At 40.7% G+C, this 144179-nt stretch overlaps 2 protein-coding genes across 3 annotated transcripts; both read right to left on the reverse strand.

The window, feature by feature from the left end:
- Nucleotides 1-30052: 30052 nt before the first annotated feature.
- slitrk4 (SLIT and NTRK-like family, member 4) lies at nucleotides 30053-99122 on the reverse strand. Of its 2 annotated transcripts, XM_034121064.1 has the most exons (4): nucleotides 98998-99122; nucleotides 95641-98182; nucleotides 30327-30438; nucleotides 30053-30215 (listed from the first exon to the last, which is right to left on the reverse strand). In XM_034121064.1, the coding sequence occupies exons 2-3, from the start codon at nucleotides 98138-98140 to the stop codon at nucleotides 30386-30388; spliced, it is 2553 nt and encodes an 850-aa protein (XP_033976955.1). In that variant the 5' UTR covers nucleotides 98141-98182; nucleotides 98998-99122; the 3' UTR covers nucleotides 30053-30215; nucleotides 30327-30385. The 2 variants fall into 2 exon arrangements, with proteins under 2 accessions (XP_033976955.1, XP_033976954.1); XM_034121063.1 differs by lacking the exons at nucleotides 30053-30215; nucleotides 30327-30438 and having other exon boundaries at nucleotides 94423-98182.
- Nucleotides 99123-132199: 33077 nt separating this feature from the next.
- On the reverse strand, nucleotides 132200-133657 carry LOC117474977 (putative nuclease HARBI1). Its single transcript, XM_034121023.1, has 3 exons — nucleotides 133535-133657; nucleotides 132511-133344; nucleotides 132200-132403 (listed from the first exon to the last, which is right to left on the reverse strand). The coding sequence occupies exons 1-3, from the start codon at nucleotides 133655-133657 to the stop codon at nucleotides 132200-132202; spliced, it is 1161 nt and encodes a 386-aa protein (XP_033976914.1).
- Nucleotides 133658-144179: the final 10522 nt, after the last annotated feature.

Below are 144179 nucleotides of genomic sequence, written 5' to 3' on the forward strand. Positions count from 1 at the left end.
TCAAGTGGCGTTAGCAAAGCCCAGGGAATGATAGAAGCCGAGGAATCGGCGCCTGATGCAACGCTGATGTATGTGGTTTTGTGTATCGGGGACAAGAAAGCAAACAGCCAAAGATCGAAAAGCTCAGAAAAAGCCTTCTGATGACTGTATGATATGCACTCAAAAACATTCACATGGGGACAAATACAGTATAAAACAAAACCCTTTCTGATGCAATCAGAAACAAGTCGTACTCATTTTATACATATGTATACAATAGCCAACACACACAAATACACAGTTGTGTTGTTATGCTTATAAGCATTGTTGTGAATACGTTTCTCATAAATTCCAACCTTCAAGAAATACTGTCTCAACACAAAACAAATGCAGATTACAAGTTAAAATGCTAGTGGCTACTGACCTTGTGTAGTTTTAATAATAAATCCGTTTAATAACGGTGCGTCCTATTTGTTACTTTATTGTTACGCTAGCATGGCTAAAGATATTATTGTGACCATCTAAATACATCCAGACTACAGATTAAGTAAATTACTCATGAGAACCAGTGTTGTAAATTAGCTTTTTTTGTCTTTTTCTCAACAGAATTAAAAAACTGTTCCACATAGGCCTTTAAATAAAGCTAACTTCTAAAGCTACTATGTGAGTGGCCATCTTTTAGATATGAATTTTTTAACAGACCTGCAAAAGTGTAGTTTAAAAGTGTGTTCCCTAGAGGCTGTCTCGTGGCCCTTCTTTGAGGGGATTGTTTGCAGTGAACTAAGTAAAAAGAGAAACTGAGCTACATTATTTAAATGTCGGTTACACTGGTATGCTATCTGAAGAATAGCTTTTAATTTTCTGTACCTGGTTCAATAATGTATGGAGTTTTGTCAAACAACTTTATCTTGCATAATTTAATCATGGTTCCACAGTTAATGTGGAGAGACACACACACACACACACACACACACACACACACACACACACACACACACACACACACACACACACGTACTCAAAAATTGCTGTGGTGTAAATAACATGGTGGGAATAACTTGCATTATGAAGTGCTAATATTAGCTAACATCTAAATTGCTCAGTCTCACTTCAAAACCAACCTGAAGCAAACCCCCATGAAATGTATCTAGTTCTTAGTCAATAACCACAACACTAACTGACAACTTCTTCTGATTGTTTTGCATTCTTCTGGAAATACTGTACATCTTTTGTGTACTTCCACATATGTGGAAGTCTCTAGAAACTGTTCAAATAAGACGGCTTCAAAAGGCAAAATCCCTATATTTGAAGTGCTTACAACTCACAGATTTATTTATTTATTTGGACCTTTATGCCGCAGTGGATGAAGAGATGAGACTTTGTTCTAGATAAAGTATTATTGTTGTTCTTGAAATTTGTGGTCCCCAGAAGATGAATCCTATTGTTCCTCTGAAGAACATTTGAGCATGGTATGATCCTTCCCTTAGTTATCCTCGAATCCCAGAGTATTTACTTTGTACATAGGATACATTATTACCACATTCCACAATATTGGACATTCATGTCCCCAGAGGTTGAAATGTATCTGTTTTCCATGTTTCCATGGCTTTCTTCAAGCCCCACCTTTGCACCAAGATGTCTTCTGCAATGTAGTCATATGTTGAATTATAATAAACACTACCACTGATAGGAGCCACTTTAAAGGCTGTAGGACTTTTGCTTTTGTTTGAAACAGACGACCGAGACACGTAAACGCACAATTTGTAGTTCTTTAGGGCACGGTAGTCCTCAGCCAGCACCACCAACTCGCTAACTGACCGCCCACGGCTGCTGGTCTGAGTGTGTGTGTTCATTTCCATGTGTGCATTTCTGTCTGTGTTTGTGAGTGGGTGTGAGATGGCTGGGTTTGACATTACATGACTCTGCAGTGCACATTTTAATGAGGGAAAAGGCAAAAAGCTGCTGGCGTTTTGTGATGCATCACCATTCCAATGTAGCCTCATAAAGTGCAGTTGTTGTTGTTTACCCTACAACCACACTGAATACATTGACATTATCTTTCTATATTTAATCCTAAATATATACTCCATTCTCTGTATTTTTGTGATGCCCTGAAAGCCGGATTTACATATATTAATATGTTATTATATTAATCCTATTTCCCCTGAATAAACACCACTGCACCCTACAGAAGAGCTCCCTGTTTATGCTATATGGTCACTTTTTCATTTAAGCAATTTTTCCTCTAAATCTCTCTGTTGTTGGATTTACCAGGTTTAGCAGTTTCAGTCCCAACCTGTCTATGTTTTTTATATTTTTTCAAAACCACAGCATTATATTGCCTCCTACAGTTTTCCAATTTTCTTTATCCTGTTCTTCTCTCATTATTGCCTCTAAATAATAGCCAAAGCACATTATTTCATAGGATTAGGCTCCCCCGTTGTGAATTTAAGTTGATAATTATTATGAAAAAACACCTTAAGCTGTACACAGTATTGAGTTTAATAGTTAGAGACATTTCGAAAAAAATAGATAAGCGTGTGAAGAACAGTTTTAGGGGATGTCTAACTCCAATTTAAACGTCCCCTGAAAACTTACAAATATATTTTTTAATGTTTGCTTTACTTATACTTCAAATTTAGTAACGTTCTTGAAGTATTTTCATGTGAAATTAGTCAAATTAATATGTTTGCCTGCTAACTATTTAGCGTTTCTCGCAGTTTCTTATAAAAAAAAATGCACACTAGAAACAAAAGCATTTAATAATGGGTTATATGCTCCGCCTTTTTTAAGATATTGAGTTTTATTATCATAGTAGGGAAAGGCTCAGTATATTGATTTTGTGATATTCTCATCAAATGTCAAGGCTGCTTCTCAATCTGTATGCTTTTATGAAGAGCTGCTAGATAAACTGGCTATAGGATCAAACATCATAACAATTTCTAAAAGATTTTTTTCTATTTCAGATTTTTTTCCGTGGTGTAATTAAATTAACATTTTCTGTATTACAGTGTTAAAATGTTCCATACAAGCAGTGACATTTATTTAAGTAATAAGACAAAAAAGTGGGTGTTGTATAAAAAAACATAATTATTAAACATAATCTTAAACAACCTGGGATTGAAGAAGAATCATGCAACGTTCTGTCTGGCATCATGGTTACTACTTTCGGTGTGGGTACACTGCAGGTGTTGACTTTGCTTGGCTGCAGCAGTGGCTTATCAGCAGGTTGTGGGATGTTAACACAGTGATCAATACGTGATCAATGCCTCTGCTAATTTCAGTCAGCCTATGGTAGATAAATACCAGTTCATGTACAAACATTAACTTGGTACATGAAGAAGTAATTGCAAAATTGATCGACTCTATGTGTTGCATGCCCACTCTTTCCCCACTCAAACACTGATAAAAATCGTATAGTTGAGTTCACCACCGGACTAATCAAAAACTGATGTTTCAATGAACATAAAAGACACAAACATGTTAACAGTGACGTTGCTAACATGCTTATGTTTAACATTGTTTACCTTGTTCACCATTGTCGTTTAACATGTCAACATGTTAACAATTGCTAATAAGCGCCTAACAGTGTACAGCTGAGGCTAATGGGAATATTGATATTTTGCCATTTACTCAAGAATTGGGAAAAAATACATTTGGACGAGAGGATGGTCCTGGAAAGAAAGTTAGGTTGCAGTTTGTTGTCAGTAGAATGTGTCCTCTGAAGACAACTAATGTCCAAACCAAATGTACTTGCATCGATCCAGTAGTTTTTGAGATTTTCTTTTCTTTTGTGGACTAAAATGGCAGACCAACTGTCTGACTGACTATGCTAGCCCTACATCTGACTGAATAATCAAAAACAGAGGGGCAAACTCAAGGTTTATGTCCTTTTCAATACATCATGATGTTCATTTTGTGAATTACGGTCTCATTTAAAATAAAATAGACGGTAAAGCATGTTATGCTTTAACAGGGACTTCCTTGTCAGTGATGCTTCGCTACAAGGGCAACGTTTTTACCAACATACCAAAAACATGTTCACAGTGACAATGCTTACATCCTGATATTAACATTTGTCTATCACGTTCACCATCTTTAGCATGGCTGGATGCTAAGATAGGCTAGTAAGCAATGAAAAGTAAAGCTGAGGTTGATGGCCATGTCAATATTTGCTCATAAATTAAAGTATTGGATCAAATATAATTTTGACCCAAGGATGGTCTTGCAGGAAAAGTCAGGTTGGTTCAGTAGGATGCATCCTCTGGCGACCATTAATGTATGAACCATGCATTAGTCAATCATGAGGTAAACCAGGAGGGTGTGTCCAACTTTAACTGTCATTTATCCTAACAAAATGTAATTATATTAGTTATTAAGACAGTTACAACTAGTGAAAACAGGAAGTTTAAAATAGATGGACATGATTGAATTTCCTAAAATTACTCCCAATGGCATAGGTTGCCCCTATCAATTATTATGGGGAAAAAACGACGGCACAGTGTTAATACCTGGGGACTTAATAAATGCTGAAATAAATATACATGTGTGAATGACTCATAGCCAGGAAGTGTCACGATCTTAGTTTTATGTCAGGATTTTAGTTTTGTCAGTCTTGTCATGGGTTTTATTTTGCAATTCTGTTCTCCCTGAAGGCTTCTCAATTCTCAAATCTTCCCTCCTCGACTCCTATCCTCGTGTCTTAGTCCCGCCCACAGGAGATGCGAGCGGAGGAGTCGAGGAGGGGAAGGAGAGAGGAGGGGATGCAGCAGGCATTTAGAGAAATGAGAAATCCTCTCCTCTCAGACGTCCATTAATGATGACAGGAGGCACAGCAGCCCTCTGTCTGATGGACAGATGTGTTCATGACGACTTATATATTTACTTTTAATTCATTCACAGTGCGGTATAATGAGACAATAACAGGCTACAGATGCGGACATATACACACACATATATTTATATATACAATTTCAGAATCAAACAAGTATGAGAGCACTCTCATAATAACTCTATACTGAGTGATATATGTTATACACACTGCTCTGCTTTCTGCACGGACCTCACAGCTGTTCTCACTGTAAACATCGCGTCTGATTCAAGCAGTTAATAAAATAATATCCAGGGGATGCATGCAGAGCTGTCATTGGCCGAGATAAGTCCGGCCGTGCGTCACGACTCTTTGAAACATCTCTGTTGCCGGAAATACATCCGCGGAGGAGCCGTGGAGGACCCATCAGTGTATCCTCGATTATAGCTCCTCCAGAGAGCCTCCTCGATGCTCGATGCTCGATGTGCATTTAGAGAAATGAGAAGTCCTTCAACATGGCGCGCTGAAATCCATTTCCAGGTCACTACCGGAGGACCGAGGAGTCGAGGAGGGGAAATTAGAGAATTGAGAAGCCTTCCCTGTGTCTTGTCTTCCTTCCTGTATTTTCCCTCCTGTGTCTGATTGTCTGATTGTGTTCACCTGTTGCCCTTGTGTTTCTGCCTCCCCTGCCCAGCTGTGTCTTGTCCTGTGATTACCCTTCTTTGTATTTAGTCTTGTCTTCCCCTGTGCTCCATGTCGGTTCATTGTCTTTGCTGTCACCCTCCATGTTTGTCACGGTCAGTTTTGTCTGGATGCTACCTCGTGCTACCTGTTTATTTTATGTCATGTTTTTTCTGTTATCAGCAATAAAGCTCGCCTTTAGTTCCTTGACCTTTTTGTCTTTTTTATACTGCATTTGGGTCCTACCTTTTCCCGAATCCTGACAGGAAGTCCATAGAATGGATCCAATGTGTTGTGTGGTCATTGTTGAAAAGGATTCGTCCTACCTATTCAAATGATTTTTGAAGCCATTCGGATTACAATGCAATCTCTCCATCACACTGTCAGAGAAATGTGGTGTATTGTACATCCGATCTGAAAAAAATCTGAAAGCAGTCCGTCATTTTGACAGATTAGAACAAACTCAGAACAGCGGCAAAGTTTCCCCGCAGCGAGGCCCGCCAAAAAGGAAATTATATCGTTTCCAAACCTAACTTTGCTGTACAAATCATTGAACAGTCCCGCAAGGTGCAGTGGGCATGCATAATAACACGGCATAACACCGGCGTTAACAGTTCACGAGTGTGCCCCCCCCCCCCCGTCAGACCGACGGGTAATAATGGATTTTGACGGAAATGTTACGATCCGCGAAAAAAGTCTAGCGCCACTGTTATATCAATCTTGGACCTAGTCATAGTAACTAGGTATGTTATTAAATTACAGTTTTCAGAGCCAAGAGGCTAATCGTCTCTTTGCTAATCACTTAAAGGTGGGGTAGGTAATTTTGGAGAAACCAGCTCGAGTGCGCTAGAATTTGAAAATACACAACCGGGAAAAATCTGCCACTTCCTTACAGAGCCCCTCCTCCAACACACACAAACGCGCACATGACCAATGAGGGCACGAGATAAGTTTGTGCACAGATGGAAGGCTGACAGGCAGGTAGGCCATCCAGTTTTTTTTTGGCCGGCTAAAATAACTGGTCGTGCTTTTTACAGTACTACGGCTTCCACAGTAAGAACATTTTTTTATGGATTTTTTGTCAAAGCACTTAAAGGTGGGGTAGGTAAGTTTGAGAAACCGGCTCGAGATACACTTTTTGTTATATTCCATGGAATGCTCTTAACATCCCGATAGCAATGAATATCTTAAGTGCTTTGACAAAAAATCCATAAAAAATGTCATCTGTGGAAGCCGTAATACTGTAAAAAGCACGACCAATCATTTTAGCCGGCCCGGCTAAAATAACTGGATGGCCTACCTGCCTGTCAGCCTTCCATCTGTGCACAAACTTATCTCGTGCCCTCATTGGTCATGTGCGCGTTTGTGTGTGTTGGAGGAGGGGCTCTGTAAGGAAGTGGCAGATTTTCTCCGGTTGTGTATTTTCAAATTCTAGCGCACTCGAGCTGGTTTCTCCAAGATTACCTACCCTACCTTTAAGATAGGGGTCGACCGATTATCGAGGCCGATATTCCGCATTTTACAGATTATCGGTATTGGCTTTTTTAAAATCAAATTGCCGATACGACTTTGGCTCTGATGCGGCCTATCTGATAGGTTATTACTGAAGTGTCAATCAACACTCAAGATTTTCCGGGCTGCAGCCAGGCAGGTGCGAAGAACACAGACAGAGGCAAGCAGCAGTGAGCGGTGTTTCGAAGGTAAATCAGTTGAAAGCCGAAATTCAATAAACATCCCAATCCCCTATGCCGAAGTTGCAAAAACACCACGATCTTATGATCCAATTCTATCAGTTTCCCAGTTACAAAGGGACAGGGGGGGGGTGCGGGTAGCGTCTCGCAGCGGAGAAACTGGGACGCGCTGGGACGACTGCTATGGAGCCTCGCAGCAACTCTGCTTTCTGCACCACAATCTGGTGCTGCTGAATTGGGACTACTAAATGAGTGAGACTCAAATATCAGAAGTTCAGAACAAGTTTTAGTTTTTATTTTTATTTTTACTTCATTTACTTTACTCAGGGTCACAGAGAGGAAACCAGTTTTAAAATGTTGAAAAGTTCATTAAACATAAAAAGGCATTTCATAGAAGTTCTCTTATTCTACATTTTGACACCAAGATTTTACATCTGATTTTACTGCAAATGTATATCGGTTCCAAATATCGGTTATCGGTCTCCTTGATTACTAATAATCGGTATCGGCCTTGAAAAAGCCATATCGGTCGATCCCTACTTTAAAATATTCATTGCTATCGGGATGTTAAGAGCATTCCATGGAATATAACAAAAAGTGTATCTCGAGCCGGTTTCTCAAACTTACCTACCCCACCTTTAAAGTGAGCTGACAAAGAGGATGTTTAGATTATAATAGAGTTAGGAGGGAAAACATTGAGGTTTGTGTGTTAGTTAATGTAAAGAAATGTATGTGCGTTCATGTGCAGATGTATTTATAGTTTGTTAATTGGATTATTCATATCCTGCAAGACTCCTAAAGACGTCATGAGATGATGACCTTTCTACATCTGGAACATGTCCAAGTTTAGGAGACCTGACAATGTGTGTGTGTTAAACATGGTTAGGGAACATGTTCGTGTGTCATTTAGAAAACGAATATTTGCCCCTGTGTTTCTTGTATTCGTAGGGCATTTCCACGATTGACTGCTGTGGCAGGTGATGTACTCCAAGATTATTATTGTTGTTGCGCAACTGAATAATAATTAATCTCAACCATGTCTGTGTTTGTGTTTTATTGATCTCTCTCTGTGTTAACATTTAAGGTTGGTGAGCCATAAATTGCACTAACACCACCTCTGATCCAGATAGCCACTTTTCCTTGGGGTTTCGTGAATTCATTGCAGCAGAGAACAGATCATCTGTGTTTTGAACAGGAAAGAGTTCTCCCCGTCGCTTTAAATGACAGTTGACATTTTCAGTCCATGTATAGGAAATTGTCCTGAAAGGTAGAATGTAACAAGGTATTTGAGAAGTTTATGAGTCACAGCATATTTGAAAGGTAAGGTCATATGCACTCCATTAGACCACATGTTTTGATACATTATGGCCTCCAGTCGCAAGGGTTTTCCGAAAATAAGTTCTGGACAGTTGTATATGAAAATATATAAGCTGTTTTGCTGCAATCCAGAGAATATCAATCAAACTGCTAGCCTTTGGTGTGGGCACTGCAAGTATTGCTGCTGCTTATCCAAGGATTTTATATTATCTTGTGTTTTTTTGTTTTTTTTACATTTCTTTCTTTTTTTTGGATCACATTTCAGCTTCAGTGTACATATACATATGTAGTTAAATCGTTTTACAGAGTGGTCCGTGTTTTTTCTTTTTCTTGACAAAACAACAATAAGCACACAAGAACATGGGGTGTTTTCTTTTCAATATAAAACATTGACAGTATGGATCCTTAAATAAAAGATTCAAGCAGTTACACAAAAGAAGGGCGTATCGGGCTAATATACACTTTCCATTTCTCCCAAATTTCCTCAAATTTAATTTCCTGGAGCCTCATAGAGAAAGTTATTCTTTCCATTACAAAGATTTCATAAACTATATCGTACCAATCATCTATTGTTTGGTTTGAGCTATTTCTTTGTGATTGCTTTCCTGGCAGCTACACTCAACATCCCAAATAAGTATTTTGTTTTCATATTTGTGGATGTTGAGTGCAGGAAACCGAAGAGGAGTTTTTCCCAATTAAAATTAATGTTTGTTCCAAATATGTTGACAATTTCTTTATAAACCTTATGCCAAAAAGTGTTTACTATTGGGCAATCCCAGAGCATGTGGTAATGGTTTGCTTCCTGGGAGCCACAATTCCTCCAGCAGCTGGAAGAACCAGCATGGTGAGACTGCTGGGCAGGCGTGATAAAAAAATCTAGTGAGACTCTTCCAGGCGAACGCTCTCCATGAGGAGGAGCTTGATATTCTCCATTGGAATTCACAATAGTTGGTCCAGATTACCTCTGGAATACAACTGTTAGTTTCCCTTTCCCATTTTTATTTTATGTATATGGTACTTGCTTTTTTCCATCTCCATGAGTCCCTTATATATTCTTGAAATCACTTTGAGCCCTGAATCTGTACCATATGCACCCATAAAAACTTTCAGTAGGTTGTTTTCGAACGCCTTCTGATTCTCTAACATAGAACTGTTTATGTGGTAGCGTACCTGAAGGAATCTGAAAAAGTGTTGTCTTTTCAACGTTTGAAAATTGTTCAGTGTCCCCCGATTAAAGAAAGTACAGTAGGAAGAGAGGCCCCGATCAGCCCATCCCTTGTAGCTTGCGTCTAGCTTACTCGGGGGGAAAGTCGAGATCATGGGAGCACCATTTCAGGATCTTTATCTCTTCAAGCAAGCCACTCTTTGTTATAAACTTTAACTATGTTTTCAGAGTCAGATTGATCCACTTATTACCTGTTTCCATTAGGTTTTTAATGAGTCTTTTATCCCCTAGTCGTGCCTGTATTGGAACTGCCCCGGACACCCTCTCTTCAATTTCTTTCCATCTTGCTTGGTAATCTGATTTACACCAACAAAACAAAATCCTCAGTTGGGCCGATATATAATAGTCCCTTAAGCAGGGCAGTGCAAGACCTCCCTTGTTCTTAGCCAATTGAAGAGTTTGAAATCTTATTCTCGTTTTTTTTCCCTGCCAAATGTATCGCAAAATAAATGTGTCCCATTCGTTGAATTGTTTATCTGTTATTTATATTGGAAGAGTTTGAAACAAATATAATATCCTAGGCAAGACTAACCCCCTGGCTTAAAGCCTATTAATAATGGACTTATTGGACAGCCTCTTTCCAGGCCGAATGATGTTGATATGTCCCCATTTATTTTACATTTTTGCCCTTGGGTCATTATAAAGTGCTTGAATGGTTCTAATAAACGATGGGTGAAATCCAAATTTCTGTAATGTTCTGTACAAGAATTCCCAATTGACTCGATCGAAAGCCTTTTCCGCATACTGCCTCAATTTAATTTTTTGTTATATGTTCAATCACATGTAAGGTTCGCCGGATGTTATCTTCAGTCTGCCTTTGCTGAATAAAACCTGTCTGGTCTAGACTTATTATCCGGGGGAGGATCTTTTCAAGTCTCTTTGCTAAAACATGGGTACAAATCTTGTAGTCTTGATTCAATACACTTATCGGACGATAATTCCCACATTCAAGTTTATCTTTACCCTCTTTTGGAATCAAGGAAATCACCGCTTCTTTCCAAGAAGGGGGGGTTACACCTGTTTTAAGCACATGGTTAAATGAGGCCTTCATCATAGGGACCTGTAGGTCTTTCATCTCCTTGTACCACTCAGAGGGAAAGCCATCAGGTCCTGCTGCCTTATTAGGTTTTAAGTGTGATATTGCCCTCTTAATCTCTTCTTCCGTAATTTCGCTAATTAGAATCTTATTCTGTTCTTCCCCGACTTTAGGCAGGTGTATCCTTTCAAAAAAGGCTTCCATCTTTGTTTGATCTATTTCAGGTTGAGTATATCATTTTTTTATAAAAGGTCTCAAATGATTGTTGTATATCCTTTATTTTGCAATACGTAGAGTTGGTAGTAGGGTCCTTTATTTTATAAATTGTGTTTTCTGCTTGTTGTTTTTTCAATTTGTAAGCAAGTAATTTAGCAGATCTTCCCCCAGCTTCATAATATCTTTGTTTTAGAAAAATCATCTTTTTTTTAATGTCGTTTGAATAGATTTCAACTCATTCTTTTTCCTTGCTATCTCCATTTTTGTTCCTTGATTCAGTGTCTTTTTGTGTTCGTTCTCTAATTTCTCCAATTTTGTTGGTAACCTATCCAATTTTTATTTTCCATGCTTTTTTAAACGAGAACAGTAGCCTATAATTTCCGAACAGCTTTGCTTGCGTCCCATAGAATCTGTGGTGACACTTCGCCGTTATCATTTTCATCTAGATAATTTTTAATGTCCGTCCATATTTGCTGCCTCATTTGATTTAACATCCCTGTGTTTAGCCTCCAGATTTGTGTTTTTCTTGTCAGAACCTAATAATAAATCTATATATACTGGAGTGTGGTCAGATAGATCCATGGTCCCAATACTGCACATTTTCACTCTATGTAGGTCTCTTTGAAACATAAAGAATATTGTTGTGGTTTTTTTCTCTCCCGAGTGGTACGATGTTGATGTGTCCAGGGTTGGGTGAAGTCTAACATTAAGGTCACCCCCACAAATGAGGATGCCCCGGGCCTCAGCGATTAATAACTCAAACATTTCTTTATATAATTTCCATTGAGAACCAGGAGGGGCATACACATTCAAAAAAGTAACTAGAACTCCCTCCAGATTCCCCCTAACCAGAACATATCTCCCCTCTTTATGTACACTCAAAGTTTAGTTTACCAGTGATCAAAATTGCAACCCCTCTCTTAGAACCCTGGCTGCAGGAAGAAGAGTACTGATTGTATCTCCATTTCTTAAGTTTTTCATGCTCTATTTGTGTTAGGTGAGTCTCTTGGAGGAGAGCCAGCTCTATTCCCTCCCTCTTCAATTTCGACATAGCTTTGCTCCTCTTGATTGGGTTTCCCAGGCCATTTACATTATACGTAGCTACCTTAACTGACTTGGTATTTTGCATGGTTTGTCTTTAGGTATATCTCAAGGCCCTTCACGCTTCTATATAGCACATATATCGCACCCCTGGTGCTACAAGGAACAGTAGCATGAACAAAATCGTTAACAAATAACAAGTTAACAAAAAAAAGAAAATCACAATCAAAGATAACAACATTGACTTCCAAAATAACGGCCTTGTGACTCTGATGTAATATGAGTATAGGGGGAAAATCTCTTCCTCCTAGCAGTGAAAAAGGGCCCCCTTCAGCCTTTAAGCTGATACGTAGGTCCATAGTGTCCAATAGCAGGCGTCACGACCTCAAATCTATAATTTAATTGCCATTTACATTACCTTTCTGAGAAGGTTTAATTTTGGAAAGTAGGTTCGATAATTAGCATAGACTCTCTGTGGTTTCTAGAAGTAACATTATAATTTAACTGAATGTTTATATTAGAGCAGTAGTACTTATCAGGTGTCCTGACGACGGTATGCATGGAGCCGTTCCTTAAAGCCTTGGCTGGCTGTAGTGTCCCGGTTTCCTCGCTTTTCACTGGATCGCCAAGTCATCCGGCTGATCTGGTCCAAAAGGGAGGTTGTCTTTTTCACCACAGTCACCGGAATTCCCCTCTTTGCCATGTCCATCGTTGCTTCCTCCACCGAGCCGTAGACCACCGTACCTTCCTCGTAGAACACTCTTAATCGGGCGGGGAATGGCGTCTGGAATCTTATATTTTTTCCCTTGAGCGCAGCTTTTGCTTCTGTATATTCCTTCCGCTTCCTCAGTACCTCCGGTGCATAGTCATGGTCCAGTTGGATCCTTTTCCCTTGGAAGTCAAATCCTTTTTTCTGCCCAGCTCTTTTCAGCACATCTTCCTTCATCTTGTAGCTTGAGAACTTAACCACGATTGATCTCGGAGGGGCTTCATTTGGGGGTTTCGGTGCCAGCGGCCGGTGCGCCCTCTCGATATTTAGCACGGTGGAGGAGGGAAGCTCCAAGCTTTTTGTCAGCAAATCTTTCACGAAAGCGATTCCTGATGCTGTGCCTTCTTCGGCTCCTTCTTTTACCCCGTGTATTCTGACATTTTCGCGTCGCCAACGCCCCTCCAAATTAGTCAGCTTTGCCTCCGTTTGCATCTGAAGCTTTACCAGCTCCGACAGAACGTCCTCCGATGACTGGATTCTGGCCTCTGCACCGTTAATACGCTCCTCTGCTTCTTCCACTCTTTTGCCGATTTTACTAATACCCTCTTTTATGCTGCTCAGTTGTTGACCGAAGTCTTTTCTAAGTTCTCGTAGCTCCTTCAAGATTAAAAGCCATGTTAGATTCACCGTTCGGCTCCGAGTCAGAGTCCGGCTGCGTGTCGTCCATGTTGCTAATGCTGCTAGCTCGTGACAGTTGACCTTCTTCCTTTTCATCGTTTTCCTTTGTTGGTGCAATACTTTTCCTACCCCTTTTAGGCATATTACTTCGCCCGCCGTGTATATGCTTGCTGTAAATCCTTTCCTGGGTATTCAAGTTAAAACGGGCAACTTTGAGTTCTCACTATCGGGAGCCTGTCACTCTATGCTGCGAACCCCAGGCCTGCTAGACTTGGGAGTCGGGAGGCCTGATTATTCCGGCAAATTACTCAGACCTACTAATTGACCTAACCAAAGTTATTGAGCCCATGTAAGTTTACTGCTTTGCTCAGATCCACCAACGATCAGCAAGGTCTCACCTCTATTAACTCCTGAAGAACCAGGTTCAATTAACTGCTGTTTCAATTCAGACGACCCGCTAAGTCTGTTAAAGCGATCCCGAAGGATTTTGGTATCAGTAATGAGGTGTGGCCCTACCTAAGTGTGTGTGGCAGTTGTGCAATCTTACCTTAAATCAGGAGAGGATAGCGCAGATGTTTCTTAAATTGTCCCAATCCAAAAGGTGGGATCAGTTTATTTGAAGAAAAATTGGTCCACACTTGTACAGGGTTTTTACCTTCTCTCGTTACAACATGACAATAATATAAAACATATCATGCTGTGGTCATTTTCTAATCTGAAACCTTAATTCATAGTTTAGACATTAAAGTCTTCCGACATAATCCAAAGGAATCTCCTCACGGATCGCCGGGACTAACATTCACACCTATAGCCTGACAACATTCAGAGGCAGTTCCTTGTAAATGGTCAGTGGGATCTAACAGTTTCAAACTTTCATCCAACAATTCACTCAGCATTCAATAAACAGAAATGTAAGCAATATTTACCAAGTTTGAGAGAACCTTACCGAGGGAAAACCCAGCTCTCCAGGGAGAGAGCTTACCGGGAGAGAGCTACCAGGGGTAAAACCCCCCTCTCTTGAGTTTGCTCCCTCTCTGCTAGTGTTTTTATGCTCGAAACAGGACAGAAAAACCTAAAGACACCTCATCCATACCCATATTTGTGGAAACTGGGCATGGCCTCTAGTGTGCAGGATTTGCAAAATATTATTCTCGGCTATGGCACAAACACCTTTTTGGGACCTCAGTCTTTCTCCAAAAAGTCAGGAGCCCCCCTCCCTGTGTACTGCTGTGAGGGAAGAAGGAAGAAACTGTCTCCCCTCTCTTATCAGTGACACCCATAAACCATAATAGGCCTTACACTCAACTTAACAAACCACTTGTGTTTTGTATATACTGTAAATATAGAAAATCATAAAATATGAAGCATTTTCATTGTGGGTTATACAAGAATATAATTGATTATAACTAACTTTCGTTTTAATTATTCAACCTAATATGGAGATCTCAACACCGGAAGCCTATTTTGTGTTTTTCATATGTTTTTGTGATAATAAATCCCATAGATTTGATTGATCTAAAGGTGTCTTCCGTGACGGATTTGAGGCAGTGCTGAGCTTTGTATCACAAAATAGGGGCCAAACAAACACTAAAATAACCAGTATTACACCTTTAGTTTTGTGTCAAATTAAGTACATAATCATTAACAAAACTTGGTTACATTTGAATTTAGGATGTTTTGGGAACAAAGTGAGGAGGTGGTTGTGAGAAATGCACCTTCGAACAATTTCACTTGTCCTCATGCGTCATTTCCATGGCATGGTTCAGCTGGAATTGACTCTTTGGTTACCAGTCCTACTCTATTTATTTTTCTACTGTGGATAGACCCTGAAGTCATAAGCTGCATTCACATGATACACTTTCAAACGGCACTTTGCTGAGTATGCTGACGAGAGAGCGGTGGGATTATTACAACTTTTACCTCATTTACCACTGACCTTTTGATGTGCAACCAATTAGATGACAGATGTGCTAAGCGGCGCAAGCTGACTGGTGATGTAACCTTAGAAACTACAAAACTGACAGTTTTCGCCGCAAGGCTCTGCGCCCAACCTCACGGTGAGCAAAGAGGAAATCATGTTTCAAGAATCTGCCGTGTCATCATCTTAACCTGCACTTGGTGTAGTAGAGTTTTGAGGGTTGCCATTTGTAAAAGTGAATACAAAAAATACTGGTCGTTATTAAATCGGCGGTGTTGGCCAGGATGTTGCTTGTTGTGCTGTGATTCATTCTGGCCAATCAATGGTCTGCAGAGTTTTAACTCTACCTTCTAGCATTGGCTCAGATCATTTGGAACTTCAACCAAGGTGATACCCTTAAATTACCATGTACCATGTAATATCTATAACTTTTGTCAACAAATGAATAAAGGACAATGAATACAAAATGACTCAGTCACTGAGCCTTGAAAGGAACATGGATGTATGGCAAATGTTTCATTTGACAACTTTGATCCACTACATTTATTGGACAAATAGATATTTTGCAGGTTCATATATTTAATAAGACATATAAATCGACTTATAGATCCATTACTCTGTAAAGCACTTTGGGCTGCATCAAGCATGAAAGGTGCTATATAAATAAAGTATATTATTATTACTGGATACAACCCAATGACTGTGGAAGAGATTGGAGAGGACAACAGTAAGGTTTCTTTGGAAGCTTGTGCAGAGGAGATTATGTGGTTTTGTGTTTTAAGCGAAATAATGGAACTTCTACCATAGTATCTTTATTTATCTGAACTGCCAAGAGAGGGGAATTTAAGTGGGATTGTACATCACAGTTCGTATGAAGTAGCCAAGCAGAAAAGGTCAAGTAGTTTTGGTCATAATGCCTGGGTTCTTCTATTAAGCAAACTGAGCCTTGAGCTATAATGACCGGAGAGTTTCTCTCGCCTTAAGTAAAGAGTAATGGAATTTTTCAAAAGAACTTGATGCATTGCAGAGGAGGAAATTGCCACGCCATTTCAGTTCCAAATAATTCAACTCACACTGGAGTACCCTAAAGGGAAATTGTTCATGTTGTGTATGATACTCAGATGGCTCTTTGGCTGCTGAAGTACTCAGGGGAGAAATTGGACTGTGTTTGCTGCTACATTACGAGGGGTACAAACACCCTCGCAAAATACAACTTTCGCATGCATGTTGTACTGCTTACTTCAATGGCTTCTTTGAAGCATATCAAAATATAGATTTCCTTATTCATATTAACCCTGCTGTTGATTCTCCAAACATTTGGAGGTATATTGACAGCAAAAGATTTAAAAGAGAGCACAAAACAATCAAATCAAACATGCCTTAGCCTACAATTTCAAAAAGTGTGGGTGTGGATTTGCAGCTGCTAAAGATTGGAGTCCTTGCAAATGCTGTCGATCCAAATGATCCTCTTACAATCGTCTGGTTTATCCAAACCGGTACGGATCGGATTTGTGCCACGCCTATTCTGAAAATCATTCTAAATTAAGCCACAGCCCAAAATAATCTTATTATTTTTATCTACTAGTCTGGAGGAGATTATGTGTCTGTCCACATCTAATCCTGCATACTACTGGACGCATCAGCCAAATATGATTTTTTGCTCATTTATTACCTTATGTTAAAGGACCTGTCATGGTTGTGGTATCTCACTCTAAAAATCGTATCTTAAATACACGGTTCTGGGTTAGGGTTATGGTGTAGTTGCGCCTGTGAGACAAAGCTGGGATATGACCTTGCACTGTGTCATTGGGAGACCGTAAAATAAAAAATAAAATGATCTTCAAGTCTATACAGAGGGTTACGCAATTGTCCTTTGTATTCATTCAATCAACTATAACAGCCATGGTTGTTGCAGTCACAACTGGTGGAATTCTACCATCTGTGAGTTCACTTTGTTTGAGCCATTATTGTTTTTAATTCCACATGGAGTTGGATTCATCTGCCCCAATTATTAGTGTGAATGCTGTGCTATAGTTCTTCTGTTTCTCTTTAATCTTCTTCTTATTATTTCAACCAATATTTTGCCATCGAATAACTTCAGCCTACTTTCAGCTACAGAAACCATTCAAATATCAAAAATATTCAGCCTTTTCAGTACATGATGGCAAACTTTGAACTTTTTCAAAATATGTTATACTTTTTAAAATATTCAGCTTTTTAAACTCTTTTTTTAACATGTAACTCAATGGGAGGAACCTTCAAATCCTCTTTTACCTACACCTTGCGCCAAATGCTACTCCTTCCACACACTTTCAGCTAGAGACTTCATTCCAACTTTAAAATGATCACAAGAGCTTGTTTTTCATATATTTTACACTTTTTGAGATATTTAACTTAGTTTGGAGCTTGGTATAGAGGCCTTCTTCAGATTTTAACATTAGTGTGTATTGCGCCGCTCGTTAAAGGTAGGGTAGGTAATTCACTTCAGAAACACTTTTTGTTATATTTCATGGAATGCTCTTAACATCCCGGTAGCAATGAATACATTAAATGCTTTAATAATAAATACATAAAAAAGTGTAATCTGTGGAAGCCGTGGCGATGTAAAAAGCATGACCAATCATTTTAGCCGGCCCGGCTAAAATAACTGGATGGCCTACCTGCCTGTCAGCCTTCCATCTCGTGCAAGAACTTATCTCGTGCCTTCATTGGTCATGTGCACGTTCGTGTGTGTTGGAGGAGGGGCTCTGTAAGGAAGTCTGAAGGAAGGGGCAGATTTTTTTCGGCTGCGTACTTTCAAATTCTAGCGCACTCGAGCTGGTTTCTCCATTCTTACCTACCCTACCTTTAAAAGGGGACCTATCATGCAAAATGCACTTTTTGATGTCTTTTATACATAAATATGTGTCCCCGGTGTGCCGGGGAACTCACGCAGCATCAGAAAATAAAACCCTTTCTCTTTTCCTCCGTACCCAAATCTTTTAAAAACGGGTGTACAACGAGCAGATACAGATTTACTGCCGATATGACGTCAAATCGGCGGCGGACCCACAGAAAGTTGCTATCAGAAACAATGCCTGACGTGTTTTGGACGTAATCTCGTCTTTGTTTACATTAGCAAGCCTCGCTAACACTCAGAGCTAACCTGTACTGAAGAGCACATGTGTTTAAAAAGCAGGAAATAAAAAAAGGAACTCACCTTGTGATAAACCTGCAAGAGAAAAGCATTTGAGCTCCATACTGTTTCAGAAATAATCCTTGACGTGGTTTAAACAGGATGGCGTTTTATCACAACCGAATGTAACTTTATCTCCGGTAGAATTCTGATCAGGCATTAGCTCCGCCTTCTCTTCTTTCTTTTTTTTCAAGCTAAGGACCCAAAATCCGCGTTTTCTCCAACAGGGCTGCAAAAGAGGGGTATGAGCAGTATGAGGGATGGCTACAATGGGTGATCTGTTTGCTACTTTAAGCAAAAAACTTCACAGACATGTTTTTTATAGGTATGGTCCTACAATGTGTTTTTCCAATATAGCATAATAGGTCCACTTTAAGTCTTGAGTGCTTTGATCTCAAAACAGAGTGGAGGAGTGCTTGAAATTCGCCCGTTTTAAACCTGCCATAACTCCCAAACCCTACACTCCTTGGACATCATTTTTCATGAGGGCATGAAGTGACAAACACTTTCAACATGTCTCAATTAAGGCCCATTGTAAATTCAGCCTGATCTATCCTCACAGCAGCAGCTGCACACCTTTAGTCAATCTGCCAAAAATGCCACATTATTGACGCGAAAGTACACAAAAAGCAGACTCCGACGCTCCTCACGGTCCTGACATGCTTCACGCGTTGACATTTTACCGAAAGCTGCTACGGGTCTTCAACAAAACGTTCAAATGTAAGAGGTTTATGCATTTTCTAGTTTTCTTTCTTATTATATAATATTAATCTATTAAAATGATTTAGCAAAAAGAAGAAATATCCCACTAGACATGTTAAGTCAATGGGGGTTTGCAAAATCAAGATTTGAATGTGTTAAATCAATATTTAACATCATTTGTGTGAAATTATTTCCATTATCTAATACCTGTTCATATATCTGTTTTATTGAATTAGATTTTGCAGTTTCTTAACACTGTGCTGCAATGTTTTAGCCCTGAGCATCACTCATTTATTTAAATAACTATTTTTTTTTAGAGAGGAGCTGAAGTGGTTTTGTTCTATAACTAAATGCTTTTAAGGTTCAATGGAACAAGTCTTCACATTTGTACAAAAGAACTGTGAATAGGGTAACTTAAAAGGAAGTAAAGGGTCAATTGAACATGTCCTTGTCAAATGAAGAGGTTACTTTGCTTGAGGATTTTTGTTGTTTTAGCAGAAGAAATATCACACAATAAAACATTTAATACATGGACAAGCGACATTATTCTCCCCTGATGTGTTTAGTCCAATCCACCTATGTTTTCCAAGTATTTCTCCTGAACCAGGACAATGCTCAATCGCAACAGACTCCATCCAGTTTCTTAGGAAATGCTGCCTTTGCTGTTTAAATTCACTGTTTCTTTTCCATTGAACCCCCAACAACAAACTGTTAGTATTCCGACACATATATCTACACCTTTTTCTGCCTGGGGGGAAATCAAAGAGAGGGAACTTCAATTATGTTCCTCTGCTTGCTACAGATAGAGGAAATAAACTGGGATGAGGATGTGAGATAAAAAAATAAATAACAGGAGGAACAGCGAGAGAGGTTGCGGGAACGGAGGTGTCAAGGTAGAGATGGGGTGAAGGGTGGGGAATAAGTGAGGTGACCTACGAGGAAACATATAAAGTGGATGGGAAGGGCACGGATGGATGTAGGGATGATAGCGTGAGAAGAGAAAAATGCGGAGGAATGAGGGAGAAGCTTAGTGAGACGCCTCACAAGTCATAGAGGGATAACCTAGCAATTGCAAAACGCTCAGGAGATGCAGGTTTATTTTCCATTATCTGCTCTGTTGCTGCTACGAAGGGAATGGCTCCCATAGATTTTCAATTGGACATGTCAGCAATCCTTATATATAGTATACTGTATATTAGGGCTGTCAAGTTAACGCGTTAATAACGCAAAAAAAAATGAACGCCACTAATTATTTTAACGCGATTAACGCATGTGTATTTCTTGTCCTCGGCCGCCCCGTAGTTTCAGAGCGCATCAAGTTTAAAATACCATCTACAAGCTGATGCTGACAGCCCCGCTCCTGCCGCCCACTTGTGGCAGACCACACTTCCACGCTCACCGGCAGGCCCGGACTGGCCATCGGGAGGACCGGGAGGGTGTGTGTATGTGTGGCGCGAGCGAGGCACACTTTACGTGTTGTTGTTGTTAGCATCTGGTGCTAGCTAGCTGCGCTAACGGATATAAGGAGCTGTTTCAATGAAAACAGAGGAGCGACATTTCACCGACAACTGTGCCGAGCACTTGACTTTATGCAGGTAGCCAGACAGTGGGACATTGTACGAAAAGTCAGCACACTCAGCACGGATAGTGCGCGCAACATGATTGCAGCGTCCAGGCCGCTCCCGTTCGAGCATATATGCCTTGAGCTGCATATAGCTCCATCGATCCATCACAGTGTCTCCACATTCACACACACACACACACACACACACACACACACACACACACACACACACACACACACACACACACACACACACACACACACACACACACACACACACACACACACACACACACACACACACACACACACACACACACACACACACACACACACACACACACACACACACTTTGTATTGTATTATTGTATGAGAGAAGTTCCAGGTTGAGGCGAATATTTGTAATGTTCAGAGGTTGTTGTGTTTAATATTCATGAGAATATTTGTCATTGTTCAAATGATAATAAACAAACATATAAAGCATATTTGTCCACTCATATGTTGATAAGAGTGTTAAAAACTTGAAAAATATCCCTCTAAGGTGCATTTAGCACAGATAAAAAATGTGCGATTAATCGATATTAACTATGGACAATCATGCGATTAAATATGTTAATCGACTGACAGCCCTACTGTATATACAATATTGTGCTTTACTGCTGCCAGCTCATTCAATCTCAAAGAGGACTTCAGAAACTGTTGACAAGTATCAAGAGCTGTTCTCATTCAATATTTTTTGTGGCAGCTCAGGAACAAAATATGTTTTTGTTTTGCTTTTTATCCTATTGATTGGTATTATCGTGGGCAGCAAACATTATAAAGTAGTGCAGGAATGAGTCCTTAAATGCGGAAATTGGATGGGATTTTACCACTTCCGGTTCCCTCGTCTCTGTTTTTTAGGCGTGTTTTCATTTAGATGCATGAAATAGTGTCTTCGATTTCCGTGTTTTGTTCTACAATATGAGTACTTACTTATGGTAAATAGATTGTTTTTATGTAGCGCTTTATCCAGTCTTTTCAATTCCTAAAAGCACTTTAAATGTACAAGTCAACCTTCAACCATTCACACCCCATTCATACAGAGCAAGGTGCCACAAGGTGCTCAAGGAAGCTAACATTCACACATCTTCACACTTGGATCGAACACTCTACCTCACAGCCTCAGCACTAACAAGTGTCTAAATGAGACAACTAAATGTCATAATGACATTAGCCACCTTTAGCTTAGCGGTTGCTTACAAGTGGCTAAATTAGATTACTAAATGTCATAACGCCCTACTATTAACCGCCTTTAGCTTAGCAGTTGCTAACAATACAGTGACTAAATGAGATAACTAAATGTCATAATGCCCTAACATTAGCCGTCTTTAGCCTAGCAGTTGCTAACAAGTGACTAAATGAGACTACTCAACATAATCAAGTCGGACATTCGCCACCTTTAGCTCAGCGGTGGCGACGTGATATCCGACCGTGATGAAGTTTGTTTATAAATTAGCTCCTTTATGGCGATTGCATTTACTCTTCAAAAATCATAAAGTGGAGTTAACATGTGGAAATTATTGTGCTGAACGAAACGTGTGTTTGCCACAGATCTTATTACAAAATCCGATGTCTGGGTTGGCCTACAAAAATATGTCATCACAACACCACTCTATAGCTGACCTTATGAAAAATAACTTCATTTGTTGCAATGTTTCCTGAATAGTGTGTAAGGCAACATAGTGTATCATCCTATTTTCACTTTATTGATTTTAGATGTAAACCATATTACTGCACAGCTACTCTCCTTTCTTTTCTCTTTATTTTGTTTCTCAGATCAATAACAATATTCACTGCTGAAATATAATTGCATTCACCTTTGCACAATAGTGCAATTGAGCATCTTTTTGTATTGATGCGTTATTTAATCATACATTTCATTAAAAAAAATATATATATATCGTTTTTAGCCCTTATTTAATACCAACCATAAATAAAGAATCTATTGGGAACCTAAATGGACTCTGTGACATTTTCTTTAATATTAGGTACATTCAGTGTTTCTTATTAAACCCCATTGTGTTCAGGGGTAGTTTTTTGTTTTTTTAAATGGGATTGTATGAGTTCATTACATTTCATTTAATTTCAAACCTTTATTTAACCAGATTGGTCCCATTGAGATCATAGATCTCTTTTTCAAGGGAGACCTGCAGCATATAGGTTCCACATGAAACATAAAACAATAAAGGACATCATACATTATATTTACAGGAGTTACTAGATAGTTAGAGTATACAGTAAATGGCGGTCAGTATGCCCCCAGTGTGGAGAAACTGACAGGAGTAATTTTAGCAGCCGTTAAAAGTCTAATAGCCATCTAAAAGCAAAGCCCACCAAAATAAATCTATATCAGTTTATATATACACTTCATTTATAAAACCTTTTATATAATTTCATTTATACTGAGTTAGTCATGGTTTGAATACCCTATGTTTAAAATGTGAAACATGTTACATAGTTTGTATTTCTTCGCAGGCCCATTGCTTAATTTCTTAGCATATTAACGATACTTTTATAGATCAGTGTTAAACGTGTATCACATCACACACTTGCTCATGCACCTCAACAAGGACCCATTTTGCTTCTGTGTGGAAAACAAAATCCACAGGGTACTTAAAAGAGAAAACATAAAAGTCAAATTTACAAAATGCAAATTACTACATTTGCAGACCTGGAACATGATCTTCCTCAACAAGTATGTCAGGGAGGTTAGAAAACATTTGTCATCACCATTCCAGGATTTGTGGTTTGCCAGAAATGATGGCTAAAATCCTCAGATGTATCTACAGTATGCAAATGGAAAGCGTGTTTTGTTGCTCAACACTTTGGTCCAGACTGAAATGTCTGAACAGCAATTGAGTTTCATGACATTTTAGATCACATTCAATGTCTCCAGATGATTGACCCTACTGACTTCAGTGATCCCATTTTTATTTTTCTGCACATGCAAACTCAAACAAATCTACAGTTTTGGGGGGTTATAAATGCAGTTACATGCCATTCTCCTTGTTTGGTAATGTTAACAATCCAAACCAAAGCTGACTTTAAAAAAACCCCATCCATAATATGTTTAGGTAGTCTGATTTAAGGGAGCATAGGTTGTCTATGCTCCCTACAGCTGGAAAATGTTTTTCCCAATATTTTCTAGATTAACAAAATAAGTAAAGGAGGGACTTGAGCACAGGTTTTTTCTGGTTGTATTGAAGCAAAGTGTACTATTGAGAAAAAAGTATTTGTGTGTGCAATTTTGAAATGACACCTATAATCAGTATAAAGAAAATAATACTGTGTACAAGAAAATGACTACCCTGAATTCCATGTCCGTGTTACTGGAAGTGTTTCCTGTCCACCGTCCCTGTGGCAGGCACATTTTGCTTAAGAAAGATTACAATTTTCATCAGCCTTTCACTCAAACCATAATGACAACCAGAAAGCCTTGACTCCATTTTGAGCCGGAGGAATCGCATTCATTTCCATATTCTTCCATCAGAACAATAGGACTGCATTTGGTTGGCAAACAATGTTAATTTCTCTGCGACTGTCAAGCTGCCAGTGTTCTCAATGAGGATCTTGCTTGGTACAGTAATTATGTTATTTATACCGGTCTTGAAGTAAGGCTTGTTTCGAATTATTGATGATAGAATTCTACTGAAAGCAGTATTCATATCGGCGCCTCATTTCCTTAAGTGCTTCGTATTTATTTAAAGGCACCTGTGGGTCAGCAGGCTGTCCACGCTTCTTTTTCCCCCCTCGCTTCTCTTATTGATTTGGGATTGAATCCTCTGTATTCGCAAGCTAATTAACCATAACTGCAACAATTACAGTAAGCCCCGAGCAGCAGGGCTATTGAGCTGCTGTTACCGTAACAGGCCTGTGTAAATGTAATCCAATATTTGTTGTGTGAATATTAAACCTCATGCGGGGCACAATGGGCCCCGGCTGCTGCTGCAAAAAACCCTAATCCAGGTTTTATGCACGTCAATGGACTCACATAGGGATACATCGGCTAAATTAACACATATGAAGGCAATTCATGGCTTTTTCTTTTCCCTCACACAAACATCTAGGATATAAGGCAGCTTGTTGCTAAGGTGATAACATAACCAGGCCACGCGGAGCAGCTTTCTAGAGCAAGGAGAATTATTACTGACGTGAACAGTGTTTGTGTGGCAAACAGGCTCATCCTCCTGTGACCGTTAAAGCGTTGTCGACTGGTCCATTCGCCTCTGATCAAGTGTGTGTTTGCCCTGTGTGTGTCTCCGTATGATATTCCCCACTCTCCATGCAAATCCCGGAGGAAATGCCTAAGTGCCTCGCTGGCAGTAAAATGCTGGATTTCATTTTCTGAGCTGTCAACGTGTCACTCATAGCGACGGGATTTCTCGGACCTAAACTCGGCGACAGGTCACTTAACAGTCAGCCACTTATCCGGGCAGGAAGCTTACATTTTGTTTTCAATAATGCTTCTTTTCCGATGCCTGCCATGGATTTGCCAAAATGTAAGCAGCTGAAAAACTAAGCTCTTGTTTTGCCAATTGATTTTTTCCCCCCTACCCTTCACAATTTTAAGTGGCTCCGTAATGAGTCTGAGGATTAGAACTTACTCAGCACATTGAAGGCTATGAAAACTTTCAATTCAAGTGAGAAAATGGGAAGAAAAAAAAAATCAAGAGTTACAAGCTTTCTCATGCATCATCATTAATATATTCATGCGCTGGCTCAGAGCCAGCTGTTACTCCACAGCCAACTGCGAAAAAGCACCACAGCTTTGTTAATAATCTCAGAGCACTTGGCAATGCAATGGGAAACAGCGTGGCTTTGCAATAATCTTTAAGAGGCACTTGAGTCCAAATTGTCAACAAAACAAAACGGTGCAATGCAGAGGGGGACTTAATATTGGAATATATCTTAAATCCAAAACTGAAAGGCAGCGTTAAATGAATCAAAACAATTTATAGGGGTTCAGTTGGGCAACTATTCCACGGATTTCGATTGGGACATTAGACTGTTAAAGGGACCCTATTTATGGTTTTCCCTTTCCGCTATACTGTGTTCTATAGGGTTTTGTGCATGTAAATGGTCTGCAAAGGCTAAAATCCCAAAGTGCACCCAGAGGGAGTTTCTCTCCGTCACACTCCCACCCCTGCCTGAAAAGCCTACATTGGACTTCTTCCGTAACATAGTGACATCACTATGTAACACTTGGGCTTTTATTGGCTAGCGCTCCAACATATTGTACGTGATAGGCTAAGGGGCGGGACAGCTCTCAGCAGTTGACCAATCACAACAGAGCCGGCCAGCTAACCAATCCGAGCAGACTGGGCTCTGGTTTCAGACAGAGGGTGAAAAGAGGTGCTGCAGCACAGGCAGTATGAGAAAAATAAAGAGCTTTTTGAACATTAAAGCATGGAGGCACAGTAGATGCACACAATAAACATCATGAAAGAACTTCCCCATTTAAATACCAATAATAAAACAATTTTATCCTTTACAAGCTTTCTGAAATATGCATATTTATTATGTTTGAATATGCACATGAGGCATAATCTATTGCTTACTGTTGGTGAGTTTCGAAGAAACTTTACAGATGATAATAAACAAAATGATGAAAACAAACACCTAATTGTTGTATTTTGGATTTTTTGGGGGGGAATTTCGAGGGAAGAACTATGGTTTTGGCTGTAGTGTTGCACGTTCTAAACATTTAAATGAATATAAACAATTAAGCGTGTAAAAGTATTATAGAATGAGACTAGTAATTAGATGGATGGGTCTGAGACCAGAAACTAGGAGCAGACATCAGAAAAGTGTTCAATCTCTTGCTTTCCATGGCAACATGTAAATGCAAAAGACATGTGATGCACAGCTGCAGGCCACCAAACAGATGCAATCAGTGCCTGTTGTACCTCCCACAATCACTCCAAAATGAACAAAACAATCTAAGTCATTTGTGGTGTGAATGACCAATGCGATCACGCCAATAGTTGGTTTCCTATGGTCTAAGATCTGAATACATAAGCGGTTCTGCCTGTCTGTTTCAGTTGTTTTAGGGTTCATTTGTTTGATTTCCGGGCAGTTATTTGGTTAGAAAAGGTTTCGTGTGATGGGAGAATTTAGGAAAGTAAGGAAAACTTGAGGAAAGTCCTATAGGACTCTAAGATGTGGAGCAAAGGAACTAACCTATCAAGTGTCTGCGATTGTCTTTAAGAGAACGCAAAAGGAAAAGAGGAAAAATAATAACCGTCTTCAGTTGTTTGCCTCCACCAAAAAGTGAGAAGTTGTATTTAAACCCTTGTCTGCCCATCATGTCACCTCTCTAGAATTGGGAATCTTGATTTAGAGTGTTTTGTGAGGTCACAATGACCATGACCTTTGACCACCCTATTATAGTCAGTTCACCCTTGAGTCCAAGTTGATGTTTGTTGCCAAACTTTAAGACAGTCCCTGTAGGCGTTCCCTACATTTCAAGTTCCCAAAAATGGAACGGACTGAAGGACACCCCAAAATAATAATGACTTGGGACACAAAAGAAGAAAAACTAACAAAACAAAACATAATCAAGCAAAAATAGATCAAATGGATAAAACAAAATGAGAATAGATAGAAACTGCATGAATAAATAAAACCCTGGCCTGTCCCTTTCCAAACCCTAACGCCTCTTCATTCTGGAAACTGACCAGAGATGCCCACTGTGAATCCTCAATTACTCCCTTTATCCTTTCCACTATATCCCAACCCACAATACTCCCATACACACATATGCCTACTCACATGTAAAGTAGTCAAATTACTTGAGCTTATCTGTATTCCCTTTTGTTGTTGTTTCCCTCTTGCCTTGTCACATCTCATAAGAGTTATTGTTGCCTGAGCTGGCAGCCGTGGAGCCTCTTGGTATTTGGTAAAACCTATGGGCCCTTCACCGCCTGCCAACACAACACATCTGTGGCACGTCATGACTTTCGACAGCCAATCACAGAAGATAGTGCGGGCGTTTTGGGTGACCTCTCACTTACACAGACTAGAGACAACAGTCACTTTATGCTCCCCCCACCACTCGGTCTCACAACTTGATTCGTGACGAGAGTATTTCTTCAAGCAGGTGACCTTCCACCAGGGGCTATTTGTGTACACACAACTGGAATGTCACATAATAGCTCACGGATATTGACAAGAGATACAAGAACCCTATAGTGTTTTGGGGATGAAGTCACATCATTTTCAATCAAGTTAGTCCTCTTTTTTGTGGTTTGCAATACTTTTAATTCAACTTTCAACTACTACCAATAACTGTGTTTTGGGGATGAGAATATAAATATACATGTCAAATATAGACTTTTTATTACAGTTGAGTGTGTCTGAATGCAATTGCTTTTCAAGCTACGCAAGGGTTTTAATCAAAGATGGAGAGTTCTACCAAAACAAAATAGCTTTAACAAATGGTGGCCGACTTCCTGATCCATGTGCTATAAATAAGTGTGTACAACACATTAATGAGGGGCCAAATAGTTAGTAGACAAATATATACTTGTATTGGACGGAGAACCCTAGTGTACACCAGCAAAAAAAAAATGGTGTTCACTGTAAAATAGGTAGCAATTGATCAGTAGAACACCTCTGCTTGTCAAACTTGATGTATTATCTTAACAGACATTCTGATTGTGGTGAATCCTTTTAAATGATCTGATTTCCCTCCAAAGTTTTGATATTTTAAAAGCAGTTGTGAGTCGGCACTAATGCACCCATAACTGAATGGCAGCAAATCTCTTTAGCAGTTTCCCGCAAGTTGCGCAAACCATTCCGACGATAACATGTCTTTGAATATGAGTGTAAAAATCCGATATAAAGGAGAGCAGCGCTATGTCCCTGTTTGGCAAAATGACTGCCCTGCCTCCATTCCGGTGAAAATAGGCACCAAGCAGAAAAAAGTATATATTTTCATTATGCCTAAAAGCTGCTGTGCAGTGTATTGCAAGTTTAATAAAAAAACAATCCAAAGTTAAGATTTCTTTGCTTTCACTTAGTAAGAAGGACGGTAAAAGTCCACAGAGAGGTAAAAAAGAGTAAACAATGGGTCTATAATTAGGTTAACGTTAATCTTCAAAGTTAACATTTGTAATGTTAAAGTCAGTGAGTGTAGATGATGCATTGAAATACAAAACAATGACAAGCTAAGGACATCCCAGTTTAAATGTAACCCCGTTGCCTGACAGTACATCCATCCCCTATTGCTTTTAATTTCACCATATCGATGGCGATCATAAATCTCTAATGACATTGTATTATTGGTTGCCTGACTGACTAATTTTGGCTCTTTGTAGATAAAAATGCACGATATTCTAGATTTTTTCTATCTGATTGACCTCAGAATTTGTATTTACCACCAGTCAAATGACTAGATATTTTCACCAAGAAAGGGGCGTGGCCATGCCGTAGACAGAAAGACTTGTTTTTACTGGAATGTGATAACCCATATGTAAATAGAACATGCCCTGTTTTAAATCACTGGTTTTATTTCATATTCAGGATGCATCCCTGTGACTAACATACTGTATAGTAACTACCACTGTACTGGCTGGCCTAATAAATTGATGTGTAAAATCAATACCATTAATCTGTGGCAGTGGCTTATATTGATTTCAGTTATCATTAAGCCAACAGGCTTCACGTGTGGCCTTAAATCAGCGAGCTGACATCCATGACACAGTAAGAGACATTTTATTACCAATAGCACATATTTACTGCCGTAAAAGAAAAGTCTACATCATTGTCTCTGGGCGGCCTTTGTGTGAAAACAGCGATTAGTCCCCCCCCCCCCCGGTACAATGTAAGCCGAGGTTGTTTCCTCCCTCCATGCCTTATCTGGGTTTGGAACAGGCCTCTAGGGATAGAGATTATGAGGGCCAGAAATAAAGAGATGCTGCTGAATAAAATCCACGTTAAGGCCTCCTCTGCTAAATGCTTATGGAGTGTACAATAAATGTTGTATCATCAATTTTATTTCGATTTATCCAACAATTAGCAGACAACTTTACTGTATTTTCGGGCATAAACATGGTGGTATTTCTGAAATGTGAAATTGTTTTTTGTCAGGAACGGGACACAAGGATTTGGACTCAAATGCACAACTGTCAAATGTCACAAAAGTACAAATGAAACAAGACTCTTTAATAAATTCTAAGAAACAAATTACAACTCTTGAAGAGCTAAATCTTGACAATGGTAAAAATACAAAAACAAATAACGTGTTTCAAACTAAATAAGGTATTTACTTGAAAAAGCTCTGGACCCTTGACTAGACAAGACAAACTGGTACAGAACAAAAGGAGACGCTGACTATTTATAAAATAGTTAATGGGACACAGGTGGTAACAATCAATGGTGGGATTGGCAATCGTACTGGCGGGAAACAAACAATGGCAGAAAGTCAAGGGCTCTGTAACGAGAAGGAAAGGTAAGTACATCAGAAATTATTGAAACTATGAATCCTTGTTGGCAATTAAGGTATTCCACAAGCTATCCAGACAATTTGAATCAAAACCTTTACCGGCATCAAAGTGTCTGTTTTTTGCCTGTTCGGTTGTCAGAATCGATATTCCAAGTTCTTCAGAATTCTGACAGCATCAGGAGCGTTTCAGAGCAGCGGGCGACTTCTATGGCTGCAAGAAAATCAGAAGAAGAATGAATTGAAATGCAGGATAAGTGAAAAAGATAGCTCCACATCTTACAAATGCAAGTCAACAGAAGGGCACAGACTTTGGTAGGCTTGTTGTTCAAACAGAAAGACGTAAGAGATATGTTGTGGCAAAGCTATATCTCTGTTGATTCGATGTGATATGAAGGAAGAGGCTGTCACTGCATATGTTTAGAATGAAATGGAGCTGAGATGATGAGAAAGTGGGAAGAGGGAGAATAAGATGTTTAGACTACAATGATCTGTCAAAAGCACTTGCTAACTTACACTTCAAACAAATCTTCTCATTCTTTGCCTTCGACTCTCTTCCCCTCATCTGTCTATTCTGTCTGTACGTATCTCCTATTCATCGTTTTCTATTCCCGGAACCTCTGGCACTTCATATTCTAGCTCTCACCATTAATTCACAACAGACACAAGTAAGGCAGTGATTTGCCGTCAAGGGCATTCATTTTAATCTTGGCCCAGAGAAAAGCTTAAATAAAAATAACTTTGTTTCAGGTACTTTTGAAACTTTGTTAAATAATTCATCTTGAACCAATATGCAATTACTTATCATATTAAGACATGATACTGTCTGGTTCAAATCAGAGTTGTTACAGTTTGGCCCAGTCGTAGGCTAACATGTTAGCAGTTAGTTAACCAGCTACAGTTCAAGTGGAAAAGTAAAGAGTATTTGATGGCAACCGCCTCGCTTTAGAGCTATTTGTATTATTGGCCAAAATGTAAAGTTATGACTTCAGGGTCTGTCACGCATGCAACTGGTTCCAAAAATACTTTTCTGTGTTTTCAAGTGCATTTCAGTCCTATTCCAGGTATCGACACAGAATCCAAAGTTCTCCTTACTAGGTTTGAATCTATATATCCCAACATTCTCCATTTACAATGCAATAAATGATGAACAGCTGTCATCTTTGGGCCTGAACAGGTTCACAGTTGGACTTTTGTTGCACAGTAAATGCATACAAGGAAAGGTAATTGAAGTGGTTGTCTGTTATAAATACCTTGGTATCTGGCTTGATGATTGTCTCTCTTTTAAACTTCAGGTCAATAATCTGATTAGAAAGCTGAGGTTGAAGCTAGGTTTCTTTTTCAGAAACAAGTCCTGTTTCTCACTTGAGGCCAGGAAAAGGCTAGTCTCTGTGACCTTTTTACCTGTGCTGGACTATGGAGATCTGATCTATATGAATGCACCTGCCCATTGCCTGCTCAAGTTAGATGCCGCCTATCACAGTGCGCTGAGATTTGTTACTAACTGTAAAGTACTTACTCATCACTGTACCCTGTATGCCCGGGCAGGTTTGCCTTCACTTACTGTATGGAGGCTCAGTCATTGGCACATGTTTATCTATAAAGCCATGTTGGGTAAACTACCAACTTATATCTGCTCTCTGATATCACAGAGAGTGGCAAGTAGCTATTGCCTGAGATCCCAGGATGTGTTTGTATTACATGTGCCAAGTGCTAGGACTGTTTTAATTACAAAAGCTTTTATGTGCGCTGCTCCTCGAGCTTGGAACACTATGCAACATTTTTTGAAACTGAGCATTTTGGTTCCCCTGCATCATTTTAAAGCTCGGCTGGATGAAATGCTATTTGATACTCTTGGTACCTGTCATTGTGAATAGGTTTGTACTCCTGTAATTATGTTGTATGACGTCCTTTTTGTTTTCTGTTGTTTTTATGTGTAACCAACCTGCTGCAGGTCTCCCTTGAAATGGGATTTTACCTGGTAAAGGTACAGGCTACAAACAATACATAATGTTACTTTTAGTGGACAGGGGTGAGGGAGATACGAATTACACTCTAACATATTTTCTATTAACATAGTAGCAATGCTTACTATACCCCAATAGATGTCAATAAAGGTCATAGATTAATTAATACTCCTTTAAATCCCGCCTATCAGTGCGTCGACCTTGGTGCCACAGTCCGTGTGCAGCAGCTCTAATCAGCCCGACAGCAGCTCAGCGATGCTGCTGCTGGAGGTCACAACACACTCTATCTCCGTCTTACTTGCTCCCCCCCACCCACCTCTTTACATCTTTATTTTAGGGCTGGCAACATTCGCAAATTAACCACGTTTCCATGTATGACCTAATGTTGCTCCTGTTATACCAGCGCCAATGTCTACCATTAATTGGATGGCAGTGAAAAGGCAGCGTTTTTTTGTTTCACCCCCCCCCCTAAAAAAAAATACAAGCAAATACTAGTATTTTAATTTTGTTATTAAAGCCATTACCATTTAAAATCGGTTGACAGCACTACTTTATTTCTATTCTCTAATGCTGTTTGCATTCCGCCTTCTCCCACTTCACATTTAACGTTTATATATTATATTTCCAGATTGCCAAAAGCGCAAGTTCATTTTGTTACCAAAAAACGTTGACTTAAAATGTCACTTAATAAAAGTGCAATATTGTTGATGAAAAAAATAATTAAAAAAACAACTTTTATAATCTTCTTTTTTAATGGAGTAGTTATATGGACCGTGATGCATCAAACTGACTAAAGTTACATTTAACAATGACAAAACAGGAGAAAAAAAAATAGATAATGTGGTATCATTGGTAAGAATTTTCATTGATTAAAAAAAGACACAAATATTTTAATATTTTTTTACCCTTGTTTGCTATATTTAGAAAATGGTAACCCCTTTACCTTTCCTTGAGACAGCAAATTCAAACGCTATTTTCAAAGCTACAAGACTACAAAACAGTAATTTTGTCTCAAAGAGCCCAGGAGTTGCCTTGATAGCTGAGTTTTTTATGTTAGTTTTTGACTTTGGTAGGGTTAGTTGTTATTCAACATATGGAAATCGAACAGTGCCACAATACAAAACGATTTAAATACGATCTTAAGTCAAAAACAGCGTTTTCCCCGCATATTACATGTGTTTCGCGCATTTTGAACTATTAAACGCGTGAAAAAACGCATTTCTGCGATATTGTGGCACTGTTCGCTTTCCATATGACCAAAGCCATTTTGTTGAGTTTCTTCTTTCTTACGTTGATCCAACTAAAATCATTAGCAAAATGAGCGGCAAATAAAGATCTTACTTCTAACTCCACCTTATTCCGTCACCTTCCCCATCCCTCCATCCATCACACCCAGCATGATGCACTTCTCCCTGCCCTTCCATTAACTCTGTCTATTTATCTCCTTTTAAAGTGGATGTCATTGTATCGTGTGTCACTCTTTCCTCCCTCTTCCTCTCTGTCCTCCTTCAAGCTTCCTTCCGTCCCTCCCTCTCCTTGCTCTCTCCCTTCCTGCCTGCGAACGTCAATGGAGCATCACTGTCACGCTGTGTTGTGATGCAGCTACCCATTCGGAAAGAACACACACTGCGCTCTTGGTGGTGACTTACCCACTCAAACATCACATGTTTATTCCTGCCATTTCTTCCCACTCCCCCCCTTGCTGGGTTTTACTCCTCCTCTTCCCTCAGTCTAGTTAGTCAGACGTTGAGGGTTTCGGAGGCTCCTCTCAGGGGGGACATGTGGCCAATTAAATATTTATGGATCACCATCCATTCAAATCTTTGGCAATGGAGAAAGCCTGTGACCGGAAAACTGACATGGCTTGTTTGTGCAGCAGGGGAGGTACGGCGCTTGTCCTCAGCATGTGTTAGTGTGTGTTTGTGTGTTTCGTAGTGGCAGATGATGTTATTGTGATGGGCATATTTTTAGTTAGTGGGCTTTTCCACTAGAATTACACTCATATTATCTGATGGACCAGCCAAGGGGGAGTACTGGTTACAGCTAGAAATAAAAATACATGACAAAGCTTAAAAGCAAGGCAAATCAGGCGTCAAATCATACAACCCAGAACAGAATGTGAAGCCTTAGCTGTATGAAGGCAATGAAGCTGAGACACAATAAGTCCTGGGTCTCTAAAACCTTTATGGGACGTTTCGGAAAACCTCAAGGTTTGGAAACATTAGCCGAGGCTGACCTACCCAGAAAACCCAGTCATAGCAGCCCAAAAAACTGCTGCAACATATTTCATGTCCAACTTGCATTGAGGAAAACATGGCTTGTTGACCGCTTACGAATAGTTAAATGCAAAAACGAACACTGTAAATGTAACAGTTACTTGAAGCCATCTGAAGTGATAACAGCTGTTATGGCAAGACGATTCTTAACTCCAGATTAGAATCTTTCCGAATTAACACCAAATAATCGTTTCCAACCCCATCGCAAACTCCTTGGCAACAAAACCCTTCTGATAGTTATTGTAAAAATTGTGGCTTGGGCTAGGGTTGAGTTATGTATGTTTGTAATCTAACTTTAAATAATTCTACTTTGAGTTTTGGTTTCACACGGGACACAGAGTACTTCCAGCGACAACTCTTCAAAACCTAAAGGTTCAGAAACATTTGCTGAGACTGACAATATAAATAATAACCTTATCAGCCGTTATGGCAAGACGCTTCTAATAATACATTCCAAACCCCCACAAACTTCTTGGCAACACAATTATTTGGTTGGTTCTCGTAAAAGATTGTGGCGTGAATTAGGGTTGAGTTATGTTAGTTTATAACCTTTCCTAAAATAAGTCAACATTGAGTTTTTGTTTCACACCGGACAGAGTACTTCTAGGTTAAAGTAGAGTTTGTATAACCTATTAATTTTCAACAGGAACTTTACCCTTCTTACAAACACTTTGACTTAGTTAACCTGTTAAGCCCTGAGCCTGTTTTTCCAGGTCTCAGGCTCGAAAATGACATTCCCAGAACAAATGACTATATCTTCACTTCTAAAAGGGTTAAATTAATAATATTTTTTCTCAAAGCAATGATACACCTGTGAGTTGGATGTAGAAAAGTCAGAATCAATAGACAATCTTTTTATTTAAAAGTAAATTCAGATTGAACATAGTAAAAGATGTAAATTATAGTGTCCGTCCAAAAAAAAAAAACATTACTTATAGTGAAAACCACCCTTGAATGATGGGATAGTAATCCAAACTATAACATATACTAAGTACCCTGTATCAAGATTGATGCAAAACAAGTGACATTTGACCTTTTTAGAGAGATTTAGACGAAAACAACCCACTTCTGGGGTCATTTGGGTGGATTTTCAATATCTCTGGCCCCCCTCGGTCGATTTTGATGATTTACACCTCTTTTTAACCGTTAGAGCCATCATACAGTCTCTATTGGTTGCCTTGTTTGTGCCAATGAGGGCCATGATAAATGTCTGTATTACACCCAATGTAGAGGAGCTGTAAAAAACATGGTGAGGCCGGGGTTCAAACAGCAAAACCCAAACCCATTTGTCTTCAGTGATGAACATGCTAAAAAGGATTAACTTTTCAAGGTCACAACTGGACACAGACTTAACTTTGGAAATGTTTTTAGATTGGTAGGATAGGAATTCTGTCCAGATGTATTTATATTTCAAGGCCACTACCACAAATAGAAAACAATCTAGGCAATCTTAAAGGGGATCAAGTGTTCTTGCCATCAACTTCACAAGCAAATGCATGATGGAAGAGCCGCTGTTCTGAACCTATTTTCAACCTTCGACAATTGATAGATTTGTCACTTCTTTTTATGTATAGGGATGTTGAATATGTTCTTGTAAGTTAACTCGACCACATCAGTCATTCTGTTACATGCCGGTTCATCAGGAACAGAGAAGAAAAAAGTCTTATCTCTGGAAATAGCCTTATTGACCTATTATTGCAACCATGATTTAGGAGGTATAAAAGTCCCCAATGTAATTTTAACTCCAACTATACTAAACTATTTAACCCTAAACCTTACCAAGTCATGTTTTTTGCTTAAACCTAACCAAACTTTACCTGAGAGGTGTCAATAATTTACTTTTTGTAACTTAAAGGTGGGTTATGTAATTTATTTCAGAAACACTTTTTGTTATATTCCATGGAATGCTCTTAACATCCCGATAGCAATGAATATATTAAATGCTTTGACAATAAATACATTAAAAAAATTCATCTGTGGAAGCCGTCGCGCTGTAAAAAACCACGACCAATCATTTTAGCCGGCCCGGCTAAAATAACTGGATGGCCTACCTGCCTGTCAGCCTTCCATCTGTGCACAAACTTATCTCGTGCCCTCATTGGTCATGTGCGTGTTCGTGTGTGTTGGAGGAGGGGCTCTGTAAGGAAGTGGCAGATTTTTTCCGGCTGTGTATTTTCAAATTTGAGCGATCTCGAGCCGGTTTCTCCAAAATTACCTACCCCACCTTTAAAGAGAACACAGAGAACAAGGACCTCCTCCAAGGACGTTCATATAAGTGAACAAAAAATTGTGAATCCGCCCTATTCACTTCTAGTGTTGGGCTTTGACCCTTTGGCCATCACAGAGCACCTTTCCTTTTTTTCTATATCAGGGACCCTTACTTGTATCAATGACAAACAGTAACTTAGCAGTCATCACAGCCTCATGGGACAGAAAAACCATCTTGACTTTGCAATGATGCTTGAGTAGCTCAGTTTGCTCTTATCAGCAGGTTGCAGGCCTACTGTGTTATGATCAGAGACCCTCTGTGAAGACTGTTCAACAGATGTAGACCCCCATGATGCACAGTGGCAGGGCGAAAGCCTTTCATTGTGGAGTTTGCAACAGGTGGCATAGTGATACTCATGAATACCCATCTGATGTTACCACGATGGCGACGTATTCTGATCACGTTTGAAATGTTGTAAAGCCTCACATACTGTATGTATTGCTACACCTCCTGTACTTTATAGAAAAAGCCTTATGTGTGGTGTATCAGTTCCAGTGACGTGCGGTGAGGTTCATGGCTGGTGAGGCACTGACTCTTTCAGAGTCAGATTTACAAATATTATAGCCTATTTTGACCTTAATCGAAATATTCTGTTATTTTCAAAAGCTTTTTTAGTCTGATGCTATGATTAATTTTAAACAGACCGATCAACAAAAGGATACCCAAAATCTAAATATTGGATTGTTCTTTCTAAGTAAGATCCCATTTTCATTACAGTTGTGGTCTTACCTTGACTTGAAGATGAATATAAGTCCATGCTATCCTTCTGGACAACAATCTCTATTACTGTTTTGTAAAAGTCCTCCGTATCTTCCTGTAGTTTCAAAAGTCGAGTTTGTTGTTTGCGGTAGAATAACAGTAGCAACAAGAACCTGTGGGCTCACGTGCGCCCCCTTCAGTGCGGCAGAGGTTATGGCTGCCTCCCCTGGTGCATTTTCATTGCCGTTGAGAGCAGCGAGCCTAAATATCATATATACGTGAAATAAGTTATTTAGAGACTATGGATGGCGAGGATAAATGTAATAAAGGGATCTACAAACATTACATTGGTGACCTACAGTGAGATGGGAACAGGCATGCGCTTAGGGCCCGCTTTCCAGACAGTTTCTGTGGGGTGACGCATTCTGAGGTGAGGCAGATCTCATCTGTGCCTCACCTCACCCCACAGTAAATGGCTTGAGCGCACTCACAAAATAAGTGGCCGCGCTAAATTAGTGCCCGCGCTCCAGCAAGTTACTGTGGGCTTACGAGAGGCAGTGCTCGTGCCTGCCTCACTTCTCATAGCTCCCGTAGCGGAGCTCGGCCAATTTGCTGATTTTGACTATAAAATGCGATTGGAATCATACAGAAATCACATTTACACAAGATCAGTGGAGACATTTTATTATTATTATTATTTAGTTTTTCTTTAATTGTTTTTCCGTTACATTGGAGTATGACAGGTGAGGCTCTGCCTCCCCTGCCTCCACTGACTGCACGTCGCTGATCAGTTCCCTCACTCTCCTGATCCATCCAGATTGAAGATCCAAAGCCATTGACATCAAGACTAAATCCACACCGGCGTTGAGGCAAGTGCGTTTGAATGGCACCAACAGAAAGCTCTACACTCACACAGATGGCTGACATTTATTTTTAACTGCTCAATACTCCTTCGGCACTACATTAGCCAGAACCATCAAAGGTAGGGGAATGGTGGCGGAATGCAATTACTCTGCTGTTGTTGTTGCCATCCACACTAACTAATGCTCTCTTTTTATTTTTTTACCCAAAAGCTTCCCCGGCATCCTGATGTCAGCTTCCTGAAAACCACACATCAATGCTTTCAAACTCGTCCCGTCGAGGCCTGGGAGTCCTCTGGTTTTCATTCCAGCCAAGCACTCTAGCAGCTGGTTCCACTGATTAACATATCCTCGACAAAAGCAGAGGGAGCTAAATAGGGAAGTGAGCTGCTACAGTGTGAGCGGAGTCAAAATCAGCAGAGTCCTCAGCCTTGACGGCTCATGACTGACATCTGCATTTATAAATGGAACCAGCTCACAATGGGTGCTTCAGAGGAAGGACATATTTCTTGCTGTTGTAACTACGCAACAGAGTGACTATTTGTGCTGGGGAAATAATTCATATTGAGAGTTACAAAGGCATGAAAACTAATGTTTACCGGTTTCTGATGCAGAATTCCCAACCGACCAATATACCTCAATCACATGGAGAAGGCTTTGTACTGTGGCCCAAATCTCCAAAGAATTTAAAATATTTCATTAAAGACAGAGGTGAAAGAAGTACTCAGATTTTATAATTAAGAGAAGCAACAATTACTAAATTGTAAAAATACTTTAAATACAAGTTAAAGTCCTCCATTCAAGTTATTACTTTAGTAAAAGGACAACCGTATTAACTTCAAACAATGTGATATTTTAGTTTGGGCTTCTTTAAATTCAATAGTACTTTCTTGTTCTTTAATTATAATGTGCTTGTCCTTACATTCTCTGAACTTGTTTTTTAAATTCTGTTACGGTGAAGTACAACAACATTAGTTGTTGTAAAGTCAGTGAGGCAGTGGCAGAGGACAGCTCCTTTACTCCCAAGGAGACAAGTAAAGAATTGGAAATGCTAATTCTGGTATTGAGATTCAGACTGCACAAACCGTTCTGCTGGACCTGGACATTTACATCAGTAGAAACAGGTATTTACCATATCCTTCAGAGATCTGAGGAAGTGTTCAAAGAGGGGCGAAAGCTACTTCCTTTTTTTTCAACTTCTACAGCTTTAAAAACGTTTCATTTAGCATCAAAAACTCATTATTGTCTAAACCTTCAGAATCACTTTAATGTCAAAATTATTCACAAGTACTGCAAATGTAAAACTAGTACGGTGGCCCACAGGTGCAAACACGTTACAACTGCCCAAAACATTTCCATTAGGAGAAACACAAAACTCAAAAATGATGCTAATAAAAATACAAATGTGCACATGCAAAGCATTTAAAAAACACATTCAGTAACTAACTCAGTAAAAATACATTTTTTTTAAAACTCTGCAAACACAAAATGCTGCAAATAAAAAATTGCTTCAAAAGTTGGCTCGCTAGCTAACGTAGCTTACCAAGTCATTTCAAATATACTGACAAAACACTTAAAATTATGAAACAGAGTAGCTCTGTGAGAGTGACAGTTGGCCAACTTTATAATCCCGGAACATCAACATGCGCTCCGGCCCCAGCTGTGTGCGTCACTTTTTAGTGGCCCAGTTTCCGTTGTATTTTTAGCCTCTTGCAGCGTTTTTTAGTTTGCAGTTTTTCGTTAATGCAGCACTTTAACCTGTTAAGCCCGAGAGACCCCGGTACCGGGGCACTGCCGCAACATCTTGCAGGAAACAGTGTCTGAGGGCATGTTCATTTAATAAAACTATGAATGTTTTGTATCCATGTAACGGGAAGAAACTCATCTAACTGATCATTTTTTTTTTTTTTTCAAAAGAAAACCCACAATGCTAACACTGAGCCTCTGAATTAGCAACGAGCAAAAATGCTAACACCTTACTGCACCGAAAATCCCTCACAAAACCTTATTTATATTTTCACCACATCCAACACATCGTTTCACATCGTGAGGTGACACAGAATCGATTGACACCGACATTACCACTGAATTATACGTATTTGCGACGTTATAAGCAAAAACGGACATCAAAACAGGTGACGCTAGGTAGCTAAAAATGCTAACATTTTTACCTTGTCTCTGTAGTCTCTTCAAACTGGTCTTCAATGGCATTAAAACGATAAAAACGCTGCTGAAGTTAATTCATAGGTTTATCTAATGTGTCTGTGTCCCTTTGAAATGATTTCTGATAATCCATAAGCATTAAAACTGCTTTTCCGTTTCCAGATGTCAAAGCTAGAGATAGATTCACTCTGATGGAAAATTACATGCGCGAAGCCCACACCTTTTCTCTTCACAACGTGTGTGTGTGGGGGACTCCCCCTTCGATTCTATTGGCTCTAACGGTCAGAAAGAGGTGTCAACCATCAAAATCGAGCAAGGGAAGCCAGAGATATGGAAAATCCACCCAAATGACCCCAGAAGTGGTTTCTTTTTGCTAAATCTCTCTAAAAAGGTCAAATGTCACTTGTTTTGCATCAATCTTGATACAGGGTACTTATTATATGTTGTACTTTGGATTCCTAAAGCTTTTAGTCTACTAACCCATCATCCAAGGGTGGTTTTCACTATAAGTACAAAATAATTTTTGGACGGACACTATAATTTACAGTTTTTTACTATGTAAAATCGGAATTTTCTTTAAAATAAAAAACATCTATATTAATTCTGACTTTTCTACATCCAACTCACAGGTTTATCATTACTTTGAGAAAAAAGTTTGTCTGTATGTGTATTCAGAGCCAGTGAGCAACAGACTTTCAAAATAATAATATAAAAAAACCTTAATTAATTAATGCGTTAACTTGCCCAGCCTTAGTTTTTATATTTGCATCGTTTCAGATTCAAGGGTTAATGTATGGATTTCAACCTGTGTTGCAGAGTTGTGATCTCTTCCATGAAGGTTTCTCAATTCTCTAATTTCCCCTCCTCGACTCTCCGGTAGTGACCCGGAAATGGATTTCAGCGCGCCATGTTGAAGGACATCTCATTTCTCTAAATGCACATCGAGGACCGAGGATCGAGCATCAAGGAGGCTCTCTGGAGGAGCTATAATCGAGGATACACTGATGGCTCCTCCGTGGATGTATTTCCGGCCACAGGGATGTTTCAAAGAGGTCCGTGGTGAAAGCAGAGCAGTGTGTATAATATATATCACTCATTATAACAGGCCTACATTACTCTTTATTTGTATGCTTTAGTTTAGTAGATATATCTACAAACAAAGAGTCGATATTTTTCTAAAACCATTCAGTGCTTCACATAATACATACACATCGGCTGTATCCTGTGTGTGTGTGTGTGTGTGTGTGTGTGTGTGTGTGTGTGTGTGTGTGTGTGTGTGTGTGTGTGTGTGTGTGTGTGTGTGTGTGTGTGTGTGTGTGTGTGTGTGTGTGTGTGTGTGTGTGTGTGTGTGTGTGTGTGTGTGTGTGTGTGTGTGTATGCGGTGGACAGACAGGTCTCAGTTGGTTTGGTGTCCTATGCTTACTTTTAAAGGTCCCATGTCATGGCCATTTCCATGATCATAATTCCATTGTTGAGGTATACTAAAATAGATTTATACTGTGCAATTTTCCAAACTCACATTGGTTTCTCATGCAGCATCTCTGTAAAGTATGTGTATTCACCGGTATTCACTCTCTGTCCTAAACGGCTTGTTGGAGCTCTTGCCCCCCCCTCCCTGTGAGCCCAGTGTGCTCCGATTGGTCAGCTCGGCCACTTTGTTCTGATTAGTCAACCACCAAAGAGGCTCCGCCCATGTCTAACAGTGCTTTTTTCGGCTCACTCTGAGCGGAACATCAGTCTTACAATGGCGTCGGTACAGCCGTATATGTTATATGCTAACTAACCGAACTGTACCTACAACTGTTGTGATAGAGTACGTTTTTACCTGTAATAAACTACTACTGTTTGATGAGAAATTAAATCATGGTTTGCTATGTATGAATGATATGTTATAGGAGCAAATAATTCAGGGAAGAAAGGCTACTAAGTATTTCCATCAAACTTTATTTTTAGAAATGTACAAAATGAACATGTGTAAATATATATATATATATATATATATACTGTATATCATCCATTCCTCCCCTTATAGGCGTTTTCGGCATCTTGCCTATCGCAGCTTTGTAAGCTGCTGCCGGGGCTTTTTAGGACGAGGCATCAGAGTGGTCATCCCGTGTGTGTTGTCCGCCAGATACGCCAGGAGTTTCCTGATCTGGCTGGACGAAATCAAATGCAAATCACAAAATATTAGAGAAACTTAGTTGTTTTAGATTCGTAAGTAGTAGTTGTGGTAGGAGTGTGTATCTATCTAATCAACACAGTTAGCTTGCCAGCTAATATGCTAACCTACGTTTGCTAGTTGTTCAGTGTAATATGCCAACCTACTATGAACAACAGCTAGTCTAGGCTAGCAAGAACATGTTTACAATTGCAATCTTATACGGGTAGTCTGCTACGTTCGGTCATTCATTGTAGCTGGCATGAAAACAATATTTTCCCTAGCATGTCTAGCTCTAGGTAGCCTTCTTGTTTAGCTCGGTAGCATACACGCTATGAACAGTAGCTCGGTAGCATACACGCTAGGAACGCCAACTATAATGTACTGACCGTACGGTAAATCACCCGGAGTATACTGTCTATGAGTATTTCGTGTGTGAATGCAGACATTCTCCTGCTATGAGAAACATGTAAGACCATCTGCTGACATTGTAGTTGATATATGGAAACGCTAGCAACTTCGTTAGTCCAGTTAGCACTGTGTCAATGGCTTGTTCAGTGTAATATGCCAACCTACTATGAACAATAGCTAGAGGTTCATATTAGGCTAGCAAGAACGTGTTTACAATTGCAATCTTATACGGGTAGTCTGCTACGTTTCGGTCATTCTTTTTAGCTTGCATAAAAACAATGTTTTCCCTAGCATCTCAAGCTCTTGGTAGCCTTCTTGTTTAGCTCCGTAGCATACATGCTAGGAACGCCAACTATAATGTAATTAAAGGTAGGGTAGGTAAGTTTGAGAAACCGGCTCGACATACACTTTTTGTTATATTCCATGGAATGCTCTTAACATCCCGATAGCAATGAATATCTTAAGTGCTTTGACAAAAAATCCATAAAAAAATGTCATCTGTGGAAGCCGTAATACTGTAAAAAGTACGACCAATCATTTTAACCGGCCCGGCTAAAATAACTGGATGGCCTACCTGCCTGTCAGCCTTCCATCTGTGCACAAACTTATCTCGTGCCCTCATTGGTCATGTGCGCGTTCGTGTGTGTTGGAGGAGGGGCTCTATAAGGAAGTGGCAGATTTTCTCCGGTTGTGTATTTTCAAATTCTAGCGATCTCGAGCCGGTTTCTCAAACTTACCTACCCTACCTTTAAGTTTCGCGACTGACCGTACGGTAAATCACCCGGAGTATACTGTCTATGAGTATTTCGTGTGTGATTGCAGATATTCTCCAGCTATGAGATACATGTAAGGCCATCTGCTAACATTGGAGTTGATGTATGGAAACGCTAGCAACTTAGTTAGCCCAGTTAGCACTGTGTCAATGGCTTAGCAGCCCGAAAAACGTTTACCCATTTACACAGTCGTGGTAGATATACCTTGTTCGTTTTAAACATCATAAATACACAAACAACAATGAATACTTACAGGTTGTGTACCCGAATCTCCCGCTGGTCCAAACAAAGTAGGAACAGCATCGTTCTTCAGTGCCCTACGCTGTACATATCCGGCATGAATCACTGAAAGGTTTGGGAAGCTTTGTTTCGTGAAAGGCTGGCAGAGGGTGCGGCCATAGCTCTGGGCGTGGCTACTGGGTATCCCTACGTAGCGATACCCAGGAAGTAAACAATGGAAAATGAGAAATCTCCAACGAGGCGTTTTGGGGAGGTATTTTCTGTGTTAGAGTTTTACTCGCTACAGGGTGTACTTTGAGGGGTTTTGACTCTGCAGACCGTTTACATGCATAAAAACCTTCATAACACACAAGGGGACAGGTAATAACCGGAAAAGCATGACATGGGACCTTTAATACTTGTAAATAAAACTTTTGGCCCGTAATTTCATGGGATATATCCAGTCTCTGATAGTGTTACGTTATGAGTGCTCTCATACTTGTTTTGTTTGATATATTTATATAAATATATAGCATACATAAATATATATGTGTGTGTGTATATATGTCCGTATCTGTAGCCTGTTATTGTCTCATTATACCGCACTGTGAATGAATTAAAAGTAAATATAAGTCATCATGAACAAAGTGCTGCCCATCAGACAGTGCTGTGCCTCCTGTCATCATTAATGGACGTCTCTTTAAAATGACCGCTCAGAGGAGAGGATTTCTCATTTCTCAAACCGCCTGCTGCTTCCCCTCCTCTCTCCTCGGTTCCCCTCCTCGACTCCTCCACTCGCATCTCCTGTGGGCGGGACTAAGACACGAGGATAGGAGTCAAGGAGGGGAGTCGAGGAGGGCAATTAGAGAAATGAGAAACCTTCCATGTGTTGTTCCTGCAGAATAATCGAGCGAAACAGCAAAAATCAAAAGAGCATGATTTATAGATGACGAATATTATTGCAAAGCTGCTCAGGAAAACAGACCTTTTTTTATGTCACTCAGCAAATTGGATTGTTGGTGTGCGACTGGGAGCGTGTATTTATGTGTGTACTGTGCCCGAGATGTCTGCAAAAACCGCTAAATAGGGCAACCCACATGACCCAAAAATACTCACTTCCTCTCCGCAGTTCTGTCTGTTTCCCTTTCCTCCCTGTCTCTCTCCATCTCAAATGGGAACATTGTCTGTGGCCTATCTACAGCCCAACAACCTCCTCTGGGCATTATGGCACTGGCACACACACACACACACACACACACACACACACACACACACACACACACACACACACACACACACACACACACACACACACACACACACACACACACACACACACACACACACACACACACACACACACACACACACACACACACACACACACACACACACACACACACACACACACACACACACACACACACACACACACACACACACACACACACACACACACACACACACACACACACACACACACACACACACACACACACACACACACACACACACACACACACACACACACACACACACACACACACACACACACACACACACACGATGCTCTGGGCATACGGCAGAGCGGGAGCAACTTTCAAACGGGCTTAGCGAGGCTTACTACGGCTTATAATCTGTTACTATAGTGTGTCCCTGAACCAGAGAGGAACTCAATATGGTCAACATTTTTATTAACAGCTGATAAGCAGCTATGCAGATGACACTAAACTCACACTGTGCTCACTCTGGGCTCACACTTGAGGCTGCGTTTTTTGCCTGCTGGACCGAATCCGAGTGAAGAGTCTCACTGGGGACGCATGAAAACTCACCCTTCGCTCTTTGATTATGGGGATCCACCAGCCCGTGACCTATTTTTGGTTTTATAGACGGTATGATATCCAGCTGATGATGGTCCAGGCATATTTCCCCACAAAGCCAGATTTGGCTAAAGCTATCAACAGGCTCCCATGTGAAGCGGGGATTCTGTAACCTTTTAAACACACTATCCAGAAACTACTGTGCCAGATATGATATTTGAGCAGGTGTAGACTTAATCGAACACTTTAAACAATCTTTTGGAAGCTATATACTGTTAATATTATAATGTACAATGTTTCAAAAGAAAAACCCAATGTAAGCAGATTATTGTTGGCAGTTTTAGTGTGGGTGTGATTGTAAATCTTTGCCAAAAATCCGCTTTTTGGCTTCAGGGCTTTAAACATTGGCAATTGCTGTGTTTTCATTGGATGTCTGGTCATCATTGTAGTTATGGAAGAATAATTTAGATCGTTTACAACAACAAAAAAATCCCTGTAGGAAAATACCTTGTCCCAGATGTTCAAATCTCACTATTTATTTCTAAACATATGTAAATATACTAGTCTGTACTCACTGGTTAAATGCATTTTTTCCTTGTCTCGGTACTTGTGCATTGACATAAAGTTGAATCTAATCTAAACTAACTATGAAGAAGAAAACATTAACATATTATATTTAGGGCTGTCAGTCGATTAAAATATTTAATCGCGATTAATCGCAAATTAATCGCAAATTTTTTATCTGTTCTAAATGTACCTTAGAGGGATATTTTTCAAGTTTTTAATACTCTTATCAACATATGAGTGGACAAATATGCTTTATATGTTTGTTTATTATCATTTGAATATTAAACACAACAACCTCTGAACATTACAAATATTCGCCTCAATTCAACCTGGAACCTCTCTCATACAATACAAAGTGTGTGTGTGTGTGTGTGTGTGTGTGTGTGTGTGTGTGTGTGTGTGTGTGTGTGTGTGTGTGTGTGTGTGTGTGTGTGTGTGTGTGTGTGTGTGTGTGTGTGTGTGTGTGTGTGTGTGTGTGTGTGTGTGTGTGTGTGTGTGTGTGTGTGTGTAGACACTGTGATGGATCGTTGGAGCTATGTGCAGCTCAAGGCATATATGCTCAAACGGGAGCTGCCTGGACGCTGCAATCATGTTGCGCGCACTATCCGTGCTGAGTGTGCTGACTTTTCGTACAATGTCCCACTGTCTGGCTACCTGCATAAAGTCAAGTGCTCGGCGCAGTTGTCGGCGAAATGTCGCTCCTCTGTTTTCATTGAAACAGCTCCTTATATCTGTTAGCGCAGCTAGCTAGCACCAGATGCTAACAACAACAACAACACGTAAGGTGTGCCTCGCTCGCCCCACACATACACACACCCTCCCGGTCCTCCCGATGGCCAGTCCGGGCCTGCCGGTGAGCGTGGAAGTGTGGTCTGCCACAAGCGGGCGGCAGGAGCGGGGCTGTCAGCATCAGCTTGTAGATGGTATTTTAAACTCGATGCGCTCTGAAACTACGAGGCGGGGCGGGCGAGGACAAAAAATACACATGCGTTAATCGCGTTAAAATAATTAGTGGCGTTAATTTTTTTTTGCGTTAACGCGTTATTAACGCGTTAAATTGACAGCCCTAATTATATGTTATGCACTGCTCAAGTCTGCTCCTATAGTATGTGGAAAATAAGTAACCAAAACCAAAATTTCATTAATTTGTCTATTTTCTGTTTTATGATTTCACTTAAATTTACAGAAATGTAGCATTACATATTGGCTCATTTGCATAATCAAACGTTCCATTTGAGAAACATTTTAATAAAAAACGTATTATCCCAATGTAAGTGAATTATATTTCTTATTGAATTGTTCCTTATTGAACTACTGTGCAGCAGAGATGGAGTACTCGAGTCCCGGACTCGGACGCCGATTTTCGGGACTCGTCACTCGACTCGGACTCGCGCACTGATTGACGCGACTCGGACTCGTGAATTCTCGCGCACGATGACTTGGACTCGGACTCGTGAATTCTCGCGTACGATGACTTGGACTCGGACTCGTGAATTTTTCCCCCCACGATGACTCGGACTCGACTTGTACATTGGCGCTCCGACTTGGACTCGGGCAAGTTTTCTCTGGAGTCTGATGTCCTCTATCCCGGCGTGTGCACCTGCGAGGCGAGTTCACGTACTGGGCCCCGCTATTCCAGTCTAAAGATGTCTAGAGACACACCCCGCATCCTGCTGTATGCTTTCACAGATTCTGCTTCCACATTGGAAAAGAGCAGCGCAAAATGCTTGTTATGTGAAAAAAAGATTGAAGAGAAGGCTCCGTAACACATTACTCTAAGGATCAAGTTCAGACATATAGGCTATCATCAGAGTAACGTGATCTAATCAATAAATAAAGATTCAGCCGATAACACGAAAGCACATGGCTACTTAACATGCAGAATGTCGTCATTTTGCATGCTAAGTAGCCATGTGCTTTCTGGGGCTTAATCTTTATTGATAGAATTTAAACATTCACTATAATAATTGTAGCGTCCCCGGCTGAATGATGGTCAGACTCTCTAACTGATGGTATCTGTTTATTGCACACCCTTGCTTTTATACAATCATTACCAACGTAAGAGCTTGTGCCCTTATCAGCCAGGTGCTAAAAACCGAATGCAACTATTTAGTATATGTTAATTTATTCGTCATCTATCCGTCATTATACATGTGTGTTTACACTGCTCCGTTGTCCATAGAGAGGCGAAGTCCCTCCCCTTCCGGTGGGACTCATGGGACCTTATTTCGGAAAAAGTTTGTATTGAAGTCAATGGAGAGAGAAAGATTATCTGTTTGAATTGTGCCACGAATATGATGTTTGTCAATCTTAAATAATTATTTCCATGTCAAAAAAGTCACAGTTTGTCGTAAAACGGTTGAAATATAAGACTATGAAAAATACGCAACTAGAAAGACTACAAATCCCAGAATCCCCGTCCCGCATGCTGGCTCTTACGGAACCGAATAACTCCCCTTCTGTGTATGTACAGCTCTCAACATGCCCAGACTTGTAGTGATTTTCACCTCTTTTTAATACTTTTCGCCTCATTCTGAAAGAAAGCAGTGAAATATGCCAACGTGACGGCGGTCTTGGTGTGTGGTGCGAGACGGGAGATGTAGTTCATTGAGCGGTTTCACACAAAAAAAGTGTTACTTCACAGTTTTACGACACATTTTTTTTTTTTTACTTGTAAAATTATCTTTTAAATTGACAAACATATGTGTAATTCGTGGCACAATTCAAACGGGATCGAAAGATAATCTTTCTCTCTCCATTGACTTCAATGCATAACTTTTCGGAAATAAGGTCCCATGGAGCTCAACCGGAAGGGGAGGGACTTCGCCTCTCTATTGACTTCCGGCAAAAGTTCCTTCAAAATAAGAGTCCCGATCTTATTACTATCAAAATAAAAGTGCAAAACGAAAACTTTACCATAAGAAAATATTGGCATACAAATATAATCACTTCTCTAAAAGGTAACTCATTTTAAATAGTTAGACATATTAAAGGTCATTTACAATAATATGAATATGAATATTAGTAATAAGCTTTATATTTGTATAGCACCTTGTATACAAGAATTGTAGCCAAACTCGCTTCACAGCAGTTCAATAGACAAATTAGTATAACATGACAGGATAAAAGTAATGTAGGAGCTATAGCTACATTTCAACACATATCCACGAAGATTAATACATGAAGACTTGTGACTCAGACTTGACTTGGACTCTTCTTAGGTGACTTGGACTCGGACTCGAACACAGGTAATAATGACTCGGACACTCCTTGGGTGACTCGGACTTGAACACAGGTAATGATGTGAGTCATCATTACCTGTGTTCGAGTCCGAGTCCAAGTCCAAGACTCGACTCGGACACTCCTTGGGTGACTCAGACTTGGGGTCCTTCTCAGGTCGATTAAATGGAATCCTTGCGTCCCTCACTTGCGTCGTTTCCCTGCGTTTAGTCCCTCCCACCAGGGAAGCATGGAGAGACGCAAGGAAACCACGAGAAGCAGGGAAATGAGTTTTAAGAGCAATGGGACGTCCTTTCCTCCGGAGCGTCACGTGAAGCGACGTCCGTTAGTGATGACGCCGCACAGCTGTTGGTCTGACAGCAGCTCTGTCCCCGTTATTTTCACAAACACCCCCGCCTCTGTTAGTACACATTTACTGACACAAACATTTGTATCATCTGTTGTAGACCCAAATACATTAAATAAAATAAAAACTCATTCTCAAAAAAGATAAACGCCATTCTTAAAATGTATAAACGAACAATAGTTGGATTAATATTGATTGATGAGCCGATTCATGTTCATCGTGACAATGTTTTGCTAGCTTATTTAGTCACTTGTTAGCAACTTAGGTTTTTAATAAAAGCTGTAGACCTTCACCAGCAGGGTATTTACGTATTTCATATTGTAGAACAAAACTTGAAAACCTTGTAGCCTACTAACCATAGACCTTATTTTAACCAAAAACGAATTAATAAAGGCATGAATTCGAGATGAGAAATCCCGGAAGTGCTAAAGTGCTAACTCATTCCTGTATCGCTCTATACACAGAAACAGCCGGTAAAATATTTTGCACTTCAATGTTGATTTTTGTCATCGTAGACTGACCATCTGTTCCTTCACAGCGTACAGAGGCTTTACATCACCTTCAGGCTACAGAGTGTAACTTTAGACAGCCCATCAGAATGAGTGACAGGCAGCACTGAGACCAGCTGGGCCTCACAAAAACACTCCATGACTGAAGGTGAAACGACATTTGGAAGACTATAATAATACAGAATACCATCGCCCAGGGCAAATGGTGTCATCACCAAACATCACTGGAGTTTCTAATAATCTGGTATGCCAATCAGTGTCATATGAAGATGTTAGGGGTGGACACAAAATTATGAACACATGTACTATCTTGTGTAATCATTAATAGACATTTGCTTTGAGCATTACTTAGCTGTAAAATGTATTATCTCTTCGATTTACACACGGCATCTATTGCACTTCTGTCCGTCCTGGGAGAGGGATCCCTCCTCTGTTGCTCTCCCCGAGGTTTCTCCCATTTTTCCCTTTGAAATGTGGGTTTTTCTCTGGAAGTTTTTCCTTGTACGATGTGAGGGTCTAAGGACAGAGGGTGTCGTTTTTCTCATACTGATATTCTGCACAAACTGTGCTGTTGTATTTGCTGTAAAGTGTCTTTACTGTAGGGTATTTTATTATATGTACAGCACTTTGGCTCGACCAAAAAAAGTTAAAAAATGTGCTATATAAATAAAACTTGATTTGATTTGATTTAGTGGTCAGTGTCTTCATTTAAATTTAAATTTTCAAGAAAGTGAAATGTCCAAAAATGTCTTATCACTTGTGTTTATTATCTCAGTCAAGAAAGTTATTCGACTTAATTTCTCCATCTGTTTGTCTTTGAGTTTGTCTTTCAACAAGTGTAAAGAAAAACAACATACTAGTCAAATTTTCATAAAACATGGGTGTTGTGTCAGCCAGTGGAAAACTGGATTTTTTTTAGCAGATCAGTATCATTGAGCGGACAAATGATTTTTCACTTTTGTTAAAGGGAACATATGCTCATTTTCAGGTTCCTATTAGTATTTTGATCCTCTACTGCGACATGTTTTCCATGCTTTATTGTTCTCATACAGCCTGTGCTGCAGCACCTCTTTTCAGAAAATGTGTTACAAATAATAATTGTCTACGGGAAGTAATCGATTGGGGTGGTTTTATTGTGATATATCATATCCATTCATCTGTATCAGTGAGAAATGAGCCCTTAGATACACCAAACGTTGTAGTTTCATTCCTATCAGTATTTTGAAGGGTTTTACACAGGTTCCTTACATAGCCTGATTTACAGGGCATTCTTTTGAATGGCTGTTGACAGTATTTTATGATAGATTAAACAAAAAGAATCCAAAATGCAGAAATATTTGACTATTATAATGTATGTAACCAACATTCAAATAAACCTATTGAACCTACAGTGTTCACATTACTGTTTAAAATACGTATGTGCACAAATCTATTAAGATAAGGCATTATTTGCAAACATTAAATTCCATGTTTGTGATAAAACAGCAGACGTTGTGCATGGCTGTGTGGAAAGGTTTCCTGACATGGAACAGAGATCTCTCACACTCTTTTCCTCTGTAACTAATGCCTGCATGTACACCTTTGTAAATGTGTTTGTCACAACATCCCATCTTTATTTGTCTTTTCCCCCTTCTCTCCTTGGCTTTCTTTATTCCCACTATTTTGCATCGTCTGACCCGTATTGATATATTTGCACTTCACTTCCTGCTTTGAATTCCTCATGTTGGGCATTCCCTTCATTTTATTTTTCCTCCCCATCACCTCTTATCGACACATTGGATTCCCTGCTCCTGTGATTCACCCGTGTCCCCGGATTGCTTGATATTTCCCCACCAACATTTCCCTCTCCGCCTCATACCCTCACTACTTCTTCATCAAACAAACAGCTACATTATTCAGCGCGGGAACGAGAGAGTGCCGGGGGTTAATCCATCTCTTTTATCTGCCAATCACTGCGCTGCCCTGTCCTTATCTGCTTGCCCTGATTGGGTGGAGGAGCTGTCCGTCAAACTCCAGTGGGGGTCTGGCTGATTGTGCATGCAGACGAGCATCCCTGCAACACCCTCTTCATCTCAATATCTCTCTCTCACACACACACACGAAGCTAGCACGTAACACTCACTCTGGCTTTTTCTGACTAATACACACACACACACACACAGTCTGAAAGAGGTTTAGGAAGCTAGCGAGCATGTGACATTGAGAAGGGTGTACAAGGCAACACACATCTGTATGCATAAATCAATAGGCGTTCTATGGCTGCATTTACTAAGGTCAAATGGGGCTCGGGCTGACGGGAAATAAGGGGACAGTGTGTGTGTGTGTGTGTGTGTGTGTGTGTGTGTGTGTGTGTGTGTGTGTGTGTGTGTGTGTGTGTGTGTGTGTGTGTGTGTGTGTGTGTGTGTGTGTGTGTGTGTGTGTGTGTGTGTGTGTGTGTGTGTGTGTGTGTGTGTGGTGTAATGGACATGCTGAGATAGAATAATGAAAGCATCTCATAAAGGAAAGGTTGGGAGGCCGAGGAGGCGAGAAGAGCGTTACAAGTAAGAAAGGGATGGAGGTGTAGGAGAAGAAGGAGCTGAAGGAGGAGGCCGGTTAAAAAGAGGATGCTGCAGCGAGTGAAGGTCAACAGGGGAGATGATGGAGGGACGAGTGGGCGGAGGGAAGGAAGGGCGATGGAGGGCGAGGAGGGGCCGTGAACCGTTTGCTGAGCTCAGGTGTTCTGGTGGCACCGTCATGTCACTGAACAACGGACTGTTTGATTTCTCAACGCCTCCGAGGGGTCAGCGCGGGTCAGAGAGCGTGACTGGCATTTATTCCTCCACCCGTGTTCTGTTTTCCTCACACTGACGACTGAGGGTGAAGCTGTCACTCCTCTGAGCCTCGGGTCAAGCATGGAGGGCTTCTCAAGGAAAATGTGAGCTTTTTACAACCTGGGATTTTTACGTTGGGTCATCAAATATTTTATTACGTTAACATTTTCACTCGCCTACGAATGACTTTGCTTTGTATGAAAGCACCTTAAATATGCAAAGTGTAACTCAGTAGTTCCCAAAGTGTAAAAATAAGTGTAATTATTGCAGAGAAAATTATCAAGTTTTTGGTTATCCCGAGGGGGGTTGGTTACCTTGCAAATCTTTGCAGAGGCAATTTTGAATACATTCTGTTGAAAGATACGGAGGCTGTTACTATGGGATTAGTTTTGTATCATAAAGATGAAGCAACACTTTCTCAGAATAGAGCATAACTATGAGTTTAAAAGAAAAAAGAACTGAGTCAAGCAAAATAAAATTAATTTCAAAAATAAAACTATAAGTTGCAAACAAATCATTTGTGTAATCATGTAAACTATAAGTATTTTTTCTTTGTTTTAACATATCTTTTTGTTTGCAGTTCTTTCTTCTTCTCAATGATCAGACTTTTGCTCTCGCTGCAGCACTCTCTTTTGCGCTCCTTCACTTTTTTTTGAGATTCTGGCACAAACCTCCCAGGTGGGCGGGACTTTCAGGGGTGCGTCCCCATTGGCTACTCAGTTTTTGAGTTACAGCCCAGTCCTCCAGCGATTGTACAGTGCAGGCAGCTGCGGTGCGGTAGCTGAGCGTGGACAGAAGACCCCCAGAAGAACCAGCATTTCAATTATTATAATACTACAAGTGAAAATATATGTAAGTATCAGTGACGAGCCGTCAGGGCCCTCTAGGCCCTCTGTGAGGGCCTAAGATATTCTAAAAAATAATATTTAAAAACATTTAAAAAATATATATATTTTTTAAATATATATTTTTTTAATATTATTTTTGTTATATTTTTCATTAGTTTTACCGAAAAAAAACTTGATTTAATTGTATTTAAAATAACATTTCCAAAGAAATAAATCCTTCGAATCTGCCTGTTCAGTCTCTGTTTGAATGTGAAGGGTTACATGAAAGAAGCTTGTCTGGCCCTCTCTGCGATTCACAGAGGGCCAGCTATAGTAACTGAACGAGAGAGTAATGTCAAATGACAGTACAATTGACCAATCATATCTTCCCTCTAAATGGGTGGGTTTTATTATCGCGGAGTTTATGACAAGTTCCGCCCGCTGTGAAACTTTTCTTGTTTCCATAGCAACCACATCTTCCTGTCAACAGCGTGAACTCGCCTTCAAAATAAAAGCATGACAAATTACACTTAAGACATACAACTGCAACGAAAGTAACAAACACAATGCAATATCATTTTCAATGTCAAAGAACACCAATTGTGTTCACAGGTGTTGTTTTGTGTGGTAGAGGGTCGCTGTCATTGATGCGTTTTGCACCCTGGGCCGTTGTTTTGATATTCCGCTGAAGTATACGCTGTGACGTAATAACTATTTTTTTTTTTTTTTTTTCGAGGGAATTGGTGGGGGTCAGAGGGCCTAGGTATAAAGCTCACGGCTCGCCACTGGTAAGTATTGATCATTTGTGTTGTTTGTGCTGTACTATATGGTCTGTTTCTTTATTGTGTTAGTTAAGTGAGAAGTAAAAAAAAGCTGTGTTATGAAAGTTAACTTTAGATCCATAACAATGAAAGCTAGTAGCCTAATAGCAGGGACAGTTAGCTACAAAGCGAGCAGTGAGTGAGTGAGCGTTCAGACACCGGCGCACACACTCAAACGGACTTGTGTGCCTGACTCTACCAACAGGCTTTCATGATTCTGTTTAGATATGCAAGTATAAGCCATGATAGCTTATTTTATTAACACGTTAATTTGATGTGAAAATCAATGGAGGCTGAGTTAACTTTGTAGGAAAACCTACTGTCCATGATGCCCCTGAGCAGTGTTGTATTTGTTAACTTCATTTTTTTCATTTCCTAAAACATTTATTTTCCTCTCATATTAACAGTGTGGCAGTGGAGTACAGAGCTTCGTGACCGCGGAGCATGTGAACATTGTGATCAGCTGTTTTAGCGCGGGGCGGCTGTACCGACCGACGTTATCAGCAGCCCTGTCTGTGCACACGGTGATCTAACCGCCTTCTGGAAAAGCTTCACAAGTACGTCGGTACGCAAATGCGCTTTGTGACACAAGTGACGGTATGCATTACCTGCGTACCAGTTATGTGCACCCCTGCCTATAGTGATATTTCAATTAAATTAAATGAGTTTTACAGTGTGGTACCTGAGAAAGGTCAAATGGCACTGATGGCACCAAATGTACCCAAAGGTGAGTCCGCCTGGACCTACCTGTGCCAAAATATTCAAAAGATATTAAAGTTACACTAAAGTAGCATCAATCTTGACACAGGGTACTTATGATATATTGTGGTTTGGATCCCTAAAGGTTTTTGGCTACTATCCCATCATTCAAGGGTGGTTTTCACTATAAGTAATGGGGTTTTTTTAGGCAGAGATTAGAATTAAACAATTTTTACTATGTTCCATCTGAATACCAGACTGTTGCAAAAACTAAGAAGCTTATAAAAATCAGGTTTAAAATTAAAAGAGCTTTACAAAAAATAACACAATTAAAGATGTTTGGAGTTTTATTTGAGTTATTAATTTAAATTTTTGGTCTAAGAGATGTTGATTTGAAACCGTTGTTACGGCATTTCCTGTTTCTGCCGGAGAGAGGGGAGTTTGTCCCAAAGCTTGCCGCTGTATTTACTACCTCCATTTGACAGGAGGGAGCCTCGTTGAGCTGCGAGTGTCACTCCACGGAGTTCACTCCGTCACAGAGGGGGAGTGTGTAGGGGTAGGGTGTAGGGCGTGGTTTGGGATTGGGCCTTAGACTGTGGCTGCGTCTCACTTCGGTTAAATGGAATCCTTGCGTCCCTCACTTGCGTCGTTTCCCTGCGTCTCTCCCACCAGGGAAGCATGGAGAGACGCAAGGGCCATTTCTCATTTCTCTAATTCCCCACCTCGACTCCTATCCTCGTGTCTTAGTCCCGCCCACAGGAGATGCGAGCGGAGGAGTCGAGGAGGAGAACCGTGGAGAGAGGAGGGGAAGCAGCAGGCGTTTAGAGAAATGAGAAATTCTCTCCGCTGAGCAGTCATTTTAAAGAGACGTCCATTAATGATGACAGGAGGCACAGCAGCCCTCTGTCTGATGGACAGATGTGTTCATGATGACTTATATATTTACTTTTAATTCATTCACAGTGCGGTAAAATGAGACAATAACAGGCTACAGATGCGGACATATACACACACACACACACACACACACACACACACACACACACACACACACACACACACACACACACATGTATATATATATATATATATATTTATATAAATATATACAATTTCAGAATCAAACAAGTATGAGAGCACTCTCATAATAACGTAACACATTCAACACCTCACAGCTGTTCTCACTGTAAACATCGCGTCGCGATGAAAGCAGTTAATAAAATAATATCCAGGGGATGCATGCAGAGCTGTCATTGGCTGAGATAAGTCCGGCCGCGCGTCACGACTCTTTTAAACATCACTGTTGCCGGAAATGCATCCGCGGAGGACCCGTGGAGGACCCATCAGTGTATCCTCGATTATAGCTCCTCCAAAGAGCCTCCTCGACGCTCGATCCTCGGTGTGCATTTAGAGAAATTAGATGTCCTTCAACATGGCGCGCTGAAATTCGTTTCTGGGTCACTACCGGAGGACCGAGGATTCGAGGAGTCGAGGAGGGGAAATTTGTGAAATGAGAAAGGGCCATAGACAGTCTGTGGTTTGTTCATGTTTAACTTTTGTCCAGTTTCTGAACAGATATGAGGAGCTGTGAGCTCTGTGTGCTAACAGCTAACGGCTGATGTTTCGGGACATGTTGCGCTGTCGGGTGCTGACCAATCACGAAGCGTCATTTCTTGACTGGCAGCAAAAACAACCAATCACAGCAGTGCTTCTCTGGCTGGCTCTGTCCAATCACAAACAAGAAGTGTTCTCCCTAAAGGAATACCCTTTCCGTATAATCTGAAATGCTGTGGCGTTTTCTGAAATGCTGTGGCGTTTTGTGAAATGTTTTGACTTGCACTTCAGGGCCACCGTAGTAGGGACATATAGGAAATATTAGCCTTTTCTTTGTTGACTTTTTTATTATTTCACAACTTTAAGGGAGTGAAGTACTAAATTGCTTTGATAATAGTGGAGGCATCATTTACAGCGAATTATTTCCCTTGACTATCCCATAATTGTCCAATTGTCTATGATTATACTTATTAAATGTGTTGCTAGCAGCTTACAAATATATATTACAACACACTGTAGTTCTCATACTCATCATGATGCTCCGCAGGCCACAGTCATGAGTTTTTGTTAAAGCTAGTTCACATTGTCAATTGTCAGTATCTGTGCCAATAAAATATGTATATTTTATGGCCCAAAGGAACAGAGTGAAAACTGAGCGCAGCACCAATTTGAAAACACTAAATGTCTCCAAATCTGATCAGCTGTGATTATAAAAGCCACAAAATCTCACATTATTTGAAGCATAACACAAGTGCTTTCTCTAACTCGGCATCAGGGCACCTACACATCACAGCAGAGAAATCTAAATCTCTTTGGCCCACTTTGAGAGTTATAATTTTAGATGCAGCTCTGCAGCGTGGTGCTGAAGGGAAAGGCCTACGAGAGGCAGTGAGAGGCAGATAAAAGAGCTGCATTGTGCACAAAGTAATGATTAGCTCCGAAGACTTGTTGCATTCATTTAAATGGAATTTGTGATAAAACTAATGGCAGCTTGGGTGGTGATTTTTAATCATTTAATTCTAAAATATTCAGTTTTTCCTTTGCGTAATATTGACCTTGCGTGTCATTCAAAGCTTTTCGCATGTCTCTTAATGCTTTTTTAAAAACTATAATACGGACTCATGTCGGCACCTATGGCACCCAAACTATTTTGGTAGTTTTTGTAAAATATTGTACATTTGTAATTGACTTATATGTGGTCAATATTGAGTTTTGGTTTCACACGGGACACAGAAAAAAGGTCTTGGGTTGGTTTTAAACCATCCATGTGTTACGGCCTGGCTCATAGGCTGCAACAAAGATGGGAGACCAGACAAGTAAAGTGTAACAAAAATTTACATTGTTTATTTACAATACCACAAAAACCAAAGGTCTTCTAAGAAACCTAATAAATGTGGAAGTCAGTTATCAGTAATGATTGCGTGTATGGGTGTGTGAAAATGTGCAGAAACAAAGACGCGGCCGTGTCCAACAGAAGAGTGAGAGGCCAGTATGGGTTGGTGTTGGCCTTTTATGTCGACGGCCCAGGTGTGGCTCATCAGGTTGATCACCTGAAACACAAACAAGAGCCAGCAAGCAGAACACAAAGGCAGAGACCCCTAGTGGAGTGGAGGGGGTCGTAACAATGTTTAACCTTACATGGCCGTTACCCTTTTTACTACCGCTCCTGACTTTGGGAGCACTTGCTCTATGTGTCTAATAATGGGACTATATGGGACTTAGTTCAAACTTATGTCTCATAAAATACCTAAAGGTGGCCTTTTGCTTCAGTGTCAGACACTGAGGGCCATGACAAAACATCTGTATTTGACTGACATGGTTTTTTGTAAAAGATTGTGGTCTGGGTTCAAATTCTGTATGTTTTTTGTACTCCTGAATATTTAGAGTGGGTCAAGTTTGGCCAAAACAGTGGGACAGGCAAATCTATAGATTGTATCACCGTAGTCAAGCTGGGACAGGAATAAGCCAGAGACCAACCTTTTACGGGAAGAAGTTGAAAAACAACGTTTAAGTCTGTAAAGGAAGCCAAGAGTGAATTTCAATTTCTTAGTTCGAACTTCAATATGGTGTTTAAAGTTTAGATTTCTGTCCAACAAAAAGCCCAGATATTTGTATGTATTGACAAACTCAACAGAGACGCCATCAAGGGTGTCAATGGAGAGGCAAGAGGACGCTGACTTGGGAGCAAAAAGCATTGCTTTGGTTTTCTTACCGTTCAATAGCAGTTTCGAATCAAGAAGCGCATGCTGCAGTGTGATACAATCAGATTTTAAATTGGAAACGGCCATATCCAGAGAAGGAGCAAATGAGTATACAATAGTGTCATCAGCATACATATGATAGGTAGAAAATTACATCTGATTACAAATAGTGTTTACATATAATAAAAAGAGCAAGGGCCCCAAAATAGAGCCCTGTGGAACTCCCTTCTCCAAGGTGACAGGCTCAGAGACAGTACTACCCAACCTGACGCATTGAGTACGGTCGGTTAGATAACTCTGAAACCAGCAAATGGCGTTATGACCGAAACGAGACACCAACATAACATTAGACAGAATGTGGTGATCTACAGTGTCAAATGCTTTGGCTAGGTCAATAAACAATGCAACACAAACATATTTCTTATCCAAAGCAGCCACAGTACTGTGCTTTGATCTGAATCCAGATTACATAGGGTTAAGGATGTTGTGTGAATTTAAAAAAAGTTTTAGCTGAGCAGAAACTAAGGACTCAAGAATCTTTGATAACACAGAAAGATTTGCAAGATTTGAAATGCAACCCAATCTTCTATAACTATCACCTGACTTTTGGAGCACATACTCTGAGTTCACTTCATGAAATAACACATGAAAAACTAAATCTGTTGATATAACTCACAAATTGGTGTTTCTTAGAACACGCTGATATATGTGACTTCACATGAATATTTTGAGCCAAAGGGACTTTTAAACTGCGTATTTCTCACGTGCAACACAGTTTAAGCTTGGTGTGAAATAAAATGGCACCGGCTCCCTAAGTCGTACAGCAGTGAGACAGACTGCAGTGGTGCTGTCAAAAAGACAAATCCCAGCGCTCCGGCTCAGACTGTGAATAATCAAACTGCCTGAACACTGACTGCACCCAAAGTGACTTATTTGGCATATGGGGACATTTTGTAACTCACAGCTGGAAGCAATGAGTTCATATATAACACTTTTGATAGTTTAATTTTAAAAATTAAAGTCTGGGCAGCCAACAGGAAACTGTCAGTAATTCAGGAATGAACCAAGTCCCATAAATGTCTCCTTATGTTGTCATAAGTTTCTGAATCCCTCTAGGATATGCATAGTGCTGCTTTATTGAGTAGTTTAGTCCCCCTTATGCTTAGTTTTTATAGAAAAATAAACGTTTTATTTTTGCAAATTTAAAGTGCAAACATGAAAAATAACAATACAAAGTGGCCACAGTAGCGAACTGTCTTCTTGCACACATCACAGTTCGCTAAGTTTTCATTGGCAGTTGTGAAATAGCTCCACACAACGCTCCTCTTTCTCTCAGCCATCATGCGCGTGTGTGTCACACTCGCGAGTCGCTGGCTGCTGCTGTCCTGCCCTGCTGGCTGCTGTCAGTCAGCTTGATAATCGGCGTTCAGGCAGGGAGCGCGCTGCGCGTGCGCGAGCCTCGAGGAGAGGAGGACAGCAGTGGAGAGAGAAGAAAAGAGTGCATATACTTGTGTTCGTCTGCACATAGTTTTTGATGAAATTGACGAGTAGAGGAGAGGGAAAAAAAAAGTATAAAAGTATCGATCCTATTGGCTCTAGTATCGATATTTTGAAACGTAACGTAATATCGGAAGTATCGATATTTTGGGATCGATCCGCCCACCCCTAGTGTACACAATATCTTACACTTAGTTCTGCTCCTCGACATAAGAATATCTTTACTGCAGTCCATTACAAAAGCTATATTTGAGCTACTGTGATTCTGCACGATCATCATCCTGTGGTGTTACATTTCCATTGAAGACCAAGAAAAAGGAGCTTTGTAATGTTGTTCTATTATAAAACCAGCACTAAGAAAATACATTGGAGCCTTCAAAAAAGGTAAGCACAGCGAGAGTTACTGAATAAAATGTCTTTATGTCTTCTCACAGCACGGTTTAATACAATGATAAAAGTGGATGTTGGGTTAGAGAAGAATAAAACGAAATACAATTTCAGCAAGAGTAAAAATAAATGACGAAAGGGAGAGAGAACAGAGGGAGACAAAATACATTAAAAATGTGAGCGAAAAAACACTTTCACAAGGCTAATACCGTTTTCCACCCAAACTTTACTTTTAACATGGGAAAACCTGCAAACATTGTTGTAAGTTTGTTTAAACAGTAGCAAGCACTTACAGTGGTTCTTTCACCATATTTCTTTTTCTATTTTAAACAAATCTGGTGGCTTGCAGGAAGAATATTAATTGTAGGTTCTGCATGTTTATTAATTATAATAATTGTAAAATCCCTGTTTATTTTTATTAAATATATTCCCTTTAGCATAGCACTTCATAGCCTCGCACTGGGAAATGGTTGAAAATGAGCCAGCCGGTGTAATTTTCCACACTACTGATTGGAGTTCAAGCCAATGAATGTCAACTCCATTAGGAATGAATTATTGTAATATATTTCTGCATGCATTGGTCATATATAACAATTAAAACCAGTCCACCTGCTGGTGACGCAAGAGCAATTCACAGATTCAGAAGGAATTAGTAAAAGTCTGAATTTTGAAGTTTGTACAGACTTTTGTGCTAGCTCAATGGATTACCAAATTCATGAGAATCTATAATCTAAGCAAAAAACTTAATGAAAATCCATCTGTGAGCCTCTCTGCTCACACACAGTAAAAAGGGGACGGAAGGAGACAGGATTGGGTGCAACAACAGGGGTTTTATTGTCCAAAAGAACACAACACAAATATCAACGTGGCCAGTGCGGGTCTTTATAGGTCCGTTTCCGCGGCCAAGAGCGTCCTCTAGGATCCAGCCTACTGCAAGACAGACCAGAACCAGGTTACCACATGCTTTTATCCAGTGACTGATTACCTGATTCTGATCAGCTGTCTGGTCCCCGGCCGAGCCACTCCCATCACTCCAGCAGCCGGTGCCCTAACCACACCCCGCTGCCACACCATCCAATAGTAGATATCTCACTCTAAACTACAAACGTCAACCTTATGTCAGTGCTAGAGTTTGTTTGTCTATTTGTCAGCAGTGTGGTGGTTAAACTACTATCCCAATTTCCACTCAACTTGGTTGAAGAGTGTAGCATTGGCTAAAGAAGAACCCATTGTATTTCAGGGCAAATTCCCATAATGGGGTGTATACGATCTTTATCCACTTACGGCCTAGGCAGAGTGCCTTTGTAGATATCTTTATCTTTAATATTGTGGCACTTGATGTGTCATGGCCCTTTTTTTTTATTATCTGGCCATTTGTTTGGCCAAAGTGAAATATGTACAAGTCAGTTCAATTCCTAAATTCATCAATTGGCTCTTGTAGACTTGACAGTCGCTAGCAGTCAATATTGGTTGCGTTTGCTAGCCAGTTAGAATGAGCTGCTCCAAAGCTACAGCTGCTTCAGACACAAACAACACATTCTATTTATCACAGTTTGTGTAGCATGTGTTTCCCTTTGACTATTTAATATCATATTAATTTACCCTGAATATACTTTCATAATAGAGTTGTTCCTTCTGATTTGTGTAAATACACACAACATTTAAATGCCAGAGCTCTCTACATCTAAAGAGCACATTGACTTTCAAACCTTATTACTCCTGAAATGTATAGGATGCCGAGGTCACAGCAAAGCGCCTCCACATGTACGCTACACCGCTGAGAGGTTATACTCATTTCCATTGAGTGGAGAATGTTTATACAGTCTAACATTCATCTCAGTGAATCACTACGGGCTGACTTTCAAGCTGAGTGCAGAACATTAATTTATATGGAAATGTGTAATTTAGATTGCTGTCCACCCAGTATCACTCTCTTGAATGCTAAACACAGGGTTCTTACACCTTTTCCAAAGTCAAATTCAAGCACTTTTCAAGCATTTTCAAGGTGCATTTTCAAGCTTTTCAAGCATCTTACAGCTGTTGTAAATTACATATTTATATGCACATACTTATTCTCAAATGATTATTTCCCAACCTCACATTAAATCAGATGTTCTTTATGCTATAAACAACCAAATGTGTGTTTCATAATAGCATTCTACATGAGGATGAAAAATTAAAGAAAAGAAAACTAAGTTTAATATTTCAAAATGAGTGACCCATCTGTACGTAGACTGGGCATCCCATATAACCTGGCTGAGCCAATATAAAACAATCAGCCAAATAACTTTTCAATACATTATTATTGAATACATTGGTATTATGCTAACCAGAAAACATTCACATACCTCACGCACACTCAGGTCAGACAGCTCCAATCTCCTGGCTGTCCCGCGGACAAAACTGGTCACCATGGGAAACCGTGCTTTCTCCTCCCTGGGTCCACGTCTGTGGAATCAGCTTCCAGAGAACATACGGACCTCAGCATCACTCTCAGTTTTTAGGAAATGCCTCAAGACCCACCTGTTCCACACCGCATTTTACTGACTGTCCTTTACTTTATTTATTTTTAAACCTTCTATGCTCTTAACCTTTTATTTTTAATTTTATATTGCCATATTTTATCCAATATGCTCCTTTAGATAACTTTTTACTTATTGTTCCTTATAGCTTTGTGAAGCACCTTGAGATGACGTTGTTTTTAAAGTGTGCTATATAAATCAAATGTATTATTATTAGGGTCTGAGACCATAGGTCGGCGAAGACCCTATTGAAATCGGTCGCGCAAATCTGTAACGGCAGATAGTCCGCGTGAGCCCAGTCACGTGGGCGAAGCCCACGTGAGTGCAACTCGCATAATTAATATCGTTACGATCAATTTAGTCGCTCGCGAAGCGAGCGATAACCATGCAAAACCCACTAAAAACAGGGGAAAATAGGGGTAAAAGCCCATTAAAAGTGGCCTAAATCATGACAGTAGGTAGGCCAACGGCCTACAGTGACGTGGGCGTAGCCCACGTCACTGTATAAACTAGCACATTATTGATATTGGTCCGATTATTTATTAGGGTCTGAGACCTAGGTCGGCGAAGACCCTATTGAAATCGGTCGCGCAGCGACCGATAAACCTTTGACCCCCGCAACATATGTGAAAACTCACCAAATGTTGCACGCGCGTCAGAAGTGGTGCAACTTCAGATGTGTAATTGGTTCCGGAACTTTGCGTCAAAAATTGCGTAGGCCACGCCCACTTCCGTTTTTAACCTAAACTCCCCCCACTTTAACTTTCACGTAAACGAACGAAACTCGCTACGCATATCTAGGGTGCGGAGACAAACCAAAAAGCCTCTTGGAGGGGTGTAAAATAACGTACAGGAAGCCGGCCATTTTGAATTTGGAGTCGGAAAAACGCGATTTATCGCGTTTTTCGTCCTCCGCACGAAATCTATCTTCTCCCAGGGACTTTATCCGTACGACTCGAAATTCGTCGGGTAGCATCTCGAGACATGGGCAATTAAAAGTTATCACGGAAGTTTTTTTCTTTCGCACGGCACAGCCGTTATTTGGCGCCAAAGTTCGCGTTCGCTCGATGCTAGGCCCATCAAACGCCATGGAATACGATGATGTCATAACTGAAACTGACATGCTCACAACGCCACCAAACTTCACATGATGGTTAACACTGCGGCCCTGAACAGCTCTACGTCAAAGTTTATGTTACTTAATATGGCGTTACCATGGCAACGCATCCCTCGCCGTAAAACACAATGTTGTCTTAATTCAATGGAAAAGGTTCAAAACGGCACCAGACTTCAGATGACAGTTAATGGTCCGGCCCTCAACAGCTCTACGTGAAATCTGAGATCTCACCGTATGCCGTTTCCATGGCAACGCATCCCTAGCCGTAAAACACAATGTTGTCTTAAGTCAATGGAAAATGTTCAAAACGGCACCAGACTTCAGATGACAGTTAATGGTCCGGCCCTCAACAGCTCTACGTGAAATCTGAGATCTCACCGTATGCCGTTTCCATGGCAACGAATCCCTCACCAAAAAACACGAAGTTGTCTTAAGTCAATGGAAAAGCTTCCAAACTGCACCAGACTTCAGATGACAGTTAATGGTCCGGCCCTCAACAGCTCTAAGTGAAATCTGAGATCTCATCATATGCCGTTGCCATGGCAACGCATTCCTCGCCATAAAACACAATGTTGTCTTAAGTCAATGGGAAATGGTCCACACTGCACCAGACATCAGATGACAGTTAATGGTCCAGCACTCAACAGCTCTACGCCAATTCTGGGATGTCATCATATGCCGTTTCCATGGCAACAAATCACTCGCCGTTAAACACGAAGTTCTCTTAAGTCAATGGAAAAGCTTCCAAACTGCACCAGACTTCAGATGACAGTTAATGGTCCGGCCCTCAACAGCTCTACGTGAAATCTGAGATCTCACCGTATGCCGTTTCCATGGCAACGGATCCCTCGCCGTAAAACACGATGTTGTCTTAAGTCAATGGAAAATGTTCCAAACTGCACCACACTTCAGATGATGGCTAGTAGTCCGGCCCTCAACAGCTCTAGGTGAAATCTGAGATCTCACCGTATGCCGTTTCCATGGCAACGGATCCCTCGCCGTAAAACACAATGTTGTCTTAAGTCAATTGAAAATGGTCCAAACTGCACCAGACTTCAGATGACGGCTACTAGTCCGCCCCTCAACAGCACTATGCCAATTATGGGATGTCATCATATGCCGTTTCCATGGCAACGCATCCTTCGCCATAAAACACAATGTTGTCTTAAGTCATTGGAAAATGGTCCAAACTGCACCAGACTTCAGATGACGACTACTAGTCCGCCCCTCAACAGCTCTACGCCAATTCTGGGATGTCATCATATGCCGTTGCCATGGCGATAGATCACTCGCCATCAAACACAATGTTTACTGTATGATACTGCTGTAACTCCCATTTACGTTGTCCGATCGGCCTGAAACTTCCCACGTTTGCCAACGGCCGAGTCCGGAAAACTCCTGCATGATACCTCGACGTGCGGACAACAGCCTGCGGAGCGTCGAAGACCCGCTCAACGCTGCTTGCAGCTTTAATTATTTATTATTATTATTGATTACTATTTTTGAGGTACTTTTAGGTTGGCAGTAAACATAAGTCAGAGGTAAATGGTGTACTTTTACTCCACTACATGTATTTAATACCTTTAGTTACTTTACAGATGTGGATGAATGATGTGAAATATAATCAAGTGTTAAATCAGACTTTAGTTCCACCTGGAGTAAATTCACAAGCTACCCTGCAGTATACAAAGTCATTCAAACTAGCTGCACCTTTACCAGCTTTGAGAACACTTTAATGATCAATCATTATAAAACATATCATATATATTATTATGAAATGGACCAATCTGCACAATGACTACTTTTACTGTCGCTACTTTAACTATATTTTGATGATAATACTTTTCTACTTTTACTTGAGGAACATTTTGAATGCAGGACTTCAAGGTTCAAGGTTCAAGGTTCAAGGTTCTTTATTGTCAATCTGACATAGCTACAGAGTAATTATGCAGTTGAAAATCTTATGTCACAGGCTTCTCCAACAATGCAACATAATAACATAACATAATAACAATAAGAGCAAGAGCAATACAAAAATAATAATAGTTATAAAAATGAAATAAAGTTATGATGTGGAATAGTGCAGTATGAGTCTATATACAAGTTATTGGAATGATATATATATATTAGGTATTAGATACATACTACTGAGTAGCAGTTGAATGTTTGATGTTGTTTCAACAGTTCAATTGTTTAACAGTCTCACTGCCCGCGGGAAGAAACTGTCTCCGAATCTTCTTGTCCTTGCCCGGATGCTGCGGTAACGTCTGCCAGACGGCAACAGAAAGAACAGTTTGTGGCTGGGGTGATGGGGGGTCTTTGATAATCCGTAGTGATTTCTTCCTGAGCCGCTGGGAGTAAAGGTCCTCCATGGATGGCAGCTCCGTCCTGGTGATGTGCTGTGCAGTTTTCACCACCCTCTGTAAAGCCTTACGATCGAGGTCGGTGCAGCTGCCGTACCAGGCCGTCATGCTGCCAGTGAGGATACTCTCTATCGTGCACCTGTAGAAGTTGCAGAGTATCCTGGAATCCATTTTGAACCTCCTCAGCCTGCGGAGGAAGAAGAGCCGCTGTCGAGCTTTCTTGGTGATGGTGGTGGTGTGAAGAGACCATGTCAGGTCCTCAGTGATGTGGACCCCAAGGAACCTGAAGCTTTTGACTCTCTCCACCGTAGTCCCATTGATGGCGATGGGGGCGTGTCCCTCTCCCTGCTGCTTCCTGTAATCCACAATCAGCTCCTTTGTTTTGCTGATGTTGAGATGGAGGTTGTTCTCCTGGCACCAAGATGTCAGGTTTTCGACCTCCTCTCTGTATGCCGTCTCGTCATCGTCTGTGATCTGGCCGATGACGGTCGTGTCATCAGCAAACTTCACGATGGTGTTGGAGCTGTGTGTGGCCACGCAGTCGTGGGTGAACAGGGAGTAGAGGAGAGGGCTGAGCACGCAGCCTTGAGGGGCACCGGTGTTAAGAATCAGGGTGGAGGATGTGATGTTTCCCACCCGCACTGCCTGGGGTCTGCCCGTCAGGAAGTTCAGGATCCAGTCGCAGAGGGCGCTGTTGAGCCCGAGGTCTCTGAGCTTGATGGCCAGCTTGGAGGGCACAATGGTGTTGAATGCTGAACTGTAGTCAATGAACAGCATTCTCACATATGTGTTCCTGTTCTTCGGGTCCAGGTGTGAGAGGGCAGTGTGGAGGGTGAGGGCTATGGCGTCGTCTGTGGACCTGTTTGCTCTGTAGGCAAACTGCAGGGGGTCCAGAGATTCAGGGAGGGAGGAGGTGATGAATAATTTGACTAACCGCTCAAAGCACTTCATTATGATGGAGGTGAGTGCTACTGGGCGGTAGTCGTTGGGGCAGGTGATGATTGTCTTTTTGGGGACAGGAATGATGGTGGAGTGTTTAAGACATGTGGGGACTACAGACTGCAGCAGGGACCTGTTGAAGATGTCTGTGAACACCTCTGCCAGCTGAACTGCACACACCCTGAGAACACGGCCAGGGATGCCATCAGGTCCAGGAGCCTTGTGTGGGTTAACCCTTTTAAAGGATTTACACACATCTGCCCTATTTAAAACAAAAGGGCAGTGTAGCTCCTGGTCCCTCTGTACCTCCACAGCCTGGCTGCTCTCAAAGCGTGCAAAAAAACTGTTTAGCTCATCTGGGAGAGATGCGCACGCAGACACTCCCGCAGCACCCCCCCGCTGCTCCTTTGTAGTCAGTCATTGTCCTTAGTCCCGCCCACATATTCCTAGTGTTACAGCCTTTGAAGTCAGATTCCACCTTCTCTTTGTACTGTCTCTTTGCATTTTTTATTGCTCTCCGGAGATCATACCTAGACTTCCTGTACTCCTCCAAATCTCCCGCTGTGTGCGCGAGAGTGCGCGCTTTCAGTTTGCCGCGCACCTCACCGTTTACCCAGGGCTTTTGATTTGGGAATGTCCGTACAGAAACCTTCGGTACCACGTCATCGATGCATTTCCCAATGTAGCAGATGACAGTGTCCGTGTGTGTGTTGATGTTATTGTCCTCAAACACACTCCAATCCGTAGATGCAAAGCAATCCTGCAGTGCTGAATCTGACTCCTCGCTCCATCGTTGTACTGTCCTTGTTATCGGTCTGTCCCTTTTAAGTTTCTGCTTGTAAGCAGGCAACAACAGTAGTGAGATATGGTCTGATTTGCCGAAGGGAGGGCGAGGGAGAGCCTTATATCCATTCCGGAAAGGGGAATAAACATGGTCCAGTATGTTTCCCCCGCGCGTCGGGAAGTTGATGTGTTGGTAATATTTTGGCAAAACCTTCTTCATGTTGGCGGTGTTGAAATCTCCGGCCACAACGAACGCCGCATCTGGCCGTGAAGTCTCGGTTTTATCAATAAACCCAAACAGCTGATCGAGTGCCGTGTTGTTGTCGGCGAGTGGCTGCGGCGGGATATACACTGCTGTTATCACAACAGATGTGAATTCCCTCGGCAGATGGAAGGCCCGACATGAGATCATGAGGTGCTCTAGCTGTGCGGAACAGTCCGATGAAATAATCTTCACATCTGAGCACCAGTTGTTGTTAGTCATTACACACACACCGCCTCCCTTACTTTTCCCCGAGTTTGCAGTCCGGTCCTGACGAAAAATAGAGAATCCGTCAGGGACAATAGCGGAGTCCGGGATAGCGGGGTTGAGCCAAGTCTCAGTGAGAATTAACACGTTACAGTTCTTAATGTCCCGTTGAAAAGCAATCCGGCTTCTGAGTTCATCTAGCTTATTTTCAATGGATTGAACATTAGCCAGAAGAATACTCGGAAGAGGGGGCCGATTCTCACGTTTTCTCAGTCTGACAAGCAACCCGGCCCGGCATCCTCGCTTTGTCTTCTTCTTGCGTCTCTCAGGTAGAACAGCAACAGGTAGCCATGGTGAATCTCCATTGTCTGTCGGAGGGTTAATATTGTCCACGAAGTTTCGCAATTGGAGAAGTTCCTCTCTGCTATATTGTATGGCAGAGTAGGTGCGGTCGGCTAGCATGTTGCGAACCATGTTAAAAGTAAAACGGCAAAAGTAAAAGAAATATGTACAAAATACGAAAATGGGCAAAGTTGGAGAGGAGCACGAAGACGATGCGGCCATCTTCACCGGCGCATCATGCAGTGACTGAAACAGAGTATTCCTACACTCAGATATTGTACTTGAGTAAAAGTAGAAGTACCAGAGTACTTCTACTTTTACTCAAGTACAAGATCTGAGTACTTCTACTTTTACTCAAGTACAACATCTGAGTACTTCTACTTTCACTACAAGATCTGAGTACTTATTCCACCTCTGGTAGCGTATTAGCCTGAATTGTAGCCACAAAATCACGCAGAGCTGCATAAAAATAGAATCACAATGGTAACAAGTGGAAAATAATATTTACAAATGTGTACAATGATTTGTAGGTAATTTTGACTACTCAAGACACCTGACGTATACATCTTCAAAGGAAGACTGTGTTCATTCTACAATTACATGGGATTAAAGAAAAATGTAGTTTTACTTGTATAATACTTCAAGATTTTATATAAAAGACTGTTTCTAAAAGTATCAACCATAGCGACGCTGTCAAATCCTCAGTTTATAATTTATAACATACTAACAAGCTATGGTCTAATTACGCAACCAAGTCTCACGGCATTTCGTGTTATAGTCACGAAATAAATGTAATCTATTGATTCGTGTTCACCAACACGATTTTCCCATTTTCTTCATGTCACACAGAACGATTTTAAAAGCAATGTATTTCTATTGGTAGTATGTTTCGTGCCTGCGTCTTTTTGTCCGGTCGGGTCTTGGAAGACCGGAAGCTGTGTGGTTAAAAAAAACATGTTCTTACTCAATATCAAGCCACGATTATTGTTTTTATTTTTAAATCGTATAATGTCGGGCTTTTTTTGCCGTCTGTGAGGAAAACAAATGGGGCTCAGAATACTGAAATCTGTATATATGTTTTTCCTTCTAATTTGTTATTATTTGTGACCCACTCTATCGAAATCAGTCAAAAGTCGCAACGGCTCATTTAAAAAATAAACATGGATTTGTGTAAAAAAAACTAGTTTTTCAGGGTTCGGGTGTTTTGTTTGATTTTAAATAAACAAAGTCTTGGCTTTCAGAATATGAAACTGTTATTGCCAAAATCTCATGATAAATAAATGTTTGAAGCTTGTAAAGGGACGAAGAGGCAACTCTCAATTCGCACCCTGCTCTTCCTCAGCGCCGCTCCCCCTCCCTCCGCTGAAATTATGAAGTAAAGGCGTATAGTAATCATAAATAACATGACAGGGTCCGGGACAGTTTGTTTTCAAATAAACAAAGTCTTGGCTTTCAGAATATTAAACTTGTTTTTCGGCAAATTCAGATGATAAATACAACTTTGAAGCTTGTAACGTCTGATTTATTAAAACAACATTGTAACTGAAAAACACTTAAATGCTACATTTCAAATGTTTACAATCCATCACTAAATTCATGGTAAACCAATTTTAACATCATGCAATAACGCTAAGACGACATTAGTTGCATTGAACTGATCTTTTTAATAAGTTGTACTTACAATTTAGTGAGAAACATGGGCTTGTGCTTCACTGAGGATCTTTGTCATTCTGACAGGGAGGCAAACTGCAGTTATTACACTTCGCGTTTTGAAATATGTGTAACTCTGTTCATATAAAACCCACACTGCTCAAACTTCGTAACTTTTCCTAAGATTGGTATATTTATTTATTTATTTATTTTGGGGCGTGGGGAATGAAGAGAAAAAAAAATATGAGCATTTTATGAGCATGGGATTTTGACCCCTCATATAAACAAATGCATAATGCTGCACTATACTTTGCAGCCACAAGCCGTTGCCAAGCAACGCTTATTGTTTAGGTCCTTTGACACGCAGGCAGTCATATAATTAACTAGAACTAGCTAGATCTGATAGATTTGGACATAAACACGAGTGAAGTATAACCGGACGCGAGAAAGAGATCAGAGATCAGATCAGCTGCTGCTGACGGAGAACACGCAGCTCTTCCGGATCACAGCTCCACCCGCTGTGACGGACCGTTTAGCGGAGCAAAATACACTAAGAGTTAGACCTAACACACTTAGCTAGTTTATCTACTCTGGAACTAGCTAAACTAGTTATAAATATGTGTATTCTTTACTGTTGGGCCACTTATTACAGGTTCAGCGAGCTGCACGAGACCGGCTGTCCGGAGACGAGAGAGAGGAAAAGAGAGCACCCCGTTTATTTTTCCCATTTTATTATCCAGAATTACTGTAAACTTTTGAATAAAGTAGTTAATCTACTATTAGTAGTTTGTTTAAATGCATTAATTATGTTTTTTTTTTTTCATTAACATAAAATAAATCTCACGTACCCCCTGCAGTACTCCAACGTACCCCTAGGGGTCCGCGTACCCCCATTTGAGAACCACTGGCTTAAACAAACGTAACATGCAACGTTAGCCTAATCTAAAATGCTCTACTACGGCGTACCTTTCATGTGGCTCATCAGCGCAGACTCTCGCATCGTTATGTTTGCACACTTTGCAGGAGGCTACTCTTGGGTTTGACCCTCGTCTTAGCCATGGCTTGTATTTGTCTGCTGCTGGCCAATGCTCGTTGAAATGGCAACCTCCTGGCATACTGTCATCTATCACTCTCATCAGAATGCCCAGGTCACACACGTAACAAAAACACTTGCAGGTCACGCGCATTGCGCGGGAAGGCCGGAGCGGAGCTGTTTTATGTAAAAGCGAAGCAATTAAGCGCGCTCAGACTTCTTTATTTTCTTTTAATCTAAAAAGCGAAGTAAACCATTCCCAAAATTCAAGCACTTTTCAAACCTTGAAAACACCTCGTACAATTTCAAGCATTTTCAAGGATTTCCAGCACCCGTACGAACCCTGTAAACATTATTCTGTGATATAGATCAGTATATCAGTATTGTGGGCAGTGATTCTATATTTACTCTTTTGATCTCTCTTCTCTTGCACACATTTCTTCTACTGATATGACTCATATGCATATTTAATGGTTTTGATCAGATTATTCCGTGTTTGAAGGATAAAACGAAGCAGCAGAAATATGACAAAAGAACAGAAGCAATGTGAGATTTAAAGCAAACCCTAGATACAGTAGTTATAGAAGGAGTTTCACGTCATTAAGCATAATAAGCAAAAACCAAAGTTGTTGTAAAAGGAAGTATCATAGGTTTCAATGACATTAGTCGCATGGATCCAACCCATTTTATGTGCATTGTTACGTGCTGTGTTGTGTTTGTGTGTGTCTCCCTCCCCCTCTCCCCCTGATTGTCTCCCTCCAGGTGCTCCCAATCCCCAATCAGGGCCTCCATAAAGGACCTGAGGAAGGCTGCAGTCTCTCTCTCCCCCTTCTCCTCTGGGCTGCATGTGTGCAACATGTGTAGCATATGTGTAGCATATGTAGTGTGGTGTCTCTGTCTCTGTCTCTGTCTCTGTGTGAGGCCTGCTAGTTTAACCTGTGTTTTATTCATTGTTAGGAGATGTGCTCCAGTGTACTTTAGTCACTTTCTTTAATAAGAAAGTTGTTTTTTGTTTTTCATTAGTTTACTTTGCAAATTGGCTGGTGAGCCCTCTTTACCTTTTGGTTAATTAAAACATCACCTTCTGGCTTGAGAAATCAGTTTCCTCCCCTTTTTTCTCTCTCCCGGTTATTTTATATGTTGTTACTTCCCTTAGTACCCCTAGTCCAGGAGGGAACGTAACATGCATATAGTATTTTTTTTTTGCATTATTATTATTATCAAATCAAATCAAGTTTTATTTATATAGCACATTTTTAAACGAGTTTTGGTCGAGCCAAAGTGCTGTACATATAATAAAAATACCCTACAGTAAAGACACTTTACAGCAAATACAACAGCACAGTTTGTGCAGAATATCAGTATGAGAAAACGACGATTATATATGAACGCAAGAGCTCAGGAATGTTTTGGTGGTCCAAGGTCACTGTGACTTGACAAATGTATGATTTTTGCCATTAATTAATCATTCATATGCCAACAACATTGCAGACAGACATTTTCACAAAATACATCTATTAGGATAACATTGTGTGATGACATTTGGACGTGAACCAAAACTTGCTAAAAACCAAAGGCGATAATTCCACTTATACCTTCGCCTAATAAGTAATGTTTTCAACTCAGTTTTTAAACCTGTTGGAAGCATGTAGCCTGGGCAGAGATATAATTTATTTGGAAGCGAATACGAAATGTCTCTAAAATTGCGAGACTTGATTAGGATGAGATGATCCGTTGTTGGAATAATCAGAAGAGTTCCAGGTAACATTCCTGTTAACGTCCTCTCTAGCAATAAACTACTATACACATCTGCTTTTTAGCGTCCATTTTGTTTCCACATTAGAACTAAAAGCTTGTGAATACTCTGAAGAAGAACGACTTCCAAACTTTGGAAGTTGATCCATCCGAGTAGCATGGGAATGCATCGGGCTTGGGGTTCTCCAACTGCTATTCTAGTGATTTTATGGCATCATACACAAACACTATAACAAATGTGTAGTGGCTCATACGGATGACTCAGAGTTAGGGTTCATTCAGCCTCTTTGTAGTGGAAAGACTCTGACAAATACGTACACACATTCATAGAACGATGAAAGAACAGTGGGGAAAGGAAAAACACAAACATGAGTAGACTAGCTTGTGTGCTACTGCAAATAGAAGCATGCATACACGTCCTTGAACAAACACACATACACAGGATTAGCTCATTGATTTAGCCACATCATCTGCATATTGGATGAAAGCGCACACACGACTACGATGTAAAATGTATCATGCGTGAAAGTGCTTTCCCGAGGCTGTAAAAGGCAATAGGATAGATAACAAGGAGGATTAAACACTAGCTGTTTTTTACTGTATATCATCTCTGTCTGTCCAAAGCGTATGGGCTTATGAATATGTGGATTTATCTGCACGTATAGATCCCATCTTTATTGACGCTTTATGTACTGTATGCACAAAGAAAATGAAACAGAATGAGATAAATCTTTCAAAGGGGATGATTTTTCGCAGATTTTTAATTATGGATCTAAGCAGTATTACAATCTATGTAGGTGGTAGAAAGCAATTATAGTGAGTTATTGTGTAGCCCGTGTGTTTAATCACGGGTCTTATATTCACAGGTCTGGTCCAGATTTGAACAGGGATTATTACTGGTTCCAGTTCCAGTGTTGGTGCGGATTTGTGAAACTAGACTTGTGATGTACAGTATATTACAGTCTTAAAGAAGCCAATCAGCACAATTTCAGATTCCCCACATTGACAACAATGGGCTCCAAATACCAGCATCTAGGATGCATGCTACAGATAAGTAGCACAGTAGCATAATGTGTGGAGAGATGCTCATTATAGCAAAATAAATCATTTAATGTTCCGCCTATTAAAAAGCTTCTTAGTAAATAAATCAGTTATTTGCCAGTATATATTGATTTGAACATTATTGTATTGTTTCAAAAATGATTTTACTATTAATTTTACTAGCAACGTCAATTAAAATGACGGCAGCACTGATCCAGGTTTTCTGTAGCTGTCCAAGTCTGTTCACATTTTTTTTTCCATCAACCAGTCTAAAAACACTGCCAGAGCCCAGACCGTGTTCCCTTTAGTGTGTACTTCCCATCTGTCTTCTTCTGCTGATTTCTCTGTCCTCCAGCTTTTGCTTTTTCTCGTTCATTTTCTTTACCCCCCACAAATATAAAAAATAAAATTCAAAAATGTTTACTTGCTGTATTTGAATGGAGGAAAAGGTATGGGGTTTTTTGGCGTTTAATTTGAACGGGCTTCTTCCTGCGGATTGATATGACTGCACATAGTCCCTTGACCAGAGCGTCCTAAGCATCGCTTAAAATCCAAATTGACCAATCCGAATCCGACCATGTAAGCAAGTATGTTATATGTGAAGCATTTTAATACCCATCAACCACACCAAACGTGAGGAAAACCATCCCAAATGAAACTGCAAGGGGCGCCATCTAATAAGATTTTGCAGACATGTGATCAGATCATGTGTGGCCTTTGCAGGGTCAGTTTTCCGTAACACAATTTAGTTTTGGTCTCCATGACTCCCGTGGGAAATATGTGGCTGTTTAGCTTATTATTAAGATTCCACTGTTTTCACCTGGGGTTAGACATAATTTCCTCTTTTTTTAATAAAGAAATACTAGTTTTACTTAAATGTACTTCATAGAATTACATATTTTTTCTTTGTTCATGTGATTTGATTTGATGTCACAATGAAATACTTATTTCACTCATTAGGGACGTATCGCCTTTGGGCATGTCTTTCATTGAATTGCGGCAACGGATATACGCATGTAGAGATAAAACAAATAGCATTATATATTTATATATTTAATTTATTGCGCATTTCAAGTCTTCAGTACCCGAAGGCGTTTGCACTTCATTGGACATTCAGTAATTTTAGCGTTTTAATGTCACAAACTTTGTCCGGCTGCACTTTACATAAATAAAAAATAACAGACTGGAAAATAAAATAAAAAATATACTGATTGGAGCGTCTTTAAGTAAGCATTCGAATGCACGACAGTATTCCCTTGCAATGGAGTATTGTCAGTTCATCGTGTTATTGCACCAGTGGCATAAAGTTAGACAAAAACACAACCAATAATCCCAGAATGCACCTGTGTGCATGGCGGATGCACATCAACTCACACAGGCAGATAGCAAGGCGATAACGTTGTAATTCCCCGAGTTTGTATTGCTTGTAAAAAAAGACAGCCGATTAAAGATCTTCATTATGCAGCACATCACCGGGATGAGTTACAGCTGAGAGGGAATACGGAGTGAATACAAATGTAAAGATTCAAGAATAAAAAGAATTACAGGAGCACTGGATAATAGAAATGAAACAGCAATGTGTGCCGGAGAAAAAAGACTCTCCATGCACACCAGAGACCAGGTCACACACACACACACACACACACACACACACACACACACACACACACACACACACACACACACACACACACACACACACACACACACACACACACACACACACACACACACACACACACACACACACACACACACACACACACACACACACACACACACGTAGATGCAGGAAAACATTAAACACACAAACACGCAGAGAGATTGAGAGCATTTGGAAGCTTGTATAATTCTCTCAGTGGGTGTCAATTAAATCTCTCAGCTCTGTCAACGGCGCACACACACACACACACACACACACACAGAAACTTGTTCTCATTCAACAGCTAGTGCATCGTCAACACCGGCTGGCTTGGCAAGCAAGAGAGAGAGAAGAGGTGTCGGAAGGAGAGAAAAAGAGAGAACTGGTAACGTGAGAGCATGAAAGCACTGCAGGTAAGGAAACACTGCGGTTAACACACACACACACACACACAGATACACACATTGCTCCCGTTTCATGTTTTTCTGGGTTTAAATGCTGCACAGGCGAAATTTGACACTGACTTTCTGCAAGCATCCACACACAGAGGAAGCATTACGTCACCAAACGACAGGATTAAAGAATATCTAATAACACAAATGTCATCGGTCCCAGTTGACCTTTTTGGCTGTGTGAATGAAGGAGTGAGAGGGAGAACAAACGGCTCACTGTACACTGTGGAGCGGGTTGGATGGGCGGCAGGCGGGTTGCGTAACGCAGCACAATGCAGGACGCACACTGTGAGGGGAAAGGCAGACTGTGTGTTATGAAAGCAGAGAGATGTGCGGCAGAACGTTCACGGGTTCCCGCTGAGGGTTCCTGATCGTCCCTTTAGACCCACTGTGACTCGGTTAGCGATGACACCCGGCTGAACGCCCTCATCGTTGGGGAGGATTAACCCTTAGAGCCCCATCACAAAACGTCTGACTAATAAAGTGTAATTTGGTTTAGATATGTATGGATACAGAGCTTAAACCAGTTGAGCCCCGAGCCTGTTTTTCAGGCCTCAGCCCTCGATTCCACCGGGTCCGTCTGCGTCGCGGCTGCGCCGCGGTTTTGGACCGGCCTCCTCCGGCGTCATACCCTACGTTTCAGAAGCATTTCAGAAGCGGAGCGTCTTGTGTGCCGGCTCGCAGTTTTTGTTGATTTGGGCATATTTCCTGGACAGGCTACTTTGTACAGACAAAGTTAATAATAATTGTAATATTCCAGTTATAAACGACATGAATCAAAGATGTGTTGCTGTATTTTAGTGGTAAAAAAATGCATTCATCATCATAATTATTCTATATATATAATTTACACAGTGCCTGTAAACCGGAGGAGAACTCTGGCATTTCTCCTCCTACTTGAAGGACTACGGAGGGATAAGGTCTTCAAAATTAGTTTATTTGGGGGATGGGCCTGCCCGGCGCCTCTGCAACGCCTCGCGTCGAAAATAGACTTGCATCCTATTTTGAGCGGAGCCCAGCGCCGAGACACTTCTGGGACGCACGCTTCTGAGCCGTAACGCGGCACGTCTGTTGGAATAGCACCCATTGACTAGATTGGCCGCGATCTTTGCGAACGCCGCGGCGCAGCCGTAACGCGACGCAGACGGACCCGGTGGAATCTAGGGGTCAGGCTCGAAAATGACATTCCCAGAACCATTGACTATATCTTCACTTCTAAAAGGGGTAAATTAATCATCTTTTTTCTCAAAGCCATTATACACCTGTGAGTTGGATGTAGAAAAGTCAGAATCAATATAGAATTTCTTTATTATAAAGTAAATTCAGATTGAACATAGTAAAGAAAATCAAAATTATAGTGTCCGTCCAAAACAAAACATTACTTATAGTGAAAACCACCCTTAGATTATGGGATAGTAGACTAAAAGCTTTAGGAATCCAAACTATAACATATAAGTACCCTGTATCAAGATTGATGCAAAACAAGTGACATTTGACCTTTTTAGAGAGATTTAGAAGAAAAAACACTTCTGGGGTCATTTGGGTGCATTTTCCATATCTCTGGCCCCCCTCGGTCGATTTTGATGATTGACACCTCTTTTTAACCGTTACAGCCAATAGAATCGAGGGGAAGTCCCTAAAATCCATCTAAACATTACCCATTGGTGAATGAGTGATGCATAGCCAGAATGTCCCGGAACCGGAAGCTGTCATACACTCTCGTAGCAGCTAATATGAAATCTCCGTTATTGACATAAAAATGGAATGAAGGATTATCAGTAATCAAAGTGACACAGATACATTGGATTAACCTATGGATTAACCTTCGGCAGCGTTTTTCCCGTTTTAATGCCATTGAACACAACCTTTGATCAGAAACAGCAAAAGGTAAGACAAATTGGCCGTGTTTGCTCCTCAAAGCTACGTTGTGTGATGTCTGTGTTTGCTTCCCATGTCGCGAGTTCTGGTCGCTCAGTGATGATACTTATATGTCTAGAATCTGTGGAATCTCAGCTTGCTAATCGATATCTTGTTTGTGCAGATCCGATAAGTAATAAGGGTATTTTAACGTGAGTTCTGTGCTAAGTGCGTTAGCATTTTTTCGCTCATGGCTAATTCAGAGCCTTTGTTATTACCCTTATGTTTCGTTTTGCTAAAAATTGTTAATATTGTCTGATAGCTGTGTTTCTTCCCGTTAAGTGGATATGACACATTCATAGTTTATTAAATGTGACCTGTTCCATCGAAATCAGTCGCATTGACCCGAAGACACATTTTGAGTTGGATACACTGTTGGAAAGAGGAGAGTCCTAGCTTTCTAATGATATCAAGATTGTTGTTGTACTCCAAATATTAAGCAAAATGTCACATTATATAATGACTGTCACCGAGTCATCATTTTGAGAAAAAGGCCTTTAAAGTTTCCTCTTCTCTGGAATCCATCGATCTGATTGATTATTAGCGGAGCAAATGATCAAAATACTACGGAGGGAAGATATTTTCGCTTGGATTACTGGTCTGGGGGAAGCTCGCGAGTGTGTGTGTGTATACGTGTGTGTTTGTGTGTATTGTGTTTGTTTCCCGGGGAAAACACTCACGAGAAACACCGGCTGTTGTTATGCCTGCAAGGAATAATTAAAAGGCCGGTTCCAGAAGACTTCTAGAGGGTTCAGGTTCAAGTTAGAAGCACATTTGATAAATAGGTAGGCCCAAGAATGTTAAGAGCTCATTAGGGGTTCTAAGGAGATCTACAGGAGGAATATGTATGAAAATTAATATTTTATGCAAATATGTCATGGAACAGAGGAGGAGGGTTATTTTGAAGGAACTTAAGATATAATAAGACAATCAAGTTATGCTTCACTTGATTAAATAATGGTTATGGACATTTGAAGCTGTAAAATAACATTATTTTGGTCCGATTACTTTGGATAAGTTGTGAATCTTGCTTTGTGTTTAATACTACAGGTGTGTAATGTTCTTCCAATCCATACGGAGCAATATGTTAGCTGTGGGTTAAAAAAGTGGCTTTGCTGTTATTCCAGGCCAGCTTTGTTTGCCACATTTTCCTGAACAAATCAATATTGTCCACCTTGCCATTATAAATGTGACATTCTGAATATGAAAACCAAACAATGATGGAATACACGGAGAGCACAAACTAATATTGAAAGTGCTGAAATGTTGAAGACCGTGTACTCGCCTGCCCTCGGAGGAATGACGACTGGCCTCTGACTTTCAACAAGACGCATGTCCACATTGATCTTCATCTTGATTTTCGTCCATCTGCTCCATCACAACTGGCACAGATCCATATTCCAACACTGGGGGTTGATACATGTTGACATCATATAATGAAGGGGGTAAAACAGTTGGTGATACCGGGCGGATAAACGCGTCATTTGCAGGAAACAACGTCTAAGGAATCTTAATATTTAATAAAACTATGAATGTTTTATATCCATGTAACGGGAAGAAACTCAGCTAACTGATCTTTTTAATTTATTTTTCAAAAAAAAAAACACAAAAAAACCCACAATAGGTTAAACAAAAATGTAACCTAAAACGGCACTTAAACTCACAATAACTCCCTTATTACTTATCCTAGATGCACAGCCAACCACTCGTTTTTGGTGTCCTGGAGACACTGAATCTAGTGGTGCCCACCTCAACACTCAGTGATAAACATTTGCGACGCTATAAACGAAAGCGTACATCATAACATGTGGAGCTAAGTAGCTAGAAACGCTAACATGGCTTACCTTGGTCAAAACTGGTCTTCAATGGCATTAAAACGATAAAAAAACGATGCTGCAGTTAATCCATAGGTTCATCCAATGTATCTGTGCCCTCTTTGAAATGATTTCTGATAATCCATAAGCAATAAAACTGCTTTTTTGTTTCCAAATGCCAGAGCTAGAATGTAGCTCCACTCTGCTTTACATTTACATGCGCGCAGCCCCCACCTTTTCTCTTCACAACGTGTGTGTTTGGGGGCCTCCCTCTTCGATTCTATTGGCTCTAACGGTCAGAAAGAGGTGTCAACCATCAACATCGAGCAAGGGGGGCCCAAATCACCTCAATCATTTTCACCCAAATCACCTCAGAGGTGGGGTGGTTTTGGCTAAACCTCTCTAAAAAGGTCAAATGTCACTTGTTTTGCATCAATCTTGATACAGGGTACTTATTATATGTTGTACTTTGGATTCCTAAAGCTTTTAGTCTACTAACCCATCATCCAAGGGTAGTTTTCACTATCTGTAAAAAAGAATTTTTGGACGGACACTATAATTTACAGTTTTTTACTATGTAAAATCTGAATTTTCTTTAAAATAAAAAACATTTATATTGATTCTGACACTTCTACATCCAACTCACAGATGTAACCTTGCTTTGATAAAAGAAATTATTCATATAACCCTTTTAGAAGTTAAGTTGTAGTCATTTGTTTTGGGCATGTCATTTTCAAGCCTGAAACATGAAAAACAGGCTTGGTGCTTAACAGGTTAAAGGGCAAATGGCCTTTTGTTTTCTGCATTTCACCAATAAAATGTTTTAATTTGCAGCAATCCAAAATATGTTGGATTTCCCACATCAGCGCTGAAAAAGCGCTGTTTAAAGGGGACCTATCATGCAAAATGCACTTTTGTACGTGTTTTATACATGAATATGTGTCCCCGGTGTTCCAGGGAACTCACCAAGTGTCAGAAAACACAACCCTCTCTATTTTCCTCCATACTCAAATCTCTAAAAAAGGGGCTGCAACGGATCTGATAAAAACTGATCCAGATTTGAACACTGTCCTGACGTCAGGACGGTGGCGCTACGGCTATTGGGCCAACTCCACCAATCAGGAGGAGACAGCCACGGCCATTGCCGTTCGAAAGCGCTGGAGACGCTGTAGTACATATGCCAGGCCTGTAAGTGGCGCTGTAGTCTGCCACAAAAGCAGCGAAGAAGACTTCCCGCCCATAGTTACCATGGTTACCCTTCTGTTTATTCTCCGTTGTGGCTTTTTTTCTCCCTCCCCGAGGCAAGCGTTTGCTCCCGCTGCAATGCAATCCCTCCCCGTCGAGGCAAGCACTGTAATTCTCTCCGGTTAGTCCACCAGCAGATGACAAACACCCACCTCTCCGCCTCTTCCAAGGAACGAGGGGACCGTGCGGCAGAGTTTCAGTTTCAGTTTGTTTCGCCGGTCAAGATGTCCGTTAAAGTTGTAATCTTCCTGGACAAAATTAGAAAAGTGCCGGTCAAAGGTCTTCTTTGTTATTTATTGAGCTTTAAAACAAATGAATAACGACTCTATATAATAAAACACGGAGGACGGAGATCTCTTTTTCTCCCCCTCTTCTGACAGCCCAGCAGCTGATCAGAGCACGTCTCCCCTCTCCTGCAGGGGGGCGTGGTCAGCAGAATCAGACCCGTAGACAGCAAACAGCACATAGAGCGAAATGAGGCATGGCTAAAATGCATGATCTGTTTGGTATTTTGAAAACAGAAACGTATAAATATACCTTATATATGTATGGCCCTACAATATATCATTTAAATATAGCATGATAGGTCCACTTTAAATGACTGAAATGCATCTCATCCTCATAGTATTTCTTTCTTTTGTGGCTGTGACCAACCATCACAGCAGGCGCTTATTCAGTTTACACTCTGAGAATGACATTAACACATAAAAGCAGATGATGAATGTATAAAATATTTTTGATGTTTCATAGCAAAGGGATATCCAACACTGTGACTCATTTATTGAACAAACCCTTTGGTTGAGGTCTTTCCTGTTCTGAAAATGCCTCTTGGTGTCTCTACCTCTTCAAAAAATCCTAAATGTGTTCGTTGTCCACACTTTATTATACTTTAAAGAGAATTGGAGGGGTCACTTTCTGATGAAACACTTTCTAAGGAACAAAGCTTGACAAAATACTCCAACTAGCTATGGGAAAACACTCAGATATCGAAGAGTTTCTTTTTTTTTAAATCTAAAAAGTCCAAGGGAAATCTTAATGCTGATTTTATGCAAGTCATCAACCTAAAGCTGCCTTCACGTGACCAGCAAAAAGTGCGCTGGCTGATACTACTGACTTTTGGACTGACAACCAATCAGATGATAGCCGTATGAAGCAGCACAGGCAAGCAGGGGAGGTTACCATAGCAACTTAACTACAGTAGCTGAAGGCTCTGCGTAGTGGGGGAAGATAAAAACTCTTATCAGTTGAATGATGGTTCAACAATGATTTTCAAGACTCATCTGTCCAATCATAAGGCTTTTAATGACTTTCAAGGCTCTTGGATACTAAAATGTGATGATTAAAAAAGACTGTGATTTAGAGCTTTCGCGGTAACTGAGTACATTAAGTGCTTTAAACTTTATATTAGTATATATTTCAGTTAGTGCTGCTTTGCTTGAATATTTCCATTCCACCTTTACGCCTCTACATCTTCTTGAAAGCCAAATGCGTTACAGCACAAAAAAGTATTTTGCAAAAGGCTTATTAACTTAACTGCAAGTCAAGGGTTCTCTGTTTGCTGTTAGGTGCAGGTACAATAGGTTTATCTTTGTTTCATTGATGAAATCGGATCAAAACATGAGGTTATGGCCTCTAAGTACAGAACATTACCCAAAAAATGCATTTTAGCTTTTACCCTAAAGCAGCTTCGATGCATCTCATGCTAACAGGAGCAGTTTTGTGTTAAGTGTCTTGCCCAAGGACACTTCAACATGTTGGTAATCAAACCAACTCTGATTGGTAGACGCCCATTCAACCCCTAAGCTACAGCCACCTTATGATAGGCACCTTTCATATTCGATATTTATATATATATAAAACATATTGATTATCGATAGATTTACACACAGCATATCAACCAATTCAACCTTTTGGAAGGCTCCACTCAGTGCTGTACCAAAAACTGCGGTGCTTTTACCTGCGTAATGACACATTATGTGTTATATAATCACAAAAACGAAAGACCATAATTTCTCTCCCGACGTTTTTGTGTCACAATATACAAAAACCTTTTGGAAATGCAATCGGTAGCTTTTTGACAAATTAAACCCCAACAATCCCCTCGCTAATGCCAAATCCAAATAAACACTGTAAGCGCTAAATCTGTGGTGTCAGGAGTCTTTGAGCTGCCTTCAGCAGAGTCCAAAGCTGGCCCGCTACATGTCCTTGAGGGGCCAATTCATTAGTTAGCTGGAAAGCCCAATCAATCACAATGTATCAGGGAAGAGTACGGATCATAATTCAGCTCAGGTACAGCAAAGAGAATAAGACAGGGAGATGAGACCGAGGATGGATGGAAAGAAAGGCAAACAAGACATATTGGCGGGCAGGAGAAAGGAAGAGGGATGATTGCAGTGGTAACCGCGGACAGTTTAAGGTGCTATCCGATTACTTGCTTGGGTATTGCAGTGATTGGAGGTCACGTCAATCAAAAAGCCTGCAGTATTTTACTTTGGAGACTTTCTAGAAACAGTGAAAAGACCTGCTTGGCAAAAGATGGTAAATGTGAGGTAGTACTTTGATAATAAAGGGGTGATGATTAAGTAACACTGTTAGCCATATATTACATTAGCCAATAGCCAAAGTTTTAAATAGGTAATCGGTGGCTAATGGATACATCATGGTGATATTTGACCGTTATCAACATTTTTGGACCGCAAAAGGTTAATAAGGTAAAAAGGGTCAAACAAAATGGATAATAATGGGGAAACACAAATAAAGACTAAGCTTTTTTAGGAAAAGTGTAGTTATATTAATGGTAAAAAGTAATCTGCTAACAAGGTATGGTAATATTGAGATATCGTACAGTAGGTATAATGGTGAAGGCCGCTTTAAGCATTCAGTAAAACCTTTAAAATCACATGAAAATGCTTCAAAGTCAAAACTATGAATTAACATTATAACGATTTTCTGACATTCCATTTTATTCTAGATACTATGTTGAAAATTATACATTTATGCTGTCACTTGTTACTTGGAAACACTAATTTAATAACAATGAACTTTTAAATATTACAATAAAGAATGTGTTCCATTTTGGAACACATTTCTAGTTGTATGATTCCCTCAAACTGAATGCCTCTGTGACTATAGATTACTCTTATTGATGCTTTTAGATGTCAGAGACAAATAAATTGCACTAATGTGGCACCAATGAAACTGTATAAACTCGTTTTCTACCCAATAATTGACAGAAACGATAGGAAAATCGATAAAGAAGGGGATCGAAAAGAGGAATCGGTAATGGAGTCGGTATTGATGAAATCTTATCAATTCCCATCTATAACTGTTTTAATTCCATTGGATTTAACTGAACATAGAGGCACAGTGATTCCCTGTGTTATAATACAGGGATGTAAAATGCTACAATAATAAGAAACCATGTGGTTCTAACAACACTAAAACAGTCATGACCTTTCGAACGTTGGCGTGTTGGAAGTGATAGCAAGCAGCAAAAAGGGCATTCACGGTATAATATGAACATATGAACCTTTTTATTTCACTAGACTTCTTAAATGAAACGTTTCTTCGCTGAATTATCAAGGGAGTTCCTGTTTCATGGTACAATTTCAGCTATCGATTAGCGAGAGGAAGGGAAAGCCTTGGATGTGTTCCCCTGAGAGTCCAACAGATTCTCACACAGACAACCTCTAGGGGCCATCCCAGAGGTCCAGGAATGTCTCCTCCACTTGTCTGCGATTGTTACCCCTGCATTGATCTCTCGTAGATCAATGTAATAAAATAGAAACAGGTGTAGCTTTGCAGCCGGAGGGAGCAGCACATTAATCACGGTCCCGCGCCTCGGATAGGTTACACAAGGAGCTGCAGCTCCCGAGCGAACGCCGATTGGTTTAACAAAGATTTTCAAGGCTCATCTGTCCAATTATAAGGCTTTTAATGACTTTCAAGGCTTTTGGCACCGTGATGATTCAGAAAGACTGTGATTTAGAGCTTCTGCAGTAGCTAAGTGCTTTACTAAAGTGTATCTGTCAGTTGTACTTTGCTTGAAGATTTCCATAGAGTGAGATTTAACACCGTTATTCCAATACATCTTCCTGAAAGCCATATGTGCTGGTTCTTACGGTACGGAAAAAGTATTTATAGAAGGCTTAACTATAAACTAAACAACCCAGATGTTTTCTGTTGACTTGCACAAAGCTAAACAAACTTTCAAAATCTTAGGAACTAAAAGGATGTCAAGTATGTCAAATATGAACATTTCAAGAAAATATATATAACAAACCAAGTCTAATTTTGAGTAACTTGCTAAAACCAGAATCAGAATCAGAAACAGGTTTATTGCCAAGTAAGTTAACACATATGAGGAATTTGTCTTTGTGTCTTTCTGGTTTTGAGACATTTATATCAATCAGCACTGTGGTTTTGGAATTACTCCTGGTCATACTAAATGTTGTCTTTGGCCAAAATTAAGATTAGCAGTAAGACCAACTCTGAACATAAAGAACTTCTTAAAAGTAAAATGTATAAACAGAAAGGAAACTTTAACCTATTCTCTAAACCACATGTGTATTAATTCAATGTGATATTATTACATAATCATTTTTGTGCTTTCATGTTGGCATGATTGCAAATGAGCAGGATTAGGCAACCAAACAAGATAGAAGAGACATGAGAGGAAATAGAGTTTAAGAGAAGACCTTAACATTTGGAAGTAGGACTTTTTCCTAATTCCATGCTACAGAATATGCAGTTGTTGACAATTGTACTATAAATATGTAATAAATAAATGTAATGACCATGTGCTTAAATATATCATACACATGTACTAAACAAGAAATGTGAGCTAGGTCTATCTGCAGTTTGCAGAATCCTTAAAAACACATGTATCTCCCAAGAACATACCTGTCAAAAGCTTCAACACATGCATACACTCAAAGGCGTTTTCAATAAGTCAAGCTGCTTCGTCTTTTAGTAAGGAAGTAAAGTTAGGTGGAACTGAAATGGGATTACATAGTGGACCTTTTTCACAGCAGATATTTGGCTTGTCATTGCAGGAAAAAAAATGGTATGGTGCGTGCTGGCTCAATGTCCCCGCTCACTGGGAGACTTGATGGTGCAACCATTGTTCCAGAAAGGAGAGTGCGATGTCAATTAGGATGCACACACCCCCACAGTCTGGATAGGATAATCAGGCAACAAAGGTGAACCCTGTGTAGGTGGACTGTGGGTGTGCAGCAGCTTTGAGGTCAAAGTTGACATGCTTTAGGGAGTCGGATTGAACATTTTCCTACATTTCCACATTACAATGCTAGGAGTGGGAGTCGGTGCCTATGCTGTTTTAAATGTGTGCAACATTAAAATGTAACCTTAATGTTTTAACTTAACTTGTTATCACTAACAGGCATTTTTTGTATCATTTTTACTATCCTCACACATTAGAAATTCAAAGTTTACTAACTTTCTCCTGCATGACAACCTCATATAAATTTCATTACACCAACGTTTAAATGTAACACACCAACCTTTACTTTTACCAAGGTCATTTGAAAGGAATATATAGTGTGTAAAACAATGCTGATACAAAAGAAATACCTGTCTCTTTCATGACAAAACTACTCAAGGCAAAAGATACATTTTAACGGAGCGAAATAGCCTCAGTTCAAAATGGGTTTATTGAATAGTGATTTGTACTTTAATGCTCTCAATTATTCCTGTGAGAGTGTCACTTTTTTTTTTGTATTTGGATATCTCATTTTGGTCAGGAACTCATTATGCTTTTCATACCAAGCTGAAGCAAAAAAAAAAAAAAGGATTCAATGGACAGCATTTGAATGGGAAATGAAATTAATTTAATGGTGTGGATATGGAGGCCAAATACGCTCTGGAGGGCTTGCGGAATTCAACTGGAGTGAGCTTTTGAATATGGGGCTGCATTAAATTAGGGCCAGAAAAAAATGAAAAACCGAATATTTTAACACAACCCACTGTGCGGCCATCTTTGCAAAGTGTTGTTCTTATGTTTTATGGCCTACGATCTCCAATCAGCCTTTACGAATGTTAAATGTGAAAACTGGCAACCGCTGAGGTACAACAGAGCAGCACGGGTGGATTTTTTCCGTGTCAAGTGAAGCAGTTTTTGGGGAGGTGAGGCATTGTTTTCCTCTCTTCGGGGATGCATTGAGTAAATCACGGTAACTGGGGGGGGTGCCGTCCCCTTTCATCCCTCCTCAAATGAGCGCCTGTGTGCCAAAAAGCCTCCTGTACCAATCCTGAGCACATTGTTGACCTTCAGCAGATATGGCTCACCACAGGTTAATAAGGTGTTGAGGGAAAATGACAGTGTAAGTACAGCAAATAACATGAAACCAGAGAAAAACTGGTCAATGGTTCCATCATGACATTCATACAGGAATTACCCTTAAAGGAAACAGGGGAACCAAACATGTTAGATGTACCATAGTTATGACATCATATACTCACAGAAACATTGTATGACACTGCTAAAATACTGCTGGAACCATGCAGGAAAGCAACAAATATATATTTTAAAGAGCCAAACCAGTGTTTTTCGGTTTGTTTGTTTGTCAGCAGCATTCGTGAAAGACTGCTCGCCTGATTTTTTATGAAGTTTGGTGTTGAGTTGAGCATTAGCCAAGGAAGAACCCATTACATTTTGAAACCTTATCATTAAATGACCTTGACGTGGCTCCACACTCTTCAATTGTCCTTGTAGTGACAAATAAGTGCTTTACATTTCTTTACATTTGAAAACTGTTTCTATTATTCAAGGCAAATTATTTTAGATGCTTTAATTTGCTCTTTTAATGATCAAGCTCACTGGTCCACATTACATCATTGTCAGAACAGAATTGAATATAATGTGGAGATTAAAAACCAGCTTGGTGATTTAGTACTGATCTTTCATTACGTTTGAGGGACTCTCAACACGCATTTTAAAAGAATATCAAAGTATGTAAAGTCCTGAAAAATTCAGATTATTAACTCTTTGTCCCTGATATGGCTCTTAAAAGAATTCCTACATTTTCGATAATGCACCTTCATCGTCTTTTGTTATACCCTCCATGCCTGTTCCTCATCATTCAAACTCCAAGGCCCAAGTTTATATCTGAAGTCTCCTGCCCTGATGATAGCATCAGGTTATTTTCTAAAACTCGACAAAGCTCCTCATCATTTTAGAAACAGGTTCAATCGTTTTTCTTTGACAAAGAAACTGACCTTCAAGGTAAAAGTGATGGAGTGTCTTTTGAAACTGCACAACAATTATGTAACTGGCACAAAAAAGAATGCAGACTTGATGTTAACTGTGATGGATTAAACAACACAATATCATGAATCTTGATGAAGTTACAATAGTTTGCTAAATATTCACCATTAGATAAATGAATGGGAACCAAAGATTTGAACATGGACAATATGCAGTTGAAAATGGTGCAAGATGGAAGAAATACAAACCTATTTGTATGATCCATCCAATTAAGCTTATACCAGTCAAATATTTTATTTGTAGGAAATGTCAAATGATTTAACCTGATAGATCATGTCCTAAGGCCGCAGGTGTTCCTGATTCAAATATGTCACTTCACTTAGGAAACTGAAATTCAAATAAAATCTCTTTTTAACAGAAGGACTTTTGAAACGCAACCATTAGTTTTGAGGTAATGATGAACTGTTAAATATTTATACCCCGGTTAAAAAGACTACACTTTGATCAGCGGTAAAAAAAAAAAGAGTTTATGTTTAAATATCATATATCATTGGAGCTGTTGGTTCGTCTGTTCCCAACTTTTGTGTAGAATTAACCATAAGAGTAATGACTAAATTAATTATCACATTAAGCATAATTTCTCTGTAGAAACATGAAGGAGCATTCTGGGATACATCTCTTACGGTAAATGACGCTTGACATTTGTTTTACAATACATAAATCAACAAAGAATCAAAGAGATTTCTACAACAGCTAATTCTTTAATGCAATATGGGTTCGGAATTGCTTTTGAGTTTTAATCACATCTACCCTTTTGAAAAATGTAACCTCGTAACTGCCTTGTCCTTGTTATTCATCAGTAATAAAAACTCACAGCAAAGGCCAGAAAAGAAGAAAAAAGGAAAGAGACATAAGGGAACATCCAAGATGAAGACATGTCCTGATAATACAATCCATGTAGAGCAAAAAGGATATGGTATTGTAATGATATTGTAACCTCAGGTATAATGTTCATCCAAACAAGCATGTGTTTCCGTAAAATCAGCTAATAATGTATTTAAACTAAGATACATTTATCTGGCAGACTATTTCTGTCTGGTAGTTATGTAAGTTACTGTACCTCTCTCTTGGGTAAACATCCAATTTAAAAGGAGGATTATAATTATCTTCATTGTCGACAATTTTAATTTTTACTGAACTATCCTGCTGTGTAGGGACAGTTCAAAACCCAGAACTACCAAACAGTGTAGCAAAGCCTTCGCCTACTAAGCTGTATTTGAACTGATGACAGATTAGATGAGTGGAGATGAAAGTATGAATTTTTCACATAATACTGGCATTTTCTTTTGCTGCTTCGTATGATTTAACGCAATGAATGATTTGTTATAGTTTGTGGCTGCTTATATCAAGGCCAGAGTTGTTATATCCCATCATCATTGGACTTTTAAAAAGTAATATTATTTAGAGCATAGAAGGGTTTCAAATATCCAGATATGCACAATACAAAATAGAAATATATATCTATCTGAATGTCATGTACACTGCAAACCAAAATGTTCACAATATTTAAAAAGTTTAAGTTCTGTAAACATACATGTCCCCAAAGGTTTTCGATACTTTCAATATTTTGAGTTCTTCAGAAATGTTCAAAGTTTAACAGATCCTTTTTAATTTATTAGGTCTATTTTTGCAGATTAAGCTCCAATTCAATTATAAAATAATGCATGTGTCTGTATGTCATCAAAATATTTAAACTCTGAAAACAGACTCAAAAGAATAAAGTCAATCAGTTGCCTTCATTTCTTCTAGCTCTGGTAACCTTTGGGGGATTACAGTGTAGCCTTGTATTTGTGCTTCCCTGTGGCTAGGGTTAGGGTTAGGGTTAGGGTTAGGGTTAGTCCAAAGTAAAAAAAACACTGATTTAAAAGAGGTATATTCTAGGCCTTTGTCCAATATGTTTTTAATTCATCTCTGACATAATTATCCAGCACCAATCCAAAAGAAACCTCAAACTTAAGACACGTTAAGTGTTGAAATAATTGAGTTAAATTTACTTGCATGGAATGACAAACAGAAAAGAAAACAGTGGTAGATTTCAAGATAATAAAGCTTCATATGCAAACTCTGAAATGGCATCTATCTCTTAATTCCTAGAGAGAGAAGCATCCAAAACATTAGTAGGATTTAAATTAACTAAAATATAAGAGTGTGCACTTCCTCTCTTTGCTTTTTGGAACAAAAGCCTCCATTCTCAGTAATGCTCCTGCAGTGCAGTAACACTCTCTGCTTTTCTTAGCTCACAGTGCCCCTTGTGGCCAATTCCACACATAACACACACCTTCCTCCTGTTCCAGCACTGCTTTGCAAACCTTTTTCACTGCAGTTAGCCCAAAATAGACAAGCTTTTCACCAAACAACCCCAATCAGATAAGAAAGTTTTCTGTGGCAGGGCGGAGATGACTTTACAGTTAGGATGCAAAACAGAACGCTGACATGACAACAGCTGAAGAGAGGGGAGGAAACCCTAGCAGGCTCCTTGTGCATTTATCATTGTGAACAAGTTTAGTGAGTTGAATTACCGTCAAAATTAAATATTTCCCAGAATTCTTGTGATGCCATGGTAGCCCCTGCAGGAGTTTCCAGGAAAATAACCATCCAAGCCACTGCAGTAAGAAAGTTTGGGCTACAAAATACACTTTTCCAGCCAATCCCAGTCTTTTTTAAGCAGCCAAATGCTCTTTTAGGGGAATATGATCTCAAATATGACAGAGGAGAGATGCGGAAGAGAGACTGAGCGTTTGGAGGGGGCGGACGTATCCGATTCATACCCCACCTCCCACCGCATCCCTTTTTTAGTCCATAACTGCCAAGGGTATTAATAATTAATGTGGACAATTCTCTGGCGTCTGCATGAGTCATACTTTCTGCTACTTGGGTTCCCAAAAGCCCCATAGGTTGGATTAACACAGAAAAAGATAAATGTGGATTTTTTTTTTAAACCCTAAATTTAAACGTGGATAAATGTTTGATAGGTGCCTTAAAACAGATGGAGGGGTGATACCTGAAACACGATAAGGCCTGTGCCAAGAAAAGCTTTAGAAGCTTTAAAAGTGAGAGCAAATTTAGGATTTTTAGACATGGAAACAAAGCAAAGAGACAAAAAAAGAACAAGAGGTGATGAGGCTGCATTAAGACAGGCAACAATGGTAATATTATATAGTTGACATTTGATTTTCTGACATTTTCATCAGGTCTGAACCACACAAGCAGTGTTTAAATATTTTAAACTTTTGTTTTGCATGAACGTTTTGCCTAAATTAAGATTTTAGCCTAAAAAAACACATTAAAACAAAAGATGGTGAAACGAACTGCATGACCTAAGATGGTTTCATGGCCTTAGGTGTAGCAAACACAAGTTTCCCTGTCAGCTGCCTAGAACTAAACACACTAAGCAAACATGTATTACGGTTGAAGGATAGCTAGTGTTTGCACATGAACCGAACAAAGTACAGCATTCTGTCACTTGAGTCTGCCGAACACTGAGCTGTCACACAACCCAACGTGTTCTGTGGGAAAGGAAGAGCGGGGTATTAAAGGACTTGCCAGTTTCAGAAGAGGAATCTTTTGTTCTTTTTTTCAAAGTAAAGCAGCCTTGAAGAGCTAAGAGGACGCTAACTAAAAGAAATAGGGGGACACATTGCAAATAGGTGCTGATTTTAATACCTTGATTTCAACATGATTATACAAGAGAAAATTAACCAATATACAGGAGATTTATGACCGATAGAAAATTGTATTTATTATACTTTCCAAGATACATTCTATTCATTTGTAATGTCAATAAACACTCATAATTTTAACGTAACAATACCTTTTAAATAAGGACCGGATAGAGTTAACTTGATAAAAAGAATTCCGAAATAGAACCTGCCTTGACAATATAACCTCAAACTAAATAAATTAAACAAAAAAAATATTTGAAGCCATCATGACCGAGCATTTTTTTTTTTTACTAATATTGCACATGGTGTTTTATGATATGATTCTGCCCTGATCGAACAATTTGGAGCTTCAATTCAATGAGCTTTTCCTCGTCCCCTGCAACATGTTCTCCATCCCCCCAACAATACCGGAACCATATCAAGTTTAATGCACATTTATTTTGGTTGCATAATGTTAATAAGAAACCTTTTACATGATACTGTGGGAGATATAAGAATAAGGAAACTGCTCGAAACTTCACAGACTCTATCAGGCCTCGGCTTGTCGTGCGACACAATAAAAAGGAAACATCACAGATCACATTTCACAACCCTTCGTCCACATCGGGTCCAGTTCTCAGGAACAAGAACCCTTGAATCGACTCAACAGTCACTTCTGGTTGGCCTCAATTAGCTCTGATGCATCGTTCTATCAAGTCCTTTCCACTCTTCGTGTATTATTCTCTTTAAATAATACCAATAACTCTTTAAATAATCCTGCATAGAAAAATAAATTAACTATGTTGTTAAATTCTTTTACTACCAATTGAGAGCTGTCAAGGGGGAGGCGGATCACCGATTGAATTATACTAGCGGTTCGTTTGACAATTCTGGCTTGTAGTCTCTTGTTGATGACGTTCCGTCGCACAATGTGTGTGTGTGTGTGTGTGTGTGTGTGTGTGTGTGTGTGTGTGTGTGTGTGTGTGTGTGTGTGTGTGTGTGTGTGTGTGTGTGTGTGTGTGTGTGTGTGTGTGTGTGTGTGTGTGTGTGTGTGTGTGTGTGTGTGTGTGTGTGTGTGTGTGTGTGTGTGTGTGTGTGTGTATACATGTGTTTGTCCTTCCTTGTAATTTACAAACCAGTCCCACAGATACAAATAATGTAAGACTTACAAAATAAATTCCAGGTTACGCTTACATGGCAAGCAGCTTTGTAATTTTTTATCCTCGGGTTTGTCATTTTTCAGAAACAACGTCCTCTGACAGTGTGTGTGCCGTTAGATTTCACCCAAAACATACATGTAGCAATTTTGAAGAGAAACACAACTCCATTCAGAAGACACTATATTTAACATGGCTCCGTACACAAAGAGAACAAGTCATGAAATCATTCCCCCAAAAAAGAGTTTTGCAGCACCTACATGGAGCCTCCTGGCAAACAGCAGGTGTACTGCTACTGGTGGGTAATCCAGACAAGGTGGCAGCAAGTCTGCAGCCGACTCCAGAGGGCAGCCCCAAGAACAAACAGATATCCCCGCAAATAAAAAATAAAAGCAAAGTAGCATCCATTGAGTCACCAACTCTAAATCTCATCCCAGAAGCGGTGATTTAGGATACTTTCCAGAGCAAAAGAACAACAAGCAACGAGCCCTCCTTTTAGTTTTTTTTCTCGTTTTTGTTAAAGGGGGATTGAAGACGGCGAGGGATATTCTCAAGCACTGTTTTCAATACCCTTCGATTTGGTTGGAAAAACAAAAGGAGGAGAAAAACGAGAACAACAAAAAAATAAGAAGATAAGTACCCATTTCAATAGCAGCAAAAAAATACTATGACTGTCTGGTTGCTTTTTAGGGTGTCCTGTTGTATTTATGTGGGATTCGTACATGTAGTGGCGTGGATAATCCAAAAGGTCTTTTACTGTGAGATAAATCCACGATGATTCTAGTAATAGCTTTTGTGATGTGGAGCCATTTTGTCCGTCTCTGCATTGGTCATTAAGGACTTCCAGAAGGCACTTTTTCGCTGTGTGTGGGAGTGTGTGTGTGTGTGTGTGTGTGTGTGTGTGGCTGTGGCTGCAGAGAAGACAGAAAGAAAGAGATCGAGGGGGGGGGGTGGGTTGAATAGTGTTTGTGTGTGGCCAACGGGGGAGAAAGAACCAGAGAAAGGCAGATGTGTTGGCTGTCTGCCTGCATGTGTTTCTGACCTCCTTGTGTATGTAATCAATGCACTAAATCAAACACAACAATCCCTACATTTTACTCAGCGCAGTCTGCTCCTCGAGCACCTGCAGGTAATCAGGCGTTCCTTGGAGCTTGGCTTTGAGCTCGTAATACTCACTTTTTCTCTGCTCCACCACGATCTTACTGTGGTTCCCGCCTATCAGCGACTTCTTCATCTTTTTATCCAGCGTTTTCTCCGGGTAGCGGATTTCGTACCCGCCCATCCCGATACTGTTGAAATCTCTTTTGCTGTCCAGGAAGTTCTGGATAAACATGCTGGGCTCTCGGTGGGGGAGGAACTCCTCGAGTTCGTCGATGGTGCTGAGGCGCTTGTTGCGCTCCAGGGTGGAAAGCGAGTCTTTATCCTTGTCGGCGCTGTTCCGCAGGATGATTTTCTGCCTCTGCGAGTCTGCAAACTTGAACCCAGCGTCCATGTCCGAGGAGCGTCCGATCCCGCAGGTGTGGCTCTTGCCGATGTGCTCGATGGTCTGGGGGATGAACGTCTCGCCTCCCAAGTCGTCTCCCGGGATGGAGCCTTTCTTGCCAGATTTGTGACCGTGTCTGCGGAGCTGCAACGACATGGAGCCGCACTCTTGATTCCCAAGCCCCTCCTGCCTGCCCGCTGGTTTTTTATTCCGCCTCAGGACAAAGACTAGAAGGCAGAAGGCCACAAACACAGTCACGATAAGCACTACGAGGATGCTGAGGATCATGATTGAGAGAGGCACAGGACCTCCCGGCGGGGCTTTGCCAACTCCGGCAGGCAACACTGACGTCAACATAGGGGTGGGGCCAGTGAAAATAAATGGAGGTCTAGCAATAAGCTTAGGACACAGGATCTCATTTTTCAAGAGACGCAGCTCTATGTTGGAGAACTGCACAGGAGAGGCACATTTCACCTCTTTGGCAGCCACTCCATCATTCAGCTTTTCTAGCCAGAGTTTAAGGGCGACAAGATCGCATGAACAGTCCCACGGGTTCCCTTCTAGGTCTATCTGGGTCAATGTTCGCAGCTGGTCCAAGACACCACTCACTGGTAGGGTCATGAAGTGGTTGTTTTTTAGATTCAGCCTGGCTAAAGACACACCTGCAAACATGTAGGCAGGGAGACTCCGCAGTACATTATTGTTGAGATACAGGAGCTGTAGGTTCGGCATAGAATCAAATGTACCCGCTAAGATTTCTTTTATGGCATTGTATTCCAAATATAGGTACTGTAAGTTTGTGAGGCCCAAAAACATCTCTGGGTGTAACTGTTCCAGCTGGTTTCCATTTAAATACAGTCTCCTCAGATTTGTGAGGTTAGAAAAAATACCTTTCTGCACTGTGACAATTTGATTGCTGCCAAGATGGAGCAAATCTAATCCCTCAAAGCCTTGGAAATCAACCGGGCTTATGTCACGGATGTAATTTCCACTCAGGTGAAGTTTCTTGGCATTTGGGGGTTTGGGGATAAGATCACCTAAAAACTTAATATTCCTCTCCTGACAGCTGACGCTGATGCCAAAGTCAGAGGGGTGGGCTTTACAGCTGCAGGGCTGTGGACACGTCAATGGAGGGGTCCGTGTTTGAAAGGAAACAATCTGGCTATTTCTTCCAAAAGGGGGTAAACCGGCCACAATGCCATTACCATAAATCTTAGATGAGTCAGTGGTTTTCGGCCCTTTCGTTGCCAGAGGAGCCACAGTCGTCGGGGACATTTTTGAAGGTGACTGCCCATTATCAGGCGATGCAGGTGGCATCCTTACATCAAAGTCACTTCCTGTTCCCATGGGACAAAGCTCCTGTTTGTTGGTTTCTTTCAGGAGCCTGCCGTACAAGTCACTTGGTGTTTCACATATGGCCTCTCCGATAAAAATGTTATAGGGCATGTTTTCAAGCCATGCCTTGAGAGGTGCTAAATCACAGGTACAGTTCCAGGGGTTGTCGTCCAGCTGCAGCTCTACAATGCGCCCAATATGCTCCAACACCCCAATATAAGGGATCTTCTGAATCCTGTTCCCCCTTATATCCAGGTGTGTGAGCGAGGCAAAGCGAAATATGTTGTCAGGGAGTGCCTGTACGAGATTATCATTGAGGATGACTACTTTTAGCCTGTGCAGTTTGTTAAAAGCTCCCTTTTCAATGTATTTGATCAAGTTGTAGTCAGCCTGAAGGTATTCCAAGTTTTCTATTCCGTAAAAAGTGTCTGCTCGCAGCACCTTTAACTCATTATTGTTCAGGTGCAGCTGCTTCAACGCACTCATCCCCATGAACGCTCCACCTTCAAGGTTCTGCAGTTTATTGTTCCCCAGCTGCAGTGACACAGCGTGGGTGAAGTTGAGGAACGAGTTAGGGTAGAGTATTATTAAGAAGTTGTTTTGGAAGTTCAAGTGGTACAGGGATGAGGCCGGCGGGATGAGCTGCGTGGGCCGATAGACGGTGATCTTCTCGCAGTTGGCGTACAGCACGTTTTCCACGGACATGCAGGAGCAGACGCTGCAGGTCTCCACCATCAAGTCCGAGGCAGAGGGGTCTGCCATCTGGGGTCCGTCCGACATGGAGGGGGAGGAGAGGGAGGAGGAGAAGGAGCCGGAGATGGAGGAAGAAAAGGCTGCCAGCAGGAGTACGAGCAGCATCTCGCCGGTTAGAAATCCTCCCCCAGAAAACCATTTAGTAACCTTCGGAGAGAAAAAAGAGACAGGTGCATGCACAAACATTCACACACACAGGCGCACATATGTGCAAACAAGCCCAGAGACGCATCACACACACACACACATTCACACAGAAAGCAAACCATCAAAATGCATATTTGATATTGATTACACAGAAATTGTAATATTTCATCATTTTTCAACGTTTTCTTTATGTAAAAACAGCATCAGGGACCATAAATATTTTAATGTAAGTATTACAATATTCAAATTGCCATGCTAATGGTGCACACTTCTAATTAATGGAATCATTGCAGTGAGTAGCTTCGGCTTTGACACAATGATTCACCCTCATTATTAACACAAATGTTTGATGCAGATTATCTTGGACTGCAGGAAAAGTACCATAATGCACTGGTAAATTACTCAAACTGCTGCACATCTAAGCATCTTATCCTGACACTCAAAAGCGCGAAGTATCGTCTTGCAAAATGTCTAAGACAGCAGCACGACTATATTCGTCACCTCTCAGCATATTCAACATAATCAAAGTCAAACGGCTGCACTTCTCTTTTTCTCTTTCTTTCTTTCCTCTCATTTGAAGCCAGCCGCAGCAACACTAAGCATTCCGGTTATTTAGGAGAGCAACTGTGAGAGCAAGGGGAACAATTGGGACTGTGCCCACTGCTGACATATTGAGGGGGTTAGAGTCAAATCACACAGATAACCTTTTTATCCCACATTGGACACCACATGATAATAAATAAAATCTAGAAATGAAAATAATTCAGATAAGGAAACGGATGGAATTGTAATAAATTATAATATGTTACACTTACCCAAAGCTGAGGTGGTAATGCATGCGACTCCCTCCGGAGACACGGGGCAGCATCGGGGAGACATGGATGGAGACAGACAGTGCTCCCGGCTGAAGTAGGACACTTATAGGGGCGCAACAAGGTTCCTCCAGCAGCCCCCTATTTCCCCATGTAGGCTACTGTATATCAACCCGATCCAAGCAAACTGGCGGGGGTGCGGTGGAGATGGAGAGAAAGAAGAAGGAGGAGGAGGAGGAGGAGGAGGAGGTGGTGGTGGTGGTGGAGGAGGAGGAGGAGGAGGAGGAGGAGGAGGAGGAGGAGGAGGGGGAGCTCCGATTTCACCCGATGCGTCTCTTGCTGACGGGCTCCTCTTGCTTGGAAAAATCACCCCTCTCGTTCGGTCCCCAAGGTGGCTGTACTACCTCCATGGGAGAGCATTCATTTGGTTTGCAAGGGGGAGATAGAGAGATAGATGGTGAAGGGGGGGAGAGAGAGAAGCAGGCAGCTTTTACAGATCTTGACAGCGCGTCCGGAGACTCCAAGGTGTGAAAAAAGGCGCAAGACGGTCAGCGATGCAGGGAAATAAGTCTGTCATTCTTGGAGCTTGTTTTGTTTTTTCAAAATTGGATTAGGAGGCAATTTTGTGTCGGGGCATGGACAGCCAGCACTGCGCGTCAGGCTTCAGAAACCCCCAACGATCCAATGAATAAATACTGGTTTGTTTCGGGCGAAGTTGCGCACAGGGAGAATGCTGAACGCGGACGGAACGCTCCCATCAGGGTAAATGTATCAGGATATTATTTTCCATAGAGGCGTAAATCCAGTTCTCTGCATGCAAAACAAATAGTGTTTTCTCTTCAGTTTATTTACAGGATGCAAAAGAGGAAATCCATCCAAACGGGATTTTTTTTTTGGTTGAAAAAAGCTTATGGAGATATTGAAGCCAAAACAAAAGCGGAGAGAAACAGGAGTCTGGACAGCGGAACCCGGTGCGTAAATATGAATAATGCAGTTATTCAGTCTGGAGGAGCTGCAAACTCCGCGCGTCCACTGAAGGGGATATCATGGAAATAAACTTGCCAGTTCTTTTTTTCTTTAAAGCCAAAAGAATATCCAGTCGGAGGAAACGGAGGGAGTTAAAAGAGGAGAGGAACGCGAGCTGGTGGTGTCCCCCCTCCCTCCTCCTGTAAGACAGAGCAGTATCCGTGTCAGGCGCATAAGTGTGCTGGCTCCTTTCTGCAGCCGCATTCACCGAGCTTCCCACACGACTAACGGGGGAGAATGCGGAGATGTGGACAGAGAGAGGAGGGAGGGAGGAGAGAGAGAGAGAGAGATCAGGAGAGAGAGAGAGAGAGAGAGAGAGAGAGAGGGGGGGCTCTCACATAGACTGAAAATCAGGGTAAAAACTTCAGACCTTGAAACGGATCCGTTCATTCGAGCCTACATGTTTCTTTATTTCTCACGGTTTTTTTCTTATCCTTTTATATGTTAGTATTGTTCTACTATAAGGAATCTGTTTATTATTGTTCCCAATGGGATCGGGATGCATTGTAACGAAGAGCAGGACGGGAGAGTGTGATTATTTTTGTAAAAAAAAAAAGGAATTGGACCCTTCGGATTTGACTTGCGCGACACGGCCTGAGCGCGCCCACGAGGTCTTGTCGGAGAGAGAGGCAGTGTGCTTAAAAGCGGGCACGGGAGCGCGCGTTGTGAGCGGCATTCTAAATAGGATGGAGAGAGAGGAAAAAGGGGAGGAGGGGGAGGAGAGGGGTTATTATTCAGGAGTGCTGCAGTCAGAGGACGGAAGGAAAGGGGAAGGAGGTGAAAATCAGTCAATCAGAGGCTCGTGGGGTCCACATCTTATTTCTTTCTGTGTGTTTTTGCAGAGAAAGAAGAGATGGAAGAAGAAGAAGAGCCTGGAGGTTCCGGTTACACCTGTATCATCCTCTCTAATTCTGCACAATCTCCTTAAAATGTTTGCCTGGTATCTATCTGTGTGTCTATCTCTCTTTTTATTTATTCATGTGAGAGATGAGTCCCGGCCTGAGTGTGGTGGCACCGTGGCGCAGCGCCCGCTCCGCCGGCTCTCCACACAGCTGACACCCATGGGAGAGAGGAGCTGAAACCTGACAGTGTCCGGCCTCTCCGCACCGGAAGCCTCACCTCTGGGTTCCTCTTGCAACAGGTGAGTGGAGCCAAGAAACACTGGAAATAAAGCCGGGGGGAGAAAGGGAGCAGGGGAGGGTGGAGGTCAGCAGTGTAATGGTATTGGTGATGATGATGATGATGATGAAGGTTATTTTGTGTCAAAGCACACTGATGTTTCCTTTGAAACACTGCTACACACACTGTGTGCCTGATTTGTTGCATGATGAGATTATGATGCATTTATTATTTTTTTGTATTATTTGTGTACTTTTTAATTGTTTTACTTTTCAACCAAATACAAAAAGGAAAAGAGGGAGAACAAAAACATATAAGTACTATTAATAGTACTTTTCCACTTTTTACTATATGATTTTGAACTTGTCAGACATATCATAGCAGACAACAATCCGTGGCACAGAAGAGGAAACACATTAAGGGTGTGAGCGGTGATTGTAAATGTTTCTGTTTTCACACAAAGCCATCTGCTAATGAAGGAGCCTTCAAAGTGTAAGTGATGATGTTTCTATAGAACACTCAGCCTCCATTACTCTCAATTATTCCTCTTTCAGCTCAATCTGGCAGCCTTGTAATTAAAGTTATTCTGAAGTATTTATGACATATGAACGCTCCATTGTTCCACAGTGATGTATGGAAGACAGAATGTGGTTCTTCTTTTCTATCTTTGGCTTTATTCTCAAATGAGAGTTATGTTTTTCAAAACAGTGCATTCAGTTTTCAGAAGAATGTGTTGAAAACCGATTGTGTCGTTATTCAAAACAGATTTGGATTCTTCCCTTTATTTTAAAGCAATTTGCACGTGATTTGGCACAATTTTCTTTAAATTGCACAATCAAAATGTACTCATGGCTTGCTTATCAAATCAAATTCTTCATTGAATTTTCTTAAAAACAAATTCATTTTTCAAGGCCTCACATGAGCAATGATCCGTTCAATTGTCAAAATCTGTCTGGACTCCATAAATATCTCTGACCCCCCCGTAAATATCTCTGAGGAGGTACAATTTGTTGTTTCTTCCCTGAAGAATTGTGTGTTTTTTCCTTGTTGCATGGATGTCATTTTGTAGCAAGCTTTCTATTTACAGTATATGTAACACACTGCAACGCTAATAAATGTACTGTATACAAACAAACGTGAGAATCCATTTTGTTGTGTACTAAAGCATCATACAGTATGGTATTAATTACTGACTTTTATCTAGTTTTGAGATGGGAATCAAGAAATGTTATTGCAATACACCAAACTGTTTCTTAATATTCAACCCTTTCTCACAACCTTTTTCAAAACTGGGAACATGGATCTCATTTGAAGACTCAACTGTATTGGATTAACTCTGTTAAACAAAAGAAAAACAGCCAACATAAGCTATTCATAAATATATTTTCGTTTCAAGTGGCAGAGTACAACTAGGGAACACAATGTTAGAAAGTAACAAAGGACTTTTAAAAGTACTGTACTTAAGTACAATTTGAGCTTCTTCTAATAACCCTGAGTATTTCATTTTATGCTACTTTGTTCTTCTACTTCACTTCATTTCAAAGCAAATATTGTACTTTTTACTCCATTACATTTATCTTACAGCTTTAGTTAATTAATAGATTCAGATCATTAGCAAATCCAAAATATGAAACCGTTATAGTTATCAAATAAAAAGTTAAAATGTCTAGCAGCTGTGATGAACACATTAATGCGTCTATAACCATAATCGAATAATTTAATATTGTGATTCTGAAATTGGCCATTATGCATAATGGAACTATAATTATTTTGATGCCAATATTTGTGTACTTTAACTTAACCTGTTAAGCCCTGAGCCTGTTTTTCAGGTCTCAGGCTCGAAAATGACATTCCCAGAACAAATGACTATATCTTCACTTCTAAAAGGGTTAAATTAATAATCTTTTTTCTCAAAGCAATGATAAACCTGTGAGTTGGATGTAGAAAAGTCAGAATCAATATAGAATGTTTTTATTTTAAAGTAAATTCAGATTGAACATAGTAAAAAAATGTAAATTATAATGTCCGTCCAAAAAGAAACCATTACTTATAGTGAAAACCACCCTTGAATGATGGGATAGTAGACTAAAAGCTTTAGGAATCCAAACTATAACATATAATAAGCACCCTGTATCAAGATTGATGCAAAACAAGTGACATTTGACCTTTTTAGAGAGATTTAGAAAAAAAAACCCACTTCTGAGGTCATTTGGGTGGATTTTCCATATCTCTGGAACCCATCGGTCGATTTTGGTGATTGACACCTCTTTTTAACCGATAGAGCCAATAGAATCGAGAGGGATGTTCCTAAATCCATCGAAACATTACCATTGAGGAGTGAGAGTGATGCGCAGCCAGCATGCCCAAAACCGGAAGCTGGGTTATAGCTCTCATACACTTTTACTTGACATAAATGTTATGATGGATTATCAGTAATCATTTCAAAGTGACACAGAGACATTGGATTAACCTTCAGCGGCGTTTATATGCGTTTTAATGCCATTGAACACAACCTTTGATCAGAAAACAGCAAAGGTAAGACGTATTTGCCGTTTTGGCCACGTGAAGTGAAGTTGTGTGTTGTCTTTGCTTGCCTTCGCTGCCGTGAGTTTTGGTCGCACAGTGATGATACTTATACCCTTGGAATCTGTGGAATCTCAGCTTTCATATGATATCTTGTTTGTGTAGAACCGATGAAGTATAAAAGATCGCTACAGTGAGTTATGTGCTAAGTGCTAATTCAGACACTTGGCATTAGAGTTGTGTTTTGTTTCGGTAAAAATTGTTCATATCGTCAGTTAGCTGAGTTTCTTCCCGTTAAGTGGGTATGACATTAATAGGTTGTTAAATGTTAAGAAGCCCTGAGACACAGTTTCGTGAACATTTCATGAAAAGCCCCCGCCAGCAAGGTTGACTGCAATGGTGAGAAAACTTTGGAACATTTTCACAAACACAGAAAAAACAAATTTTCATTTTGGCGTCCAATTTACTGACACAATAACTTGGGTTAAAGTATGAAAAAATGAAATGTTATTGGTGATTTTATTCCTTTTGCAGTGTTGCCCCATAAAACAGTGGATGTACCGTTTAGAGCAGGGTGCCCGCGGGCACTTAGTTGCCCACAGGGGCAACGTGAGTCGCCCGCCGGGCATGTTCTAAACATAGCTCACCAAGCAAATCCAAAATGTATAAAATACTAGGGCTGTCAAGTTAACGCGTTAATAACGCGTTAACGCAAAAAAAAATTAACGCCACTAATTATTTTAACGCGATTAACGCATGTGTATTTTTTGTCCTCGGCCGCCGTAGTTTCAGAGCGCATCGAGTTTAAAATACCATCTACAAGCTGATGCTGACAGCCCCGTTCCTGCCGCCCGCTTGTGGCAGACCACACTTCCACGCTCACCGGCAGGCCCGGACTGGCCATCGGGAGGACCGGGAGGGAGGGTGTGTGTGTGTGTGTGTGTGTGTATGTGTGGCGCGACTCGCGCGAGCGAGGCACACCTTACATGTTGTTGTTGTTAGCATCCGGTGCTAGCTAGCTGCGCTAACGGATATAAGGAGCTGTTTCAATTACATTTCGCCGACAACTGCGCCGAGCACTTGACTTTATGCAGGTAGCCAGACAGTGGGACATTGTACGAAAAGTCAGCACACTCAGCACGGATAGTACGCGCAACATGATTGCAGCTCCCGTTCGAGCATATATGCCTTGAGCTGCACATAGCTCCAACGATCTCCACACACACACACACACACACACACACACACACACACACACACACACACACACACACACACACACACACACACACACACACACACACACACACACACTTTGTATTGTATGAGAGAGGTTCCAGGTTGAATTGAGGCGAATATTTGTAATGTTCAGAGGTTGTTGTGTTTAATATTCATGAGAATATTTGTCATTGTTCAAATGATAATAAACAAACATATAAAGCATATTTGTCCACTCATATGTTGATATGAGTATTAAAAACTTGAAAAATATCCCTCTAAGGTACATTTAGAACAGATAAAAAATGTGCGATTAATTTGCGATTAATCGCGATTAACTATGGACAATCATGCGATTAATCGCGATTAAATATTTTAATCGACTGACAGCCCTATAAAATACACAATACAAAAAAGGAAATGTAATTAAAAGAATCTACCCTGTGCATAAACGAAACCTAAATCATAGCGAACTCTATCTACTTACTACAACTCTATATCTATCTAACACCCCTCCTCCCCCCACCCCCACAATGAGTATCGACCAATCACGTTCTTGCTTGATTTGCGGGACCAGCGTTGCAGTCGGGAAGAAAAGCAATGTGGCACCTCCCCGCTGATTTTCCTTCTGGCAGAATCTACACAACACATCAGCCCCATTGAACAGCCTATCATGCCAGCCTATACAACACATGGGGGGCAGAGTTTTACTCTGTTTGTTGCAACTTGCATATATATTTATTGTACTTGACACACACACATGCATGGCGTAATTTCCACCTGGGACAGGGGGGAAATGTCCCCCGCTCTTTTCGAAATCCCGTTTGTGTGTCCCCACTTTACAAATATGTTTATTATTATTTTTTAACGCAAGCCGCCATCGCCACGGAGGAGCACACAGCCTCTGTGAGCAAGCGAGACAGAGGGAGAGAGAGAGCGAGCGAGAGAGCTAGGGAGGGAGGGAGAGAGGTAGGAGAGAGAGAGAGAGAGCGACCGAGAGAGAGAGAGAGAGAGAGCGAGCGAGAGAGCTAGGGAGAGCACACCTTTATCTATTTAATATAGATAAAGTAAGAAATCATTCCAATGTGTACTATAGGACAGTAAAAAAAACAAAAAACTGTTTGAAAGGGGAGTGATTAGTAAAATATGCATAAATAAAAAGAAAGAATGCTAACTAGGTAACATAAGATAAGAATAAACCAGTTTAAATGATTTGTTATTGGTGATCATATTCTAAAGATGTTTGGATTATTGAAAAGTATACAGCTCTCTTTCATCTGAGTGTTGAGAGCTGTATCCATCAATTCATGTTGTGCTCAAAGTGCTCCAGATTGATGCATTTCACTTCAACATTTAAAAACAATCTTCCCGGGGGTGCATGCCCCCGGACCCCCCTAGTGGAGGTGAGGACCCCCCTAGAGGAGGTGAGGACCCCCCCCCCTAGAGGAGGTGAGGACCCCCCTAGAGGAGGTGAGGCCCGTCCACCCCCAAATAAAGCAGGTTAAAATAATTAAATTTAGTAAACACTGCAAACGGGTCCCACAGACCCAAACAGCACACAAAGGTTAAAGGTCAGCATATCATCATGTTAAAATGTGCTAAATATATACACTGCAAAAAACAAAAAAAAGAGGAGTAAAAGTAGCCCCCGACTTGTTTTATTTTTTGAAAGTAGCTCTCATCCTAAAAAAGGTTGGTGACCCCTGGTTTAGAGAATGTAACATAGGTGTGACTGCAACAACGTGTGTGTTTCTGCATGGTCCTGATCTGGAATTTGTTCTACGGTCTTAGTCTTACATTTACGGAAAAATAAAGTTATAAATCATGGGGGTCCTAATTGAATGCAGGACTTTTACTTTAAAATACAACTTTTTTACAGTGTAGCACTAAAACCTTTACAAATAAATGGGAGTACTTCTTCTGACTGTGTGTGTGTGTGTGTGTGTGTGTGTGTGTGTGTGTGTGTGTGTGTGTGTGTGTGTGTGTGTGTGTGTGTGTGTGTGTGTGTGTGTGTGTGTGTGTGTGTGTGTGTGTGTGTGTGTGTGTGTGTGTGTGTGTGTTGGCAGTGGTCCTGCTTCCATCTCAGTGGTCTTTAGTCTGGCCATGTGGCCGACACACAGCTCCCTGTCCCAGTCTCCTCGCTGTAATCCCATTTGTTGGATTAAAATAAAGCCTTTTATTATGTGTGTAAAGGATTCCTGTGTCGCTCCCCACACTCTGCTCTTACTCTCTCCCTGCAGCCTGTGTGGGGCTGTGGTGTTTGATGTGTTGCCCTCTTCTGGACAGAAAGGTCACTGCAGATGGTTCATAATGATCATATGAGGCCTCTTTCTGAACTTTAATCGTGTTTCATGAATTTTTTGTATTAAAATAATGTGAAACTAATATTAATACCAATCTGGTTTTAGGAGCAATTTGTTTATCTTTTTCAGAACAAAGGCTGTGGCTCAGTGGAATAGTGCGCTGTTCTTCGGACCAGGAGAGAGCAAGTTTGCATGTTGTTCTGTCTCTGGGCAAGACACTTCACCCCAAAGCGCTCCCGTGTGTACTGCCCACAGCACTGAATGTATGTGAGGCTATTCGGATAAAAGCATCTAACAAATGACATGTGAATCATTATAAATAAAAAAGCACACCAATTCAATCGGATTTTTCTACATTAACCTTTGGGGCTTAACAGGTTAAAGGTCCCATGTCATGGCCATTTCTGCTGATCATAACTCCATTGTTGAGGTCTACTAAAATAGATTTATATTGTGCAATTTTCCAAAATCACATTGGTTTCTCATACAGCATCTCTGTATAGTATGTGTATTCACTCTCTGTCCTAAACGGCTTGTTGGAGCTCCTGCCCCCCCCCCCCCCTCCCTATGAGCCCAGTGGCCGTCTGCGAGACAGCGAGACACAGCGAAACCCAGCCCGAACACACACCCGCAGCCTGGCTGTGAGTCGGTGTGTGTGCTCACACACCGACTCACAGCCTCGCCGCGTCCCGCCGTCTCAGGGAGGAGAAATCGGCGGAGCTGCAGCTGAGAAAATATTGAGTGTGTGTGAGGAAGTCTGTGGATTGGTCCATTTGGACCAATCCACGGACTTAACGTAACGGCTCCGCTGACGTAATATAAAGGCTCCACGGATTGGTCCATTTGGCGTTCTGGGGCAGCATAGACAGGTCTTTTCTGTGTTAGAATTGTACTCGCTACAGGGTGTACTTTGAGGGTTTGTGACTTTGTGAATTTATTCTCTCCATTCGAGATTCAAAGGCTTTATTGTGCAAAATAGAAAATGAAAATATGACGTCATCAACAGCAAGTCGGCCATCTTTAAGGGGATATAAAGCAACCGCAACCCAGTGACTAACCTGTAGCAAAGAAGCAAAGTATCTTTTTCCACTTTCAACTTTTTAAACATTGAATACAATAAATACTTTTTTAGCTAAAAATGTTAATGAAGGAGACATAGCGAGCATCAGCAGAGACACTATTTTACAGCAGTTAATGATTGTATAGTTGCTATTGAGCTTCTCCATCATAAGGTCCTCTACCCGCCTGTACGAAACTTGACACGGGACTCTAAATATATTACATTTTTAATTGTCGATAGGTGTATGGGCTTACTTCAAACACCATCAGTAACAGCAAATGGTCCCTTCTTATCTTAATTTATGTAGAACGATGTAATTTATAAGCTTTAATTCAGTTTTTGTTTGTAAGGGCAATTATATTTTGCCCACACTTTATTCAAATTAGATGCCAAACTGCTGAAAGATGACCAGTGGAAGTACAAATATTATGGGCTTCTTCTGTTGCTTTGGACGCTAACCTTCAAAGATGTCACAGAGGTTTCCATTCCCCTAATAGATTCAGTGTTGTGTGGCAATGTACAATCTTAAGTCCCAGCTTCTTCTAACAATGCAACAAACAATATGCTTGAGACATAAAAATAATAAAATAGTGCAAAAGAATGATGCAAGTCACACAATGTGCAAGTGAATGTAAATGTTATTTCTCACTACTGTACTTAGAGCTGAAATACATGTCCCTGTGATGGATTAGACATTGATCATTTCTAGGTTGATATACATGTGTAGAATTGTAGCATTCCTGATCTACAAACGTTAATATTTTGGTTGAAAGGACTAAAGTGAAATCCGGTACAGTAATGTAGTGTAACCCAGTGATGTAAGAGGAGGCACTCAGCGGGTGGAATGCATCTTCTTTTAGCCCGCGGTAAATCTACTCTCACTACAACACGATGATCCGCTGCACACGGGCCTGCAGTCTTTCATTCTGAGGCCTGCTGCAGTTTATGAAGGTCTAATGTAAGCAGTAAAAATGGGCTGAGGGTGATGTAGTATTAAGATCAGCGAGCTTTTACTGCCTGGAGCCGTAAATCTGACGCTGCTGTTGCTGGTGTAGTGCAGGTGAAGAACACGGTGTTCCAGAGGTGGAACTGAGACTAAATGATCACTGGTGTTAGAAATTGCATGTGTGTAACCCTCCTGTCCACAAGAGGCACTGTGTAGGGAAGCAGGTAGAAGTTCCTCACAGGCTATAAATAGAGGCCTGGATGAGGACTTCCTCCTCTTTGTCCTCAAACACCCACACCAGGATTGAGTGTTTGGTAGCTGTTCGCCATGTGTCTTTTGATTTACCAATGTAAGTAGAATCCTATTTGGATGTTTGCACTTGAGTAACCTCAATGGTATTGAACAACTGGTTTTAATCCTCACCCTGATAATAATCATAATAAAGTGCATTTATTAAAATATCTGAGACGTCATTGTTGTTCACATAAATAATATATATACGTTTCTGTTTAACTCTGCTTTTAGCAATGAAAGGTGCTTTACAAATACAATTTATTGTTATTATTATTATTATTATTATTAAAAGATAAAGGATTGGACTTGGGTGAATATCTACAGTTGTCAATGGTCGTCAACCATTGGTTGGAAAGAGTGGTTATATAAATGCTGGGAAAATAATGTTTTATTATTTACTGTAAAATATTTTAGGATCCCACACCAGGAAAAATTGAAAGATTAGAAATGTATATAAGTATTTATTTGAAGAGTTTTGATCAGAAGGGCATTTGCAGAACTTTGAAAAGGGTATTCAATACTTAATACCCCTGAATTTGGAGAATATTTTTCGAGAAGGATGCAAAGCTACTGCAGGCCTTAAAGGAGGCAAGTAAGAATATCAATCAGTGGAAAGTTCACTTGTTGAACGTGCCAGAATGAGTTGGGAAATGTTACTTAAAAATAACAGTCCATGAACAGGATCATCTTATTTGATCTTATTTTAAGGGGTTTTGGTATCCCGTGCATTTTAAGATGCAGATTCCAAACAGAGTGGTCGAGGAAAACTCCCAAGAAGACCATATACGAAGACATATAAGTTTGCTAATGGCACAGATCACACTGGTTCTCTCTAGCTTTACAGATAGGGACTGATTTACTGGAGTAAATGGTGAATGCAAATCTGATGGTAGACAGAAAACACTGAGCGCTGAGTGGCTATAACGTGTAATGTCAGGATACATGGCTGTTGATGTTAGTCTATTCAGATGAACATGACGCATGTCTCTTCTTTGCTCAAGAATGATTGTGAACCCCTGGGCACACACACCCCTAGTAGGGAAAAGCTACACTGTGTCTACATTTGTATTATTCCGAAGCTGAAAATAGTCCCAAACAAAAACACTTTTAAATCCTACAGTATGTTGTAATCTTTTTTTTAAACTACTAAAACGACCACTAGCTTTTTTAGAAAAGTGTTGATGCTTGTTTTTGAGAATATTATACCCAGAAACTGTTGCTAGAAGAGAACAAAGCAAAGTGAATTTCATCTTCTCTTGGTATTTGTTGAAAATATTAAACACAAGAAAGTCCTTGAGTAGATGTCCATGGTTACATTTCACCACTGGTAATAATCATATTTATGGCAGGGCAGCTTATCCGTGTTGGTGACGCTCTGTTCTGAGTCCATTACTCTCAGACAGCGGCAGAAGGAAAATGAATGCTCACAATGCCGGCTGCTTTTGCAATAATCGTCCGTGTTTGATAGCTCATTATTTATTTAGCATCATGCACCGTGGAGTGAGGTGCCACCACATTTATTACTCACAGCTGAGGGTTCAGAGTGTGATCACGGACACACAGATGAGCTGCTGCCTCTCATACGCTATAACAAAACCCCCTTTTTATTTTGCATCCAGCTGTCTGCGGTGTTTTCGGGTTGTTTCCTCACTGTGGGAGGCTGTCATGGTTCAATCTGTGGCTCCGTGTCCACCGAGACACACACGGATACAGACAGAGGGTAATTGGGCTCAGACGCACCTACCCGTCCCGGTGGGCTCTGCCTGAAGCTCAGCCAAGAGTCAGTGTGAGCCCCGGTTTCCACATGGGCACTGTTCTCTGAGTGGGTCACAGTCTGTTACATTCATTTCCAACACACTGCACATTCTCAGCTCCGATAGCTCCTGCATTTGGAAGATTTCTTTAAATTGTAGGGGTGTTCCCGACTATGAATAGAGGGATGACATATTTGTGTTGGCTGACCTCGAAGTTAGCATTGCAAGGGCAACCTCAACAAAAAGCAATTGGATTGTTCCATTGGTTAATAAGATCTGTGGGAAACACACATTTACTGACATTTGTCTGTAAAAAGTGCATTACAATATGCCTGAAGGCTCAATCTGATTGTGTGAAGTCACACAGTTTCTGCTGAGAGGCCACTCCCCCCACCAATATAGTACTTAAGCGACACTGAAATCTAAAAAATTCAGTGTGCTATCTCGACCAGATAGGACTCACTGCTGATTCAGAAACCTGTGTAAGTTCTATTTTTGTTTCTAGACCTCTCCGTTTCATTCATTCTATTCTGTATAATTGTTCTGTAGTCTGTATCTCCTAATCGATATAACCGGCCTGCTCTCGTCTATCCCACATGCTCCACTGAGATCCAACATCTAGTTACAGGTGGCCTGTGGAACTGCCAGTCAGCTGTTCCTAAGGCTGACTTCATCTCTGGCCACGCTTCCCTGCAGTCTCTGGATTTCCTTGCTCTTACTGAGACCTGGATTACTCCATCCAACACATCCACCCCAGCAGCTCTCTCCTCAGCATATTCCTTCTCCCATACACCCAGACCCACTGGCAGAGGAGGTGGCACTGGTCTCCTGCTCTCTCCCAAATGGAGCTTTTCCCTCTTCAAGCTACCTAACTTCACTCCTTCCACCTTTGAATTCCATGCCGTCATAGTAACCCATCCTATACAATTAACCATTGTTGTTCTCTACCGTCCACCAGGCGCCTTGGGGGACTTCTTGGAGGAATTAGATAATCTCCTCTCACACATCCCTGAAACTGGCCCTCCCACTGTACTTCTCGGAGACTTCAACCTCCAGACAGGGAAGATATCTGAACTAACATCTCATTTAACCGCCTTTGCTTTCTCACTGTCTCCGTCCCCACCAACTCATAAAGCTGAAACATAACAAACGAATCCCTTCTAATTCTGCACCTGTCCGCCGTAACCTTCGTTCCCTCTCCCCCTCTACCTTTGCCTCATCGGTGCTCTCAGCCCTCCCTTCCTCTTACTCGTTCCAACTCCTGCCTCCAAACTCTGCTGCAGAAACTCTCCTCTCTACTCTTTCATCCTCTCTGGACTCTCTCTGTCCTCTCACATCTCGGCAGGCTCGTCAGTCCCCTCTTGCTCCCTGGCTAAATGACGCACTGCCTCTGACTCGACTCGGACACTCCTTGGGTGACTTGGACTCGACTCGGACACTCCTTGGGTGACTTGGACTCGGACTCGACTACGACTCTCCCTAGGTGACTCGGACTTGGACTCGGACTGGAAGAGTGGTGACTCGAGAGTGACTTGGACTCGTGAATTGGTGACTTGACTATAACACTGGCAGAATACGATAGTTTAATGGTGGAGATATACACGCATATTGATAGATGTCTTGTAATGCACTGTTGAGGAACCTGCGAGCCAAGTTTTTCATTCATTGCATAACTACACCGTAGTTGTGTATATGATATGTCAATAAACCTTTGAAAATCTTGAAATGGATATGCAAAATAGCCATTATACAGTTTTTAATGAAGGATTAGAGAATATCGAGTAATGAATATACTTTATAGAGATCTGCAGATACATTTTTTGTCTTAAGCACCAACTATCAAATATCTCGCCTGATTGTTGGCACTTGACAATCACCTTCACTGAATTTTACTCAGGTGTAAGTAAAGTCTGATTTAAGGGTTGTTTATATTTCACATCATTAATCCAAATCTGTAAAGTAACTAAAATAAATGTAGTGGAGTAAAAATACCAGGTTAACCTTAAAGAAAGCCCTCAGGATTACAAAAGACCCCCATCACCCCGGCCACAAACTGTTCTGTCTGGCAGGCGGTACCGCAGCATCCGGACTAAAAACATGCATAACATTCAGGAGAGGGAGAGAGGGAGAGAGAGGCTCCGATAATTATTCCCGTGTTATTATCCAACGTTACTGTAAACTTCTGAATAATGTCTAGTCTGTCAAAGGGAAAATCTAGTCATTTTTACTAGTGTGATTACTGAATTTATAACTAACGCGTTACATTACTGCGTTACCGAAAAATGTAATGTGATTAACGAGTTACACACAACACTGGCTATACAGTAGGCCTATACTTCCCATAATAACTATATACTTGATAAAACAAATACATAATTGATGCACTTGTGAACACAAGTATTAATGTTACACATAACTATATGTTGCGGATGTATGTTGTGGGCCCTAGTGTTGAATTCCGAGGTGGGAAGTATTGGAGTACAAGTACTTCATTACTGTACTTTAGTACATTTTTGTGGTATCAGTACTTTACTGCACTACTTATTTTTCTGACGACATTTTATTTTTACTTCTTACATTTTGAACCCAAATACCTGTACTTTCTACTTCGTACATTTTCCAAACAGGCTGGTTCCTTTAGTTTGAATGTGTGTTTGGTGGCGTGATCATTATTATTTAGAGTCATTGCGTGCCTATTGATTTGAACACGATCCGTGTATCCATCATTTCCTGGTCTTCTCTAAAGAAGAGGGACCAATGAAAACGTTGCCGTTGTTCAGCATGGAAACATTCATTAGCTAACAATGACATTATTGTTCTATTAATATAAAGGGAGGTCAGTTACTCTTTAAAACAGTTGGTAGTTATGGGTAATTTTTACTTAAGTACATTTCGAAGCCCATACTTCTTTACTTTTACTTGAGTAAATAAGTTTAGTCTACTTTTACCAGAGTATTTTAGAGGGATGTGTTAAAGGATATGTGTACTTTTGCTATCTCTGGTTGCATTACATTTTCTCTGTACCTCTAGATCGGCCATGCTGCTGGGGGGCCCTGTAGAGTCTAATAAAAAAATACTTGATCACATGTCATATGTGATAATGAAACAAACATATTTACTTTATTCACTAGATTGAAATACAAGCAACCTGGCGAACATCGTAAAAGGGAAAAACGTGGCTCTGTTGTCAGCACACCTCTTCCTCCATTACCCTACTTAATGTGGACCGTCCTGCTGCTCTTTTTCTGGCTGTGTGGATGCTTACAAAGGCTTGTAATTAACAAGATATCCATTGTGTCTGCAAAATGATCCCATTTGTGGTGATCAATACCCCTGGACCTGTTCTTAATTCACTCTGTCAAGTAAGACAACAAAACTCCTGCTCAATGCTTCAGAGCTGCTAACCTGTATTTCTGAGTTCTCCGGCACATCATTTGGCAGGTGGAAGCGACGGACATGATGTAAACTGACATTGCATACATGTATGCATTTCGAGGAATAGCATTAAAATGCTCTGTTTAAATGTGTCATGTAAGTGACGCCTGAGATACAGACAAACACGTCATGCTTCAGAGACTTCCAAACAGCTGAGAGGCATTGTTAGGCGTAATGACACAGTGTCACACGCCTTGTTAGTTGTTCTAAATCACTGTAATGTGCAGCCTTGCATACCCTTCAAACAGGAGAGCACATGTGGTATTTACATTTTAAGAAAGGAAATTATATTTTATATAAAATATATAAAAAAAGAAATGCTTATATCAGTTGATTGCATGTCAAAATGAAGAGTGATCAAATTGTAAGTTTCACTTGTCATAATATGTATATACAATTTATACATTTACATTTGAATGTTTATTTCAAGCAGCTCAGGGAAAATTGAGAATTTATATTTTATTTTATTTGTTATATTATTCAGCCCTCTTATCATGGAATTAAGTGAAGCTTGTTATATTCATGTTTTTGTACTACTGTTTAGATTTAATGTATAAATGAAATATACAGTGTATGCCTATATAACATTAAATACTAATTAACTAAGTTATTTCCCACTTTGTTATTTTGTAAAAACATAAAAAGGAGAATTAAGGAACAGTTTGGTAAATTATTACAAGTATTTTCTTTATGCAATAGAGAGATATTCAGTTGTCACACATACATTTGAATGTTGATGAACTTGCAGCTTACACTGTGCAGCTGCATTATGAGCTACATTGACTTGTTACCTGAAGAAAGTAACCTAATCTGAGTATCATAATATAAAAGTAAGGTAACCTGATTACTTTCTGTAATTTTGGATTGTCGTTATATCGAACGCAATGCAAATATAAATAAAAGGGAAAAGAGATATCAATAAGATGGTATTATGTAAGACAACAGTTCTGTAACCTTAGAAAAGAAGACACCAACATATTTAGAATCAAAATGATTTTATTTAAAGGGAAACCTGCCTTTAAGCACATTCAGGCAGTAGCCTATACATCAACAATGAAACACATGAGCACATACTACAGTTTAAAAAAGCAGAAATAAAATCTGAGCTGACAAACATCTCTGTTTGAGTTTAATACACACAGTTAAGCTCAAACACACTATTTTATGAACATATAGGTTCACCTACTGAATTAATAATGAACCAAAGAAAGTGGAAACCATACAGCAGATTCAGGCAGTAGGCGTATAGATTCACACTTAAAGTATTAGCCTAGTACAGCTTACAGAGAAGAGATAACATCTGATCCTTCTACAACAAACACAATATGTTCTTTTTTCGGTTTTACTAACACTGTAATCCTGCTAGTAATTCCCATTTTCTGAAAATGTAACTAATCAGAACAGTCTTTTTGTATTGTAAGTTTTTTTGTATCCTGATTTCGTAATCCCGTTACCTGTTATCTGTTACTCCCTAATAAGTAAGGTATAATGCAAGGCGGTCATTAAGCCAGACCACCATTAATGAAAAAAGAACACCGGCCAGGTGTATCCGCTTATTACACAGCCAAATATTAAATAAACCAGTGACATGACTGACAATATTGATAAAAAAGAATATTGATTAAAGAATCATCCTTTTGCTCCAGCAAAGAAAACATTCAAAAAGTATGACACTGTGTTTTCTGATGGATGAAATCTAATGTTTGTTGTCCACAGCTGACGCTTAATCAACAGGACTTCTTTCTGTGGATTAATATGACTGCACATAGTCCTTAGCAACGGTCATGTTATGCATAGCGGCGTTGTGTTAGCTAGTATTAACAACCTCTGAAATGGAGAAAATTACCAATCAGAATCGAGTATTCATATTTAAAAGTATGGTGTAGGATTGGTAGTGCTTACTGTATCTATATACAGACGGAAGGCATTATTATTTGATTATGGCATAATAAACAATGAAATCTAAACTTTAAAGCAGTGGGGGAAGAGTCACAACACTGATATCCATTATATGAACACACAGAGTGACAGAGCTACTGATACCTGACTTCATAAACTCTCTTCTTCTTCCTCTGTCTTTACAACATCTTGTATCTCCCTCCCTCTCTCCCTGCCTCAGTGTCTTTTGATATGCTAAGCAGCTCCCTATTTATAAATCATTGTGAGAGAAAACATAGTAGGGGAAAAATAACAAATGCCCCATGTCTGCAGAGGGAGAGAAAGAGGGATAACAAGAAAGAAGGGAGAGAAGGAGTTTGAGTGAGGAGAGATGGGGATTGTCTGCACGGTGGCTTTCCTACGAGGCATGTCACCCAGGTTGAATAGATGTACATACCATTATCTTTCCCTAGTACATGGCGATAATGATATAAGACAGGGTGAGGGAAAAGAAAGGAGCCATTGTGCAGCGAGGCTGTGAGCCAGGAAGCGTGGCTCGTAGGCTGAGAGCCAATTTACTGATTCTCTGACGCACAAGAGTGTACACAGGGGAGCCAGTTCACTGCTGCTGAGGCATATGGTGGCCTAAACACTCGAAAATAGTGATAATATTTGTAATAGTCTCATTCAACATAAACATTGTATCATCAATTAACTGGAAGTGGAACAGTTCTTGACTTGCGTTACATTGTGTTATCTGGTGCAAGTGGCAACTGGTGGACTAATATATGCCATTGTCCCCCACCACAACGAGGCTGGCCATTTCAAAAACTGCCAAACAAATAGAAATCTAAACATTTAATGAAAATACAATTTCCACAACAAGCCACCATATTTCAAAAACACCAAATGGTCGGGCAGATTTGCGTAATGCACCTATTGTCTCGAGTGCCCGAGATCAATTTTGAATAACCAGGAAAAAGATTGTCTCACTATTTAATTTATGTTTTGACCTTAAATGATACACTTTTGTTGTATTTTGTCTGCATTTGCTATTGTCTACCTGTTTAACAAAATCTGCTAGCATCAAAACAGGAAGGAAGGGGTAAAGTAGCAAGACTGTTGCTTAATTTGATTGGCTGAGCCAAGACATTGACAATGTTGCGACTCCGCGTCCAGCACTGAAAAGTTACAAATATTTGTATTTTGTAAAGTGCAAAGTGGTGAATTTGATATTTTCCAATACATTTGAAAGATACTACCAAGACATCTCCGATGCTGCCCCAAATCCTGTAAAAAGATAGATCAATGTAATAAAAGCTAGCTAAAGTTACAAAGGGAAATAGGAGTTTATCCGTAATCACGTTATAACATTTTAGAACTTGAGAATATTTTAACTTTAATGCACCTTTAAAAACAGAGAGAAACCATGGGCTACGATTAAAGAGCATGTCATTATGGTTCTGCTATTGATGTGATTGTGGCAAGATACTGTTCCTCAAACAGACTCTGGATGACTCATGTCACTCATTATACCTCATTATGACTAACTTTATTGAATTACATTTTGAATCAAAACAACGTTTTCCATGAGATGAATAGGTCTCATCGCAAACATCCCTTCATCAAATATGTTTCATGGATTTTGTTAATTATTACCACAGCAAAAAAAGTTACGTTTCCATTTTCTTTTTTGTTTGTTAAAAGGGTTCCGTAGAAACTATTTGGCCCCCCAAAAAAAGATAGTTTTTTGGGGGCCAAATAGTTTCTACGGGAATGTGTTAAATCCTGGGCAAAAGAAGAAAGCACTTTGAAACGTATCCAAATCACGGGGCGTATAAACAAATCATCTTTGACTTTTGCTAACTTTGCAAGAGACCTTCTAACAGGGCAGGAAGTGAAAAAAGGACATGTTTTAAAGCCCCTACAGGCAGTGTTGGTCAGCCTCCATATTAGAATTATGTCGTAGTTCCATCCATCCATCCATCTTCTCCCGTTTATCCGTGGTCGGGTCGCGGAGGTAGCAGTTCCAGCAGAGAGCCCCAAACGTTCCTTTCCCTGGCCACATCAACCAGCTCTGACTGGGGGATCCCAAGGCGCTCCCAGGCCAGCGAAGAGATATAATCCCTCCACCTGGTCCTAGGTCTACCCCTTGGTCTCTTCCCAGCTGGACGTGCCCTCCCTAGGGAAGCGCCCAGGTGGCATCCTTACTAGGTGCCCGAACCACCTCAACTGGCTCCTTTCGACGCGAAGGAGGAGCGGTTCAACTCCGAGTCCCTCCCGGATTACTGAACTTCTCACCTTGTCCCTAAGGGAGACGCCAGCCACCCTGCGGAGAAAACCCATCTCGGCCGCTTGTATCCGCAATCTCATTCTTTCGGTCATGACCCATCCTTCATGACCATAGGTAGGAACGAAAATGGCCCGGTAGACAGAGAGCTTTGCCTTCTGGCTCAGCTCTCTTTTCGTCACAACGGTGCGGTAAAGCGACTGCAGTACCGCTCCGATTCTCCGGCCCATCTCACGCTCCATTGTTCCCTCACTCGAGAACAAGACCCCGAGATACTTGAACTCCTTCACTTGGGGTAAGGACTCATTCCCTACTTGGAGTGGACAGTCCATCGGTTTCCTGCTGAGAACCATGGCCTCAGATTTGGAGGTGCTGATCCTCATCCCAGCCGCTTCACACTCGGTTGCAAACCAATCCAGTGAGTGCTGAAGGTCGCAGACCGATGAAGCCATTAGAACCACATCATCTGCAAAAAGCAGTGGTGCAATCCTTAGTCCACCGAACTGCAGACCCCCTCCCCCACGACTACGCCTCAAAATCCTATCCATGTATATTACAAACAGGATTGGTGACAAAGCGCAGCCCTGGCGGAGGCCAACCCTCACCGGAAATGGGTCCGACTTACTGCCGAGGACCCGGACACAGCTCTCGCTTTGGGAGTACAGAGATTGGATGGCCCTGAGTAGAGACCCCCTCACCCCATACTCCTGCAGCACCTCCCACAGTAACTCCCTGGGAACCCGGTCATACGCCTTCTCCAAGAAAAACATTTTCTCTGTAAATTTGATGGTACGATTATCACAGTAACCAATAATATTATTAAAATTGTTAATTGTAATATCAATGCTTTCGCTGCAATATTTGGCACCTGGACTGACACATGCAGTCTGTGATGCCAGCTGATGATAGTGTATCCGACAGAAATTCACACATCCCTCTTTCATGTCCACAGGGAGGGGGAATGTTGCCAGTGTGTATTTATAATGAATTCAGTATGGCATGAAAGTGGCATAAACATCCATGGTCTATTCCAAATTAATACTCTTTATGCATATATTAATTAGAACTGGGTTTTGAGTCTGGAGTGGATGTGCCACAGTTTCAGGCTTTTAATTAGTACAAACCCATGAATCAGGACAAGCACGGCTTCCTCTAAGGAAGTCAGGTGACAGAGTATAAAAATCAAGTCCACGAAGGAGGTTTGTATCATGGATGAATAAAAAGAACTGGATACAGCGTTGGAGGCCGGGCCCCATTTATTTGTATAAGAGTTCCTCAGTGGCGCATGAAGACAAAATGGCCGAACTGGAGAAGAAAAATACCCGGATCATCCCGGGATCTCTGGTGATCTTCCGTATCCATTGGACCTTGGTGCTTGTGTTTTTTTCCCTAAGCCTCGCCCCAATCCGCTCCGTAACAGCCGGCTCGGCTAAGTCAAATCAATTCATTGGGTAAGAGGCAGGCCCGGACTGGCCATCGGGAGGACCGGGAGGTTTCCCGATTGCCTGGCCTGTTAAGTGGCCTGCTGGCCTGAGATTTTTTTTTTTTTATGTCTTGTGAATGCAACGCTGGCATAATATGATGTGGCCTGATGACATGGCCTTTAATAAGCACACAAGACTAAAATGATACGTGTTTAATTCAGCCCAGATGCGGTGACTGCAGGCCAAATCCATGAATGCGGCAGGTGTCCAAAATAAAGTTGCACCGGTATGAGGCGCAGGGAGAACCACGCACCTGTCAGACTAGCGATTGGGCACATTTACATTTCAGGAGAATAATGAAGATGTGATTGGTTGTTCCACTCTCCGTTTCTCACGAGACCAGCGCGCTGCCGTTTGAATTAGTGTGGACTGGACCGACTGAACTGACACCGGCAAGCTTAATAATTGTGGAAGGATGGACCCCCATCCTGCGAAAAAAAGGAGGAAAGGTGGTGCAAAGAGGGAAAGGGAGAAAAAGAAAAAAGCATGCGAGGAGGAGGCAGCGAAATGTGCTAAAATCACAGATTTATTCAGAACCCCCCGTATGGTACAGAATGACGAAGCAGAAAGTAAGTTAGCCAACATTATGAGCCACATTTCTTTCTATATTGTAGCCTGATGTGCACATCGACTGACTGTCAACAAAACAGTTTCTCAGTCCAATGTTAATTTAGTGGCAGACCCTGTGTGACTGAGAATGTGAGGCTGCAAAAAACCCAAACATGTCCTTAATGTTACTCAAGGCAAATATATGTAGGCTAATATAACCGTTAGACTGCAGCTAACTGGGGCTACAAACCCCTCATACTGTGAGTGAATAACTTGAGATGGCAACACAGTCTCACTCCCTGATAGTCCAATAGCGACGCTTGGTCAGGGTCCTTTGGCGTGCAGTTGTGACGCGCCGAGTCTCCTTCAGCTTCATAAACGGACGCAAAGAGCTTTCAACTGATTGCAATGTATTCCCATCGGCGGCGGTATTTGACGCTCAGGGAAGCACCGCATCGGTCCATGTCGGCGGCAGTTAAAGGCAATGTGAGCGTCCATTCCCATTGGATAACGGAGAATTTTACACCCGGAAGTAAGTATTCTCCTTACTGTCGATTGATTTTACAGTGATATCTGCAGTACTCATCAACTCAAAAACACCAGATTTGTTAACCAGGTTTAAATTGTGTACAATGCTTTTGTATTTTTCCCCTTCGATTCGTAGAAACAAATATTTTTTCGGAGTTTAGGATGGCAGAAGACACTACACTACCCAGAATCCTCAGCTATCATTTGGGACTACACCATGTGCTTTGCTTGACAAACCCCGTGATTAGTCCTCAAGCTCTGTGATTGGATGTTGGAGTTGCAGTGCGCGAAGTTTATGCCGAGCGCAAATAGCACTTTGAAATGGAATTAAACCCATCGACGGCACACTATCCAAAACAGGACTCGAACGTGTCATTTTTACTCCACTACATTTATTTTAGTTACTTTGCAGATTTGGATTAATGATGTGAAATATAAACAACCCTTAAATCAGACTTTACTTACACCTGAGTAAAATTCAGTGAAGGTGATTGTCAAGTGCCAACAATCAGGCAAGATATTTGATAGTTGGTGCTTGAGAAGACTAAATATTTATCTGCAGATCCCTATAAAGTATATTCATTACTCGTTATTCTCTACTAATAGTTAATTAAAGACTGTATATAATGGCTATTTTGCACATCCCTTTCAATATTTTCAAAGGATTATTGACATATCATATACACAACTACGGTGTAGTTATGCAATGATGAAAAACTTGGGTCACAGGTTCCTCAACAAGACATCTATCAATATGTGTGTACCTCCACCATTAAACTGTCGTATTCTGCACATTTCTTATTCTATCTACATACATCTTATAAGAGTATAATAAATATGTATAATATCGGTTAAAATAAGTGCTTCAACATCGCTAACATTGCAAGAAAGTTGATTGTCAAGTCCCAAAACAAACCATGCAATATATTAGACTTTAAGTACTTTGTCAGGCTTAATATTTATCTGTAGATACCCCCAAAGCTTTTGCTTACATGTATTTCAAAGAAAACCTAAAGTATTATTTAATGTTTTAATAAAGCCTAATTAGTTTTTCTGTTTTGCACATCCTCCTATTCATATCTTTGTACATCCGGCACTAAACTGTTTTATTCTAGATATAATTTACAGTATCTTCTTGATATTTTCTATTCTATATTTCTATCATTGACCTTCTACTTTCCCCCTATTTTGTATGTACTCTTAATATTTAAATGTTTTCATCAAATATAACACATTCTTGCTTTACAAAAATGAAAGACATTAAGAAAAAGGCATTTTAAACAGTCATTAAAAAGCAACACAATCTACCTGCATTGCAATTACTCTAAACGTGTAATAACGTACTTTAACCAGTAGGAGGTGCGGGTTAAAAAGCTGTCAAGTTTACAGTGTTAACAAAATAAAATATACTGCTGTTTCCGGTTTACGACGGATATATTTTGTTATTGTTTTGATATTTGTAACACAAAAGCGATATAAAAAACCCACAGCAACACAGAAAAGATGGTCTTCACATGACCCAGCGGTCTAGTAGTTAATAAAAAACAATAATATCAAAACAAAATATTACTACTAACTTTATTGTGAAATTAAAACAGAACGGTAAAAGAATAGTTTCCGGTCTATTCTGAGGCCCGATCTCTGTAGATAAATAAAGAACTATGACAGATGTGTAATATTTAATGCAGCCAAACCATTCATTACAATGCATTCATGTGATGACTTTCAAAGAGTAAAGTAAGCACTGCTGAATAAAGTATGATTTTATCTTTTACGAACGTTTTTTTTCATATGGAATGCAGTTGGAGGTCAATCAATCACAGAGCTTGAGGACTAATCACGGGGTTGGTCAAGCAAAGCACATGATGTAGTCCCAAACGATAGCTGAGGATTCTGGGTAGTGTAGTGTCTTCTGCCATCCTAAACTCCGAAAAAATATTTGTTTCTACGAATCGAAGGGGAAAAACACAAAAGCATTATTCACAATTTAAACCCATCAATGTTGTGTAATTAACAAGGATAATCTGGTGTTTTTGAGTTGATGAGTACTGCAGATATCACTGTAAAATCAATTGACAGTAAGGAGAATACTTACTTCCGGGTGTAAAATCCTCCGTTATCCAATGGGAATCGACGCTCACATTGCCTTTAACTGCCGCCGACATGGACCGATGCGGTGCTTCCCTGAGCGTCAAATACCGCCGCCGATGGGAATACATTGCAATCAGTTGAAAGCTCTTTGCGTCCGTTTATGAAGCTGAAGGAGCCTCGGCGCGTCACAACTGCACGCCAAAGGACCCTGACCAAGCGTCGCGATTGGACTATCAGGGAGTGAGACTGTGTTGGAGATGATTATGTTGTCTGTGCAACAAAGGGGAGACAATAAGTATGTTATTAGGCCATGCAAATACAGGGTCAACTAAGTGATAAAATAAGTGTTGTATAATTAACTATAGTACTGGATCTCCCTCAAAAGCACCAACATTGGCATAGGCCTACGTGAAGTAAACTTGAATAGGCCATTATACAGTTATAATGTACTCTGACACGTGAGTCAATTGAAAATAAGTTGTGCTCCTCATTCTTTTTCCTTTGCAAAGGTGGAGATAATAGCAGTGCCGGTCCTTCACAGGGAGAACCAAGCACCAGCACAGAGGAACTGGCAGGTACAGGGCAAACAGTCCATAGTGGGACATGTTATAGATATTAGTGAGATTTAAACTACAGTATGAAGAGTTGAAAACAACATAAATGATGACAATAATATTCCTGAAACATGTTCTTGAACAATGTTATTTCATAAATAGTTGTTAATGTAATGATTACATTTTCTCCTTATTCAGTACTACTATCAGATGACGCTGATGATGATGACCCTGAAGGAGAGATGCAGGCAGAGCTCAGTGCTCAGTACAGAGGAAACAGTTTCAATAGGCTATGACTATGAAAACACTGAACAAAACCAAAGGAAATGTAATGACAACAGTATTAGCAAGCTATGTTCATGTTCTCTCAATAAGTTACTGTTACATATAGTTATTGATAAGAGTTTAATCCTTATGCTGGCTCTTATTCAGTACCAGCAGATGCTGAGGAGGTCGAAAAGACAAGTGAAGATTCAGGGTCCAGCAGGGAAATTGCAACTAAGGAGAAAGACAGGCCTTTTGATTATTTTGCTCACCCTCAGCCAAAAGATTTTGACTTATTTTATTCTTACCACACACAACAAACTTCCAAGAAAGCCATTCCTAAACTATTCCACAGCAAGGATGGGACAAATAGGAAATGGTTAACTTACTGTGAATCATCGTACTCTCTGTATTGCTCGCTGTGTCTCATGTTTGCCAAGCCTGCCAGTGACAATGCTTTTGTGAAAGGAGGCATGCAGGCATGGAAGCATGTTCACCAGAGAATTGAAGAGCATGAAAGAAGCGGGTTGCATCGAGATAGTGCAAATGCATATTTCCTGAGAGCAAGCAGAGCTGATATCAGTAGCCTACTGAGAAACAAACAAATGTCAGCCCACCGAGAGGAAGTGAGGAAGAAAAGACAAGTTATGGAGCATGTGGTTAATGTCATAACATGTATTGGTAAGCGTGGACTCAGCTACAGGGGTGGTAGTCATGAAGCAGCGTATAGCCTTGAAAATGTGGCCTTGGACCGTGGGAACTTCTTGGAAATTATTATGCTGCTGAGCAACTATGATACCACCCTTCAAGAGCACGTCAATGACTGCATTAAGAAGAGCAAGAGGTTGCATGAGGCTGGAAGTGCAGGAAGGGGGTCTTTACTAACTCTGCTCTCAAAGCAAACAGGGAACAAAATCATTGATGTCATTCGTATTTTAATCCAACACACTGTTGCAAGTGAAGTTAAAAAGGCAAAGATGTTTTCGATCCAACTTGACACAACACAAGATCTGACATCCAAGGATCAGTGTGCAGTAGTCCTGAGGTATGTGACTGATGTCATCCATGAGAGGCTTATAGCTGTCATTGATTGTGAGTCTTCAACAGGAGCATTCTTTGTGGAGCTGGTGAAAGAAACTGTGGAGAAAGTTGATATTGACATCAAACATGCGTTGGTAACTCGACTGATGGAGCTGCTAACATGCAGGGGCAATACAAGGGATTCTCTACATTGATCACCAGAGAGTCTCCCAACCAAGTCCACATATGGTGTTATGCACATGTTTTGAACCTTGTGTTAACAGACACTACTGGAGTCGTCGTTCCAAGTGCATCCCTCTTCTCGTTGCTAAATGATTTAGCAGTTTTCATCAGGGAGTCTTACAAACGGATGAACCTGTGGGACTAAGTCAGTAAGGACAGCAGACAGACGGCTTGCTCCGATAGGAGAAACTCGCTGGTGGTCAAAGGACCAAGCCTTACACAAAGTATTTGGCTGTTTTGGAAATCCTGGCCATGCCCTTTATATCGACTTAGTGATCACCATGACAAGAATAGAGCTTGATGACACTATGAAGCAGAGGTGTGGACTCAAGTCACATGACTTGGACTCGAGTCAGACTCGAGTTACCAATTTGATGACTTTGGACTCGACTTGACAAAATCACCAAACACTTGCGACTCGACTTGGACTTGAACACCAATGACTCGGGACTTGACTTGGACTTGAGCCTTCTGACTTGAGGTGACTTGATAATTTAATTCAGGGGTCTCCAACACGCCGATCGCGAGATGCCGCTTGAAGAGCAGACTCCCGTCGGGGAAAGCAGAATCTTCAGCCGCTGCAACTCTTGCTGAGAATCCATGCAGGCAGGGGCGGGACTTTATTTTGCTGAGCCACCATGCGGCCAATCATATGCGAGGACACACTAGGATCATACCATTATGTGAAAGAAGGGTGGGGGGCAAACGCTCCAAAGACAGCAGGTGTAGTGGTACAGGCCAGCTACACAGAGCGACGGGGAGACGGGGAGCCGGATTTAAATGCAAGCGCGTCGGAAGAAGTCACGAAATTTGCGAAAACCGAAAAAAGGAGCAGCTTCTGGCTGCATTTCAATGATATTGGAGAAAGCAAAGCTGAGTGCAGGATTTGTAAAATGAAAATAACCTTCAGAGCAGGGTTTTTTTTTTGGTAACCACTCAGGATTTATTGCCAGAGGTGGGAGAAGTTCAGATCTTGTACTTGAGTAACAGTACCAGAGTGTAGGAATACTCTGTTACAATAAAAAGTCCTGCATTCAAAATGTTACAAGTGAAAGTACAAAAGTATTAGCATCAAAATATACTTAAAGTACCACCTGCAGAGGGATCTAGATTCAGGTGTTCTTTTCCCCATAGAGACGCCTCGCTGCACATTATCCCTTGCATAAAGATAGATTGTGGGTCCCTTATAACATGCTGTACACAGTGGAAATAAACATTCTGGTCACCTCAACATCAGGGATCTTATACATTAAACTCCTTCTGAATCAAACCGTCACGGTAGCCTTACCTTACTGATCCCTCTTACAATAGAAGAAAAACATGTTACTTTACCAGCAGAGAGAAAATTGATTATTAAATTATTAATGTGACTAATAAAGAGCAGTTTGATTATTAAGTATTATTCTGTTGATCGATGTCATTACATTTGTTGAAAAGCACATAAGGACTTGTTTAAGACTCGTTTTGTCAAAGTTTAGGACTTGGACTTGACTTGAACTTTCCCATCCTGACTTGAGACTTGACTTGGACTTGAGCGCAAAGACTTGAGACTTGACTCGGACTTGAGCGCAAAGACTTGAGACTTGACTCGGACTTGAGCGCAAAGACTTGAGACTTGACTCGGACTTGAGCGCAAAGACTTGAGACTTGACTCGGACTTGCAAAACAATGACTTGGTCCCACCTCTGCTATGAAGCCTACTGTGAGAGTCAAAGCCAGAGGATACATTGAGGCACTTCTGAGGTACGAAGCCATACTTACAGCACAGGTTTTTCTCCGGATATTTGAACAGACTTCCCCCCTATCAAAATATCTGCAGACCAGTGGTATGGACATTCTTACTGCTCAACACTTGGTGAAGGGAACTGAAGACAGCCTGAGAAAGTGTTCCAGGGACTTTGATGGTGTTAACCTGTTAAGCCCTGAGCCTGTTTTTCAGGTCTCAGGCTCGAAAATGACATTCCCAGAACAAATGACCATATCTTCCCTTCTAAAAGGGTTAAATTAATAATCTTTTTTCTCAAAGTAATGATAAACCTGTGAGTTGGATGTAGAAAAGTCAGAATCAATATAGATGTTTTTTATTTTAAAGAAAATTCAGATTTTACATAGTAAAAAACTGTAAATTATAGTGTCCGTCCAAAAATTCTTTTTTACTTATAGTGAAAACCACCCTTGGATGATGGGTTAGTAGACTAAAAGCTTTAGGAATCCAAAGTACAACATATAATAAGTACCCTGTATCAAGATTGATGCAAAACAAGTGACATTTGACCTTTTTAGAGAGATTTAGCAAAAAGAAACCACTTCTGGGGTCATTTGGGTGGATTTTCCATATCTCTGGCCCCCCTTGGTCGATTTTGATGGTTGACACCTCTTTCTGACCGATAGAGCCAATAGAATCGAAGGGGGAGTCCCCCACACACACACGTTGTGAAGAGAAAAGGTGGGGGCTTCGCGCATGTAATTTAGCATCAGAGTGAACCTATCTCTAGCTTTGACATCTGGAAACGGAAAAGCAGTTTTAATGCTTATGGATTATCAGAAATCATTTCAAAGGGACACAGACACATTAGATTAACCTATGGATTAACTTCAGCAGCGTTTTTATCGTTTTAATGCCATTGAAGACCACTTTGGAGAGACTACAGAGCCAAGGTAAAAATGTTAGCATTTTTAGCTACCTAGCGTCACCTGTTTTGATGTCCGTTTTTACTTATAACGTTGCAAATACGTATAATTCAGTGGTAATGTCGGTGTCAATAGATTCTGTGTCACCTCACGATGTGAATCGATGTGTTGGATGTGGTGAAAAGATCAATAATAAGGTTTTGTGAGTGATTTTCGGTGCAGTAAGGTGTTAGCATTTTTCGCTCGTTGCTAATTCAGAGGCTCAGTGTTAGCATTGTGGGTTTTCTTTTGAAAAAAAAAAAAAAAAAAGATCAGTTAGATGAGTTTCTTCCCGTTACATGGATATAAAACATTCATAGTTTTATTAAATGAACATGCCCTCAGACACTGTTTCCTGCAAGATGTTGCGGCAGTGCCCCGGTACCGGGGTCTCTCGTGCTTAACAGGTTAAGAAAGCTGCAGATGAGTTTGTGGCGTGGGCAAATGGCATTCTACAGGAACAGAATGAGTGCGATTTGGAAGTTCAGACTGCCCTCCCAGAGAAACGAGTCAGAAAAAAGAAATCCATGCCAGGTGAAGTGGCACAAGATGAGCCTGTTTCAGATGCTGAGAGAAACTACAAGATCAAAGCACATAATGTCATCCTCGACACTGTCACAGACAGCCTACAGCGTCGATATGCAGCCAATGCAGTGCTGTGCTCTGACTTTGCCTGTATGGATCCCAAAAACCTCCCTCAAATAAGGAGTAAAGGCCTACAGAAAGTGGCTCTGGAGGAGCTTAGCAAATGCCTGCTGAAATTTGATGAGCGGGCTACGGTTGGGACCTTGCAGGCAGAACTGACTAGCCTTGCAAATCAATGGGAGACACTGAAGATGTCACCTTTGGATAACTATACCATCAGGGGATCAACAGTCAGTGGGCTGCCTGGGGAGAGTGGACAGACTGTGGATCCTGAGGAGGGCCTGGAGTTGGAGAACAGAAGCTGTTCCACATGTAAGAACTGTCCCATATGCTGTCATCTCATCCTGTCTCATTACAACCTCTTAACAGATGCATACCATATCATTGGACTGGGATACAAGTTCTTACTGACCTTGTCTGTTACACAAGTTGCCTGTGAAAGGACTTTCTCCACCCTTACATTTGTGAAGAACCGACTCAGGACATCCATGACCGCCTTGAGGCTTTTTTGCTGATGTCAACAGAGAAGGAAATCCTTATGGGACTTGACATTGACAATGTCATTGACAAGGTCGCAGAGACCAGTGAGTTGATGCGCCGCCAGCTTACCTTCTAAGGTAAGACAGCATCTCCAAAGGTGCATTATGTAATTTCAGGGGAGGGGGATTTGCAGAGCCTGCAGTTAGTTTAAAAACATATTGACTGTACATGTGATTCTTAGTATTGATTATTTGATCACAAATATTTTAACAATTAAATCTGTTTGTTCAGATTTCAGAACTTGTATTTGTTTCTTATGCCTACTATAGCACTTTGGGATTGCTTTTAGCAATGAAAGGTGCTTTATAAATACAATTTATTACTATTATTATCAGATGATAAAATAGGTTAGAAAAATGTTCACTGCTCTGATCAGAGAAAACCAGATTCAGACTTCTGTTAAGTTTAACCTGTTACGCACGGCCCCCCCGGTACCGGGCGGATAAACGCGTCATTTGCAGGAAACAACGTCTAAGGAATCTTAATATTTAATAAACTATGAATGTTTTATATCCATGTAACGGGAAGAAACTCAGCTAACTGATCTTTTTAATTTCTTTTTCCAAAAAAAAACCCACAATGCTATCACTCAGCCTCTGAATTAGCCACGAGCGAAAAAATGTAACCTAAAACGGCACCTAAACTCACAATAACTCCCTTATTACTTATCCTAGATGCACAGCCAACCCATCGATTAGCATCGCCTGGAGACACAGAATCGTTTGGTGCCCACCTCAACACTCAGTGATAAACATTTGCGACGCTATAAACGAAAGCGTACATCATAACATGTGGAGCTAGGTAGCTAGAAACGCTAACATGGTTTACCTTGGTCAAAACTGGTCTTCAATGGCATTAAAACGATAAAAAAACGATGCTGCAGTTAATCCATAGGTTAATCCAATGTGTCTGTGTCCTCTTTAAAATGATTTCTGATAATCCATAAGCAATAAAACTGCTTTTTCGTTTCCAAATGCCAGAGCTAGAGATAGGTCCACTCTGCTGCAAATTTACATGCGCGCAGCCCCCACCTTTTCTCTTCACGGCGGCCGTGTCTCAATTCAGGGGTTTCATCCTTCGAAGGGTGCATTCGTAGACCGCATACTTCCAAAAAAAGACGAGACTCCTCCGAATGCGGCCCACAAATGCGGCCCACTTTTCCCCAATTTGAAGGATACATCTGATGTACACTCCGCGGCCTACCATATCCTAGGGTGCAATGCGCGCTTGTGACGAGTTACGTTTTTCAGAGAATGGCGTCAACCGTCGCAACCGAGGCAGTAGCGAGTGATTTCGTCTTTAAATGTGAGTAACAGTGTTTCATCCCACTTAAATACTTATCAACACAAAAATGATAGCCAAAGGGGTAGCTTTTCATCTGCTTACAATTGCTTTTGTTTTAGGGAACAAAGAACAGACGGAGCTTTTTATAAAGCTGAGGGGGGGAAATTATACCCTCTTCACGGGGGCCAAAAACTCGGCCAGCGTTGGATGGAGGTAAGGCACAATATACCAATTGTATCATTCTTACTCTTATCAATTATCCCTCATTTTATAAAAAGCCCTCCCAAGACAACAACAATTAAATGCAGCAATACCCAATGTTCTTCTTTGTATTTTTCTGTAGTGATGTCTCAGCCTTTTGAGCATTAAGTAAATGTTTTATTAATTATTTGTGTGTGTCTTGCAGTGTCAGTTTTTCCAAATGTAGCCTTTTTCAGTTATTGTTATTGATAATAGTTCATTTCTTCTTCTATTATTTCTGTGAGTAGGAAGATTTTGGAAGAAATGGGCCTGCAGGGGAAGGTGACCCCCCTGCAAGCCAAGAAAAAGTGGGACAACCTTAAGAAGAAGTATAAAGTGTGTGTGTGTGTGTGTGTGTGTGTGTGTGTGTGTGTGTGTGTGTGTGTGTGTGTGTGTGTGTGTGTGTGTGTGTGTGTGTGTGTGTGTGTGTGTGTGTGTGTGTGTGTGTGTGTGTGTGTGTGTGTGCGCGCATCTTGGCTGTGGTTTGTCCAAATGGATGAGGTATTAGGACAGAGGCCCTCCATCACACCTCCTGTCCTAATTTCCTCCATCCCAGAGGACACACCACAGCCAAGTGCAGCAGTGGGTGACCAGGAAGTGGAGGAACAGGAGGCGGATGCAGATAGCCAGCCAGGGCCATCACAGGGGAGAAAGAGGAAAGGGAGAGATGAACTAGTGGATCTCATAAAAGAGGATATGAGGTACCAGAGAGAGGCAGAGGAGAGGAGAGCCCAAGAGAATGGGGAGAGGATGGACCGACTGTTTTCCATCCTGGAGAAAATTGTGGACAAATAAATGTTTATCACAACAATAAATAATGTCATCAACTGAAAAAAATGATTTCTATTTTTTATTAACGACATATATATAACATAACAGCATAAAACACACAACAGCATAAAACACTACAATACAAACACAACAGCATAAAACACAACAGTTTAACTATATATATTCAGGCTGAGCAGGGAGTCCCAGGTGGTGCTGCTGGACCTGGATGGGCTGCCACTTAGGACCCTGGTGTCCTCTGGTGGTGGGCCATCCTCTTGGGAGGTCTCCAGAGCTACTTATCTCCACTGTCCACCGAATTGTCCATTGCGTGGGTTTGCAGGGCGGACGCAATGGACGGCTGCCATGTCACTAAGAAGTTTTCAGAAACAGAGAATAAGAAAAGATGAATAAAGACACATTTGCCAAATGATTTTCACCATAACAAATGTCTCTGCTCTACAATTGTTTTACATACCTTATATATATTGGTGGTCCATGGGAACCTCCTCCAGGGCAGACACCTCTGCACACAGTTGGTCCCGCCAAGGGGCACCACTGACTGCCTCCAACACATCCTCCCCCTCATCCTCCGCCACGTCCTCAACAATATCTGCATCGGGGTCCATGATGTCACCGGCTCCGATGCAGATATTGTGCATTACAGCACATGCTGTAATGACCTAAAATAGCAAAATTGGCAATATGTTATAGCCCCGGAAAATAAGTCATGTTAGGTCATTCAACTGTTTTTCTGTATTATACAAAATCCTGTTGAGTGAAAACTTACTTGAGGAACGAAGGTGTGGTGCACCTCCAGCGCTTTCAGGAAGATGCTGCGAAAGCGGGTCTTCATCATCCCGAAGGCACGCTCGATGATAGAGCGTGCCCGGGAGTGATGGCTGTTAAAGCGCTGGGGTCCCACACCTTGCAGCGGCTGTCTGTACGGAGTGATGAGGGGGAGTGGATGTTGGAGGCAGGGGTACCCGCCGTCGGCGAGGATGTACTGCCCTGGAGGAGGGTAGAGTGCCCGCCGGTACAGTGGACTGTGGCGGAGCACTCTACAGTCGTGGACCGACCCAGGCCAGCCCACGTACGTGTCAATGAAGCGGCCCCGATGGTCACAAACTGCCTGCAGAATTATTGAGGGAAAAAGGTTCCTATTTCTATAACAGTGACCATCAGGGCCGCTTGGTGGCACGATGCGGACATGGCAGCCGTCGATGGCTCCAGCAGCTTTTCGGAAGGATCTGTGTCTGGCCAGCCCTGCGAACCCACGCAACACAGCCTCCAGGTCTTCTGCTGTCCTGGGGAGGTGGATAACCTGCTGGCGAATGGCCACCACCTCCCCAGTGACCCTGTGGACAATCCGGTGAACAGTGGATCGAGGCATCCCAAACGCTCTGGAGACCACCCTGTAGGATGTCCCACATGCCAGCCAGAAGAGGAACACCAGGGTCTCGATGGTGGCACCCCATCCATGTCTCCGTTCCTGACCCAGGAGGTCCAGCAGTGCGTTCAGGGACTCCCTGCTCAGCCGAAAATCTGGCCGTGTGTCCTGGTCATTAAAGAACCTGTCCAGGACAGGGACGGTCAGATTTATCCTGCAGTACAGGGGTCTTGGCTATAAGAAAAGGTGGAGGAAAAAGGGCAATAGAGAATTCTGTGTAAATTGCTTATTTGTCAGTGTATATAATAATATTGTGAAAATGAAATGGGATTAGCCATATGAACTACAGTTAGCATACTTGACTATAGTTTTCTGAAGCCAATATTAACAATAAAGTACAGGGCTTAAGCTATATTTTTCTTACCTGGAAATGGTCTTCACTAAGCCTGAAGTACAGGACTCGCCTGTTCTTAGGTCTTGGAACCACATTTTCCATGAACATTATTAAGAGTAGCAACGTCACTTCGGTGGCAAGTTCGTTCTCCATCTTTGTCAATTCTTTCTTCAGAAGAACTTCAAACGAATTCTGTCTTCAAAGGAAGTGGTTGCTAGGCAACAGAGGCAGCAAAACGTAGGGGCGGGAACTGCTGGTGACGTCAAGACGTAGACTAGACCGTCTCATTTCGCAGGCCTCTCGCTCCAGCCTACTCGCTCTACGTGGGCTGGGTGCTCCGTGGACCGCGTAGGCTACGTACACCGAAGGGTGCAGCCCCTGAATTGAGACACGGCCAACTTGTGTGTGGGAGGCCCTCCCCCTTCGATTCTATTGGCTTTAACGGTCAGAAAGAGGTGTCAACCATCCAAATCGAGCAAGGGGGGCCAGAGATATGGAAAAAAAAACATTTTCACCCAAATCACCTCAGAGGTGGGGTGGTTTTGGCTAAACCTCTCTAAAAAGGTCAAATGTCACTTGTTTTGCATCAATCTTGATACAGGGTACTTATTATATGTTGTACTTTGGATTCCTAAAGCTTTAGTCTACTAACCCATCATCCAAGGGTAGTTTTCACTATCTGTAAAAAAGAATTTTTGGACGGACACTATAATTTACAGTTTTTTACTATGTAAAATCTGAATTTTCTTTAAAATAAAAAACATCTATATTGATTCTGACACTTCTACATCCAACTCACAGATGTAACCTTGCTTTGATAAAAGAAATGATTCATATAACCCTTTTAGAAGTTAAGTTGTAGTCATTTGTTTTGGGCATGTCATTTTCGAGCCTGAAACATGAAAAACAGGCTTGGTGCTTAACAGGTTAAGTTGCTGTTAACCTGAAGTAACTGAATTGTAATGTTGCTGCATTGAATAGTGGGCTGAAGCTGGCATCTAAATAATTTGCAGACAAAATAATACAATCATGTTTTTTAGGTAGCATAATATCCTTATATGAATCCTTTTGTGACTTGTATTGAGGGGAAAATGTTGATGAGAAGATTAAATGGTATGTAGGAAAGAGTGTTAAAATAGAGGACTGCATTCAGGGCTTTGGTTGTGTTTAACAAAGTGGTGCTGTGTGACTGTCAGTCAATATGGAATGAGCTTTGGTGATTACTTTGCCAATATGTGGAATACACTAGCGGATGTATATGGATAGCTGCTGTTACCTTTTTCGTTGAATTGAGTGCTGTAGTTAACTAAATGGGATTTAATATTATTTAGTTTTTCAGAATGAACAAAAACAACACTGCAGCTTGAACAGATATCGCTATAGGTAGATATTAATAAGAATGAAATTATACATTACATTTCTTTAAATGTAGAGTTCTGTTTCATATGGGTGTTTCCATAGATCTAGTCTCTTTATTTTCCCCTCAAAATGCACCAGATTGATGCATTTAAAGGTGGGGTAGGTAAGTTTGAGAAACCGGCTCGAGATACACTTTTTGTTATATTCCATGGAATGCTCTTAACATCCCGATAGCAATGAATATCTTAAGTGCTTTGACAAAAAATCCATAAAAAAATGTCATCTGTGGAAGCCGTAATACTGTAAAAAGTACGACCAATCATTTTAGCCGGCCCGGCTAAAATAACTGGATGGCCTACCTGCCTGTCAGCCTTCCATCTGTGCACAAACTTATCTCGTGCCCTCATTGGTCATGTGCGCGTTCGTGTGTGTTGGAGGAGGGGCTCTGTAAGGAAGTGGCAGATTTTCTCCGGTTGTGTATTTTCAAATTCTAGCAATCTCGAGCCGGTTTCTCAAACTTACCTACCCCACCTTTAACTCCAAAATAAAATAAAATATCTTCCCGGGGGAGCATGCTCCCGGACCCCCCTAGAGGATTTTAGGTCCACCCCCAAATAAAACATGTTCACATGGATAGGTTACCAAATATATAAGCACACTTTTTTTTAACAGTAACCTATGTCCATACTGTATGTTTCTATTTGGGTGGTAGATTTAAACTGTAGGGCTATCACTACGGGCAGCAACGCTGTAAATATTGACGATACATCCAGCAAAACGCCCCCAAAAAAACTGGTAGTGGCCTGGCTGGGTGTATAATTCCCGGCCTGACTTATTGTCCCAGTCCGGCCCTGGTAAGAGGGCATTTTACAACTTTTATGACAAAAATGTTTTAAACAAGGGCTATTCAACTGTTCATACATCTAAAGTTGATATACCTATAAAAACGATCTGCTGATTTACAGACATCGCTTTTCTAATGTAAGTCAATGGTAACAAATATTATTTCAGGGCCTAATGGCATCACGTCACTCACATAGACGTTGCAGTACCACCGTTTGGCCACTACGAGTATGTGCATTTAAGCCTGACGCTCTTCCTGTGTCCTAGGTTTACAGGATGGATGGATCAAACAAACTTAACATTTTTTATCGGACACAACTATCTAATTTGCCAGGTACTGTACATTTAGAAAACAACACATCTTGGGCCGCAGCCAGGTATAGGAGAGTGTGTGGTCTGTTGAGCATGAAATTGCGTCTCTGCTAATTTCAAAGGATATTGTTCTGTTTGTTTCAACCAACTATGACCTTGGCGCATACTGGTGCAGTTTGCAGTTGAAGGCAGGGTTCCTGCAGGTTTTTTTAAGACCTTTTTAAGACCACTTTCAATAGAATTTAAGACCTATTTCACGGCAAGAAAGTATGAAGGAAAATTGCTATGAAAGAAGAAATACGTCCCATAATTACTTACAAAGCAAATGTATTCATGTTCAACATAAGAACAATGACTGAACATAACAGCATAACAGTACAGAACTGTGTTAGCCAAAAAGTGTGTGTGTGTGTGTGTGTGTGTGTGTGTGTGTGTGTGTGTGTGTGTGTGTGTGTGTGTGTGTGTGTGTGTGTGTGTGTGTGTGTGTGTGTGTGTGTGTGTGTGTGTGTTAGGGCTGTGCAATTAATCGTATTTTAATCGCAATTACGATTTTGGCCTGCCACAATTACAAAAACTATTATTTAGCTTTGCTAGGTTGTGACAGTGCACTACAACATATTTGATCTAATTAATTTTAGTCTAATTGATTTTATTTATCATATTTATATATGTTTAGTAGCTTGTGGAAGTGCGCTCCAAAATATTTGTTGATCTTGTTTATTGGTATTTATTATTTTGATATTATTTATTTAAATATATCATTTATTTAATTTATTTTTGTATTGGTTTTTCAGTTGAATTATACGTTCAGGGTAATCAACAGTTAAAGATACTGTTCAAATTATTATTTGTTTTAAAGTTCAATAAATGGATGTTTTCAAAGTCAATGAATAATCGTATTTAATAATCGTGATATCAATTATTGACCAAAATAATCGTGATTATGATTTTTGCCATAATCGAGCAGCCCTAGTGTGTGTGTGTGTGTGTGAGTGTGAGTGAGTGTGAGTGAGAGTGAGAGTGAGAGTGAGAGTGAGAGTGTGATGAGATGAGAGAGTGATATGATATGAGAGCGGATAGAGATAAGAGATAGTCTCTCTCTCTCTCTCTCTTCTCTCTCTCTCTCTCTCTCTCTCTCTTCTCTCTCTCTCTCTCTCTCTCTCGCTCTCTCTCTCTCTCTCGCTCTCTCTCTCTTCTCTCCTCTCTCTCTCTCTCTCTCTCTCTTCTCTCTCTCTCTCTCTCTCTCTCTCTCTCTCTCTCTCTCTCTCTCTTAAGATAGATATAGAGAGAGAGAAAAAAAAAAAACAAGAGCTATATTCAGAGCTCTGCTGCCTTGGCTACAATCTTTCATCGTTGCTGTTGTATGATTGGTGTTTAACTACGGTATTTAGCGTCTACAGCACCTCCGCTTTTAGGGTTGACGTCGAAGACACAAACGTCACCCGGAGGTCCCCCGGTGTTGTTGCGGGAGCTGCTGCACTAGCTAACGCTGCACTAGCTAACGCTACATTAGCTAACGCTACATTAGCAACATTTATTTTGCAAAAGGTGCAGCGGGCTTCAAACACGTTCCCCTCCACTGGTTTCAACCAAGCACTAAATTCGATGTTTTCCAACCAAATACGGTTGAACTTACACTTCCCCATATTTATTTGTAAGTAGATTCGAAGAGACATGAGTTTCTGACTGCCGCTAGCTGAAGCTTGGTTGCTAGGTCACTAGCTGGGTGTTCTCCGATAAGGGGCCGGGGGAAACAAAGTTAGTGATGACTGGTTCCATGTTGATTTATTTCAATACAAATTGTTGGGGGGAACTGAAAGGCTATTACCGTACTGGTTACTTTGCAGCCCGGACATTTCCCCCAAAACACATTTTAGACGTGATCGCAACACAGAAGTACCTTTCAAATCCCATCGTTTTTAAGACCTTCTAAATCATATTTAAGACCTTTCTTATTTTTTTTTGTCATATTTAAAACCTTTTTAAGGCCTTAAATTCAGATTATCAAATTTAAGACTTTTTAAGACCCCGCGGGAACCCTGTGAAGGTGAAGCGGTAGAGATGAGTTAGTTACGTGTCTGAGTCTCTGTGTAAAGATACCATCTCTTTGTATACAGTGCTGACCTTTTATGGTTCCATGGTGTAATGGTTAGCACTCAAGACTCTGAATCCAGCGATCCGAGTTCAAATCTCAGTGGAACCTTTCTTTGAATACCCTGAAAAAAGCCAGCTTCTACATCTCAGTTGTTTCAGGATAGTGGTTAACCAACAGGCTCTGCTTTACTACAATACCACAAATATGAGCGAGTCAGTTAAAACATTTGGTTCGTAATTTTTACCTTATCAGACTGTTGTAGAAATTAAACATCCTAATTTGTTAGGAGTCCAAATTAAAAAGAATCGGGTGGTTAACATAAGCAGTCATTCATGCACGATTGATTCTGCATTGATTCAAGATAGCTACCTCAGAAAACCCAAATTCAAGAACAGTTCCAATCAATTCTTGCCAATCCACATTGTTTTGGATTGACAGCTGACCTCTGTGAAGTGTAGAAACACTATAGCAGGAAAGCATGCTCATAAAAAATCGATGGTACCTGAGTGAGGAAGAAATAGGAACTCAATGCTCTGTGAGTCAAAGTAAATATATCCTTAACAAAAGTTAGCCTTTTGGTGACACGAGGGAAACAACAGCAGTCAGACAAACAAACTGAGTGACTCAGAGGCCGTGAGTCAGTGTGTGTGGTGTGTCGGGAAAAGTCATAATAAAACAATTGTATTGCAGTAAGCTAGTGTGGTTGTTTGCTGGGTTGCCCTGGAGGATAAAGCAAAGTGATATGGAATAGCAGTAGTGAGGAAAAAGAAACAGGGCATTGTGTAGGAGGCGGAATAATAAGGTAGGAAAGGAAAGGCCAGTTTATTTTTTCTATTAAATAGTTTTGAAAAGTCAGGTAATCCTAAAAGAAGTCAGGTTAGGCTGCATAAAAGACGAGTGCAGTTTGGATTTTCTGCTAAATTCTGATTACAATGACTGCTATTCAGCTTGAAATACGAGGTAATCTCTTTGCGGTTTCTTTGAATACATAGCAAATATAACTTTTAATCTTTATATCCCTTCACCTTTAACCTGTTAAGCCCTGAGCCTGTTTTTCAGGTCTCAGGCTCGAAAATGACATTCCCAGAACAAATGACCATATCTTGCCTTCTAAAAGGGTTAAATTAATAATCTTTTTTTCTCAAAGTAATGATAAACCTGTGAGTTGGATGTAGAAAAGTCAGAATCAATATAGATGTTTTTTATTTTAAAGAAAATTCAGATTTTACATAGTAAATTATAGTGTCCGTCCAAAAATTCTTTTTTACTTATAGTGAAAACTACCCTTGGATGATGGTAAGGTAGACTAAAAGCTTTAGGAATCCAAAGTACAACATATAATAAGCAGTGGCGTTTTTATATGTACAAAAGTGGTGGGGCACAAAAAACTTAGATGTCTATATATAAGCTTCTGCAGTGACGTGCAGTGAGGTTCATGGCTGGTGAGGCACTGGCACTGACTCTTCAGGTTTACAAATATTATATTTTGACCTAAACCAAAATATAATATTATTTTCAAAAGCTTTTTTTGTCTGATGCTTCGATTAATTTTAAACAGACAGTTCAACAAAAGGATACCCAAAAAATGTAATTTTATCATTTAAATATTGAATTGTTCTCTCTTAGTAAGATCCCATTTTCAATAAAATGGCGGTCTTACCTTGACTTGAAGATGAAGTCCATTTGCCTATCCTTCTGGACAAACATTTCTATTACTTTTTTGTAAAAGTCCTCCTTATGTTCTTGTAGTTTCAAAAGTCTATCATAAATCTAATCCATAGATTTATGATAAAAAAATTATAAAAGTAGGGTAGACATGTGGATGTTATCCGGCTAATCAAAATGTGCATTTATCTAACAGGTACGTTTCCCACAGATCTTATTTCGAGCTATTTTCTAAAATCCTCTGGAGAAATCTCATTGCTTTTTTGTGCTTACTTCCTGGTTTTAGGACGCGCCACTGCAGCTCTCTCGTCTCCTCTTCAAGCACCACACTTTTCGCGGCACACGTACTTACAGTCAATCAGCTCTGAATGATTTGAGATGACGTATGGTGGGGATGGTAACTCCATGCCCCTCTGGTCATTATTTTTTTGCCACACACATTACATTACAAAATACTCTGAGCATGCGCAGTGAAGTTTTTACAGTCACCGTTGACTTCACAGCGAGAGGAAGGGGCATAATCAGGTTTTGTCCCACATGGCTCTAAACAGCTCAATAGGCACACACTGTGACTGTAGACACACTAATTAGAAGAACACAGACTAAAACAGCAATGTACAGACGAATCAGATGATTAAACATGATCTTAAAATATATTTTATATTTTTTTTTATTTTTTTTTTTGCATTTTTGCATTTTTGTAATCATTATTTGTAATACTTTCTGCTGACACTAGGTGGGGCTGTGCCCCACCTGCCCCTAATGACCAGTCGCCACTGATAATAAGTACCCTGTATCAAGATTGATGCAAAACAAGTGACATTTGACCTTTTTAGAGAGGTTTAGCCAAAAACACTCCACCTCTGAGGTGATTTGGGTGGAAATGTTTTTTTTTTCATATCTCTGGAACCCATTGGTCGATTTTGATGGTTGACACCTCTTTCTGACCGTTAGAGCCAATAGAATCGAAGGGGGAGTCCCCCACACACATGGGGGCTTTGCGCATGTCATTTTGCATTAGAGTGAAGCTACAGTCTAGCTCTGACATCTAGAAACGTAAAAACATGGATTATCCGTTTTATTGCTCATGGATTATCAGAAATCATTTCAAAGGGACACAGACACATTGGATGAACCTATGGATTAACTTCAGCAGCGTTTTTATCGTTTTAATGCCATTGAAGACCACTTTGGAGAGACAACAGAGCCAAGGTAAGAATGTTAGCATTTTTAGCTACCTAGCGTCACCTGTTTTGATGTCCATTTTTGTTTATAACGTCGCAAATTCGTATAATTCAGTGATAATGAGGGTACCCATCGATTTTGTGTCACCTCACGATGTGAATCGATGTCACGGATGTGGAGAAAAGATAAATAATGTTTTGTGAGTGATTTTCGGTGCAGTAATCTGTTAGCATTTTTCGCTCGTTGCTAATTCAGAGGCTCAGTGTTAGCATTGTGGGTTTTCTTTTGAAAATAAAATAAAAATGATCAGTTAGATGAGTTTCTTCCCGTTACATGGATGTAAAACATTCATAGTTTATTAAATGAACATGCCCTCAGACACTGTTTCCTGCAAGATGTTGCGGCAGTGCCCCGGTACCGGGGTCTCTCGGGCTTAACAGGTTAAGAAAGGTCTAATTTGTTTAAAATGTTGCAAGTTGAATTTAACGGTATTGGATACTTTCTTGATATGTTTCTTAAAAGTCAAGTTCGAGTCCAGTATGACTCCATGATACTTGAAGTGGGGGACTAGTTCTAATTCTGCTCCGTTTAAAAACACATTGGATCCTTCGATTTTGACTGGTCGTTTACTGAACCAATGCATACTGTTTTTTTTGCATTTAACTGTAAGCAAATGTTGTTCAGCCAGTGTTGAAGCTTGTCCAAATTATTTGAGAGACAGGATGTGATTATTTCAGTATTTTTCCAGTGTACAAAGATGACCGCATCATCGGCATACATTTGTACATTCAAATCAGGACATACATTAGGCAAGTCATTAATGTACAGAGAAAACAGTAATGGTCCAAGAATGGAACCTTGTGGAACCCCAACAGGGTTCACAAGGTAGTGGGATTTGGTACCATTGACCAAAACACACTGTTTTCTGTTTGATAAGTAAGATTTAACCCACTGTATTGAATCTGCCGAAAAATTCATGTTTATTGCAGATGCTGCGGAAATGTAAATGTCTACTGAATAGTCCCTAAGGCTTGCACCGAGAATCCCACACTATTTTAGCTTGATTCACTGTTTGAAACATTTTTGTGCAACGGTGTTTTTTTAACACAGGATTTCTAGGCTTTACCTCAGTGCCTGTCACCTTGTTGACAGTGGAGCAGTCAAAGCTAGCTGGTGTTTTATGGATCTCTGCCGCTAGGCTGCTAGCCATCGGTGCTGCAGTCCTCCGATGGGGTTAGGCCTGCTAGGCCAGCAGCCGTCAGCGCGAGACCACCGAGACCCGCCGGCAGAGCTAGCTGTTCAGCTAGCCGGCTTCTTCTGAAGCCAGTCCGGTGGTGTCCAGTGATGTCCGGTGGTGCGAGAATCTCCGCTGCTAGGCCGCTAGCCCTCGGTGCGGATCCGTAGTTCTCCGGTGGTGTGGAAGCTATCCGTCCTCCTCTGAAGCCAGCCGGCGGTGTGTGGATCTCCGCTGCTCGGCCACCAGCCCTCGGCGTGGACCCGTAGTCCTCCGGTGGTGTGGGTAGAGGTCCTGCTGCTAACAATGCTATCCGTAGCATACAAGTTAAAACATATTAGAGAAGTGTAAAACATTAAGAAGGATTATACTGTAGAACAAAGGGCTTCAGTGTGAGGTTGGTATAATAAGGTCATCCTCGTACATTAGTTAGTTTGCTAGTTAGGTAACTGTATGCATTGATATTGTTGATTTAAATTTGCTATGCTCGACGATACAGACAGCTAACGTTGCATTAGTGTTGAAGAGCAGCGTACTGTATATGAGATTAACCTCACTATAAGATCTGTGTATCTGAAAAATATGAATCTCACATTTCCAGATGGTTCCAGAAATAATGTTAACGTAGATATTGCAATATGGTTTGTTGAGCTGGAGTTGATTATTGAAGCTTACTGGTTAACGTTACCATCATAATAAACGAAAGAACCCAAACCTTGTTGTTGTTATTAATATTATTACCAATACTTACTATTTTTTTATTATCATTACACTGGAGAAACCGACTTATTGCGGCAGCAGAACGTGAACATGTAACTTAATGCCTGCATTTAAGGACGAAATATAGCTCAGTCAATGCTTTAGGGACAAGGAAATTATTTGTTTAAATATTAGATATGACGTTATGTGTGCTTCTGTGACAATTAAGCTTATTCATTGCATTACATTTGTTAAAGATGATTGTCTTTTACCCTTACGTGTCGGTTACAAATGAATGTGAATATGGCATAGGACATATATTTAATTTGACTGTCTCATGAACAACTATTCCAAAGTAACAGTAAAATAAAAAGGACCCCAACTATACAATAATACACAATCCAACTGATAAGATACAGTAAGGGCTGTGATATCCAGCACTTTTTTTTAAAGGACACCTATCATGCTATATTTAAATGATATATTGTAGGGCCATACCTATATAAGGTATATTTATACGTTTCTGTTTTCAAAATACCAAACAGATCATGCATTTTAGCCATGCCTCATTTCACTCTATGTGCTGTTTGTTGTCTACGGGGCTGATTCTGTGAGCTGCAGCTGACCACGCCCCCCTGCAGGAGAGGGGAGCCGTGCTCTGATCAAGTCAAGAGGGGGAGAAAAAAAGATCTCCGTCCTCCGTGTTTTATTATATTATTATAGGCCTATAGAGTCGTTATTCATTTGTTTTAAAGCTCAATAAATAACAAAGAAGACCTTTGACCGGCACTTTTCTAATTTTGTCCGGAAGATTTAAACTTTAACGGACATCTTGACCGGCGAAAGAAACTGAAACTGAAACTCTGCCGCACGGTCCCCTCGTTCCTTGGAAGAGGAGGAGAGGTGGGTGTTTGTCATCTGCTGGTGGACTAACCGGAGAGAATTACAGTGCTTGCCTCGACGGGGAGGGATTGCATTGAATTAAAGCAGCGGGAGCAAACGCTTGCCTCGGGGAGGGAGAAAAAAAGCCACAGCGGAGAATAAACAGAAGGGTAACCATGGCAACTATGGGCGGGAAGTCTTCTTCGCTGCTTTTGTGGCAGACTACAGCGCCACTTACAGGCCTGGCATATGTACTACAGCGTCTCCAGCGCTTTCGAGCGGCAATGGCCGGCCGTGGCCCAACCCCACATTCCCCTGATAGGTGGAGAGTTGGCCCAATAGCCGTAACGCCACCGTCCTGACGTCAGGACAGTGTTCAAATCTGGATCAGTTTTTATCAG

Source organism: Trematomus bernacchii, unplaced genomic scaffold, assembly GCF_902827165.1.
Source record: "Trematomus bernacchii unplaced genomic scaffold, fTreBer1.1, whole genome shotgun sequence".
Classification (NCBI taxonomy): Eukaryota; Metazoa; Chordata; class Actinopteri; order Perciformes; family Nototheniidae; genus Trematomus; species Trematomus bernacchii.

Excerpts from the sequence above, each read along its gene's own strand:
- slitrk4 (XM_034121063.1), bottom strand. The coding sequence starts at position 98,140 with ATGCTGCTCGTACTCCTGCTGGCAGCCTTTTCTTCCTCCATCTCCGGC.
- LOC117474977 (XM_034121023.1), bottom strand. The coding sequence starts at position 133,657 with ATGGAGAACGAACTTGCCACCGAAGTGACGTTGCTACTCTTAATAATG. Across the intron at positions 133,345-133,534 it reads TTAGTGAAGACCATTTCCAG|CCAAGACCCCTGTACTGCAG; the intron begins GTAAGAAAAATA and ends CTTTTCTTATAG. Across the intron at positions 132,404-132,510 it reads ACCACACCTTCGTTCCTCAA|GTCATTACAGCATGTGCTGT; the intron begins GTAAGTTTTCAC and ends TTGCTATTTTAG.